General features: G+C 38.8%; 4 protein-coding genes and 2 long non-coding RNA genes across 10 annotated transcripts; 3 read left to right on the plus strand and 3 right to left on the minus strand.

Annotated features, from left to right (window-relative positions):
* Positions 1–22,694: 22,694 nt before the first annotated feature.
* On the plus strand, positions 22,695–27,448 carry LOC141606234 (stearoyl-[acyl-carrier-protein] 9-desaturase, chloroplastic-like). The gene is made up of 3 exons (XM_074425287.1): positions 22,695–22,989; positions 25,088–25,592; positions 26,616–27,448. Exons 1-3 carry the CDS (start codon positions 22,856–22,858, stop codon positions 27,174–27,176), a joined length of 1,200 nt encoding a protein of 399 aa, XP_074281388.1. The 5' UTR covers positions 22,695–22,855; the 3' UTR covers positions 27,177–27,448.
* A 1,898-nt stretch (positions 27,449–29,346) lies between these two features.
* On the minus strand, positions 29,347–35,865 carry LOC141606236 (protein IQ-DOMAIN 13). Of its 5 annotated transcripts, none has more exons than XM_074425290.1 (7): positions 35,359–35,865; positions 34,635–34,733; positions 33,829–33,930; positions 32,819–33,334; positions 31,929–32,159; positions 31,412–31,537; positions 29,347–30,264 (listed from the first exon to the last, which is right to left on the minus strand). In XM_074425290.1, the coding sequence occupies exons 3-7, from the start codon at positions 33,901–33,903 to the stop codon at positions 29,530–29,532; spliced, it is 1,683 nt and encodes a 560-aa protein (XP_074281391.1). In that variant the 5' UTR covers positions 33,904–33,930; positions 34,635–34,733; positions 35,359–35,865; the 3' UTR covers positions 29,347–29,529. The 5 variants fall into 5 exon arrangements, with proteins under 5 accessions (XP_074281391.1, XP_074281389.1, XP_074281392.1 ...); XM_074425288.1 differs by having other exon boundaries at positions 34,635–34,747; positions 35,359–35,850; XM_074425291.1 differs by lacking the exon at positions 35,359–35,865 and adding an exon at positions 35,122–35,212.
* A 10,449-nt stretch (positions 35,866–46,314) lies between these two features.
* Positions 46,315–48,427, minus strand: LOC141606237 (uncharacterized). The gene is made up of 2 exons (XR_012526610.1): positions 48,237–48,427; positions 46,315–46,988 (listed from the first exon to the last, which is right to left on the minus strand). It is a non-coding gene; the product is annotated as an uncharacterized LOC141606237 (long non-coding RNA).
* A 4,446-nt stretch (positions 48,428–52,873) lies between these two features.
* Positions 52,874–67,520, plus strand: LOC141609306 (uncharacterized). The gene is made up of 3 exons (XM_074428407.1): positions 52,874–53,207; positions 53,455–53,826; positions 67,297–67,520. Exons 1-3 carry the CDS (start codon positions 53,031–53,033, stop codon positions 67,435–67,437), a joined length of 690 nt encoding a protein of 229 aa, XP_074284508.1. The 5' UTR covers positions 52,874–53,030; the 3' UTR covers positions 67,438–67,520.
* On the minus strand, positions 56,092–61,088 carry LOC141609303 (uncharacterized). The gene is made up of 3 exons (XR_012527347.1): positions 61,014–61,088; positions 56,329–56,509; positions 56,092–56,201 (listed from the first exon to the last, which is right to left on the minus strand). It is a non-coding gene; the product is annotated as an uncharacterized LOC141609303 (long non-coding RNA).
* A 45,812-nt stretch (positions 67,521–113,332) lies between the features above and the next one.
* Positions 113,333–113,899, plus strand: LOC141608441 (uncharacterized). The gene is made up of 3 exons (XM_074427797.1): positions 113,333–113,535; positions 113,615–113,741; positions 113,852–113,899. Exons 1-3 carry the CDS (start codon positions 113,363–113,365, stop codon positions 113,897–113,899), a joined length of 348 nt encoding a protein of 115 aa, XP_074283898.1. The 5' UTR covers positions 113,333–113,362.
* Positions 113,900–125,217: the final 11,318 nt, after the last annotated feature.

Here is a 125,217-nt window from a genome sequence, read left to right on the forward strand (position 1 = left end):
AAGTAAGGCTGGTTGGAGAGATTAGCGGGTGGTCGGGTATTTTTAGTGGGTCTTTTAATGAGGTTATGATGCTTTGTTTAGTCTGAAATTTGGTACGTAGGTAGCGGGGAGTGCAAGGTAGGTTTTAGTTGTGTTGTTTGTGGTGGTTGTTGGTTGCAAGTAGTGATTCGAGGGGAGTTAATTTGGAGGGAAAAAAACATTCAAAAGAATGTCAAAGTAGGATTTTTTTTGTGGGTCAATTCACTCCCCTCAAACCGCCACTTAGAACAAACAACCACAAAAAACAACACAACTACGACCTACCTTACATTCCCTTCTATCTATATACCAAATTTCAGACCAAATAAAACAACCTAACCCTATTTAAAGACCCACGAAAAATCCTATGACCACTCGCTTTAGAGCTAGCCTCTCCAACAAGCCTTACTTTACACATTAATAGGCCCCACATAAGGTCACCTTTGACCATCGTATTGATAATCCCTAGAAAGCTTGTATTACCACCTTTCCAACGAGTCCAAGACCACCTCAAACCGACATTGTTTGCTATTTTAAACATCGACTGAATTTACCCCATTGCAAAATGTTAAGTCCTTCGGCCAAAAAATCGTGTTTGACAACAAAAAATTTATTAAAGGTTGTGTTTTACAAACTTATTTTTTAAAGGTGGTGTTTGGAAAAAACTTTTTTTTAAAGGTTGTGTTTGACAAAAAAACCCGGAATATTATTACTTATTTCACCATGTAAAAAGAGGGTGACAAGCGAAGTACCGGATAACCACCGAACTGCAGCCAAGCCCACATCTTTGAGAAAAAAGAAGCACGTATTGATGTAGTATATTTTAATTTGTTGATGTTAAAAGTCAAATAACTGAACTTATATGTATAGTTTTTAAGCATTAATTTAAATGAATGAGCTTAACATTTTTATAGTAAAACTTATAATCTTTAAAACAAAACTCAAAAACTTTATTATAAAACTCAGTAATTATAGAACAAACTATACTACATCAGAAGTATAATCTATGAACGGACATCTTTGGCATGAAAAGTTGATAACTTCATGATTGCGAGAAAGACAAACAAGCTATGCAAATAACAAGAATCTCCCAAAAACCCCAAGTAGTTTGTGATTCTTTTAAGCAATTGCAAATACACAAAATCTCATTAAAGACGGCACGTATCCGTCACTTTGGAGTGACGGATATCATTTTTTTCTCACAAATGACCCAAATAGAGGAGAGAGGGAAGCACATGGGGGTGCCCCCACCTTGTCCCCCCTATCCGTTTTGTGAGTGACATTACCCGTCACTTGCTCCGACCCGTTTTCAGCAAGACTAACTGAAATACACAAAATAATAATATCCCACCGTCCAGTGAATATTTTACATTTGCTTTATTTCAGAAGGGGAAAATAAAACAAATGTAAATTATTGACTTGGACGTAGGGAGTAATAATCTTCCGAACAAGAGAGACTTGGATCAAATTATCGACCCAACCCATTAATTAATTTCCAGTCGTAGTAATATGAAAAAAAACAAGGGGTACTTTTGTCATAAAAATGCAAATATAGGGCTCTGTTAGCAATTTTTAAATTTTTGCAATATTTTGGGTGTAATTTAAAAAGGGAGTTAGTTTTAAAAAGTGTATTTTAAAAGGGAGTTATTGATAATTTATTCTTAAACTAATGTGAAAATTGCTGTTGTTGAAAATTTTGGTTTGAATATAAAATGTCATACTTTTATTTTTAACAATATTATCAAGCTACACAATTATTATTTTGTTTTAGTCTGTATAACTTTTAAATAAATAAATAAATGTGTAAATTCTAAGTGTCACGTTTGCATAAAAGTCAAGTTTAACATTTATAGAAGGAAAAATATATAACATTTTCAATCAATATTTCGTCATATGAAAATCAATTAAAGAAAAATTAGTATGAAAAAATTTAATCGATTTATGTAACATGTTCTCTTACAAAAAATTCCACTAAATCATTGGATTATGAATACTTTTGATTTTTTTTTTAATTCATCAAATATTTAATATACACATTTAATTTTAAGAAAATAATGATGTCCTTTGATTTTCTTTAAATTATATGTTACGAAATATATAATGTCATTTTTGTAAGGAATTTTAGTAAATATTAATGTAGAAGGGCTATTCAAAATATACTTATCGCACTAAACATGTCTTTTAATGTTATTGTATAGGTCTGATATTCGAGCCTTATATCAACTTGTTCAACTCAAGGTACTAATACAAGGTACACTACATAAGAACATACTCACTCTACAAGTCTACGGTGTTGTTTGGCCAAACTTAAAAGGTACTTTTGTAATTGAAAAGTAGTAGCTTGGCCAAACATGGTAAATTAGAGAGTTTTAAAAGTGCTTTTGAGAAGTCAAAAACTGATTATTCACCCCAAAAGGAGATGTAGATATTTACTACTCCTACTTCTACTTTTTACATAATGAACCAAATAAGCGAACAAATGTTGTATTAAAATACTTAGGCCAAACATATAAATTTTGTGAGAACCCGATTTTACAAAAGTATGGTCAAACAACTAAGGTGTTGTTTGGCAAAGCTTAAAAAGTGCTTTTGTAATTGAAAAAGTAGTAGCTTTGTCAAACATGGTAAATTAGAGAGTTTTAAAAGTGCTTTTGAGAAGTCAAAAACTGATTATTCACTCCAAAAAGGAGAAGTAGATATTTACTACTTCTACTTCTACTTTTTACATAAAGAACCAAATAAGCAAACAAAATTTGTATTAAAATAGTTAGGCCAAACATATAAATTTTGTGAGAATCCGCTTTTATAAAAGTATGGCCAAACAACTAAAACTTTTCCGAAAAGTAACTTGTGAATAAACTCCTTTTAAAAAGGAAAAGTCATTTTCCATAAGCAAGGCCAAACAGCACCTAAAACTTTTCCGAAAAGTAACTTGTGAATAAACTCCTTTAGAAAAGGAAAAGTCATGTTCCATAAGTAAGGCCAAACAGCACCTACATACACAATACATACGGATCAATTACATACAAAAATACAAATACAATATACAAATATACAAAAACACAATGTATTAAAACATCTACATAGTATAAAAATCAAGTTTTTTTTTGGCTTCCTATTGACTCCTGATTTTTAGGGAGTGAAAAATCTCTCATTTTAATTGTGACCCCACGTTCTATTTAACAATTAATTAACATCTCTCCTACCCTCCTTAATTAATTAGTCTCTCTCCTACCTTCCTTAATTAGATTAGATTACATACGTTTCACACTTTCATTATATCTATGAAACGTCAAAACTAACTATAAACCCGGAAACTAAAAAAAAAAAGAAAAACGATTGGCCTTCATTTAGTTTTATGACTAGATAAAAACATGAAAATTTTGTTGACTTTGGATTAATAAAGATAGAACAAAATAATTATATAATAAAAAAGAAAAAAACCATGAAAAAAAATAAGTATATTGTTTGAAAAATACCTCGGAAATATATTTATTTTGCCATTTAAATAATGAAATCGGTATAATAATTATAACAAAAATTGTAGATTGAAACATCTTCGTAAAAATCAAATGAAATGAATACTTTAAAAATTGAAAAATTAAATATGATAGATCTGAAAATTATCCTTGCAAAAAAAAATTGAGATAAAAGCTTTAAAAATTCGAAGAAATATGCAAATAAAATAATTGCAAGGAAATATTTAAAGAAGAAAACCAAATATAAAGCTTTGGAATATTCTTGCATAGTATTGTTATGATTAATTGCTTCAAGTAACTCCAATATTAACATGAAATCCATCAAATATTCATATAGTAGCCATCAAAACTTGAGAAAAATCGTAGATGATGTAATACCCAGGATATTTAAGGACTCTGTTGACCGACCCTTTGACCAAGAAAGACCTTAGGACGGAATAGGTGAGTGATTAGGCGAGACTAGGCACCTTACAGGAGTGGTTACTCGGCCTAGCAGAGACTACTCGGCCGAGTATTGTCTATACTCGACCGAGTAGGGCATACTCGGCCGAATATGTCAGTACTCGACCGAGTATGGCTGTTGTTGACGCGTTAATATAAAAACGCAAGTTCGCGAGATTCATTTCATTTCTCATTTCTCGACAGCTTACCTTTCCCTAACCCTAGCCTATCTCTCTCTCATATCACCTCTACCTCCATACACTCTCATGTATGTAGCCTGCACCTCAATCATGGGAAGGACGGGTCTTGCATAGGAAGGATGCATGCATGGTCGATATTCGTGTCATCGTCGGTCCGCGTTTTTAGGTAAGCCACTGCCTTGTGGTCTCTTTCAGTGGATGGTTTGGAATAGTTGTATAATAGGATGTGGTCGCCACTGTAGGATGCATGTCAGAGTCTTACTTGGCTATATGTGGATGCATTTCGTGGTTGACAATGAGGTAGGGTTTTCCTACTCAGTTTCTATTAATTGATTAAGATGTGTTTGTATTATAATTGATGTTACCTGCTGATCACCGGAGTGATGGGGTTGTGGTGGTGGTTGTGGTGTTGTGGTGTTGTGACGATTATGGATGTTGTGATGATTGTGGTGGAGCCACTTGCGGGAGTGGCTTCACACCCTAGTTCGCCCTCCGTGGGACCCGTCACGGGAAGGGATGTGCACATTAAGGGACAGGGATGTCGCTCGTTGATGAGCGGGGTTTAGGTGGGGATTGGCTGCGGTCCCTCACTGGCGGTGAGGATTACCTGTTGCGATGGGTAATCTGGCAGGACTACACACCTCGGTGTGTTGTCAGTTACTGTGTGTGATCCCCATGATCGGAGATGGTGGATGATTAGCTGACTGTTTATCTTGTTGGTCTTATTTGATTATACAGTACTGACCCCGTGCTATGTTTTCAAAACTGTGGTGATCCATTCGGGGATGGTGAGCAGTTGGGTTAGCAGGTGCAGTTGGTCTGTTGTTGCTGGGCATGGAGGGAGTCGAGTTATCACGCTTCGGGTCTAGTTATGCAGAGACATGAGTATTAGAGTAGTCTTTATTTTCCTTGTAATCGGTTGTGTATATGGTTGTAAAGAATACTTAAATATATATTATAAATGTTCTTTTATTGTCTATTTGATCTACTACCTCGGGTAACCGAGATGGTAACACCTTCATATACTGGAATGGTCCTTGATAAGGCATCCCGGTGTACGGGGGTGTTACAGATGAGGCGGACAATTTTAGCTTATAACGAATTAAGATGAAATATTACAATAAATCCTACGAGGATGAAGATGGAGATGCATAATTTTGGGCATGAACGTAGATGAAGATATGAGAGAGGGAGATAATTAGAGGATAAATAAGATGACGGAGCAGCGGAAATAGAGCAGTGTGTGAGGAATAGAAATTTGTGTAGAACGATTAGGTTTAAGGAGTGTGGAATAATAGTGGATTGTTTATGTTTATGCGTGGGTGATATAATGTCCCTAATAAAGACCATGGTGTTTTAGAGTGGTTCAGGGCCAATGTCTTTTTTTTTCCATTGGACTTGATAAATTTGGTTGTTTTTTTTTGTGGTTTTGTATTAATATGTTCGAGAATATTGTGTTATTTTCAAATTAGTTAAATTTATCATTTATAATTTTACAACTTTTTAAAACGTATTTATTAGTTAAGTCATTGAATATTCAATCCCTACCCTTATATTCGAACGAGTTATAAAATTTGAAAGTTTAGGTTGTATTATACTCCCTCCTATTCTCACTAACCTTTCCTATTTCATTTTTCGTCAATTCAGTTAACCTTTCCCTATTTCTATTTTTGGGAAAGTTTTGTGTGATCCAAATTTAATTGTATGTGGAGTAGTGTATTTGTGTGATCCAAATTTAATTATATGTAGGGTAGTGTTTCTGCCAAAAGGAAAGGGAAAAGGTTATTGAGAATACGAGGGAGTACATCATAGGAGTATCATTCAATCATTACTAAAGGACATTACATAATTATGATCGTATTATTTAGCATGCTTTCAATATCCTAATTTTTGAAAAAACCATGCATTTTTGCACGAAAATGACTAACGAGGGATGGAGGAAAGTTGCATATGGAGTCGTAAATGAAGGTTTAGGGTTCGTCACTTTGGATTCTCAAGCAATTTGACAGGCCAATGAGTATTTGGGCTTACTTTAGTCACGCATATGTTTACCTTCTATTTAGACCGTAAAAAGTATTTGTATATGTTTATAGGATTGATAAGCGACTCCCAATAGTGTTGGAGAGTCAAAGAAAAAAAAAGTAATGTTGTTAAAATAAGACAAACACTTATAATTTTAACACAATTATACTTAAAACTAATACTTGAAGAAACATATAAGTATGAGAAATTAAAAAAATTGATTTGCGACAATAACAAGTATACATCGAATACGACATCACGTAGTTTCAAAGAAATTTTCGAGTATTTGTAACATTATTTGCATCGGATGGTAGTGATTAGTAACTTAAATTATATGTACGTTAAATGTCCAATTATTCACTATTTATATTGTCATGACATTTAACATTTAATCATGCTCATTCATATGTCATTTATCTAATAATACCGTATGTTATTATGAATTACGAACCTTGCATTTTTTTGCACGAGTTTAAAGCTAGTTAGTAATTACTCCTCCAATTCAACAGATTATTTAAGTTAGAAAAAAGCAGAGAAATGAAGTAGGAGATTCTTGAGAGAGAAACTCTCTGATAAGTGCATATTTTATATATTTTTACTCCTTATATTAGCTCAATTTTGCATGTCATTTAGCACTTATCAAAGTGTTTTGAGCTAATATTTGTTATTCTAGTTGCATTTGCTACTTTGCACATGTTTTGTAGGATACTTAAGCTTTTTGGAGCTAAAATACTACAAGATGAGCTACTAGAGTGCAATGGCTAAACAAAACCAAGTATTGGACTAGCATGGAGTATTTACATGGGTTTTCCATGGAGAAATTGATGGACTAATGTGTGTAATGCAAATATTTTCAACAATCAAAGTCAAGCCCAAATTCAAGTCCAAGTCAAGGTGAAAAGCATAAGATTCCAAACTACCAAGAATTAAGGTCTTAACCGGGTGATTAATCGCTCAATTAATCACCAACATAGGATTCTCCAAGCAATTAAGAGGAGAGTTAAGGCAAACAGGCTGGAAACACACGTCCCCGATCGGGGTTGGCTGTCTCTCGGTTCTTTACGTTTCACTTCCAAGTCCTATATAAAGGGGACTTGTGTGCATCCAAGGATCTTCTTATTCTTACGTCTTTCATTTACTTTACAATAGCCTTAAGCATAATCTCTCTCATTAGTTTTCATTCTTGTTTTCAATATTGTCAAGCTCGTAGTTGTTAAACACTTGGTTCAAATTTAATTCAAGCATTTGGTTCTCTTTGCAATTCAAGTTCTAGTTCTTATTTCGGTAATTCTTATTCTTGTTTATTTAGTTTACATTTCTATTTACATGCTCATACCTACATCGCTAGCATTTCATTTCTACCACTTAGTTTAATCTCACATTACATATTATATCATTTAGTCTATATTATATCTACAATTATATTTAGCCTTTTATTCAACATAGTTTATAGATTACACTTTAATATGAGTAGCTAAATTCCTTAGTCTAAGGGCTAAGGAAACCATGCAAAATCAAATATATAAAATGTTAAAATAGGTTGATAATAATTTTGTCCAATTGTTTCTATCACATGTTTGCATCGTCACGTTTAATCTATGTTTAAAAGGCCTTATTCATCGATTAAGTTTGTTCATTTGTTCTAAAGTCGAGAGGCACGGAATTGAATTAGACTAAGCATGTGTAGTAGGACGACCTAGTCATGGACGAGAGTTTCTCTAGGACCCGGTCTATGGTTGACACTAATGCCGTAAGGTGGGTGTCTCTAAGCCTAAACAATTCACAATGTTATTGATACCGAATTCAACATGATCATATTTAGCTTTGTATGCGTGACCCGACTCCCCTAGACTCCCTTATATTATATAGTTTACATTAACTAAACAAACAAACCCAAAACGAAATCGATCTTGATAGAAATCTTCCCATAGCATTTCACAACGCAATTCCCGTCTCCTTGTGTTCGACCCCTTTTGCTACATTAATTTGTGTCTAAGGTAATTATGTTGCACAGTACACGACAAGCCTATCAAATTTTGGTGCCGTTGCCGGGGAGATGGTTTTGTTTGTTATTTAGTTGTTGAATTTTATCTTGTTTTGTCCCGAGGAATACTTGTTCCTTGGGATCGTGCTTTCTCACAAGTTTTCTTGTAGTTTTAGTGCCTTTTCAGGTGGTAAAACTATCTCAAGGGATTCTCATATCTGTCCAGTGAGTGTTTTTCCCTTCCTACAACAACCAAACCAACTCTTTCATGACTATTTATCACAATTTGACAAATATGTTAGTCATATTGCTTCTCTTGGATTCATTTACAATGAATATGAATTGGGTCAGGTTGTGCTTGACGAAATGGATTCCGAGTACCTTGATTTGGCTCTTTAGATGAGTTGGGAGAGTAATTACTACAAGAGTGCGGGGGAGCTTTGGGTTTTCCTAAGGTTCATGGCCGACCAATGTCGGGAATTTGCTCACCAAGAAAATTTAAGGTGTGTCACAGAAGAGTTCACAATGCTTACTCAAGCTTATATGGAGCAACAAGAGTCTAAACCTCGTTCCTTAAAAAGGGTCGGAGACATGCTCACAGAAATCCAAGAAGAAAATGAGCGATGTATCGAAGCTTCTACTATGCCACCTTCCCATGTGAGTCTTTTGCCCCTAATAACTTAGAATTATTGGAAGATGATGATGATGGTCATAATTTTTCTTTTGAAATTCCCCTTAACATCACTCCAATTGACCACTTAGAGACTCATGACATTGACCTTGTAGTAGATGACACCCATGACATGGATATTGTTGGGCCGGATTTTAATGATACGGATGAGGTTACACCCGAATCTTTGGAAACCCTTGAGAATCATTTCACGGAGAATATAGTTGACCCAATTGTGGTTGATGTGGGACTTCGTGATGAGCCCATCAAGAATAAGTGGGAAAAACCAATCATTTCCAAAGAGACCCACCCCCTTGATTTTTCATGTCACTAATTTAAGACCGTTTATGATGATATGTTATACACTAACAATTTGTTTCATGGTCTTAAGCATGATGTTCCATCTCTTACTGACGAGTGGAGTGATACGGTGGTTCTCTTTGAAATCTCGGATGTGCATTTTGATAAGATTTATCCTACTTTATCTTTGATCTTTCAAGCTAATAACTTATCAATTGCGTATATATGCTTTTATATTTCCCATGGACAGGTATATGATTTACTTCTAAGGGCATTGACGTGCTTTTTAGAGGACGATGGAGGATCCATTAGGAAAAACAAGTTTGTTTTTATTTTATTCAATTTTTACGCAATTTCATGTTTTATTAGAATTAGGAATAAATTTTAGACTAATTAGCTATTTTAAGTTGTGATTTGTAGGTGTGAAAAGGAGAAAAGGCCTTTTGAAGGATAGCATACTACCTGATGTTGTAACCCTGTTCAGGGTCGTAACATTTCCCCAAAAAAAAAAAGTCAACGGTCAACCCCGATCGGGGTTGACTGTCCCCGATTGGGGTCGTGACTTTCTACTTTATTACGTGTTTTAATAAAAGACGGGATATGCTATCAATCTCCATATGCTTCAAAAACAAAGGACGGTACTCCTTCTATTTATTTTTCTTCATTTCTCAATCAAGTCACATCCGAAAACCTCTATTAGCATTAAGGATCTAGTACCCACCGGAATTTTGGCTCATTTTTCTTGATGAGATGCTCAGTGGAGGAATCCCCCAATGTTTATGCTAGCTTGGGGGAGGCTCGCTAGTCTAGTAAGTTTTCTTTGTTTTGAATTTTAGTTTATTTCTCGTAACCCATTAAATATGACCTATTGTCCTTCTTGCTTATGTGTTTTGCGCCATTTTTATGGTTTAGTTGGGTATTTAATTGTTGGCACATTGAGGACAATGTTATGTTTAGCTTGGGGGAGATTGCATTTGCATATTAGTTAGTTTGCATTTAGTTTGTGTAGATTTAGTGAGAATTTTTGAAAAATTTGTGTGAATTTTTGCTTTTAATTCTTTGCTTGTCCTACTTATGCCCTCTTGCATATCCTAATGATATTGCTTAAACTAATGATTTATTCTTATTCTTATTTGATTTATTCTTACTTATGGGGATGTCTTGACATAGTAGGTGGGAGATGGAGAATGAACTGAATAGGCTTGATCTTGACTTTTGGCAAGCTACAAAATGGTAAGGTAGAGCCTCTTTAGACCGATGCATCCATGTCCGGTCTCTCTTAGGTGAGTGTAGGTGTCTCCTTATGATGTGTATTTCATCAAAACGCACAAGTATAGTTTAAATTTCATCTCTTTATAAGCATGCATTCATTTGTTAAAGCATTTTGAAGTCATTCACATGATAAATTTAGCCTTTTTGACGCCTTTACAAAATTTATCCCTAGCTACATCATTGAAATTGCTTACTCTTGTTGAGCTAGTAGCTTAGTTGGATAATGTTTGGATGCTCATTGGGATATGTTTTATTGTTAGAAGTCATGTGAGCTTGGTCTTAGTGCTTATGAAAAGAAATGGAAGGACTGTGAAAAAATGTGAATAAGAAATCACCTTACAATTGGAAAGGAAAATGGAAATGAAAGAACAATACTTGTAATATAAATAACTTGTAAATGTAAATTGTTTTATAACTTGAAATGTAAATAGGAAATGTAAATAACATAAAGTAAATCTAAACTAAACTAAACTAAGAGTTAACCTAAACTAACTACTAAATTTAAAGAGAATTTCTATGTAAAAGTGTGTAGAAAAGATGGTCCCAAATGCTTGTGTTGAGGTTCCTTTATATAGGACTTGAGTGTGTAACGTAAACAATTGAGAATCCCACGTCCCCGATCGGGGTTACCATTGCCCGGGTATTTTCTCTTCAATTCTTGGTTTAATGCTCAAGGAATCCAATGTTCATGTTTTAATGGTCCTTTAATCACCCGGTTGAATGCAATATTTGGCATCTTAGAAAGGATCTCTATGTGACTTTAACATCCTAGACATTTGTTGACTTGTGAATTATGGGCTTGACTTTGCATTTGTATTTGTTGCACATCTACATTTTGGTCCATTATTTTGGCATTGTTAGTCCATGCAACTCCTTCATGCTAGTCCATCTTCTTCCTTAGCTTAGATACTTAGCTCATGCTTCTGCCTTCTAGTACTTCCAAAGGTTGTAAAATTAAGCTCCTAAAAGCTTATGTTCCTACAAAACATGACAAAACATACAAATGAGTCTAGAAAGCAAATATTAGCTCATTAACATTAAAGTTAGTGCATAATACATATAAAATGGAGCTAAATATTATTGGGGTAAAAATGTATAAAATATGCACTTATCACTCTCTCAATTTCCTAGAAAAAAAGACCTAGATTTTTTTGGTCTTTTCACAACCCTTCATCTCTCTTCTTTATTCCCTTTCTTCATAATCATAGTATTCCTTATTTTCATCTACATGGTTATGAAGATTGATAGTCTTTTTTAGTCCCTTTAATTGAAAATTTTCAGTTTTCTTTCTTGATTTTCTTCTTATTAATGACTAGACTTTGATTTACACTCCAATTTAGTCTAGGAGAGTTTATCATAGTCATATGTCTTGGTAAAGAAAGATTAAATCAAGGATTTAAAAGCAATATTGTTGATGATAGAAATGTGGTTGGAAATTTTAATTTTTTTGGATTTCTACTAAGATCTGAAAATCTGTTCTTCCAAATCTGAAGTTTGTTGATTTATATTGTTGGGGGGTTTGGTCGTGGTATGTATCATCTGCTTGCTAGTTCATTCCCAGTTCTTTGCGACTTTGATTGGTGAGTTTGTGGTCCGTGAGGTTGCGGAGCTAGTGTCTGTTGCTTTGGTCTATTCTCATGTCTTTTGCATTGTGGTGCGGCACATCCCGTGTTATTGCAAGCTTGTATCACCAGTTTTTTAGGGGAGTAATCGTTACTAGTTCTTTGGTTTATTTATTATATATTTCTTTTATTCTTTGTTGGGGCTTTGGAGTGACTCTCTTATTGATTAAGAGCTTCCTCTTTATTGTCCTTTTATTATGTTTGATTCCTGGTGTTTGGAAAATCATTGATTTTTTTGCACCTTTCTCACCCGAAAAGGTGTTATAGGTTGATTTCGATCAATCTAGTTTCTTTACCTTATAAAAAAAAATTATTTGAGTTTTATTAAAATTTTCTTCACCAAAACAAAGGAAAATGCACGCGGTACTCCTTAGATTTGACATTTTGTCCGGAATACCCAAGTTGTTTTTTATCCGGAAGACTCTAAGAGGCCATAATTCGTGTCTACGAGCTAAGAAAGTGACGATTTTTTTAAAAATTGATCATCTTTCCAAGAATTACGACTTGAAAAAAAATTGTCGAGCTTGAAACTCGTGACCAAGAGATATCGTCACTCAAAGTTTGTTCGGTCAAAAAAATTTTGACATACAAAAAGTCCTATTCACGGGATCCAAATAAGACATTTTTTTTTCAAATTGTAGTTTTCAGAAAGATAATCGATTTGAAAAAAAAAATTATCACTTTTTGAACTCGTAAACGATACAAAATAAAGTTGTTGGTGCACGTTTCTTACTACAAAAACGAGATCTCAATTATCTAGTGTTATTTTATTATGCAATGAGTTGTTATTTACTTCCTTAATTTATGTTATCTTATTTAGCTAATAATATCTTTAGAAATAGTTTGTGTGACCTGAAATACAACCTTTTTCGAGTCCTATAAAGACTGAATAGCTGTCAATGTATTAGTGAGATTGTTGAATATTGATATTAAAACTGAAGCTTGTTGTTGCGTGCAATTTGTGCCTCCGGTTTGACGTGTTCGTTCCAAACTCGGTTCTTGTTTGACGCGTTCAAGCATTAACTAGATCGACTAGCAATAGGTCCTGCAACAGCGATCACCATTGGTTGGATTATAGGTCTAATCCAAGCAAATATCCAGTTCTTATATTGTTTCTGGTTCGTTATCTCTTGTGTTTGTTCCCTCGTTTAATCCTATTGTTCATTGTTGTTAATTTGCTATTATTGTTGTTAATAAGTAACAGTCTCCAAGACTGTTGTTTTTCGATCAAATCTGTTTCATATTCATTAGTAACAGTCTGTCTGACTGTTGCATTCTGAGGTTTCCGCTGCAAGTTCTTGTCGTTATTATGTTTTGCTTCCACTGCCACGAAGGTTGTCTTAACTTTTGTATCAGTAAACACGAGTTATGGCCTCTTAAACATTTTTGGATAAAAAAATTGAGTATTTTGGGCAAAATGTGAAACTTTAGGAGTACGCCTGCATTATCCGGAAAAAATAAAAGTGTAAAGAATCGAGGCAGTGATCATTACAAATCCCTTTACTATAAAAGCAAAAACATTTAAAGATTTTCTATTGGTCCCTGATTTTCAGGGAGTGAATCTTTTTTTGGTTTTGGGTGAGACCCCATATTCATCTGATGTATTTAATTCCTCTCTCACTGCTTCGCGTTTCATTGATTCATTTTAAGGAGTTAATTTGCTTCCCATTCCAGATTCCAATAAAATTCATATTCCAAAATATTCATATTCATGTGTTAAAAAATTTATGATATAAAGTTTATTTACGTACAATCTTAACCTAAAAATAAAATACGAAAAAACCGGAAATCTATAAAGAAATTCATATGTTAAACGACTTCAATTAATAGATTTCAAATTACCAATTACAAATTAATAATTACAATCTCTTTTCTATTTAAAACTAATAAAATTGAGAACTAAAAAACTGAATTAATAAATTATAATTACAAAAATTCGCCCTCTTGAATACCTGAACAAATAAATTGTAAACAAATAAATTCAAATCATTATACCCTAAATTTAACACAGGACCAAGATTTTAATATCATGATGAAAAAAAAAAAGACTATTACTTCAAATTTGAAATCTATAAATGAACAGATTGATAGACGGCATTTGGTTATAAAATGAAGAGTATCTCCCTTTACAAAATTTAACAAAGTGAAAACATTAAAAGGTACGGAGTAAAATTTTTGAAAAAATACTCGAGGAAATGAAATTGAAACGGAGAAGTCACAAAACACACTATAATTATCATTGAACCCAAAATATCTTATAAATCGATATCGATAACATGCGTGCAACGTGTACTTAACGAATTGATGAGTTGATCAAACTGAAGAAAATATTTAACATTATCACATCGAACACTTAATCAAATATGAAACTAAACTATAAAACTCAGTTGAATAGATTCTAGAGCATTTCATTGAAATAATACTAAAAAAGAATTTATCATAAATATTTTTTGAAAAATATCTTAACCTGTAAAATGAGTAGATAAAAAAAATTGTTAATAAAAATAAAGTACTAAAATCAATAAATTTTGTATATATTAAAATTAAACTTGGAAAAAAATTACATAAAAATTAAACATGGAAAAAAAACATATTCCTATACAATACAAAAATAAGAGAAAAAAATTTGATTCAAACATTTAACTTTGTCATTAGCCTCTTTCTCTTGAATATCTAACCATTAATTATCCATTCAAGGAGGCATGCAAGCAATAATCCAAATAATATTAATGAAGTTGTACAAATATAGGAAGGCGGTGGTATTTAATGAGTGTGGTGGTGTAGGCGGTGGTGGTAATGTCGTGGTGGCACTGGTGGGGGTGTATTTTTTGTCGAAATGAGGTTGTTAGTTAAGTAAGGATATATAGGTGGTTGATGATATGTAGGTGAATCGGCTGGGAGGGAGGCGGCGGAGTTGTTTGAGTTTAAAGGGAGATAGGTGATTTTAGAGAGATAGTTGAAAGTAGAAGAGTGAAATAGGGGAGTGACTCAGTGAGTATCAAGTAGGGTTTATGAATTAAATAATGAGCATATGATTCTTTAATTGGGTAATGCATATGCATAAATAAGGGTTAGAAAAATCATATACGAAGATGCATCATATTGCATAGACCCGTTCAATTCTGACCTGATACAAAAATCCGACCCGACCCGACCCATTTTCAGGGTCAAGACCCGAAAATTTCGACCCGGCAACCTGTTTGACTCGAATCCAAAATGACCTGTTATTTTAGGGTCGAAACCCGACCCGAACAGATCGACCCATTAGGACAAAGGAAAATCAAGAATTTTATTAAAATATTAATATTTATTATTATATTTGAAAAAATAGTTTAAAAAATTATATTTTTATTAGTTAAATTTACAAACACAATTAAAAAGTCAATTTTGTATAACTTTTACAGTATAATATTAAATAATAAAATAATTATTGAAAAAACTTTATTTTAATAACTATGTCAATATAATTAATATAAAAATTGAATATGATTAAAATATTAATTTTAAATATTTTTTACATTTTAAAAAAAAAATCGTTTAAAAAAGGCGTTAAAAAAGTATTCTTGACCCGTATTCTGACCCTAACCCGATCAGTACCCCGTATGACCCGACCCGTGTCTAACCCAACCCATATTTGACCCGACCCGTATTCTGATCTGACCCGTATGACCCGATCCGAGACCCGACCCGCCCAACCCGTTGACAGGTCTAGACTATTGCGTTATTCATGAATTATTGGCCCTAATGCACATGAATAAACGATGTGGTGGTAGTAAAATATAGTGGCATAATATTAAAATGGGTCAAAAATATTTTTATCACATAAATGGATAATTTAGTTTATCTTTAATATTAATATTATTATTTTTTTTGCATGAATGCATGGATTATTATTATTATTATTATTATTATTATTATTATTATTATTATTAAATGAAAAATTTGGAATGACCCATTACACACACTAATAAACATATTATAATAGAATTTATATTTAAATGGCCCCCATATATATGTAATCTTGATAAATGGGTATTTTTTTTCATTGTAAGTGAGTTTAATAAGCCAATGACTTCCACCATCACTCCACCAGTGTTCACCACAAGTTCATAAATGGTAATGTATCATAAATAAAATATTGAGCATAGTGACTACCCGACCGTTTTAAATTTTAAACTATTTGTCTCCTGTATTCAATAGTAACGTCTGTTATTACGACAATACAACCCGTGCATAAATACACGGGTTTAAAACTAGTTTAGTTGTTGAAAGAAAGAGGAAGAAACCTCAAAACTCTCCCATTCCTCTCTTCCCTTTTAACTTCCCGTGGTTGCGGACTACATAACCAAGCCAAACCCTCCCAAAAATACTAACATCTAAAGAAACAAGAAGAAGAAGAAGAACAACAATGGTTGTAAATCTCAATCAAATGACACCACCATTTCAATGTCCAACATTTCCGTCTTCTTTCTCTCTTCCTAAATTACCCTCTTTCAGATCTCCCAAGTTTGTCATGACTTCTACTCTCACCACTTCTCCCAAGTACCTTTCTTTTACTTTCATTTTCTGGGTTTTTCTTATTTTTTCAATTTATTAATCTGTTTATTATTGCATTTGATCCTCCAATCCAATACCAAAACGCCCAATTCAAAAACTCCTTCACTCCCCGCTCCATAGCGAATCGAAAATCGCCATTGATATTCATAATCTCATGATTACCTATTTACCATTCATAGTGATCAATTTCTCACCCGAATTTTCCGCTTATTGCTTGAGTTTCTCCAAAAAGTATAGAAATGCAAGCAATCCTTCCGTCTCGCCGGCGTCATCGACGCCGCCGACAATTGGTCCGGATGTTCGGATTTTTCTCAGTTAAACTTAAGCATGAATTAATATGAGAAGGGTAGTTATAGCTTGGCCAAAGTCTACATTATATACGTATCTCCTTGTTTCACATCCACGACAAACAGATCAAATTTCCTAGAGACAAGATAAAGTTCTACAATGATTGCGAAATGTTTAATTAATTTTGATAGAAGGGGAACTTAAGGGATCTGAACCCCTCATTTGAGTGATAATAATAGAGATAATTGAGAAATTAAATTGGTAATAACTGATTAGCAAATTATGTAATTGCTCTATACTCGAATAATCGTTCATCATTGAAGAACTTGCCTATTTTTGAAAGAAGTTAAGGATTCAACAATAGAGAGAAAAAGATAGAATTAGGTTGGATGTTTTTTTAGCTAGGGGCAGAGAAATGGAAAGTTTGATACAAAAAGTATTACAATGAGTAAAAAATGTACTGCGAAAATAAATTACGAAAATATATTGGTATATTTTATGGTTTTTCTAATGCAAAGGGCGACATTTGCCATGACGGCTTTAACATAAAGTCGCCATGGAACAATGGAGGTGCTGACTTTTCGCGTCAGATTGCATGTGGATCTTATTTCGACAATTACGCTTATACTGACCTAAAATGTTATTATTATTTTTCATTTTTTTTTACTTTCTACACATTATTTTAATATAACACTTACATTTTTCTTTTTCATTACATTTTGAGTTAATATGTTCAAAGAAGGAGAAACCCCAAAACTCTCCCATTCCTTCTTTTCCTTTTAACTTTCTGTGGTTACAGATACAAAAATATAATCGAAGTGCCAAAGTATTAAAAAAAAACCATTAAAAACTCAACAAATAGCGAACAATGGCCTTAAATCTCAATCAAATATCAAAACAGTTTTCATGTCGTCAATTTTCTTTCACTTGGGTCATTTTCGAGACGGGTTGTTCCCGGATAGTCAATCATGTTGTTTTAGAATAGTTTTTATTTAAAATTAATTTTTCATTTTCCAAGTTATTTTAGGCCGAGTCATTTCTCAAATCAATGTTTTTTTTTGTCGAGTGATTCAAGTGTTACATTTTGGGGTTGGGTTGCGTTTATGTCAAATCAGTCGAGTCAATTTGCTTTGTCAGATCCACTCTTGAATCTTGAATATATGATTCAACATTCAAGCCTTCATATCACATCTTATTCAACTCAAGGTATTAATATAAAGTAGACTACATAAGAACCACAAATTCTTGTTTATTAATAAAATATCGTTCTCAAACTTAAAACAAGTCAACTATGATAGATGAGACAAAAATAGGCTACTTAGTGACTAATAAAATAGGGTGATGCTCAATCATGTACATACTTTACTCAATCGTGTACACAATTGACCATTTTAACCCTTACATTTCAACATATTTACAATTTACTCAATTCTTTCAATTTCCTCCCTCCCAACAACCACCACCCACAACCACCGCCCTCCTCCCTCTACTGCTCCACCGACCACTCCTCCCTCTGCACACCGTCGGCAATACCGGCCGACCAGACCTGCCGGAAATCCGCCACCCACCCAGCCCCACCGAAAACAGACCCCTGCCCCCCGATCCGCCCCACTAAGCATGCTGCCCCTCCCTTGCCACCCTGCACCGCCGACAACCACCCATCTCCCTCGCCTTCCTGCATGGCCGACCACCAGAAGCCTGACCTTTGCCGCCTCCACCACCCTAGTCACCTTTTTCTCACAAACCTAATTTGCATATATAAATTTTTATTAACCCTAAATTAATTTCAACTCCTTAATGTGTTATATAATTAAGGCAATGAATAGCTAAGTTAGAATCATTACTTGAATTAATTGAATAATATGAGAAATAAGTTTCATAAGTGAGTAATTTGGTTTTAATTTGATTAATTTGGAGAGAAAGAGAGGGTGCGAAATTTCACAAATACTATCCTACAACCAGTTGTATAGTAACATTGTACAACCGCCTCAAAGTTGTTGAGTTCTTACACAAAGTTGTTGAGCTATTTTACAAGTTATTGAGCTATTTTATAAAGTTATTGAGCTTAATAATTATTCTGTTAAGCTCAATAACTTTGTATCATAACTCGATAATTTTGTTAGTAGAGCTCGATAACTGTATAACAAAGCTCAACTACATTAAATAAGTTGTATATACAACCAGTTGTATAATACATTAACTGGATAAATTTTTCCATTGTTTTTTAGGAGAATGGCATGGTATGGAAAACTAATGAAAAAAGTATGTGAAAGAAGTAAAACTCGTACTTGAAAGAACAACTAAGATAAAATATTGTTATTTGTTCTATATAGCATATATGCAAGTGGAAGCATATTTGACCGCGTTCATCTTAAGACGGATATTACCATCCTAACAAAGACTTCATACATAAAAAGATGAAAACGGATAATACCGTCTTAAGAAAAACTTATATAAAGTTCTTATTATGCCAAATCATCTTTCGACAATGACTAAATTTAGAGCTGATCAAAAGCGGGCTTGGGCCGGACACGAGTCGGGCCTAACTACTAAAAAAGTGTCCGGCGGGCCTTATTTTATAGCCCGAGCCCGTTAAGCGGTCCAGTTTCCACTCTCCGTACCCGCCCACTTCAAGAGAGCAGGCCGGCCCGCGGGCCTGATGAATATCAAATACGGAAATTAGTGTTTCTATTAAAACACGAGTTTGTTATCACTACATCCCAATAAAACTTAACAATTTTCTTTAAAATCTTACCCTTAAGAAAGTATACTAATTTTCAAAAGATAAGTTTACTAAATTTTGGAAAAAACACAAGTTTGGCAATGTTCTACTACAAGCATCAAATGTTCATTTTTGCCTTAGTCTTTGTACGGCATTGTTAGCGGTTACATACACTCCCGTGTAAATACTTAAAAGGTACTATCTTTATATGACAATCTATTTAGCATGTCCATTCTCGGAAAATCTTTATACGACAAGTGTAAATACCGACAATCTCCCACTTATACGTAAGACATAAGTATTCATTCGCGCTACCTAATTGGTTTAGAGTGTACAAATTGTGAATGAAATGAGCATAGACTATCGGAGGATTGAGGGTTTGAGGACTTTTATGGGGCTACTTTTAATAGCGGGTCTAGCGGGCCGCCCATGGGCAATTTTGTTTAGTCCAAGGCTCCAAGCCCGTCCATTTATTCTAGCGGGCCTAGTTTTCTTATCCGTTACCCGTTTAATTTTTTATTTTTCTTGTCCAAGCCCGCTATTTTAGCGGGCCGAACGTGTTGGGCCAAATGGGCCGACTCACAGTTGATCAACTCTAACTATATTTAAAAACTTTATGTCACAATGGAAGAACTTTTACTTAATTTGTAGCTGGGATCCATTACTAATTTTCTTATATTCATAAAACTATTTTAGTTTTTTAAAATTATCAAAAAAACTTGGTTTTTCAATAAGAACTTGGTTCTTATTTTGAGAAACATAATGTAACCAACAATGGGAAGAATTTTACTTTTAAAACTTTTGACAAACGGGAGACTAAGGAGTAAGAACCATCATTATTGTTGCTTTAAGAACCACAAATTAGTCTACGTATATTATACATGCACATCGCACAACGATCAAATTGCATACATTATACTAATCCATTCAACTCCACTCTACCTATTTGTGTTTTGCACAAATATTAAGAAGGGTGGGGTTGGGTGGAATATATTGTAAATAAATAATGGGGTATGATGTAAATAAGTGGGGTATGAGTGGAAAATGATGGAGTTTGATGTAAAAGTAGTGGGGTATGAGTGACAAATATTGTAAATAAGTAATGGGGTATGAGGACAAAATGGTCATTTGTTATTTTTTTTAGGAAATAGGTAGAGTGAAGTTGAATGGATGAAAAGGGAAATATGGTAGAGTGGAGTTGAATGAAGGAAGTATAATGTACTCCCTCTGTCCAGGCTATTTATTTAACTTTGATTTTGGCACAAACACCAATAAAAATATAGAAGACGATTTGTAGCGTTGTTATATCACAAGTGGATAAGGATGCTTACAGGTGATCAAATTAACCTTAAAAAATCATTCCCAAAGTAGAAAGTTAAACTAGGGATGTCATTGGAGCGGGGCGGTGGTGGATATAGGCCCCCCCGCACCCGTACCCACCAAGAAAAACTCGTACCCATCCCCGCCCCACCACCGTGGCGGGTACAAATTTCCAAAATCATCCCCGCCCCAATGGGTAAAAATATAAAATCGTACTCGCCCCGCTTACCTATTAACCCGCTACACAATAATTTTAGGGTGCTGATTATCGCAGTACACATTTTACTCATCGTAGTACACGGTTGACAATTATACCCCTCTCATTTCTCCCCCTATTTTCCCTCTCTAACCGCTCTCTAATATATTCTCTCTACAAATCTTCATTCTTCTCTAATTTCATCTCGTACTGCATTCATAAGCACATTAAACATTGAAAAAAAAATCGAACAAATTATAGTAATTACTATGAACAGTGGTTTGGTACAATATTACATTGAATTAAAACAAGGAAAAGTAAAGATTTATGTACGCAATACACTTTACTATGTGCTTGGTAGCCTGCTACTTTTATACAACTCCATTACCAACACCACCAGCAGCCACTTGCACCGGATAGCCGTCTACACTCACCGGTCGCCGTAGTCGTTGTCCATCTGCGCCTGACCATGTCGCCGACGACATCTGACTACACCCATATGGCCATATCTCCATTATCCCACACCAATTAACAATTATTAATTTGACCATGAACCATAATTACAAAAAGATACAAAATTTTAATAAAGAGTCAATTCGATTATTAGTAATGGATTAGCGATTTAAATACTTGTTTTATATTCGAAAAATCATTGATAATTGAATAATTCAAAGGAAGTTGAGGATGTGACTCATGTAGCAATAGAGAGAAGGTAGAGGAATTAGGTTTGATGATTTTTTAGTCAAGGGTAAGAAATGGAAAGTTTGGTGGAAAATGTACTGAAATGAGTAAAATATGTACTGCGAAAATAAATTACGTAATTTTATTCGATAAATTTTTTCGTAAAAGTTGGTTTAATCACTATTAATTTCCATTTTTTTGAATTTATCTTTATAACTTTCACCAAATAAATTAGTAAAAAACTTTATAAAATCACAAATTCTTGTTTCAGACCGACACTTTTGGTCTTATTTGTCAGACGGATAAAATGTTGCCATTTTTTAAGAAAATGTAACCAATTAATTAACAAAATGTTATGACTAGAGGTGTCATTTTTTACCCTGAGAATGATGTGAACAATAATGGTAACATGTTATAAAAAAATAACAACATTTTATTGTAAAATGATGACATGTTACCCGTCTTATTTCAGACCAAAAGCAATGGTCTTAAGAAAAACGGACTGTTATAAAATAGTTATTATTATCATTATATCTTAATTATAACTAAACAAGATTTATAAAATTATCATAATCCTACTAATTTTTTTAATGATTGGCGGGTATTAGGTGGGTAAGATACGAAATCCATCCCCACCCCATGACCCATGGCGGGAACAATTTTCGTACCCACACCCGCCCCACCACCTGCTAAAGCTCTACTCATCCTCGCCCTAACTGGGGCGGGTGCGGGGCGATACTCACTTATACCCGCCCCGTTGACATTCCTAAGTTAAACAAATTAATGAGATACCATAAAATAAAAGAGGTAAATAAATAAACGGGATTAAAGAATATAAATTTATTACTCCCTAAAAAAAAAAAAAAAAAAAAAATTAAAAACATTTATCATTTTCAATTCATTAATTTAGTTGAAACTTGAAAAAAAAGAAAAAAACCTCAAGACTCTCCCATAAGTCCCATTCCACATTTCCCTTTAAACTTCCCGTGGTTGTGGACACAAACAACATAACCAAAGTACCAAACCAAACCCTCCCAAAAATACTCAACATCTAAACAATCAAGAACAAGAAGAACATCAACAATGGCTGTAAATCTCAATCAAATAACAACACCATTTCAATGTCCTTCATTTCCTTCTTCTTTTTCTCTTCCCAAATTACCCTCTTTCAGATCTCCCAAGTTTTCCATGGCTTCTACTCTCACCACTTCTCCTAAGTACCCTTCTTCTACTTCCATTTTCTGAGTATTTTTGTTCGTTTTTTTTTTTTTTTGAAAGTTATTAATCTGTTTATTATCGCATTTGATCATCCAATTAATTTGATTATCATGGTATTTTTGTATTTGATGAATTATTACGATTCTTGGTAAAAAGTTTCAATCTTGCACTCCTGATCATATTGTTTTGCATTTATAATGTCATTTTATGAAATAGGTATCTCTGAAAATCCATCTTTTTGATTGTCTGCACCTGTAAGTCTGCAACTCAGTGGATTCTGATACTGGGATTTCAGTATTATTAAATTATTATTATTTAGTATTTAATATTGTATTTTTATTGTAAATATCTTTATTGTAAATATTAGTGGTTGGGGTGGGAGGTCTATTATCATGAAGTGTAAAAGATTGTCATTTTCTGGTAGGTGGAGCTGAATTTTACAAAAGTACGTCAATTTGTTTATCTCTGATTTAAATACTTTGACAAATTGTCAGAATAAAAAGGTAAACAAATGAATGAGACGGAGGGAGGGAGTAACAATTAAAAGATTGGAAATCTTAATTGTTGCGTTTGGAAGATTGTCAATTTCTTGGCATAGATTGTATGCAGCTAAAAGTTGTTGAGACTTAGTTGCTGATACATTTCTGCCATATAGGTATTGGTGGTTGAGCATTTACATTTATTCTCCTGAAATTAAGGATGTTGTACTTGTTGATTGCTTGGCAGTTATGCTATTGTGCATTTTATTTGTATGTTCTTTGACCCTTTGTTTAGAGAAGTTTAGGATGCTTAAGCTCATATATGACTGATGTTGAAGGTGATGTTGATTGTTTGTTATCTTAGGTTTCGGATTTTGTTCAATGATTACTGCGACGACTCCGCTTACTGTCTTAATATGCATCACTTGTGAGGCCAATCCAAATTTACATGTGTTCCTCGTTGAATCATAGTGTTAATGAGTTGATCTCACATGTAAGATCGTCTGTTACAAGTATTTGTGACAACGGAATGTTTAGGGGTTAGAATATGAATTGGACTGTAGAAGAGAAGTGTTTTGAATTTTGATCACTAAATTGACTAACTCTTTGTTGGGTACACTGTCTTAATATGCATCAGTTGGTTAAGAGTCCCTTTCTCATTCTGGTAGTATGGGCTAGAACTCTTAATTGAATATTAAGAAGAGAAGTGGTTGATGAGTAAAAAATTACACAAGTCGTTCTTAGTACTGTGTATTAAATTACTCTGGAGAAACTAGGGTAGTTCATGTTTATTAAGAGTCCCTTTTTCATTCTGGTAGTAGGGGAGTGGGAGTTTTTCGTCTCATCCCATTAAAACAAGGGAGAGTCCAACCTAACCTACCCTCGTCACCGTAGGGTACCCGCCTACCTATTCATGAAAGATTAAAACATTGGAGTGCTTTGTATTGAATTTTGGGACTGCAAGTCTGCTATGAGTATGTTAATAGAGTAATAGTTTAATCTGTTTTTAATTAGGTAGTATCGCAGATGGACTCTGGCTAATGTTTTTTTCCCGCTTCAATTTGTACTTTTCTTGTGGATTTGAGGTCTCGCTAGTTACTTCACTTGGAATGTTTTTGTTTTGTGTAGAAGAAGGGCAAAATACGAGTCTCTCTGCCCCTTTTAAATTCATGGGGGGAAAACAGATTAAATTAAATAAAGCAACAAAAGACGGAACTTTTGAGAAATATTTTCATGTGGGAATAGTTGGGGAGATAATAAATTATGAAATATTAGTTACTAATAACTCTGAGACGAGCAAAAAAGTTTATTAGAAAGAGGGAATTAGAGAAAGAAAGTAGGGGAACCCGAAATGAAAATGTTCGAGCTTTATAGCTCAGATATGAAGAATGGTATGCCAGTGATTTATGAGGATAAATCTCAGTATATCTTATGTTAGTAAAAAGCAATTTAACACATGGAGCCTGCTTAAATCTAGTATACAACCATCTTGTATCCATGTTAATCGTGAAAGTGTACTTTTATGACTGCTTATGTAAGGCTAGTTGTTATTGTGCGAATTACATGATAGATTATATGTTTTTATTATTTCTAAGGTTTTACGTTTTTCACATTCTAGGGAAGCAGAAAAGCTGAAAAAGCCCTTTACGCCTCCACGTGAAGTGCATGTTCAAGTAACACATTCCATGCCACCTGAAAAGATTGAAATATTCAAATCAATGGAAAATTGGGCTGAAGAGAACCTCTTGATCCATTTAAAGCCCGTCGAAAAATGTTGGCAGCCTCAAGATTTTCTTCCTGATCCCGCATCCGAGGGTTTTCATGAGCAGCTCAAGGAGCTTAGACAGAGGGCAAAGGAGATTCCGGATGACCACTATGTTGCATTGGTTGGGGATATGATCACAGAGGAGGCTCTTCCAACTTATCAGACTATGCTTAATACATTGGATGGAGTCAGGGATGAAACCGGGGCAAGTCCTACTTCATGGGCTATTTGGACAAGAGCATGGACTGCTGAGGAGAATAGGCACGGTGATCTTCTCAATAAGTACCTCTATCTTACTGGTCGTGTTGACATGAGAGCCATTGAGAAAACAATTCAGTATCTGATTGGGTCTGGGATGGTAAGTTCTGCTTCTTTGCTCTTCTTTTTCCCCCCAAAAAGCAACTGTTTTCTGTTCATCAATAAATGGAGTTCCGCATCTGAGCTTTAAGAATTGAAATTTTCTCTTCTTTCTTAGCTATGTTTTCCATGAAGTTTATCCTTCCTTGGAAGGGTATGTTTAAGCTAATTCAGGTGTCACTGATTTCTATTCGAGATAATATGTATGGGAGGGTGAGCGAAAAGGTGGAGGTTTGTGAGGTAGTCTGAGCTGTATTCTTTCTGCTGCACTTCAAGAATTTTTTTCATTTTTGTGGGACATATGGGCATAAGAAAGAATATCTACCCCCTCTTTCATATCGAGGAACGTATATACTATACTCCATTTTTTTATCTCTTCACAAAAGGTCAAATGGGGCCAATTCATTGTAATAAGGGAGTGTTATATTGTGATTGTAGCACCATTTTGGACAAACTTACGCCCTCGTTAGTTTGATCCCACTGTCACTATTGTCAGTGATGTTGATACTCCTCTCTGATTCATACTGTATAACTTTAGCAATGGCCAAATGTTTTAGAAAATTTTAGTAAATGAGGTCTAAGAAACTACAAGCGGGCCAATTGCTTAAAGTTTAATTACTTAAGATGGGTAAAAGTTTAAGTGAGCCAGTTTACTCTTTGAAATGAGACAATTAAGGATGAAGTATGAGTCGAGTTTTTTTTTTTCCGATTCTGAGGAAGTATGATGCAAGATGGTTCCATGAACCTAACGGATCAAAGCCTTTGTGTAGCTAATTTGCATTCTATATGTACACTGGGGGGTGAAAGTTGTGGTAAGGATGATAGTGATGGTGGTTAAGAATAGATAATGGGGATGTTTGCACCTGTCAACTCATGTAAACCCGCGTAATTTCCTAGCCTTGATGTTTTCATGTCTTAACTAGCTTGCCATCCCGTTGTCTGGTTCATGAAGATGATTTCCCTTGTGTTTATTCTAAATTATGATATTTTGTTGATGTTTACCTCGCCAATTGATGTGTTTTAGGATCCTAGGACCGAAAACCATCCTTATCTTGGTTTCATTTACACATCATTCCAAGAAAGGGCTACCTTTATTTCCCATGGGAATACAGCGAGGCTTGCCAAGGAACACGGGGATCTCAAGTTGGCACAAATATGTGGTATAATTGCGTCAGATGAAAAGCGACATGAAACTGCGTATACCAAAATAGTGGAGAAGCTTTTTGAAATCGACCCTAATGGTACTCTTCTGGGTTTCGCTGACATGATGAAGAAGAAGATCGCTATGCCGGCTCACCTCATGTATGATGGCCGTGATGACAACCTATTTGATCATTTTTCTGCTGTTGCTCAGAGGCTCGGAGTGTACACTGCTAGGGACTATGCCGACATCTTAGAGTTTTTGGTGGGCCGTTGGCAGGTCGAGAAGCTGACTGGGCTTTCTTCCGAGGGGCAAAAGGCCCAAGATTATGTGTGTAGTCTACCACCGAGAATTAGAAGGTTGGAAGAGAGAGCTCGAGAGAGAGCAAAGCAGGCTCCCACTATTCCTTTCAGTTGGATATTTGACCGACAAGTCATGCTTTGAGTTCATCTGCTCTGCGAGATTGACCATTTTAATGGAAGAAACATTTAAAGGTATATTTTATTTTTTCGAGCATGATATGATAGTTGTAGTAGTCATGTAGATACGTTTGCCCCGTCTTTTGCTTGAAACTTCATGGATGGATGAGGTTAGTAAGTTTGGATTTACGAGTCAATTATTGTTCTGGGTGTACTATTACTTGAAACATGATCCTACAATGGCAATTTTGGAAGTGATCATCAAATTCTTTTACCTTTGATATAAGTCCTGCTCTTGAACTCCTGATTTTGTTGAGATGTACTTGTAAGTCGAGCCGGAAAAATATGGTCATAAACGGCCCAAAATCCAACACGGTATAACCGAAAAATGTGGTCAACCTAAACCGGCCTAGCTTAGTCTGTTTGCTAACTGGACCAAAACAGCAACACAACCCGATTTACCCTACTTGGACCTTTTCGATAAGCTGACAGTAACTGTAACCATTGGTAATGACTTTGAGACAAATTTGCTGGTCTGTTAATTCTAACTTTATCAAAAGTTATTTTGAGGGCCCAAACTTTTTTTTTTGTTTTTTTTGTTTTTTTGTCTAATGAAGCGCGCACTTAATCGCATTACAATTGTGGGAAAGGGAAATTAAACCTGAGACCTATTGTCCAAGATACCTCCGTCTTAACAACTAGACCAAAACATCGGTTTTTGTTATTCAACTCCCATGACTTTTCTACAAATTATTTTGCAATTAGCGTATAGGAATTCTTGTCAGTTAGACATAAAATTTTCACGATATCTTAATCTGACCCGAATGACCCAAGTTTAATGTTGCTAGACTTAAACTCGTCCTAAACACGACCTAAATGTGAATCTAAAAAATAGGCTGGAAACAATCCTCATGGTTTTGATATGCCGTACAAATAATAAGAATCGAAGTCTAGGTTGACTGGTGAGCCCAATGACATAAAACGATCTTGTAATGGTGTCTAAATGCTTAGAAAGATATGACCGAAATGGCACAGCCAAAATGACCCGCAACCAAAATAACTCAATAACAGGCATAATAATATCGTATTTAAAAATAACACGACCTAAATGCACAATTGTGACCTCTATTATTAATACCAAGTGTGCACAATAGTGAATGCGAGAGTGACGCCAAAATTTGGCACTACCACAGGAACCGAAAAAGGTAATTAGGACCATTTGTCCTTACCATAGGTCTTCCTTTAAGACAGATATATGACATATATCCGTCTTAGGGATAAAACGGGTCAAGTAGCATCTCACTTCTATAGATGTGACAAATCTTTTGTTAATCTCAATGCATTCATTATGCTTTGTCTTATTTGTAATACTTGATCCGTCTTAAATAAGAATTTGTCGTGTTAAGCCCGTTCGTTCGTTGGGAGACTCCAGTTTGGTGGTCGGCCAATTAGTTCACAAGTTTCACTATTTTCCATTTTTCCTGAAACAAGTTTGTGGTAGGACTGAATGGTCTCACCTTGTATGAGGTTTTGGGAATTGAGATTGCTTAATCGAAGTAGGCATTATAGGGGTTAAAGTGGAGTTAGGAGGCTAATTAGGTCTCATGTCGCCTCATTAGGAAACTATCCAAGTTTTCATCATAAGATTTGTCGTAATGAAGGCGAGGTTAGGTGGGCTCCGAGACGACAAATTCCGTGTAGTTTCAAGTACTTCTAGATCGAGTACAAGCTATGTTGCCAGAACTCTTAAATATTACCTCGTGTACCCGTGTCATACAGTCGAAACTTGTACATAGTTATAGTTAGGACACTCGGATATTGCATCTGAACACTTGGACATCAGGACATGGTCGACACTTGCTAATCGAATCGAAGCAACATAGGTTACACTTTTAGACCCTCATCACCCCAATATTGTACCGTCCTAGAAGCTCTTTCGACACCATTTTTTTTGGACTGTTACTATTGTCGAACATGCACCTTACGCCATCTATTAATGGCTGTTGTTCATCAAGACTTGCATCAATCGGTCTATTCACAATGTCACAACACAAACAGTTTAATGAGCTATGTCGCGTTATTCATCACATTCTAAAGCCAAAACACGCGGCTTTTTGGCTCCGTGGAAAATAGAAATCCGTCAATCAATCAATAATGTTGAAGGAATAAAGCCTCTCACAATCAAAGTACCTACAAGCCATCAAATCCTACATCATCTTTATTATTAGTATACATCAGAACCTGTAACTTCAGTATATAGGACCACACACCAAACACACAAAAGAGTTACAATCCTGTTAAAAATAATTTTTGACCTATGAAAGGACAAAGTGGAAGGCAGTAAAAGAGTGAAAAGGTCAAATAGTAAAAAAAAAAATTCACACGAAACGGTTAAATGGCTTTCTTCCTACAGAGACGGGCATAGAAGTACTCGAATCAATGCTCAAGTTTCCTACTGATTCTGCTGTCTGGTTCTTTCCTAAGCTCCTCTGAGAACTAGTTTCTTTGGTAGAAAACAAAGATCCTTTGTTCCACTTGAAAGATCCCGGACTTGGACTTCGACCCAATGGAAATGAAGCCCGCCTTTTAGACGCATCGCTGGTGATAGAACTTGGGCTGTCGGGGAACTGCTCCTTGCCGAGCTTCAGCTTAGCCTGTGCTGAGGCTGTAGGGGACATGTAACGTGGACCCGAGAAAGGAGGACAGCTCGTAAGGCTATCATCGTCTCTGAATGGTCCACCGTTAAAGGGTGAGTTGCCAGCACTGCCTCTAGAAAATCTCGGTGGTAGTCTACCGGGAGGTGTTCCTGCCCGCCTTGCCATAGCGGGGATGGATGATCGGGTTGATTTTGGGGTAGACGTATCCATGTTTTCAAACCTGAGACTGGGTCGACCTGTACTGCTTGACTGACGAAATGGGCTAGCCTTGAAGTCCATAGTTGGTCTTGTTGGGGTTAAGAGGAAGCTTTTCATGGATGGACTTTTAGAAACATTTGTTGAAAGTGTCGGTGGTGGTGGTTGGCGTTTCTCTAACCAGTTCCACCAGTAGGGATATCCTCCGGTTCTGAAGTCTGCTAAAGCTCCATGACCAATTCTTGGAGTGGATTTCCATGACTAATAAAGAGCAGGATAGAAAAAAAGTGAAAAATTAATACTGATCAAAAGTAATTCTCATTTTGTCAAACATGCATTATTGTGATTTAATGGTGTCATACTGTCATACATCCAACTCTGAAGACTTTTAGGTCTTCCACTCTTCCAAATCCAAACATGGTATACTGGTCAGGAGCGAGGCGCTAACTAGTAGGGGTAGCCATCCACCCATCCCCACAAGTCTTCTCAAGTCTAAACCGCTTTTAATTATTAAACTATTAAAAAGTCATTTCTAGACATTTTCCCCCTTCAATTGTAGAAATTGCAATTTCACCCCTCAACCCTCACTTTTTGGGTCTGCTACTGATACTGGTATGTAAGGATTAAACATGAAGAGATGAATATGAACTTTCTTTGATACCGGTATGCTCAAACTATACTTAAGGATTAAACATTAGTTGCTTATCTGAAACCTACTTTGATGAGCTAATCCACCTAACCATACTTTACATAGAAGATTAGATCTATCATTTTCCGACATTTTAGACTACATTATGTGTAGTTTAGCTTAAATAAGACTCCATCTGTTTCAATGAATAAGCCTAATTTGACTATTTTTCTCTTTTTTTTTTCACCTTGCAAAAGAAGTCAAATGCGTGTATCATTGAAACAAAGGAAATATTAAAGACGACCTTGGAAATGAACAACTATACTGAAATACTCCTACAGTACAGAAGGAACACAGATGAAAGCAAATCCTGGAAGGCATCTTGAGAAATCGACGGGTACAACAAATGAAGTGGTTGCAAAAAGAAAAGGGTGGCAGTCTAGTAAAACACTGTACAGCGGAGTAAAAGAGGGTAGGGTATCAGGCGGTCTTTTAGGTCGAGTTGATTTTTTACAGGTTTAGGAAGAGCAATCCTCAGACCCAAACATATTTTGCCTATGTGCAACTTATGAGCCCCCTATTAAATCTGTAAATGTGATAGCATCGACATTTCTTTCCTTTATTACTAAACGTTTTCCCTTTTAATAAGCTTAGGTCAATAAGCAGTGAATAAGATAATGAACTACGTCTTTGAAATAAGTCAATACTCTAAACTTGAACCCATGAATAACTTCGACAAAGCAAGGAGCTAATTGTCTACAAGCTGAAGTGAATAAATACCTGATGAGAATATGCATAGGCCATCGCTCTTTCTCTCTTAAGAATAGCGTCGAATTTCTTCTGCATTCTTGCTTCTATTTCCTCTTTGGTCAGAGTGCTATCATCCCAATCTGACTGGTTTTCAGACTGTAATCCCAACATCCGTTAATACACAAAACACCAAGTCATATATGTTGAAATCATCCTACATAAAAATCTAAAAAACGGGGTCATAATGTCATGTGAATTATACACTACTAACAACTGATAATGAAACAGACATACAGCCGTAGTTCCAGTCTAATTTTGGGCCATAATTCATAACCATATATGACACGATTGATATGCGAACATTTCTCTATTACTTCAGCTAAACTCTAGATTTTACTTTCCTCTAAATTATAGATTTTCTGGAGGGTTGTTATTAGATACGGAGTAAAAGACAGGAAGGGTGGAGACGTAAATTTTAGAACCTAAACCTCAAATGAAAGTCTACTAGGAAATTAGGAAATAACACGCACAGGAAGAATAAACTTACCATCCACTTGCCAAAGGCAGTTTCTAGGTCTTTTTCATTCTTAGGCAGACCTTGGCGCTGTGGTGCCTGATTTTCTAACATTTGAACCCTTCTTGCCTGGATTTGTGTTTGTACACGGACCAGCATCTGCATGCATCTCAATGCGTTTGCTGTTTGCCGCTTCACGCTCTGGCCTTTTACCACACCTTGCAGCCGCACCAAACCTCTCAAAGATCTGTAGCTCCTCCTTGCCTGAATGACGCAAGCTCAGTGTCAGAAGGACCAAGAGGCATAATATTGCACTCAAATTTGAATGTTTCAGACCAGTATTTCAGGATCAAAGACTGTAGACATGTATGTCATGAACAGCTCTCCATTCCACCACGATGTTTACGGTTTCCTTTTTAAGCCATTTCAACTGGCTGCCCCTTCCCTATTCTGACAGTAACTACTAGTTTTCCATGTCTGAAACCACAATCTTTTTATTTCACATAATATGCAGACAGTGCAGACTACTGAACACGGTTTTTCTAATTGTTAGACACATAATGGTATAAGATAGAGCAGAAAAGAATTTTGGTGGCTCAAATGAATGATTTTGTAAAATTTAAATGATATATAACAAGATTCAATCCAGTGGCAAAATATCAGCCTGAAGTTTCAGAACTTCATAAAAATTACCAAACAGGTTGTGACAACCTTTCTCGTACAGTTGTCTAAGAAGAACAATTCTGTGCATGAAAAGTTCTTGAACTTCAAAATACCAACTCATACTGAATGAACTAATTCTCTCAATAAAACGGCTGTAGGACACCCTATATCCTACATACGAGAACTATGGAAGAGCGTAAAAGCCATTTACTGAGAGTGACAAATGAAAACAAACCTACGCAGTGACAAAAAAAACTCACCATATAACCTCTATAGGCTGTCTGGATCTTAGTAGCACAAATATGTTGGTTCTTTAAAGTTGGCTCAGGTCTCCATTGTCGAACTGGTCGCGGGGAAGGAGCCCTAGCAGGAGGTGCAGCTTGTGGAGGAGGAGCTACCCTTCGTGGAGGAGGAGGCGGAGGTGGATGTATGTCAGCTGGTAGAGGTGGAGTAGACTGAGCTGCATTTCTTGGAGGGGAAACTTCCCTTGGTGGAGATGGCACCCTTGGAGGAGTATCGGCTCTTAAAGAATCATCATCACCGTCATCCCACAACAACGTAGCATTTCTCACAAAAGGAGTTACATGAGGAGGTATCTTCGATTGCTCTGGTTGAGCTGGAGGCCTATGATTTCTAATATGGTGCTCCCTTTCGGCCTCCCCTAGTATTTGCTCAATGCTGCTTGGCTCTCGAAACAGAGGAATAAATGAATGACCATCTCGTTTCGATTTCCCAAACCTTTTTTTTTTCTCTTTCGAACTTTTTTTATCCGTTCCCTAACAAATAATAGGAGCAAATGACTAGTTTTTAGGAGCTATGTGAACAGTATGATTCAATGGAAATCACTTAAATGACCACGACATACGACCATTCATTTTCTCAAATATTCATTTTCTTCTAAGAGCTGACTACTTCACTGCATTTCCATTTCAAAAGAAGCCACACTTTCTTTTGTAATATGATCAAATAGGTCAAAATGGCTCACTTAACTGTTAGTGCTTCCGGTATTGTGAAGGCCTCAACAAGGCAAAATGACTAACTTATAAAGCGCATAGTATGGATATGTATTTCAAATTCCGAGGCGTTTGCTGATTGTAGAATCAAACAGATAACTGGAAACCTCCATTTCTTTCCCAGGATGAAACAACATACTCCCTCCATCACAATAGGTTGGTTAAGCTATTCTAATCATGTGAGAGGGATTTTGGAAAGTGTAAACAACCTATCGGAATGGAGGACGTACAAGTTTAAGACAGTAAAAGATACTTACATCGGCTACTTTATCTTTGGAGCTATGCGTAAATACCCTCTTAATAGCTGAAAACCAGCTTCCTTTCTTTCCCATTCTGCTAACATTACTATTATATACACACTGCAAGGGGAGAGAGGAGACATAGGAATGTTAGCTTCCATCGACCAAGCCACTATCGCAAAAATTTGACACTATCTCATCAATAGAATCCCACAACAGAACTTTTAGACCACCAGGATCGAGTTACCAACATATGAGCCGGTCTCTTACATCAACATCTAACACCACCAGTCTCCATCTAATGATACTATCCACGCAACTCTTAAGTTATACATAATCAGATGACAGACATGAAGTTAAAAGTGATTCCATCACAGACTCAACTGTGTATTTGATTGAAAATCACAAATTCCCAGCTAACAGGCTACACTGTATAAAGATTAACACGACATTCTGACAATCACGGAAATTGAATAAGAACTGTGCATTTCAAAGACAGAAGAGGAAGAAAGACATTAGACAGTGGAGTATATATAAGGGTAGAACTAATTTATCATACAACAACAAATCAACAATATGCTACTTTGAACAATTTCTTTTCCCTTACCTATCAAAAAGTGATACAGAAATAAAACTTATCCAAAGAATCAAGATCAATTTTCACACTCAAGCATTACAACAACAACAACATTACCCCAATGCCTCAATGGCTCCCACAAATTGCGAGGTAAGTGGGGGTCGGATGTTAGCAACAGATGAGGTTGTTTCCGATTGACCCAAGATGAAATTCTCAGACTCAAGCAATGAATTAAGAAATGACATACCTATATTGATATGATGAACTGTGATATGTTCATCTGAAGAATACTAAAAGAAGCATATAATCATAAAAATTGCAAGAAACTTTCAGCTGTTAAGTTAACCTGTAAAGACACAGCTTAAACAAAGAGAAGAACATTAGAACATGTTAATTTCAATAAACAACAAATAATTTTTGAGACAAAAAAGCTGCAAATTTACCCAATCACTAATCCCAAAAAAAGCACTCAACTTTACCAAAATGGCAGAACATAAATAAACATTAAAAACATTTTAAAAAACTAATTAAAACACATAAAGATCTCATCTTTAGCTAACATTACTCATTTCCTACTTAAATTAAACACAACCCACAAATTTTTCAGCTGTATAAAGAGTAATACAGCTTAAAAATCATCAAAACACAGCAAAAAAATTAGCTTTTAATTATTTTAATCAAGCTTCATAGTGTTTTTTCAAGCTTTTAACAAAACTCCGTGTTTTGATTCTTACCTATATCATTAATCACTTCAATAAAATTCATTCAACATTTGCAGCTTTAAAATGATTTTTTCTTACATGGGTACCTAAAAAGTTCAAAAAAAACATTTTTTTCTGTTGTGTACCATCTTATTTAGTCCGGATTCGAGCCGGGTAGGACCACTAAGAGAGTAAAACTCATAAATTTTAGCAAAACCAGCTAAATATAGCACTATCTACTAACAAAAAATCATAAATTCATAAAAATACCTTAAAAATCAACACAGTACCCCAAAAGAAATGAGCAAAATGAGCTGTTTGCCAGTTTCCTCAACTTTTCTCATCAACCCACTTCTACTTTCTTGTAACAATTTCTACTTTACAACATTTTTATAATTTTTTTTTAATATAAAAAATAATAATAAAATATTAAAATGTTTGAAAATTATCCCATTTTAGTTAAGACTTTGAATTCCAAATTCTAAACTCCTTCTTCCACTCTGTTGAAGGGAAAGATTGCAACTTTATTGTTCAACTTTATTATTGTAACTTTATTAAGTGAAGAATTGAATAATATATACTTTTGATTCCATGATTGATTGTTTAAGGAGATGAGGAGAGAGATAGATAAAATGGAGGGTTGGATAGAATATCACTCAATGTTTTATTGTTTATGTTTCCACAAACTCAACTAACTTTACTTGAATATGAAGACTATTTTTTATTTTTATTTGTTATTTGAGACAACAAATTTGTTTGTTTATTAAGGTGTTAGGTAATTTCATTATTTTAGTTGATTCATTGTGTCACAAATGTTATACTGACATTTCAGTTGTTGTTAAGGCACGAGTTTGGCAAAGTGTAACGTAAGATTTAATGTAAATTGACATTCATTAGTACGAGTTTTAGGGAGAGTGATTGTGACGGGCGGGTTTGTTTCGAGTCGAATTTGAATCAGGTTGATCTTATTATTTGGTTTGATATTATTGGATTGATAACATGATATTGCTTGAATGAAGTCTTTTCAGTTTAGGTCATTAATATGAGGTTTTGATTTTGTGACGGGCGGGTTTGTTTTGAGTCGGTTTTTTTCGGGTTGATTTAATTTGATTGAGTTGCTTGTATAGTTGTATTTGGTTTTGATATTATTAAGTTGATAACTTGATATTTTGCTTGAATTAAGTCTTTTCAGTTTAGGTAGGCAGCTTGTCTGATTGAAGATGCGTACTATCCGTCACAATATGAAGATGGATAGTGCCCCTCTCACAATTTCACCAGTGGGAGGGCAAGTGGGGTGCTCCATTTAACTTGATTTGCCATTTAATAGGAGGGTTTGCTATAGTGACGGACGAGTTTGTTTTGAGCCAGCTTTTTTCGGATTAATTTAATTTGATTGCGTTGTTGTATTTGGCTTGTTATTGGCCCTGTTTGGTAAACAACGGATTAATTTCAGCATAACCAGATTACAAAAGCAGATTATAAATGACAGATTTTAACAGAAGGTTTGACTAGCATATTATAATTAGCAGAATTAATTTCAGTGTTTGGTAATTGACAGATTACGATTAATAGATTGTTAGTTTTCTTAGTAAAACGGAGAAAAATTTCCTATTTTACAATATGCTAACCAATATCTTTGAGGTAAAGAAAGATATTGTAAAACAAAGATATTGACCCCAAATATGCTGTTTCAATATGTTGTTTATCAAACACTAAAATTAGCATATTGATTGGTCAAACATGCTAAATTCCTTGAATATGCTAAAAACTGGCTAATATGCCGTTCACCAAACAGCGCCATTATCGGGTTGATATTGTTTGAGTCAAGACTTTTTAGTTTAGATCATTAATTTGAGGATTTACTATTGGTCCAATTTGTGTTAATAAGTCGGGTCATGTTTGAGACTTTGAGTCAATTATCATGAGAATATCGAATTAGGTGAAGATGTATGTACTTTGTAGTTAATTTGGTTAATATTCTCAATATATCTTCTACACATTATGCATGAAATGGATGATATAACTGATTAAGAGGTTTTCTTTTAGAATGACAAAGCCATCAGAGCTAAGGCTAAAGTAGAAAAACTCCAAAATGAAAGTTGATTTAACGCCTAATTAATATAACTAAATCTAAAATACATGGATTGAAATCACCCCAGACCGAGAATAACTCAATCAAAAGTAGACTAAATTGATTAAAATGCGTAATTTTGAAAATTACACTCCAAGATAAAAGGACATGATATGAATGTAGTATGACCAACTAAAAATACACTCGAATACCAAATAATTCAACCTAAAATACATAAGATAGCTGAATTGAATTGAATTGAATCGAATTGATTTAAGCTAACCGAATCCGTATATTACTCAAATCACCAAATCCGTGTGTCAAATGGCATGTTACCCTAATATAACTTTAATAGTGCATGCAATATTATGGCAAAATGCCATAGTGAATGAAATATCCTCTTTTGTAGCAGTTGAGTAACCTTTCTGTAATGTCTAGTCAAATTATAGGATGGTCCCTAATTGTTGGTGCAAAGGATTAAGATGGTGTGACCACTAACCATTCTACAATTACACTTCGTATGCTCAGAAACAAGTTTGTCAGCTATTCAGTTATGGAGGAAGAATACAATGCTCATGTAGTCATGTCCCATATACATATAGGAAAATAATGAGTTAGTTTCGAATTTTTTTCCAAAATGGGGTTTAATAACAAACATTTTAACAAAATGGGGCGACTTTGAAACTAATTACCAAAAATGGGTCCACGTAGGCTTGGTTTTGGCGGTGTTAGGGTCGGGATTAAGGTCGCTCACCGGGAGAGCGACTTGAGGTCAAACCGCCGTGCGGCTGAGCGACTTAGCAGGAAAAAAAAAAAAAAAAAAAAAAATTCAGAAGGAGAAGTTGATAGGAATCGAACCCGCAATCTAAAATCATACACTTCACACCCCTAACCATAATGCCCAGCATAATGTATTGACTCATTATGGTAATTAAAATACATATTTAATGCTTACTCACTATGGTAATTAAAATACATATTTAATGCTAAGAGTATTTAATAGCTGTTTGGGATTTGAATAATAATTACTAATTATAAAGTTTAAGCACTAAACTTTAACATGTTAATTTGCTTGTATTAGTGGTTAGCTTCAACAAGATAAGTGTTTGTTTTGTTGAACATCATGTGTTCGATTCCGCTTAACAGCTTTTTTTTTTTTTTTTTTTTTTTGCAAAGACCCAAATCGCCGTGGGGAGGGCGATTTGAGCTGAAATCGCTCACTCCCAAAGCGACTTGACTTGAAGTACCATACTTAGGTTTGAGTGGACTTTAAATGAGACTTTGGGTAAGGTCGTTGAGCGGGAGAGCGACTTGAATCCGAACCTAGCTTCGGTGATGACGTGGACCCATTTTGGGTAAATACTTTCAAACTCAACTCATTTCGTTAATTTGTTTGTATTTGACCCCATTTTTGAAAAAAATTCGTTAGTATCATCAAATTAGGATAGATAGTGGTACTAATTTCTCCTTTGTATATATCTTCTCTTTATTTTTCGAGCTCTTAATAAGTTATAAAGAGAGTTTAAGAGGTCGAATTTTTGATGAGTACATGCGAAAACTTTTGAATAAGTATCTTATATTAGACTCGAATTTTTATAATTAAAGAATCTCTTTTTAGTTGCTCTGGAATAATTAAAAGATTTCACAGAAGAGATATATGATCCTACTTTTACTCCCTAACATACCATTGGGTGGTGGTCTTGTTTATGGGATCAAATCAATATGTGATACTAAACCCTCACATATGTTTCAAGGGTAGAGAGGTTTGTGAAAGTGGGTTTAAGCCTCAGTAGGTTTATGTAATCTTATCGTATATATATGCTGATACACAAGTGCGAATTAATGAAGATTCGTAAGGTTTACATTATGATTTACGACTCACTCTTGAATTTTTTTAGCTACGCACGGTTGGTAGGGTCCAATTATTATATATTCGTGATTCATAAAAGTCTCGGCATTTGCATGTATTTGAAAATGCATGCTTACAAAGCCAAAACTCTCTTTGATCAACCGAACATGTCTTAACCTCGATTCAGATAAAGTTACAGAGGTATCCTCTACAATAATAAGTCTCATGTCCGAAGTCCCCAATTGACCTCGTAATTTAGAATTCTTCTTGCTTATTTAGGCAGTTGACAAAAAATAAAATAAAAAAAATAACATCTCTAATTCTCTATGACCATTTAAGGAAAAATTATTGACATTTGTCTTCTGGAAAGATAATGACATGTCAACAACAACCATTATTAAAAACAAATAATAGTTGATATCCCAAAAAATCTATAGTAGTTAATTATGCCAAACATCCCATAATTGTCTATTCATCTGAGTTTGTGACTGATGAACTAATTATGTGATTATGGCTATTGTTGGAAACTTAATTTTCACACTTTTAAGCTGTAGCTCACCTATATTTCTTCCTACGACATTTTTTTTGGTAGTATATGAGGACTTCGCTTAAGCTTAAATTACATATTTACATGGTCTTTTGTTGTAGCATACGATTTTTATAATAAATTACACTGTATTGTTTAAAACATGTTATAACAGGGAAAAAAAAAAAAAAAAAAAAAAAGACAAACAAAGAACAATAACGAAAGTAATGCACTGAATTACGTGGTTTACTGTTAAGATTATAGAGGGGGAGACGATAATAAGAGAGATTTGTATTATTGATTGATGTTGTTTTACATCGATATGGTGAGGTATTTATAATACCTCCCAACTTAATGGCAAACCCTAACCCTAATGGCAAACCCTAATGGTAGCCGAGCCTAGTATAGACCCAATCTCCTAATACCCTCCCGCAATCGTAAAGGCAGTAAATAGTACGAACTTTACGATTGGAGAAATACAAAGAAAATATAAAAAGAAAAAATGAAATCTTCAATCTTCACCTTTTTCGATCTTCATCAATCATCTTCGTCTTCGAAAAGTGGTAAGATAAACGAGTATAAAGACTCGCTAGAAATTTCTTCGAACAAGAACGTTAATTTTTTCGGACTTGTCGAAAGTATGAGTTAATTTCCAGGAACCCTAATCGAACCTGACAAATTTCAATAAACGGAAAATTATCCGTCAATGTCAAGATTTGGAGAACGTTAAGCTTTTCGAACTCCAAACAAATAATTAAAGTACCACTTTAAACGAAGTAAAAGACGATTAATCAAATTTCAAAGAAAAAGAAAGAAATTATTTTTTTTGTTTTTGGATTTCTTGCAACAATTCATGGGATAAGGATAGGCAATAGCAAAACAAGAAAAGCCTATCACTGCCGTAGCACATTTTGTGACATTTTTTTTTTTTTTTTTTTTAAAAAAAAATTGTGTTTTTTTGATTGAGTATCCTACCGGTGGGTGTGTAGTTTTCCGGCCACCCACCGGTAAGAATGCGAAAACGGTTTCTAGAGTCCTCAAGAAAGAGGCTCACTATTATAAATATTCCTATTATATTATCGTCTCCCCCTCTATAATCTTAACGTGGTATCAGAGCAGTGTGACCGAAGGTCACGGGTTCAAATCCTGGCAAACTCAAAACTCCTCAAAAACTCGAAGTGGAAACCCAGCACACGGTACGGGGGAGCCGGTGCACAACTAACCACTCTTCAAGCCCAACGGGCATTTGAGTGAGGGAGCGTAATATGAATATTTATAATAGTTGAGCCTCAACCATCACCTTAAGGTTTTGGTTTAGTTGGTTCATCTATCATTTACTAACGATGTGTTAGCTACGTCCGCATGGCAGAAGTGAGAGAGTTTTATTAATGTATGAAAAGTTTTCAAATTACAGATTCAGACTGTATGATAAACATGAATGCTAGGGAGAGGCTTAGAGGATTTATATAATAGTCTCTAAGACCTAATACAGAATGAACTAATAAGGCCCAAGATAAATCCTAGCCCAATAACAGATTACGAAAACCGTTTAGCGAGATTCCCGCATTGTCGTTCAAAGTGGCCACTAACAGATTCAAGGCAAATATCCAACAAAATGGGTACAATCATCTTAAACTTTTAACGAGTTAAATAGGATATGAGCAGGGGCCGAGTTAGGATTTAAACTTAGGGGACGAAAAATCTCAAAGGGGACGAACAAGTAATGACATAACAAAAACTTGGAAAAAAATGGAAATTTGAACTAAAAATTACGGAATTTTCCTGACCAACAGGACGAGCGCCCGTGCTAACCCCCCTAAATCAGCCACTAAATAAGAGACAACAACGGAATACCTAGATAATACGGAATTGCGAAGAAAAAAAAAAACTTGTTATATCTATCTAAATAGAATGCTGTTTAAACCGTTTTAATCTTAAAATAACTATGTCCATGCATTTAGAAAGATTAAATTCAATACTTTGATAATGTTTTGTAGGAGAATTGGTCCTTCAAACATGTGCATCAACTGCTAGTTATCAGATTGTTGTTGGGCTCAAGAGTGAAGACCGAGGCTAATTATGGTTCTTTTGTCTGCCATAATATTATCATACAATATGGAGCACGTTTACCGAGAAGCTAACAGAGCCGCCGATTTATTAGCATACCGTAGAGTTTGTTTTAGTTCTATTTTTACGCATTTAGATGCTCCTTCTAGTGACTTACATCCCTCTGAAATCAAGAAATTATATCCTTCGGGAAGACATATTTGAGAAATTGGGATAGCTATTCCTTGTGTAATGGTGAAATATGATGAAATTGCTGATTGCCAACTTATGTCCCTCTGAAATCAAGAAATTAGTCAATCATATCTCCCTATTCCCTAATTAGAAAGTTAACCTTTCCCTAAAAAAAAAATAATTAGAAAGTTAGCCTATTTTCACTCGGATATAATAATACAAAAATATGTGACAATACTTGTGTCTCAGGTTAAATTTTGCTATGAGTTTACTTCAGAAATTAGTCATTTTATATCGGGTTATTTTTATGTTAGGTCATTTGACCTTAGTCGATTCAACCTTAACAAAGGATAATTTTCCATGTCAATTTTACTTGGGATTTGTAAATATTGGCTCCACAAAAATCCAAAACTATTTTAATATCAAGTGATATTTTTTTATTTTTTCGAGTCTTATGTAAACCTCGAGTCAGTCTACCTTTCCTATACGGGTCGGTTTTACCGCATCTATATGACTAGGCAAGGATATGTGGTGATGAAAAAACATATTGCATTGGATCCGTAAAAAAGAGGAGTATGTTGTGAGGCTAAAAGCACAAGAGTGGTAGGGAGCAGGATTGTCTGCTGGTTATTCATCATTGTCTATGCTTCTGTGCGCACGTGAGAGACGTGACTCCATACCTAAATTAATCTCACGAAAATAATCGTTTAACATGTTCATTCTTCCTAAAAAATGGACTTACAAAAATTAGGCCATGTTCGGCTAAAGTAGTTGAGTTGAATTGAACTAAATGAGATTGAAGTAAATTTGTAAGAAGATGGGCTGAACTAAACTAAATTGAATCGAGCTGAGATGAACTGGAATGAAATAAGGTGAAATTAAGCCAGAAAGAACAGAGTCTTAGTGGAGATCAAATTTGGTTTCGAGTCTAATCTAGTTCCGAGTTTACATTGTTTTTCGATCCCAATAACATGTGGAATAGCGTTTTACTAACAGATTAGATGGTTTGTAAATTTTGAAAAATACGTTGTTTGCTTCCGTTCTCTTAAACAGGGGCGGCTATGACCAAGTGCGAGATGAGCACGCGAACTGAGGCTACTGGGCCTCCAAATTTTTAGGCCTCGTGTTCGTATAAATTATGAAAACATTAGTCATATATACATAATAATCTCCGTGTATATTAACAGAAGTGTGATAGCACATTGGTGAAAACCTGTTTCAATTGCCCAAGCCACCCCAGTTCGAGCCTTGCCATAACCATTTTTAATTATTCGAGACACCCCCCCTCTTAAAGGGGTTTGATATCCAAAGTGTAATGGATCGTTGCGTCTATAAACAACTCTAATCAAGAGTTAACTACTCCCTCCATTCAACTCCACTTTGCAACTTTGGTTTTTACACGGATATTAAGGAGCGGATTAAAAAAGTATTAAAAGTATATGGGGAAAAAGAAAGAAGAGGTTAAAAACATTAAAAAAACATAAAGGTGAGGTTTTATGGTGGGTTAGTGTGGGGTTTGGGTGGCATTTTTTGTAAATAAAGATTTTCAATAAGGATAGAATTGTCATTTTTTTAGCCAAATAAGGAAACCTGTAAAGTGGAGTTGAATGGACGGAAATAGAATACATGTAAAGTGGAGTTGAATGGAGGGAGTATGAGATATCATGAGCGTAGTTCTCCGCGGACCCGTGTTTGAATTGGCTTCCAAGTTTTGTTAAAATTGGGCTAGCTCATAAATAAGAAGTTCTACCATGGGCCGGGTCAAGCACTGATCAATCTGGTTTAGTCCATTCTTCGGAGTTAGGGTTATGTTCAAGCTGCTGGCTTCGTGTTCAATGTTCATGTAAGTCTACGAGTTGCGGAATCACAACTTGAAGTCAAGGAAAGCGAGATATTTATTGATGAAGATATAATGTCCTCCGTAATAAGGTAAAGTAGGAAAAAAAAAATTCAACCAAAAGATTTTAGGTAGTATTTGGAAACACGAATTGATTAATTTTTCGTGATTTCAAATTTTCAATTATAAAAATCAAAATGTCTGAATTGAATTCCAATTATTTATTTGGAGATTACAATGGAGTTCAATTTCTCAATGGTGTTTAGGAAATCCATGTAATTGGAATTGGAAAATATTTGCGTTTGGACAAAAATAATAATAAATAAAAATATTGCGATGTTATTTGGGTCATAGAAAAAACGCAATCAAATGGTGATAGAATTGAAATAATTATTACATATGATGGGGATTTGAAAGTCCCAATTTTTAATTAGGTTGGAATTAATAAAGAATTTGTGCTATGTACGGTTGTTCACTTTATCCCTTACCTATAAGGTCAAGGGTTTGATCCGTACTAATGAGAATGGAACAAGCTTTTCATCCAGCCGTTTATCTCTTTAATTATAGATCCGCAAAAAAAAAAAGCCTATCTAATATAAATGTGTACAGAATCTATTAGGATGTTAACATATTATAAACTATAAAGGTTTACAAAATCTACCACAAAAAAAAAAACTTACAAAATCTAGTATGAGTTTGTTTACCTTTTCTTTAACACTAGATCCAAGAAATTAATATTTTGCATTAGACTAACATATGAATAAAAAGCCTAGGAAACCCCTTATATATACAACAAGTGAAAACTCCAATATTTAAAATAAGAATACAAAAAATAATAATAAGGAGAATAAATTAAGTAAAATTGGATGGGGAAGGTAGAAATACAAGCAATAGTGATACTAATAAGCTTACTAGTGTTATTGACAACAATTAATATTGAGGCATATAATGTTGATGGGAATGGCTTTGGCATACCTAATTGCTATTCTTTATGCTCTGCAACATGTAGAAAAGTTTCAAAAATACCGGAATTCCTTTGCAAGAAGGGTTGTGAGCGCGAATGCAATACTACAAAACGTCGTGATGACATTGGCCGAGTTCGTCGTAGAGCTCGGAAAGCAACTCGTTGGGGTCGCCGGGGTCGTTGGGGACGGGGCAGTCCACCAGCAGAAGCAGGTGTGTTATACTTTCATCACAACGTTTAAACACAAATTGTCTAAAGAAATACTTTACCTTTTTTTCATAACCTGTAATGACTATAATTATGAAGAGTCGCAAAAATTTAAAAGATATAATTTTCTCACCAAGTTATTGAAAAACAATTTTCCACACCCTCTACACAGAGAAAAAGGATTGTACATCGGATGTAATACATCATTCTTAATGGAGTTTTTGTGTATTTTTTTCGAGTACTATAGAGTTTATAAATTACATTTTAATTTTATGATGTCAAAAATTAATTTTTTTTGAGCTTATATGTAATTTTTTTGAGTTATAATATAACTTTTTGAAATTAAAGTTTAAGTAAATAAGCTCAAAAACTTTAAAATAAAACTCAAAATTTTTAGATTAAAACTCAAAAACTTTATCTTGATGCTCAAAAACTATACTATCTGATGTACTACATCAGATGTATAATCCACTTACTGCTCTACACATATTTTACGTGATCCTTTTATTGTTTATCGTTGTATAAAGTGACTATAATTTTGTGAAAGTTATACAAGTAATTAATACTCCATATAAGGAAAAAAAGACATTACGTAGAGATTTTGTGGGAAAACATTGTGTTGATAATATTGTATTTGTATATACTGAGTAATAAACTCACTTTAAATCAAAGTTATTTGTTCATTTTCTTGCAGATTAATAGACGATGCAAATACTGGAGAATAAACAGATGCAAACTCAACAAGTCTTAATATAGTTATGGTACTTGGACAAAATAAGTAATAACCGGTGTTATGGGGAAATTAAATTATAAAAAATAAATTGCTTGAATTTGCAACATTATCAAATCTCTTTGTTTTCTTCTAATCAAATTATGAGAAAAATACTATTTCTTTCGTTCAAAATCAAGCACCTTATGGAGATCGTCTCATACTAAATTAGTGGGAAATATAACATGAAAAATATAAATTAAATAACTCCCTCCCCTTATCATGTGAGAGGTCTCTTAATAACGCTATTACTAATGATTTTTGTGTTATTACTTTAGCATTAAGACTCAACTCAGACTCTTTTATTTGAATGAGATTTTGCTTGACATTGTTGCTCATACCCAACTTGATACTAGGTTAAATTCAGCCTTATAATATACTCCCTCCGTTTCGGTCATTTGTTGTCCTTTGTTTTGGCACAAAGACCAATGAAAGGGAAGGAAGCAGATTACTAAATGACAAGTGGAATAAATTGAGGGTGAATGATCAAATTACTCATCAAATTCATTTTTAAAATAGAAGGACAACAAATGACTGAGACACCCTAAAATAAAAAAGGACAACAAATAACCGGGACAAAGAGTGTATTTTTTTTTAATATTAACAGGTCATAAATATATCGATAGGTTCAAACATTAATCAAAAATTTACATTGAATTATATTTCTCTTTAACTTAATGAATTTGTTTTAACATAATCACAAAGAATTGTATTTATTTGTTTTACCATAAGACGATCATAAAGAGAAGTTAATGACGATTAATGTGTACAAAAAGATACACAAATTGCAAACCAATATCAATAGACAAAATTAAATCCATGAAAGTACAAAACCACAAAATTTCTCAAGGGACTTTCTTTTGAGTGAAGACAAATAAATTACTATTGAAGTAATTAAAATTTATTGCTCTTGATCATCTTGAGCAAGTACCATCCTACTAAGTGGGCTAGGCCCAAGTTTTTTCCTTCTAATGGAGGCCCGTTTCCTAATAATGACCATTTCATTTCTCCTCCTAACTTGCATCATTGCTTCCTCTTCAATCACAAATCTCTTCATTAAAACATTATCAGTCAAAGACTTACCTCGAAAAATTCTCCTCCCTTCCGTGCTATGCCTCGCACTATGAATCCTCATGTCATGTGCGATGGCTGGTTGCGGGAGAGAAGGAGGAGTAAACGGTTTCAATCTCGATCTAGGGTAACTATAACTTCGCCTAGGAGGAACATCGACATTAAACACTTCGGTGTAAGAGGAAATAGGTGCACATAGGCATACTCTTGTGAAAGTTGTTGCAACTTTTAGAGAGGTGCTTTTTTTAAGCTTTTGCTTGCTAGGGTTTGATTGTGGTATTTCTATAGAATTTGTATTGGTAGGTGATGATTTGAAGAGTATTTTGCATAGTGTTGACATATCCATTGCTCTTTGATACCAAGGCTTCCTGAAAGATTAAAGGAAATGCAAAATGGTGTTAGATTTAACTTGTTTTAATTACTAACATTAATACTCCCTCCCAGTCGTTATAATGTTCCCCTTTGATATGGGCACGATATTTAAGGAAAAATATTAAAATATTAGTAAAAGAGTTGGGTGGGGTTGGTGGTAGGAGAGAGGGATGAATTATTAGTAGTTAAATAAGAATTGTGGGGCCAAAACATAAAGGAAAGTAATAAAATATGAGTAAAAGAGTTGTGTGGGGTTTGGTGATAGGAGAGAGAAATGAATAAAATAAGAGTAAAAGTTTCTAAAAATAGAAAGGGGAACATTACTTGAATAATCCGTTTTGGGAAAGAGGGAACATTATAGCGACTGGGAGAGAGTATGGCTTTGTAGTACATCATCAAATCATTTTGTTTTTGTTTTAAAGAAACGCGCACTTAGTCATAATACAATAAAGGGGAGGGGGATTTAAACCTACGACCTATTATCTACAATACCTTCTTCTTAACCAATAAACTAACACATCTTCCGTATTAAGATAAATGCATGTTATATGTACTTCAACAAAATAGTTTATGATCGATCGACGACCCTCAGCTCCATATAAAGAAACGCGCACTTAGTCGCACTACAATAAAGGGGAGAAGGATTTGAATCTAAGACCTATTGTCCACAATACCTTCATCTTAACCATTAGACTAAGACATTTTCGGTATTAAGAATAATGGTATATGTACTTCAACAAAATAGTTTATATGCTTGAACCCAATTTAACATGCATTACTTGGCAAATATGATCGACCGACGACCCTTAGCTCCATATATAACCGGTCATATACTATATGAGGGTAATAATACGTCAACCTCTTGGTGGATTTAGGACCGCTAGCATGCAGGGGCGCTTGCTCTGCTAAACGATGAATAATTCGAAAGCTTTAGTTAAATTTTTGGAAAAATTTCGAATTTGCCTTCAAGTAAGCATTATTTTTGTTTGTCCACACCGAAATTTTTCCCCAAATCGTAAATTCTAGCTCCGTCATCATTCCTTTCTCTACTACATACTCCATATGACCATATCTTCTCTTTACCACCATAATTCTGTAACGACCCCTTACCGGAAACTCAACCCTCTACTAGTGACCGAGTTCCGGTCCATTTACATTAGTTAAAATAGGGGTGGCATGTTCATATTATACGCTTAAAATGATCAGAAAAAGTAATAATAAATGAAAAGAGTGTAGATACGAACCTTGTTCTTAAGCTCTTTGGATCTTGCATGAAAAAAGTATGTACCCAAATGAAAGAAACAACAATTTCATTTCATTTGTATACCTACATAATAAAGCACATAAATACACAACACTTAGATTGATAGATATCGAACTAAAGAGAGGAATTCAAAGACTATAAAAAAAAAATATGTTGGCCACTTGACAATATAATGTGACCCTTCCTTCTCCTTTTGCTTTATTTAAATCCAATCAAATTTCTTTATTTTTTAAATTTTAAATTTTTTTCACTTTTACAGCCTTCATTTTTTTCTAATATTCAGGGATTCAAATTGTCCTAAAAGCAGGAAAAAGTACAAAGTTATCTATCAATTAACATTCTTTAACTTTTTTATTTATTTTCAAAAATTAATAAATTATATTGCATTAATCATTAATTAGTACGTGGTTGAGGGCGTGGAATGTAATCACACCGTACAGTGCTAGTGTAATTATGTTTATTTACATATGTTTTTGTATATGATTATTGGCATGCATTGCTGTTTTAATGAAGGGACCATTTTGGATAATTGGATCTTTCTTAGGACAGTGGAGTTAGGGAGAGCCTATTAGGGATGTTTGCCCCTGCTGACGGAAATCAAATTTTTTAGTTAAAATTCTCTAACTTTTCCAACCTTCTCTTTTATTATTCGTTTGCCCCTGCTGAAATTTTTCGCCCCCTTTAAGTTTAAATTCTGGCTCTACCACTGCTTAGGCATGTTACCATGATTACATTATACTAAGATAGTCAAATCGTCGAATCTCTACTAATAAGTCTTTTGTAAAATAGTTTTATAGAAATTTACTAAAAAAAACTACATGCATGCAAAGACTTATTTACCCATATCATAAACCATGATATATAACGAGTATATATTATTGTAAATGTTTTTTTTAAAGTGTTTAGGTTATGTAAGGCGGAATTTATGATATTTCAATTGATAACACACCTCGAGAGGTTAACTATAATGGTAATTTAAATCGTTACTCTAAAATTTAAATGGTGTTTGATCGTAATCTGAAATAAAGAGTGAGTTTCCTAATGAAAGACGAGACACATAAAAAATAGATTAGAGATGGATCAATAAATCTCTCTTTTAAAAAGGCAAATATTCGTTTAACATGAAAATAGGTCAAATATGCTCTCACTTGTATATATGTAGGACAAATTTTTTGTTAGTTCATACTACTCCCTAGGATAGACATTCTCCTTTTGTTTCATCTATCATACAATCATACTCGATTAGTTGACCGGTTTTAGGTTTAAAACGGTATTACAATTTTAAACAAGAATTGTGTAGAATCAAGTTATAAGGAAGATGGCAACATGATTAAATTTGCGGGTGGATGTAATAAATTTCAATGAGCAAGAAAAAGGCTGTTGTGCTTTCAAAAGGCAATATCATTAAGGGTGTTGGATCAAAGAGATCCGATTGTATACTGGCATTATTTCCTTACATGTTCACTATATGCCTATATGGATCTAATTCTACGTTTCATAGTTTGTTTAAGTAACGAATTTGGAGAAGGAAATGCGGAGAAAGCACAACTAGTCATGCTTAAGACGACAATAGTAATTTCAGTGGTAAAACATTCAATACTATCATCTGCTGACAATAAAACAAACGTTTTGTTATTAGCTAGACAATTACCCTTATCATATGATACATATTTGAATCGTAATACCAATAAAACAATTATTTTCTCCTTAAACATGAATTTGTGAAAAGAAATAAGGGATGAAGTCATTTGTTTGATTAGTAGAAGTTTATGAGTTGAAGAGATTTAAAAGTGAAGAACAAGAAAGCTATTAATTTCTCTCTTACAACTCTTACAAGTTAAAGTCTCTTCATTACTCGTATAAGTTGTATTAGATAGATTTAAAGAGAAAAGTCTTTGGTAACTGAGAGTGTTTTTCTTCTCATCTCCTTGGACAAAACTTATCCAACCCAAGATGTAAACCTAAAAGTTTAAAATCTAGATGAGATCTGAAACCCGAACTAACCTGGCCCGAGTCCTGACCCTTGATTGACCTAATGCTCCCGGAGTCGATATGGCACCACCCAAAACTACCTGCCCATGATTGACGTTATCCAAAGTGATCCGAAATTACTTATTTCACGTCATATTTGATATTATATACATTAAAATAAAGGATTCATTGTTTATACCACTCTACGACAAATGAATAATTTCACAAAATACTCCTTAGTTTGCTAACTAAAATGTTAATCACTGGCTCGAAAATGGCCGAAGTGACCAAACCTAAAATGACCCGACAACAACACATCTGAAATTAACTTGAAACTCGCAATATTATTAGTGGCTCGAAAATGGCCGAAGTGACCGAACCTAAAAAGACAGGACCTTAGTATCAATTATAAGACCCGTGATAGTCTGATACATACATTGTGCCATAATTTTGTACTTGCGTTGGTCAAAAGACAAGATGAATAAGGCAAATATTCTCATCAGTTTATGCTATGCTTTCCCTACATGTTAGACCATTGAAATGATTAACCTTTACTTTGTGTGAAAGCTGTTAATAATCCAATCAAATCCTGCAGAACAATGGAGTATAGAGTTAACAGTGAAAATAAAAATAACCTTTTTAGGCTTTATTATCCCTAGCTCAGAGTTGAAGAACATTGGAGAATTGACTAATAAGGACCCATTTTATCACACGTAAAATGCTATTCCAGTCATTAAACAGTAAATTACTTTTGTTATTGGAGCTTTACACTAACGCCTTGTTCTTTCTGACTTATTTTCAGCTCACTTCAGTTCAGCCCAACTCTATTAAGTTCAGCATTTTTACTGTCGATTGGAGTTCACTACTTGAAAAATGTCCATAAGGTGACAATCTATGTTACTTCTACTCAATTGTAGACGCAGTCACTAGTACCAGGGGCGAAGCTAAGGAGTAGCAAAGGGTAGCCTTTGCTACCTCAAACCCAGAAAAATCGACAAAGAAGATGATTTTACGCTACCCTAAAAAGCAACTGACAAATAATAAAGGATAAATAAAAAACAAGACTATAGAAGATATATTAGTTTGCTTTGGTGTAGTGGTAAATGTTTTCTACCTAACACCTAAGAGAACACGGGTTCAACTCCCAATAGAAGCGTTTTTTTTATCCTAGCTTAACCTTGCTTGTCTTCTCATTCGACTTTTAATTTATTTATTTATTTGTTAATTTATTTTTCTTTCTCTTAATTTTATCTACTCTTATTCCTAATTTACTTCTTTCATCACTTGAGTATTTTTATTGCTTTTCATTTTATCAAGTTTGATGCATATACTCCATATCTTCTCAGTTCATTTCTTTTTCCATTATCATGATGATTCTTAAAGTGAAAATTTGACCAAAAAACTAGTCTGTTAAATGCATACGAAAACATATAAAATTTGATAATGATATAATACAATCATATTAATTGAAATCCCTCATATTTTAGTTATACTTGATGGTCAAACGACTTATTCACACAAAATATTTGATTGAAAACGGTAACCTTCTAAGATGTGAGAAATAATCAATAACATACGGAGTAGCATATTAGTCATAGCTGCAAAAAAAATTTATCGTATGCTCAAAATGAAAGATAGGATTACTAAGGATAATAACAAAATAAGTCGTTTGTAAAAAATCTACCTTTTTTAATTTTACGCGTCTTTTAGCTCAATTTTTTTTACAATTACTTTGCTACCCCATATTTTAAATTCTGATTTCACCCCTGACTAGTACTATATATCATCATAAATTCTCATTTGTGACAAGCACTATTCCGTCACAAGCTTGTGATCTCTCACAAAATCGGACCGGATCGGACCGGAACTGGAATCGACAAAAATCATGGACCGGAACCAGACCGGATTATTAAAAATTCAGGCCTGGGACCGGACCTGAAAAATTTCGGTCCAAGACCGGACCGGTTGGACCAGAATTTGACATTACATGCCCATTTTTTTCAAATTCCGGTTCATTGGACCAGATTAAAAATAGAAGTTTAAGAAAAAAAATGCAAATAACAATAACTTCGGGCATTTCGGTCCAGACCGGAAAATACCGGTCTCAGACCGGAAAATACCGGTCTCAGACCGGACCAGTCCGGAAACCAGAATGCTAGAAAATGGTGGACTGGAGACCAGACCGAAAATTTTAATACCGGTTTCTGTCCACTAGATTCCAGTCCAAACCGGATTATGCCCGTTAGAGTATGGTGTTGCTCCAAACCAAAATGTGTAGTAAATTTGTCCCACATTGGTGGAATAGTGGGAGCTACTACTTTATACACCCTCCATTTTCCTATTTTCACCCTATTTCTCCTTTTTGGCAAATTATCTATTTTCACCCCATTTCTATTATTTCATTATTTAGTACTGTATATGACTAAAGAGTCCTTGTCCAACTTGTGATATTACAAGTTGTGCCATTACTTTTTGGGCCTAATTTTTCTGCTTAACGCCCTAACCCAATGACACTAACCCAACCCAAAACTAATTACCCTAATGAATCCCTCCATATTACCCAACCTATTTATGAATTTCCATCGTAAAAACCCTAAGCCCCATATCTAGAAACTTCAATCCAACCTTTTCATTTGATCATTCATATACTGCCTCCCTTCTCTCACTAAAAACTCTAACTCTCCCTCTTATCTCTCTTTCGCACTGCCTCATCTTCTTCTTCTCTCTTCTTCGTTGCTTTCTCATCTCCTCTCTTCGCCCCCTCAATTCCTCTACAGATTTTTTCTCAAACTTTCCTTTACTAATGTCGAAGAAAAATCTCTTCTTACATTATTCCGTTCTTCATGGCTATGTTGTTCTAGATTCCGAGGATGGGTTTGATGGTTTAGATGTTGTTGATCCTACTGGGTTTGTCCAGATCCCATATGATGAAGTACTTCATGAATCTCACTGTCTGCAATATTCAGTAAATAAGAACAAGGTTAGGTGACATCTTTCCTTTTTTTTTTGTAGATCTATTATAACTATAATTTATTTTCGTTTATTTCATTAGAAAATTGTTGTGATTGTTCGTACAAATTGAACATTCCTGGGATTTATACATTTATTTTCACAGATCTATTAAGTACACACATTATTGTATGTATACATTGTAATTTAAACCTTTGTTTTTGTTTATTTCATCTTTTAATGTTGTCTCACTAATTTAAACCTTGTTTGATGCAAAGGAGAGAAAGAGAAAGAATGAGGAGGAAGAGGAACACGTGAAGGATGAAATGCAGAAATGGGTGGTGAAGGAGAGAAAAGAGATAGGTAAGCTGAAAGAGGAGGAGAGGGAAGAGATTGATCTTACCAATTGCTATTTGACGAATAGTGAATCTTGTCCTGATTCACCTACTCCAAACTCCCTAGATCCGGATGATTTAGGGAGTCAGGTGGAAGAGACGAAGTTTGATGATGATATCCGTCCTGTTGTTGAAGAGGGTGGTGGATGTGGTGAGCCTGACTCACCATGCACAAAGTACTTAAATGCTTATCTGAAGAGAATGGCCGATATGAGGCTTGATTCAATGCTGAGCATAAATAATTTGTTGTTATTGGTATAATCCTAAATCTAAATCTTTTACTGTTATTTTTATCATTTTACTTGAACATTATACTGCTGCTGGGATTTAACTGATGTTAGGCTTTATTGGTAGGATTTGTGTGTAGTGTATTTGCTTCTGTTGAGTAGTTCATAATTACTGAACTTGTTGTTAGGAGTTTGTAGGTAGTATTTGGTTTAATGTTGTGTTTTTGGTTCTTTCTGCTTGTTTACATCAATGTATTCTACCTTGTAGTACTGAAATTGCATGAAACTCAATGAATGGTCCCTATTGGACCGAGTGTAGCTCAATGATGAAAAAAGCCTTAATGGTTTGAGAGCAGCTAGATTTTTGATAGAGTTGAATGGTAAGTGGCCATTAAGTATAAGTAATTAAGCCACCACACTACAACAAATAAGGTAATTGGCGACCATATAAGGCGACTGAGAACAGTCGCCATTAAGAATAAAGCGACTAAGACCCGTCGCCCGCACTTCGTAGCTAGGTTTGGTCGCTTTTGGCGACAGGCCTTCGTCGCCAATTTTGGCGACTGAATTTTTTTAAAGCGGGCGACCAAAATTAAATCGCCAAAATTGGCGACTGTCATTAGTCGCCTTTTTAGCGACTGTCATTAGTCGCCTTTTTACAATCCACGTCATCTCCATATATTCAAAATTGGCGACTGATTTTGGTCGCCATTTTGGCGACTGTTTTTGGTCGCCATTTTGGCGACTGATTTCCGTCGCCAATTGCACTGTTTCCCGTCGCCAATGTCCCTAAAATTAATTCATGATCAGAGACTTAGCGACGGTTTCCCGTCGCCAAATGCCCACTATCCGTCGCCAAATTTACATTTTTTTTAGCCTAAAAATCGTTTTCGACCTAGCCAAATACGTAAAAACCTGCAAATAAACCAACACTTCCAGCAGAGAACACATGGGAAGCCAACACAACCAAACTTGATAAAGAAAATCATGTTCCATACACACAACTACGAGTTCTACGAGTTTTGGTCATCTAACATTATCCGGGAATAACATGTTCTCTAAAAAACTACATAACAGGGAAACTTGCTCCCGCTCCACTACCACCTCCAAAATTAGGATCTCTAGGATCCTTTGGTTGCGGGCGCCACCCAGTGTTGCAATTGGCGAAGAAGGAGTTCATCCGTTCCATTTCCTCCTTCATCCTCCGAATTTCAGCATCTCTCTCGGCATCCCGCCTCTCCCTCTCGGCATCCTGCCTCTCCCTGGCGGCTAATTGAGCTTGGAGCACACTCACGACACTTGGGGTATAAGGTTGTTGTTGGGAGGAAATTGACCCTCTTCTTCTTGTAGGAGGGTAGAAAATCTCCTTTGCCGACCTGGCTCCATACACATCTCCTCTTTGGAACCCCTCAACAAGATCAAACCATAGCTCATTGTCATCAATTTCTGGGTTGTTCTTCCTACGGACAAGGAATTGTTCCTAAAAAATTGATAAAACATTAATGGTTAGAGGTTACTTATCTAAAAATTGATAAAACATATACTTTAAAAAGCTAAGAAATTTTTATTTTTTGACACTTACATATAACTGTTGATCTTTTTCCTTCGCGAAGATCAACTTGCCCTAGCTTGTCTTCTTTGCGTGAGTGTCAACAAAGAGATCAACAATCGTGGGTACCTTACCCTTATTCTTCTTGGTCTTCCGGAAAAAAAACAAGGAAATTGTTACTCAAACATGATAATTAATGAGACTAATTAAATTAGAAGACTATTAAATTAAAAGCTAAGACAAATAACTTACATCTAACACCACACGATCATGAAAAGATTGAGACCCTCCATAATGAGTAGGCTCAACTTCCGCGTCCTTATCTCCTCCTTTCTGTTGATCTTGTTCCGGCCGATGCTTCCTTGAACTCGGGACTGCTTCCGTACTTGGTATATTCCTCATATGACGAACCTGTAATCAATAAAATAACAATTATTAATTAATATATTTTCAAAATATGTAATTAATTTTAACTAATTACGGGTATTAAAAGAAACTAAATACCTTTCATGAAAGATGGCGCCTTCTTCCTCTTAGACACCTTATACATGTTGTCCCTTAGCCTCTTCTTGCCAATGTCATTATACCTTTGCCAAACTAGGCGCTCAAGGTCGGTTGGCCAATAGAACACACGCTACAAAACGTAAACACATAGATGAGAAACAAATTAATAATAAGGTAAAAAGAATAAATAAATTATATTTAATAATAAATATTTTATAAATAGATACCCTAAGTTGTTGAACCACATCTCCTTATCTTCATCACTAGCGTTACTCCAACAAGTAACGCCGTGTGTCATGTTCTCTTGGGTGCTATTAGTCACACCACGAACAACTGTTTGACTTCTAAACCTGAAATCAAACATGTTAAAAACATAATTATATAGGAATAAAAAATAATGTATAATTAACATATGTCTAAAAAAAGTCATTTATTACTAAATAAAAAAATTACAAAATAGAATGAATAAAAAATTACCATAGACCATTCGGATCAAGGATCATCCTGCCGTCAGTATGTCGGGGTACACCAACCTCCTCCTCCTCCTCCTCACTCACCTCCGTAGTAGAACGGTCAACGTCCTCCTCCTGCTCTCGGGAGCTACTACCTCCCTCACTATAGCCTCCGCGCTGCCTACCTCCTCCACGAGCCATGTGTACTACAATTGATTAAAAAGTGTTAGCAAATATTACAGGATAATTATTATAAGATACAAAAAAATAAAACCTAATAAACAGGTATAAAACAAAAAATAAAACGCTAATAATTGTTTCCAAATTTTGATATGTATACTTTCAATACCTTCTCTTACTCATCATCATCATCATCCTCCTCTTCTTCTTCTTCTTCTTCTTCTTCTTCTTCTTCTTCTTCTTCTTCTTCTTCCCCCTCTTCTATCTCATCCCTCTCCTTATCATTCTCTTCTTCTTCCTCTTCTAACTCCTCCTCCGCTTCTATCTCATTTGCATAAATAATTTCATCATGATCAACTGGGACAAAACTGTTTACGATACAACCTCTTCTTGGAAAAAAAGATGTATCAACTTCTGATCGTGCCTTTGTTTTAAAAACGGCCCACCATTGCTTTTGTTGTCTATCATTACTTGTGCTCGGAAGAGATGCAAAATAAACTTGATGAGCTTGTTGTGCAAGTATAAATGGGTCATATTGAGAGTAGGTTCGAGTATGATTCACTTCCACGAGTTTGTAACGATCATGGACTCTCGTTCGGCTACGGAATTATCCCTCCATTGAATCTTGAATAAGACGGTTTTATAACTCCGATCCCGGCCATTGTAGCACAACTCAAAGATATCCTCTAATATGCCATAATATTCATTGCCATCAAGAGAAGAAATAGTAACGCCGTAGTTGCATTTAGCCTTACTTTTGCCATAGTCAAATGTTTGAAACTTAAACCCATTAATTGAATATCGATTCCACGTCACAACCTTTCGAGAAGGACCCAAAGCCAAGCTTCTTATCACATCATCTTGAATATTTAGCTTACATACATGCTTCCGAAACCAGGCTGGAAATTGATCCTCATGCTTATGCCAAACATCCTCTCTGTTCACATTAGGGTGTTCTTTAATGAAATCTGTCACAAATTGAGCTTCATATGGCTCCAAAACCTCACAATTATATAGCACATAAAGGTGGGCACGGTTATACTCCTTGTCATCCGAAATCTTGTTCCCCAGTGATGAACACCCTATTTCATCCTGCATTTGGAAACACTTGGGTATACTTGTGTCTAGTTCATCCGCTTCATCAATATTCAAGTATTTTGCTTTGGTCTCAATATGTTTTTCAAAATAAAGAGAGCAAAAATTGGCAATCTCTTCCGTTAGGTAGGCATTGCATATAGAACCTTCCACACGAGCTTTATTACCAATTTTTTTCTTCACATGATTAAGAAACCTTTCGAAAGGATACATCCACCTATATTGGACGGGTCTACCAACTTTAGCTTCATATGGCAAATGGATAGGTAGATGCTCCATCGAATTGAAAAAAGAAGGCGGAAATATCATCTCAAGTTTACACAAAATTTCTGGTATTTGGTCTTCTAAACGACTCATGTCCTCAACTGATATCGTGGAGGAACACAAATCTCTAAAAAATTGACTTATTTCTCAGAATCGCATTCCAAATCGTAGTCGGGAGTAAATTTTTAAAAGCCACGGGTAATAAGCGCTCCATGAAAACATGACAATCATGACTTTTCAACCCTTTCAACTTCCGTTCCTTCAAATCAACACAACGGCTCAAATCGGATGCATATCCATCGGGAAACTTCAAGTTTCCTATCCAATCGCACAATACCTTTCTTTGAGCTTTGTCAAGAGTAAATATGGCTTTTGGTTTAGCCCCATCCTTACGAATATGAAGTTTAGGACGATCACAAAATTTCTTCAATTCTATTCTTGAATTAATATCATCACGTGTCTTTCCTTTTACATCCATAATCGTATGAATAAGTAACTCAAAGAAGTTCTTCTCTATGTGCATCACATCCAAATTGTGTCTGATCAACATTGTTTTCCAGTAGGGAAGCTCCCAAAAAATACTTCTTTTAAACCAACCATTTTTTTTTTTTTTTCAACTCTTTAAACTCTTCTTCATCCCATCGACGGTTGTTGGCAAATCACGTACAACCTCCCATATCTCATCCCCTTGGAGTCGAACCGGAGCATTGTCACGCACCTCCTTACCTTTTAAGAAAGATTTATTGTTCTCTCTATGAATATGTCCATCCGGTAAGAAGCATCTATGACAATCAAACCAACTAATTTTTTTGGAATTAGGAAGATAAAATGCTTTACTCCTATCCATGCAATAAGGACATGCCTTTCGCCCAGCGGTTGCCCATCCTGATAGCATACCATATGCGGGAAAATCATTTATAGTCCATAACAATGAAGCTCTTAGTTGGAAATTTTGCTTCTTCGACACATCAAATGTTTCTACACCAACTTCCCACAAATACTTCAGTTCCTCCACCAACGGTTGTAAATAAACATCCAGATGGTTTTTTGGGTTATCAGGACCAGGAATAAGTAAAGAGAGGAAAATAAATTGTCTTTTCAGACAAAGCCAAGGAGGTAAGTTGTACGGCGTGGTCATTACGGGCCAACACGAGTAGTTTCTACCAAACGGCCAAAAAGGGTCAAACCCATCCGTACACAAGCCAAGTCTCACATTGCGAGGTTCCTCGGCAAAATCGGGATATAACCTATCAAAACGTTTCCACTCCTCCCCGTCACTCGGATGACACATCTTTCCTGGTGTACGAGGATTTTCTTTGTGCCATCTCATTTGGTTGGCAAGATTTTTCGTGGCATACATTCTTTGAAGTCTAGGAGCTAATGGAAAATAAATTAATGTGTTTTCTGATATTGGTTTCTTTCTCTTTCCACTCCTTTTATTACCCTTCTTCCCCTTCAAAACAATATTTCCTTCACTTGTCTCATATCTATCCCTTTGACATTTCTTACATTTGTCAAGCAAAGCATCATCTTTCCAAAAAAGCATACATCCTTTAGGACATGCATCAATCTTTTCATGTGGAAGTTGAAGACCTTTGACCACTTTCTTGGTATTATAGAAATTTCGGGTCATAACATTATTATCGGGTATAACATCCTCAACCAACGTAGCAATACTATCAACGGCTTTAAATGGCATATTATACTCACATTTTAAAGGAACTATCCTGGATGCAACTTGTAACAATGTCATTCTACTCCCCTCATATAAGGTTTTTCGGAAGTACTTAGCATGTCCAAAAAGGCTTTTGCTCTTGGGTTTGGTTGTTCTTCATCAATCATTGGTACACGGTCGTCATTAATGAAATCATTAGACTGAAAGGCATCAAGTACCATTTCTCTATATGCGTTCTCATTTTGTTGGATTTGAGGCTCTTCGGGATAATATTTTTCTCCATGGGAGATCCAATTGTAGTAGTTTGGAAAAAAACCATTTGTAACAAGATGCTCTTCTACTTCAATGTCAAATAAATATTTTAAGTTTTTACATTTAGTACAAGGACACCTTAGTTTATGTTGTTCCAAATCATATGAATCTTGACATCTAGCAAATTCAATAAATCCACGAACTCCCTTTACAAATCTAGCGATTGGACGTTTCTTCTTATCTACTCTTTCTTCGTACATCCAGCTACGTTCAGATCTCTTCATTTTAATCTATAAGCAATATATAGCAAACTAACCATTTTAAATAATAATATTTAATTTCAACAAAAAAAACAATGGTTATCTCATCCTCCATTTTATGCTAATTTCAAGATTTCAATTGGGTCCTTATCACTCCAACCTAAACCCATCAATGTACGTTTCAAGTCACTAGCAAACACACATTTGTGAATTATTAATGAGAAAAAAATTCGGCAATTCCCCTTAGTTCTCCAAATACACAATGTGGAAAAGATACATATTCCACATATGTATTCAGAGAACATTGGAGAAAATTGCAACCAAATTCTTTTCTCATTAATAAAATCACAACTATGTGTTTACTACCTAAGTGACTTGAAACGTACAAAGACAGTCCCAAAATGGGGACTATTCAAGAATTGCTCCTAATGAGTAATTCTTGAACGGGTACTAGGTCATTATATATTAAACAAGTTGTCAAAATTATAAGGCAAATTTATACAATCCCCTAATCAAATGACATTACTAATTTAACAAAATTATAAGGCAAATTTATACAATCCCCTAATCAAATGACATTACTAATTTAACAAATTTATACATCATGCTCATTCTAACTTAATTTGGTTAATTATAAGGCAAATTTATACAATCCTAACATTATACTACCTTCATAAAACTATACTACCTTCAACAATACTACTTCAATATTACTAAAACTAAGTTACTACCTTCAATAATACTAATATTATCAAGATAACCTTCAATTACATCCCCTAATCAAATCACATTACTAATTTAACAAAAACCCCAATTTCTAACCCTAATTCAAATTAATTAACAAAAATGCTAATTAAATTACAACTACATACATTAATAAGCATCACTAATGTATAAATTACAACTAGATACTAAATAAGCATCACAACTTAAACAAAATATGAAGGATTGAAGTAATTAAATCGATTTGAGTCGAAAACAAACCTTTATTAAAAACAAAGGGTCGGTAGTGATGTGGTGATGTAGTGTGCGGATGGCGGCGGCGAGTGGTGGCGTCCGATGGTCGTTGTAGTTGGTGGTGGCGTCGGGTCGTCGGGTTTCTTGACGATTTTTTTTTTTTAAGTTGATGGTAGAATGAATGAAGGGGACGGGGTGAAGAAACTGGCAAAAAAAAATATACAGAGGATTAGCGACCGTTTTTGGTCGCCAATTTGGCGACGGGAAATGGTCGCCAAATTTGGCGACTGTTTTCGGTCGCCAAATTGGATAATATTCTGTCGCCCTTAGATTTCATACGGATTTTTGGATAAAAAGGTATAGTCGCCAAATTGGCGACGGGTAGTGGTCGCCCGAGTTTTTTTTTCTGTCGCCAAATTGGCGACTGTAGCATGTCTGTCGCCTTTGTCTTGTTTTCTTGTAGTGCCACATGGTCTACAAATGAATGGGTGTGTGTGCTCATCTATGTCAAATGCAGTTTGAGAGCTCTATGATGATTGTTCCTTAATGGTTTGAGAGCCTTATTTGTTGCCTTAAATACTTATGCTATTACTCTATTTGACGAGCATGGTCTACCTTCATTGCGCGCGCGTGTGTGTGTGTGTGTGTGTGTGTGTGTGTGTGTGTGTGTGTGTGTGTGTGTGTGTGTGTGTGTGTGTGTGTGTGTGTGTGTGTGTGTGTGTGTGTGTGTGTGTGTGTGTGTGTGTGTGTGTGTGTGTGTGTGTGTGTGTGTGTGTGTGTGTGTGTGTGTGTGTGTGTGTGTAGGAGGCTTCATTACTTTTACTTGACACAACTCAATGATGAGGCCATTCTTAGGCCTGAGAGTTGATGTCTCACTGCATTGTACTGAATTTTCATCTGAAATTTGAACTGAACATTGCATAAGTTGTTGATCATATGCTGCCTTTTCATTGTGTATTTATATAACAAATGATTCCACCATATATTTTTTCTTATTGAATGGTTATTAAATATTGTTGATGTAGGAGGCCATTCTTAGGCAACCAACACACTATATTGAATTCTTATTATTTGACTTAACCATATATGGCTTCAGGAGACCTATGTTACGTGTACATAGAGCTCAGTGATAAAAATGCTTAATGTTTTGAGAGCTTAACCATTCTCATTTCAAACATTGCTCATCACAAAATACATAGTCTATTGGCACAAAAGAAATTCATACCCTAATGATGTTTATGGCTTAAACATTATATGTTTGCAATGTTTATGGCTTAATGATGTTTATGGCTTAAACATTATATGTTTCCAATGTTTAAGTTATAAATATGCATCTAAAAGGGATAAGTTAAAGCAAGAGGCACATTTATTTCATCTAAGTTTGCATCCTTGCCATTTACATGTAAATGATCACGACATTCCCTAACAATTGCTTCATCTGCACCTAAATTCCTTGGTAATGTTCCAGCCAATCTTTGTGCTTTTTTTATTCAAATGTGGAACCTTATAATCATTGTGTCCTTTGAGCTTAATAATCTCCAACATACATGCTTGTAGACTAAGCCAAACATTACATAAACATTGTGATGGTTCTTCATTCCAAGCTTCAATCACATTAGACACCAACTTATCAATTGAGCTTGCTCTCCTTTTAGTTTGCAGTGACTGTATTGAATTAAAAACCCCCAAATCTAACACAATGAGATCGGGTGAATTTGGTGGTTGTTGTGTCAAACTAATGTTGAAAGCATTTGAATTTGCTGCCATCAAAGAATCTGGGTCATTTCCTTTTATATGTGGTTTGTCATTATCTTGCCGGATGATAATAATCTTGCTCATTGATGCTGGCCATTTACTGTGAATGGCTGGGATTACCTTACTTAGAAGCATATCCTTAGTGACTTGTTTGTTGATTGAAGCCACTGATTTAGTTTTCAGAGTTCTAGAAGGTCTGTTTTTTGACCTCCTTTTAGCTGGATCTTGGAAAGTAAATGAGAATATCCCAATTTTCCCATCAAACAAAAGGTTACCATCTCCATCATAAATGGGTCTTGAAATTGCTGCCATAAACATTACTTTATTGATGAAACTTTTGCTTTGACAATGCCTATAAGGATCAACTTCTTCCGTCAAAAGAAAATATTTTCCTCCATCTTGTGAGATATAAAACCATTTCTCATCAACACGGACTATATTCCCCATGTCCTTAAACTTCAAAGAGTTTTTTTTTTTCGGTAAAAAGTAAATATATTAATAAAAACGTAACCATACATCGATCATTATAGATATCTCCCACAACATCATACAAAGCTCTTATGAGCTCAAAGAATTAGGAATGTCAACCGGCCCAAAATTACACCATATAAAATAACAAAAATCAGAGAAGATAACCCTAATTTAGACAACAAAACCAGATTAAACTCCAAATCCGTCATCATCTTCCTTCCTATCACCACTGACTTCTACTTCGCTTCTCCATCACTTCACATTCTTCATCCTTAAAACTCTCTCAACTCAGTTTAATAAACGCGTCAGTAAGAGTCGGTTTTGAGCTCCTTGAGTTTTAGTACAGATGCCCTTAATTCGAAGCTTCAGATCCATGATGATAATCTACACCAGTCTCCTCGGAGTGAGAAGAGTAAACTCATGTTTACTAAGATTTCGCTGCCTTCAGATATAGTAAATAACCGCATTATACGTGACATTGGTCATATCCTTTCCCAGATTGGAACTCGACATATTGAGTCTCCAATTGATGAAGTTGTTGCATGGTAAAGAATTCCCTACCCAATCTCCCATCAATTGAAGAACAACTCTGTTGTAAGAATAATCGAAGAAGAGATGACTTATGGTTTCAGTCTCCCTTCCGCAAATGCAACAGGTATCCGAATCACTAATACCCAATCTGAATAATTTTTCATTGATGTTCATATTATTATGATGATAAATTCAGGCTATACATCCATGCTTGAGAATGGTTAGGGAGTTCCAAACGAGATTAGGCCATTTAACCTTATCCCCTTTATTTCTGATCATTTCATAGCCCTTGGCAATCGTCTATTCATGTCCTTGAACAGTTGACAACTTGTGTAGTTGATAAGACTCATAAAAAAAGGACTTGACCTGGCAGATCTTCCTCCATGCCAAACTAGAGTTGTTGGTATGAGTGTAGTTCAACCAATCCCCTTCTTTTATATAAGTGTGGTTTACCCATTTAACCCAAAGATGGTCGAATTTGGAAGCAATCCACCATACCAATTTACCTACTACTGCTTTGTCCATAGAGTATCATCCTTTAACCCCAAACCCCCTTTATCTTTTGAATTGCAGATTTTTTTTCCCATGAGACCAGAGGAGACCGTAGGTAGTCCACTCCCCCATCCCATAGAAAATTCCTATAAATGGCTTCAATTCTGTGAACCACTCCATTAAGTATAATAAACATGCTTGCCCAATAATTATGGAAGGCTTTGAGTACGGATTTTACCAAAACCAATCTCCCAGCATAAGACAATTTTTTGGACCCCAACATCCTTATTCTCTGTACTACCTAGTCAATAAGAGGCTTACACTCCTGAGCACTCAGCCTAGTTGTTTTAATAGGAACACCAAGGTACCAAAAGGGAAGCTTTCCTTCCACCATTCCTGATATCTTGATTATTTTTCTCCTCAAGTCATTTTTGACACCATTTAAGTAAGCATTAGACTTACCCTTACTCATATTAAGCCCAGAGAATTGAGAGAAAGTAGCAAATATCCTAAGAATAGTCATTATAGAGGAAGCATCTCCCTTACAAAACAATAAAAAAGTCATCTGCAAACATAAGATGTGTCAGTTTGGGAAGTTTGCATAAAAGGTGATACCTGAAATCCATGATGTCAGTGGTATAATCCAGAAGCCTTGTGAGGTATTCCATGCAGATTGTAAAGAGAATGGGAGAAAGAGGGTCTCCCTGCCTCAATCCCCTCTGCCCCTTAAAGAAACCAAAGACATTTCCATTCAAATTAAGAAAGTAGCTGGCAGTAGTCACACATTCCATGATCCATTCTCTAAACTGATTAGGTATCCTCAAAGCAATCATCATTTGATCCAAGAATTCCTATTCTATAGTATCATAGTTGTTCTGAAGGTCCATTTTAAATAGACATCTTGGGGATACAACATGTCTCTCATATAACCTTATGATATCTTGACAAATAAGGATATTTTTCATGATACTTCTGCCTTGAATAAACCCTCCCTGATTCTGAGAGACCAGATCGGGTAGAATGCTAGCTAACCTGGTACACAGTAGCTTTGAAATACATTTATATATCATATTACAACAGGCAATAGGCCTATATTGGAGTATAGTAGTGGGCCTATCAATCTTTGGAATCAAAGTGAGCAAAGTAGTATTGATATGCTTGAGAAGTCTACCTGACTCAAAAAAAATCCATAACAGCATCAGTGACCTCTTCCCCCACAATATCCCAGTTGTCCTTAAAAAATTTACTAGAGAAACCATCAGGACCTGGTGCCCTGTCATCAGGAATATGAAAGATAATATCTTTGACCTCATCCTTAGTGACATGTGCCATAAGAATTTGATTATGAGCTTTAGTACAAAGCTTCCCTCATTGAACAATATATGAGTTTACCTTTGTTATGGTGGCCTTTGACCCCAGTAGTATTTGATAATACTGAAGAAAGACAGGTTCTATACCTTGCTCATCCTTATACTCCTTGCCTTTATGATTCAGGATCTGGTAAAGGAAGTGTCTATTCCTTCTAGCCTTAATGACCCCATGAAAGTAGGCTGAATTAACATCCCCTCCCTTTAGCCAATGAGCTTTAGCCTTTTGTTTCAAAAAATCTATCTTAGCCTTCTGAAGAGAGATTGATAATTTTTTAGCTTCATACTCCTGCTTTATTAAATCCTCATCCCCAGGGTGGCTAACCAACTGTTTCTGAATCTGGGACAGTCTTATTAGAGCTATATCATCATTATTCTCAACATTAGAAAAATGGCACCTATTAATGTTTTCCAGTTCTGGCTTAAGGAACTTCAGCTTCCTAACTACCTTGTACATCTTAGTACCTACTATCCACTGATTCCAGACTCCTAGCACACAATCTCTAAACCCAGGAGTTGATCCCCACATATTAAAATACTTAAAAGATCTATTCTTCCTCCCATCATTGTTGCCTGGGCTCACCAAGCATGGATTATGATCAAAATTGCCCTTTGGCAGAAAGTTAGCCATATACTCAGGATAAGTAGTTAGTCACTCCTGATTTACAAGAAATCTATCCAATCTACTATAAACCCTGGTCTCTGGAGGCTGTTTATTATTCCATGTATAAAAAGCCCATGTAGCTTGAATATCCATAATATTACAATCCTGTAAACAATCATAGAAAGGCGCAGATTCAGCTATAGTAACATTTCTTCCTAGCCTCTCATTAGCTTGTAGGACACAATTGAAGTCACCTCCTATGCCCAAGGACCCTGAGTCTGTCTTGCAATAGCTCTTAGATTAGCCCACAATGATTCCCTCTCTCCAACTCCATTGAAAGTATAGATGATGGTATGATAAAATTGCATCTGATTAATCTTATTTGTCACTAGCATATGGATAAATTGGGCATTATACTGTAAGAACTGAATGTCAAACAGATGGGCTTTCCACACAATCCAAACCCTTGCTCCAACATGCTGATGATTATTAGTAGATACACTCCAATCTGAAAAAATCTTATTAATAGCAATATGAAAACTACTTGACTTTATTTTTGATATCCTATCATAACTTAACTTTGAAAGTGAAAATATCAACCTGTTAAACTTGTTCTCATCAGTTAGACTTGAGTGCAATGCTGATGTATGGCTTCTAAGTTTACCTTGTTTCACCCAATTGAAAATTGTTGTTGCTGAGACACCAAATGCATGCACTGATCCCCTGTCTCCCATAGCTATAGCTAATATTCTGTCTACTGGGACTTCAAGTGTTTTCCTCCCTTTTTTACCTTTCAATTTGAAATTTAACTACAAAGATTCACCATATTCTATTTGACGTTTAGCAACCCTCCAAACTTCAAAGATTGTTTTCTTGGCTACTTGGTATTTTGCTGCAAGGATGCTCATTGAACCTCTTAGTGGCTTGCCATCCTTGCTATTCTGGAATAAATAGCATCATATTCTATGTCTGTCATCATTTGATAGATTTGGCCACGCATTTTTTATATTAATTTTGGTAAGTTTACTCTGTGTTTTATACCGCGTTTTTATTGTTGTTGATATTTTTGCTTTCAACTTGTTATTAACAGTTTTTTGAAGTGCAAAATGATGGAAGAGAAGAAGAAGAAGAATATGGAAGAGAAGAAGAAGAATATGGAATAGAAGTTGTAAATTATGTAGTGTATGTAGGACAATATAATCATATATCCTCTGTGTACTTATTTAATTAGGGAACCAAAGTTTTTGGGGGGAACATTTATGACTTTTTAAATTTCCCCCTCATTGTATTTTGGTGGGAAATGAAATGGTTGATGTGTACTTAATTAGCTTAACTACTCTATTAAGCATTTCAGTTTACAAGCTTAATTAAACCCCACTTGCATCTCCTTCAATACTTTTTCATTCTTTAATCAACTTCCTTAAAACTTGTGTAAAATGGAATGTGGTGAAAATAGAAAAATGAAGGGAGTATATGGGAGTGTATTATCTAGTGTTAGATAATAGTAGAGAGACTATAGTCTCCCCACGCGCGCGCCGCCGCTGCCGTTCGTCCGGCTCGTGACACGTGCGCAGGGGTAGGGCTATATTTTTGCTCCGGGTCCAAACTAATTCCTCGGATTCTAACTGTTGGAATTCTACTCGTTGGAACATTATTACACAACAATATCTACACTTAATTTACGATTTTATTACCATTGATTACTGGTTTTATGATCATTAATCTACTGATTTTGGCATCTCTATGTGACTGTTAAAGGAGCCTCTCCTCCCTTTAAAAGCCTCCATTCTCCAACAGTTTTACACACATAAAAATTACATAATAGTTTCTCTCTTATATCTTTTCCATTCTAATTATTTGAGAACAGTTCCCACTTCCGTCTATGGAGTGCATCATTGTGCGGAAGGAGGCATTAACCCTGGAATCGGTAACCACGGAACCCAGAAACACCTGTGTGGGGGTCTTACTGATTTAGAGCAGTGTTTTTACACGGCATCTCGATTAAAGGTATTTTCGATTAGCTAAATTCATATTTCCTACCATCTAAATTAGTAATAGAACTTTCTGATCTTTGTTATTGTTTAATTCTTTTATTTGTTTTTAAACAATGACAAACCCATCCGAAAATTATGATGATTCCAATGTCAATCGAGAAATTGTTACCACCACTCCTAACAATTCTTTCACCCATTTTACAATGCCATACAAAATTGTTCCTGGCCTTAGTAAGATTGACTTTTAGATGGAAAAAAAAATATAGAAGATGGTCTGAAAAAATTCTGTTTTATTTCCAACAATATGAGATTGACTATGTCCTTTTTCAAGAGCCACAACTTCTGAAGTGTCTAGTTCGTCTAAAACTGTCAAACTCGATAACAAATCTGCAAAAGACAATAAAACCGTTAAAGGTGTCATGTTACACTATATGGTCGATAATCTGTTTGGTATCTATTGCAAAGCTAAGACCAGTAAGGAAATTTGGGATGCTTTAGAAACTAAGTATGGGTCTGACGATTTTGGTACAAAGAAGTATGCTGTTGCTAGATGGTTAAAGTTTGAGATAGCTGATAGTAAACCAATTATGGATCAAATACATAAGTGTGAAAAATCTGGTTCCTGAAATTTTTGGTGAAGGGATGGTGTTGTGTGAGTATATGCAGGCTAATGCTCTTATTGAGAAGATGTCTTCTTCCAGTTAAGATGAGTATAAGAAACATTTGAGGTATAATAAGAAGGATATGAAATTGTAGGAGTTAATTAGTCATATCAAGCTTGAGGATGCTACAAGGAGCTAAGATCGTGTCAGGACTAATGCTACTAACACTGTTAAAGCTAATGTTGTTGAATATAGGAATACAGGTATAAACAAGAGGAGCTATGATCAATAAAACAAGCCACAAAATTATGATAAATCAATAAAGACAATGACAGGAAATTGTTAGTGGTGTGACAAGCCTGGTCATCCTGCTTTTAAGTGCAAGGCTAAGAAAGCTTATAAGGAAAGACAATAAAATCAAGGGAATCGTAATAATGCACCTGGTTGGAAATTCCAAAAGAAAGACAACAATCAACGTGGTGTATACAAGAATTATAAATCTAACAAGCCACAAGCTAATGTTGTCGAGGGTTCAAGTGAGGGTGATGATATTATTGCTGCAATGGTGTCCGAAATAAATCTGGTTGGAAGCTTGGTGGAATGGATTGTTGACACAGGAACTACGCGCCATATCTGCACTAATAAGGATATTTACAAGGAGCTCAAAGATTGTAACACCCCGTAAATTTGGACCGTTATTATATTTTAAAAGTAATATTTTAAATCAAAATTAATTTAATATTAATTTATTTGAAATAATAATAATTCGATAAAATATAATTTTATTTTATTTTGAAGTAATATAATTATTTTTGATAGTTTGGAAATGTTTAAAAGTAATTTAAACTATATTTGAACCTTTTCTTTAATAAAAGGTTATTTCGATGAAAAGTCGTAAACATGGGATTTTCTATTTCTTACGGTCGTTGGGTAAATGAGTTAGGATATAGGGCATATGGGTACTTAATTTTCTAGTAAACTCGTGTTTAAAAACTTCAGCGTTTTCGAAAATCGCGTTTGACGAATAATTTGATTTTCCGTCAAAACGAATCAAAACCGGTTTAATTTAACTCGAAACGGTTTTAATAACGATCGAAGTTTCTTAACGACGAAGAAACGTACGTATAATAAATAGCAGGCAGGCAGGCTGCTCCCTCATTTCTCACGCAGCATTCTTCTTCTTCCTTCTTTTTTCTTCTTTTCGTTATGTTCTAATTTTTATCAGGTTTTAAATTGATCCTACCACTCCGTTTGTCATCCGTTATCAATGATTTTCGTTCCATAGTGCTGCTTTCATCGTTCCTGTCAATCCGTTGTAAGTAAAATTCATTTTCGTCATGTATTTTTACAAACCCATTTATATTTTCAGCTTTATTTATTATAAGACGGTTGTATGTACTAAAATAGACGGTCTGGTAGAATATTTGTTAGTCATAAATGATTAGTTTAATCGGAAAAAGGTAATAATGATAGGTTACTCAGTATTACTTGTTAAATATGTGTATTTTGAAAATTTGGTTAGTCTTTTTATAGTTGAGACGGTGTATAATTATATATAGGGATCCTTATTGATGTTAATTAGTCAGTTGTATAGTTGAGACGGTGTATACTGATATGTGGAGATGATTGAGACGGTGTATACTGACCTCTAGGGATCATTTGGGATGCTAGCTAGTAAGTGGTATATTTAAGACGGTGTATGCTGACATGTAGAGATCGTTTTGGGATGCTATTTGGGATCTTGTTTAGTTGTGGTATTGTGCGAGAAATTAGACTGTTTTTTGAGTCCGCTTTGCAGGTACTTTGGGACATTTTTGGGACTGTTTTGACTCGGTTTAGGACTGGTTTAGGATTGATTGAACTCTGTTTTGGTACCAGTTTTGTGCAGCCTTCAGACTGTTTTGGGACAGTCGAAATGGAGGCCGTGTGGGCTGTTTTGGCCTCGGTTTTGGGAGCCGTGACAGTTGGTTTGGGCTCGATTTTGGGACGGATAAAATGGTGCTTTATGGGACTGTTTCTAGGGCGTAAAAGTTGTGACAATTTTCTTGGTATGCCTGTCAAAAGGGAGGGTCATAATGGTTTATGAACATAAGACAGTAGCTAATGAATATATTTACATGTTTTGATTTAAATTAATTTCCGTCTCATATTTTATATAACGATAATTCGTTAATATCGTCCCTTCACATAATTATTTTAGGTGACTCATATGTGGTTGAAGATGAAGAGTAATTTTGGGTTTTAGAAGCTTTCTCAAGTCTATTGCTTGCCTTTTTCTAGCTTAAGGTAACTATTCCGAGTTACTCGACGAATTAATGTCACATTAGTAGTTGATGTTGTGCCTGTTGTTTGTTAAGTGTTTAGGTGATTGATAATGTGTTACTTTCGTTTTTCACATGATAGAAATTAGAAATAGCATGAGAATTATATTGTGATAAATTTGTGATTTGGGCCAAAGTAGGCCAAGACTCTGAGCTGGGCCAGATTGACCGAACGAGTTTGGTCAAACTAGGTTTAAACCAGTCAGCCTCGATTTGACCGATGACCCGTCGCGGGACTCGGGTCGAGGGTTTGTCTTTGAGGTGAGATTGGATGTTTTATGTTATGCCTTGATATTTGTAATTATCATTTCACATGTTGGTTGTTGGATGCTTTGGACGCCTTATACTTGAGTCTTCTTGCCTTGTTGCCATTTTAGCTTGTTCTCATGAATTATGAGATTAACGGTTAGCTGGAATTTGGATTATTATTGATATTGAGGATATTGTTGGATTGTCTGCTGAATAGACATTTATATAGCTTTTCACATGATAGAATGTTAGCATTTATGTTGGTAAGTTGGACTCTTTGCCCCTCTTATGGTTAATTGGGTGTCTTACTTGTCTTGTGTGGTGTGGGCTAAAATATTCAAGCTGGGACCTAGATTGGTTTTATTTAGGTCCTAGGTGAGTATTCCGGCCTTCATCATAGATAGGTCTTTATAGTCTTTGACGAGTGTATGTTCACTGCTTAATAGCCTTTGTGTTCCTGGCTTGGTGGGTTTATATCCATGTTGGGGCATGACCTCGTTACTTATTTTGAGAGTAAGTGGTCAGCTTAAGTACTAGCCAACCCTTTGGTTGACTCCTTAGGGTACTCACTTTGTTTTAGAAAAATTGTGGGTCTTGGGTGCGGTGGTGTGTATCCGCATGTCTAGGTCTGCGCAGATTTTAGGCTAGGGTTGTGTTGTGTCTTGGCCATGTTTTATTAATATTAACCGCTGAGCCAAGATACCGGTTCGATTACCTTCCCTACCTCGTGGTATAGACTCGAGTTACAGAGTGACTATTGACCGTGCTAAGAACTTATGCCTGTCTTTGATATATTGCCCTTTCTTGTATGGTGATTCTATGAATCATAGAAGGTGAGATGCAAGCCGGCTATGGTTGATAGAGTTTGGATTCCTGGATGTTATGTGATTCACATGATAGTGTAGTATGAGTCGGTCTAGTATTCACATGCTAGGACTACGTGTTGTTATATTGTTGTTCACATGATAAGCACGATTGTCTAGCATCTATATGCTAAGGCTATGTGTTATTCATATTCATATTCTTATGTTTACATGTTATATTAATTATGACATTTCGTGGCTGGGAGAACTCGGAGTTACTCCCCACTGACTGTGGCTTTCGTATTTGTATAAAATGCGAATGACAGGTAGGTGATGCATATATGGGGTACATGGACGAGCTAGCGAGCAAAGTAACCTTGGGACCTAGACTGGTTTTATTTCATTGTGACCCTTAAACCCTTTTTATGTCACATACATTTTAGGGACATATGTCTCCCTTTCTCATATTTGGTTTGTATAACTTTGTTTCGCGACTTTAGCGATGTTTCATTCATGAGATTTATTTTGGACCTTGTATGTTTGACACCTTCCAATTTGGATATCTTTATAACAGGTTCAGGTTTTAAAAATTACAGGTTTTTACCCAATTGAACCTATTACAAACATATCCATGCAGTTTTATTCTAGAATTACGTGTTTACTTTTCCGCGATAAGTGAGGGTGTCACAAAGATGTTGATGAAAAAGAGGTCGTATATGTTGGAAACTCCGACAAGGTTCCAGTCCTCGGCATTGGCAAGGTGCACCTGAAACTCACTTCTGGCAAAGTTTTAGCTCTTGACAATGTGCTCTATGTGCCTAATATGCGTAGATTTCTGGTGCTTTACTTAATAAGGTTGGTCTTAAACTTACTTTTGAGTCTGATAAGTTAGTCATGTATAAGAATGGTCAGTTTGTTTGCAAAGGTTTTTGTAATGGTGGTCTATTTGTTCTTAATGTTAAAATGAATGCATCTACTTCTTCTGCTTACATTGTTGAGTCTATTGATATTTAGCATTCTAGACTTGGACATGTTAACACTAAATCCATTAAACACATGAAAAAAATGAAGTTGTTGCCTAATCTGATTTCTTATGACATGGATAAATGTCAAGTATGCGTAAAAGCAAAGCACTATAAGAAACCTTTTAAAGAAGTGACCGAAAGGCAAACTGAATTGTTAGAACTTATTCATACCGACTTGGCTGATTATAAGAGTTGTGAGAGTAAAGGAGGTAAAAAGTATTATATAACATTTGTGGATGATTGTTCAAGATATACTAAAGTTTATTTGTTAAGGAGTAAATATGAGGCTGAGAATATGTTTATTTTTTATAAGGCTGAGTTTGAAAACCAATAGGAAGATTAAGCGTGTAAGGTCTGATCATGGTGGAGAATATAAATCTGATTTTTCGGTGGAATATTGTTAGAAAAATGGTATTATACATGAGTTTTCAGCCTCTTATACCCCCGAACAAAATGGTGTAGCTGAAAGGAAGAATAGAACTTTAAAGGATATGATGAATGCTATGTTATTATCTTTTAAGTTATCTGATTTTATGTGGGGGGAAGCTATCCTATCTGTCTGTCATGTTTTAAACCCTGTACCTCATAACAAACTTGATGTGACACCTTATGAGATTTGGAAGGGGTATCCACCTAATTTGAGATTTCTAAAGGTTTGGGGATGTCTAGCCAAAGCTGTCTTACCTGCTTTTAAAATAGAAAAAATAAGATCTAAAACCATTGACTCGATTTTTGTGGGTTATGCTTCTAATAGTACAGCCTATAGGTTCATGACCAAAGATGCGGGTTCGGGTTTTTATTGTACTATTGTTGAATCTAGAGATGCTGCTTTCTTTGAGGATATATTTTCTTTAAAACCTTCTTTGGGGCAGGACTTGACTTTTGATGCTTCTTCCCATGAGGATAATGATGGTAGCTCCCCATCCCATGTTGACATATCTAGTGAACTACCATTAGAACCTAGAAGGAGTAAGAGACCTAAAGTTGAGAAATCTTATGGGGGAGGATGATAGATATCTAGATGATGAGTTGGTTGACATGTATATTGTGGAGGAGGATCCTAAGACCTATGATGAGGTTATGAGATCGGTTGATGCTTCTTTGTGGAAATAGGTCATTGATAGTGAGATTGAGTCTATTATCTCTAATCATACTTAGGAGATTGTTGACTTGCCTCGTGGTTGTAAGCCTATAGGGTGTTTAGAAAGAAACTCAAAGCTGGCGGGACTATTGATAAATTTAAGGCCAGGTTGGTGGCTAAGGGTTTCACTCAAAAGTCTGGTTTAGACTATTTTGACACCTATTCCCTGATCACTAATATTGCTTCCATTAGAGTGATGTTTGCTATTGCTTCCATGTATAACTTGCTTGTTCATCAGATGGATGTGAAAACTGTATTTTTAAATGGTGATCTCGATGAAGAGATTTATATGGATCAACTTGATGGTTTTAAAGTGCCTAGTCAAGAACATAAAGTTTGTGAACGTGTTAAATCTTTGTATGGACTTAAGCAAGCACTGAAACAATGGTATGACAAGTTTCATGGTGTGATTGTTTCTCTTGGTTTCAAAGCTAGTGATGCTGATACATGTATTTATATGAAATCCAATGCTTGTGGTTGACACGGTTGTCTCAACCCTATCAAAAATAAACCAACCGACTCTAACTAATATAGCAGAGGTAAGTCGGGTATCATACTCCACAGGGAGGCTATTGTATCTACTTGTTATTCTAGTCTGTCTCGGTAACAAAATGGGGTGTGTTTGAGTTGTTTTCTAAACTAATAACTGAAATAAAAGGCAAAGAGAGACATAAAAATTAAAACAAATAAGAGTGAAGAAACGATGTGATCAAAAATAGAGAAAGATGCTAGGAAGTTGGTTCACCATGATATCACACAATTCTGTTAAGGGTAGGTCAGTCGGTCTGATGTGAGAAGGGTAAAGGAAAGGTTCTTCTGGTCCGCTATCTGCCCTAAAATACTACTAACTTAGCTTCCGCCCTTATTAGAGTAGTCTATTGTTCATAACAGGTCTATTCAATCCAATCTTCCAATCTAGGTCTGAAGTTAACCAGGTTAATTGATTTAGAAGCATGCACTCAACTAAACAATTACAATTAAATTGCTATGAATCAATTCTCACATGTAAACCTCCTAATCTAGTTATAACATCGTTGCTTTACTATCATGGCTCCCCTAATCCTAGCACTAAAGGATTTAGCTACTCATGGCGATAATAAAACTAACAAAGATTAATAAAGCAATAGAAAACATTATAGAGAGATGATTAAGAAGAAATAACATAAACCAATAACAATACTAATTAAAACAGAAATTAAAGGAAAGGATTAAAATGTGCAAATGAGAAATAATTGAATAAAGAGAGTAAGAAAGATTACAAAAGTTTAAGATCCGACAAAAGAACAAAGTAACCTCGAACAAGATTAATGCTGCAAACTGAATGCTTAAGAGTAAAGTATGTGATTAAAGGATAATCTAAACCTAATGACGTCTTTCCTTTATATAGGAAAAATATTTTGTAACACCCCCTCATACCAAGGTGCCTTACCAGGACCACCCTAGCATGAAAGAACGTTACCATCTCGATTGCCCGAGGTTAGTACATATCACAAGCGTCTGTCCAAACACATTTATTAAAAGTGCTGTAAAAGTAAATGTTTACATTACTCCAAAATCCGACCAAAAGTAAATCTGAATGTTAACAACTACATGAATCATAAACTAAGACTCGTAAATGTGATAGTAAAACTTGATGTGACGACTCTCCCATGACCGCCCAAGCTCACCAAATGCAATACCTGTCAAGCCTGCTCACCATCCCCGAATGGATCACAACAGATTCCACAAAACAACAACAACGGGGTCAGTACTGTTCAATCAAGATAAGACAATATACAATGTAACCAACTGATCATCCTCCCAACCAATCTCCCAATCTCACACAATAACCGACTACAAACCGAAGTGTATCGCCCTGCCATATTACCCATTGCAACAGGTAATCCTCGCCGCCAATGGGGGACCGCAGCCAATCCCTACCTAAATCCCGCTCATCAACGAGCGATATCCCTGTCCCTTAATGTGCACATCCCCTCCCGTGACGGGTTCCACGGAGGGCGAACTAGGGTGTGAAGCTTCTCCCGCAAGTGACTCCATCACAACCAATACAATCAACACAACATCCACAATCGTCACAATACCACAACATCACAGCTGTCACAACACCACAACCGTCACAACACTACAACATCACAATCGTCACCACAACACCATTTCTCCGATGATCAGCAGATAACAACAATTACAATGCAAACACATCTTAAATCAACAACCAGAGACTGATTAGGGAAACCCTACCTTAGCAACAACAGCAATGACGAGAATCAGGTAACTAGAATGGCTCCTCTACGAAGTCCTCGCCTATACAATAATCACATACACAATTACTAATTGCAAATCCCATCTCCCCCAATTTATGATTAAAGGCAAACCCTAGAACAATTACTACAAACATGGGGATGAGGACTTACCGACGAAAATGGTGAAGATTGAATACGATTGCTATGCTTGTCCACACACACACACACACACAGGGAGAGATTTGGAGTTATTAGAGCGTCGTACGTTGATTAGGTTTTGTAAATAATGTTTTAGAAACTGATATCGGAATTATATAACGCCCTAATTACTCCTTAATCAAACCGCTGAATATTACTCGCCAGACCGGATACTCGGTCAAGTATAGAGTATACTCGGCCGAGTATCCTCTACTCGGTCGAGTATTCATCATACTCGGCCGAGTATTTCTCGGCAGTAGCCAAACATAATATACACTCAATACTACTCGGCCGAGTAGGTTCTACTCGGTCGAGTACATAGCCTAAGAAATCCGTAGTATTACAGTCTTCCGCCCCTTAAAAAGAACTTTATCCCCGAAGTTCACACTCTATCCCACAACAAGCACAACAAAACAACTTCCCGACACACATACCAACACAAAAGGACTAACACCAAAACAACTACAAGACCCAACTAACCCGACTCAACTAGGACAAAACACACATACGACCATCTCCTACCCCCCTAAAAATACAATGGTTACGTCCTCGTAACCAACCGTACCTGATAAAAAAGGTTAGGAAAACGCTCTCGCATAGCCTCCTCGGTTTCCCATGTGGCCTCTTCCACATTGTGATTAGACCAAAGTACCTTGAGTAAAACGGTTTCACCATTCCTTGTCTTGCGTACCTTGTGATCTAGAATCTCCTTAGGAACCTCAGCATAGGACAAGGACTCATCAAGCTCGATATTCTCCACCTCAAGTATATGTGATGGATCACTCACATACTTCCAAAGCTGTGAAACATGAAAGACATTGTGGACTCTATCCAAAGCCGGTGGCAAAGCTAATTTGTAGGCTACCTCGCCTATGCGGTCCAAAATCTCATAAGGACCTATAAACTTCTGACTCAGCTTGCCCTTCTTTCTAAACCTCATCACACCTCGCATATGTGACACCTTCAAAAGGACCTTGTCACCTACAGCAAACTCTATATCTCTACGGTGCAAATCGGCATAACTCTTCTAACGATCTTGGGCTGCTCTCATCTTCTGCCGAATCACCTGGACTTGCTCAACCATATCCTGTACCATCTGTGGTCCTAAAACCACCGCCTCAGAACTGTCATCCCAATAAACTGGACTTCGGCACTTCCGATCATACAAAGCCTCAAAAGGTGTCATCCCGATACTCGTATGATAACTGTTGTTGTATGAAAACTCGATCAGGTCAAGCCTGTCCTCCCAACTTCCCCCAAACTCCATGACACATGCCCTTAACATGTCTTCTAAGGTCTTGATGGTCCTCTCCGTCTGACCATCATTTGCCGGATGAAAAGTTGTGCTCATCTTCAAGGTAGTACCCATCAACTCTTGCAATTCTTGCCAAAACTTGGATATGAACCTCGCATCACGATCAGACACAATATCCTTGGGTATATCATGTAACCGAACCACATGTTTTCTATAACCCAAAGCCAGCTGCATCTTAGACCAGGTATCTTTCATAGGAACAAAGTGAGCTGACTTTGTTAACCGATCAACAATCACCCAGATCATGTTATTACCTTGTTGTGATCTAGGTAATCCCCTAACGAATTCCATAGAGATCGACTCCCACTTCCACTCAGGTACTTCCAAAGACTGAATCTTACCCTGCGGTCGCCTCTGCTCACCCTTGACCCTTTGACAGGTCAAACATCTAGCCACGAACTCGGCTACGTCCCTCTTCATGTTTGGCCACCAGAAGGTCTTCTTAAGATCTTTGTAAAGCTTATAACCACCTGGGTGAACCGAATAAGGAGTACAATGAGCCTCTGACAGGATCACTCTCCTCAACTCTGCATCCTCAGGAACACACCATCTCCCATCAAAACGAACACTCCCATATGTGTGAATAGAAAACCTGGAAACTGTGCCACTCTCCACTCTTGACTTCCATTCTTGGATCTTAGGGTCAAGCTCTTGATTACTCTTGATGTTCTCATACAGGTCTGACTCGATCGTCAAATCCCCAATGGTATCCCCTTTCCTTATCATAAAGATCCCCATCTAGGACATCTCATCCCTCAACTTCAGCAAGGACATGGCCGTATATAGCGAATGAACGCTCTTCCTACTCAAAGCATCAGCAACAACGTTAGCCTTACCCCCGTGATAGATGATCTCTATATCGTAATCTCCGATCAACTCCATCCATCGCCGCTGCCGCATATTAAGCTCCTTCTGAGTGTAGATATACTTTAGACTCTTATGATCTGAAAACACCTTAAAAGTTGCTCCATAAAGGTAGTGCCTCCAAATCTTAAGAGCAAAAACGACTGCACCCAGTTCCAAATCATGAGTAGAGTAGTTCTCTTCATATGGCTTCAACTGCCTTGAAGCATAAGCTATAACCTTCCTTGCCTGCATCAAAACACATCCCAGACCATTCTTTGAAGCATCGGTATATACTTCAAAGTTCTCACATCCCTCTAGCAAAGCTAGAATAGGAGATGTGGTCAAACGTTCCTTTAATGTCTGGAACGCCATCTCACAACTCTCATCCCAAACAAATCTGGTCTATTTTCTCATCAAAGCTGTCATAGGCCTTGCTATGGTAGAAAAGTCTTTCACGAACCTCCGGTAGTAGCCAGCAAGGCCTAAGAAATTCTGAATCTCAGCAACACTCTTCGGTGATTCCCACTTGGTCACGGCCTCGATCTTGCTAGGATCCACAGACAACCCCTTCTTAGATATCACATGACCCAGAAAAGCCACCTCCTCTAACCAGAACTCGCACTTAGATAGCTTGGCATAAAGTTGATTCTTTCTCAGAGTCTGCAAAACCATTCTCAAGTGCTCTTCATGTTCTTCCTTAGTCTTGGAGTAGACCAAGATGTCATCAATGAAAACAACCACAAACCTATCCAAGAACGGTGTAAAGATCTGATTCATCAAATCCATGAAAGTTGCTGGTGCATTGGTCAAACCAAAAGGCATAACCATGTACTCATAATGACCATAACGGGACCGAAACGCTGTCTTTGGAATATCTTCATCTGCTATCCTCAATTGGTGACACACCTGCTTCACTCAGCTGATCAAACAAGTCATCAATCCTAGGCAAAGGATACTTGTTCTTCATTGTGACACGGTTTAGCTCTCTGTAGTCGATGCACAGCCTCATACTCCCATCTTTCTTCTTTACAAACAGAACTGGAGCTCCCCAAGGTGACACACTTGGCCGGATATAACCCTTGTCTAACAACTCATGTAATTGTTTCTTCAACTCAGCTAATTCTTTAGGTGCCATATGGTATGGTGCTTTGGATATAGGACATGTTCCTGGTTTGAGCTCCACGCTGAAATCAACATCCCTCTTTGGCGGTAACCCCGGTATCTCCTCAGGAAAGACATCATCAAACTCTCCCACTACTGGTATCTCAGCAGCTGTCTATGACTCCACTCGGCTATCTCTCACGTGACAAAGAATCAAGGGGCACTTCTTCCTCAAACAGGACTTTAAAGTCATCACAGCTATGAACTTACACTTAGGTCTAACAACAAACCCTCTATAAGACACCTTTATACCCTTTGGACCCCTTAAAGACACTTTCTTTTGCCGACAATCTATCTTGGCATCATACTTACCTATCCAATCTATCACGACAATCACCTCAAACCAATCCATAGGAAACTCTAGCAGGTCTACCGGTAAATCTACCCCTCCAACTATCATAGACACTCCCCTATATAACTTGACACACGACACAGACTCCCCAGAAGGTATGAACACATCATCCTTTACATGTTCAAACTCCCCCAAGCCCATAAATAAAGCATGACTCCTAGACACAAAAGAATGTGTTGCCCCCGAGTCAAACAAAACAAAAGACGGTACATTATGAACAAGAAAGGTACCGGTAACTACATGTGCATCATTCTGAGCCTCCTGCTTATCCATCATGAAGAGCTTTCCACTGCTTTTATGCCCTCCTCCTTGGACCGAAGCATTAGAAGTACTCAGCTTGGCTGTCGAATCCTGGGTGACACTGTTGTTCGGGCGCTGATAAGATCCACTACTGTTGCGGTTATAATCGCCGTTGTTGCTATGTCCACCCCGGTTGCCCCATGATCCACCCGGCCGATTGCTAGCAAAGCTCTGACTCGACCCTTGAGAAAAGTTTCCTTGGTAAGCTCCCGAGCCTGCTCCAGTCTTGGCACTCGTGCACTCTCGCCTCTTGTGGCCTACGCCACCACAGTTGAAGCAAGTGAGGGTGGAGTTGTCACTCATACTCCAACCACCACCTCTTCCCCAACCATGAGATCCCCCGGAGAAACCAGCTCCACTGGAAAAAGCCCTGGCATGGTTGAAGTTGCCCTTCTTGTTACCCGACTGATTGTTGTTTCCACTATCAGCCTATCTTTTCTCAGCAGCAGACCTTTTTGTAACCTCTTTTGAGAGATCCACCATTCTCTCAGCTTGACCCGCTCGCAGATATACATCCTTAAGATCCGTGACGACTCCAGCTGGTAAACGGTTCATGATCTTGGCGGACAGACCCCTCTCAAATCGAAGAGCCAAACCCCTCTGCCCCAGCTGCATGTCCTCCGCATAACGAGATAACTCTAGGAAACGGTGATAGTACTCGGTGACTGTCATATCATCGGTCATGGTGAAGGAATCAAACTCTGATCTCATCTTATGACGGATATGCTCCAGCACAAACTGCTCCCTCATAGCACTCTTCAGACCTGACCAGGGAATAGCCCCTAAATCCTCAACTTGGTAGTAGGCTCTCGCATCCTTTTTGACGTTTTGCCACCACATGGCGGCCTCACCTCTCAGGTAGTACACTACCTGTTCGACGATCATATCCTGCGGACACTTGACCACCTCCATGAGACTTTCCATCTCACGGTGCCACTTCTCAAGCAACTTAGGTTCCCCAACGCCCTCATAGGTGGGTGGGTTGAAGCGGGCGATGTTGATGCTAAGCTGAGTAGCATCCACGGGCTTCTCCGGCCCCTTCCCCACATTCTTGAGAGCCTCAAGAAGAGCCTCATGTTGCTCAATCATACGAGCAATCTCATCAATGGTCATCTTAGAAGCTTGAATTTTCGCGGCAATTCTTTTAGGCGGCATTTTAAGCTGATAAAAAATAAGGAAACGTAAGCACAAAAGCCTACAGCTCAAAATGGGTGTGACCTTCCGCCAAAGAAGCACTCGGCCGAGTACACAACAATACTCGGTCGAGTAAGGACTACTCGGTCGAGTATTGCTGATACTCGGTCGAGTAGTCGACTCCAGTAGCCGACGTCAAATTCACAAAACTCATACTCGGTCGAGTATAATCAGCACTCGGCCGAGTATGCCCTACTCGGTCGAGTACACCTAAGTACTCGGTCGAGTAAACACAACCAGTAGCCATTGCTACTCACTGCCAAACAACACTCGGTCGAGTGCCTGGTTACTCGGCTAAGTACCCCCTACTCGGTCGAGTATCCGCCCTGCTCGGCCGAGTCATGCCAAAATGGGTTAAAACAGTACGCAGTATCTCCTATCATGCTTCCTACCCCAACAATCAAACACATAACGACAGAAATATGAATGCCACATAATAAAATATAACATGCCAATCACTTTCATGCTAAAACCGTTTCACAAGATTTCACATATCAATTCTTTTTACTCCGTTCCAATTCTCAACATACTTTCATCAGTTTTACATACACATTCACCTACTACCACATGTTCCAACCATTAGACCTTAACATACATGCACATACATTAAACAACTCTCAACACATCCCCCGTGACCGGCTCGAGTTAATGAGGGCCATAATGCGACTTCGGGACGTCTCCCGTGTCCTTGCGGTAGCTCCAAACAACTCTATCCGGGTTCATTTAATTTAGACTCCCTAAGTTCATTGGGTTCATTTGTTTTAGGTGCCGGAATCTTCGGCTCTCACTACAAGAAAAACGCGGGTTAGTGACGGCCCTACCGACGGAAAAAAGAGGCCGTCAGAAAACACGGGTTACTGACGGATTTGTGACGGAATTTCCGTCAGTAACTTTTCCTGACGGATACCCCGTCAGTATCTATTGGCGCGTTGACCAAGTCAAAGGCGCCAAAAAAGCTGTGACGGAAATTCCGTCAGTAATCCCTTAATCCTGACGGAATATCCGTCAGTGGGCTTCACACGTTAAATTGGAGTATAGCTGGAAATCATTTTAGCCCACTGACGGAATATCCGTCAGTTTTTCAAAATCCTGACGGAATTTCCGTCAGTGGGCCAAGATATTTGAATTTCATCGATGATGTGTCATCACAATAATTGGCCCATCGACGGAATTTCCGTCAGGATTTTCAAAAAACTGACGGATATTCCGTTAGTGGACCAATAATTGTGACGTGTACAGTCACTTAAATTATTGGTATATAAAGTGGACATCTGACGGATTTTCCGTCAGTAAAATAGGAATACTGACGGAATTTCCGTCAGGATTTCTATTTCACTGACGGAAAATCCGTCAGATGCCCTTATAAACTAAACCACGGGAACACTTTCCCCTCACTTTACCAAATTTCCCCAAATCAATTAAAAATCGTCAACCCTCCTAACCTCCTTAAAACCGACACCACCACCACCACCCTCCTCCACTTCCGGCACCACCACCACAACCACCAACACCACCACGCCGTCGCCATCACTATAAGGTAATTTACTTTATCTTTTTTTTTTTTCTATTTCCTTTATCTTTTTCCTTCTCCTTCATCCTTTTCCTTCTCCTTTTCTTATTTATCTTTTTTTTTTAATTAGTTGGCCAGCCGCCGCCCTCCGCCAGCCGCCGCCGCCCTCCTCCGCCAGCCGCCGCCACTGCCCCTTCTTTTTCATTTTTTTTTGTCAAGTTAATTAGGTATTAATCCTTTTAATTTTTTTAATTAGTTTAATTAATTTAGATTATTAGTTATTGTTTTAATTGTTGTTGAAAAAGGGTTGGTGTTGATGCATGTTGACTTAGGATAGAAGCCAATGTTGTGACGGATGTATGTTGTTAATTTAGATTATTAGTTATAATTTTTTTTTAATGTATGCATGTTGACTTAAGATAGATATTTAATTTTATTGTTAAAAATTAGATTATTGTTAAATGTTAATTAGAATAGATATGAATTAGACTAGATATGTAAAATGAAAAGTAAATCATGTTAGTTTATGTTAATTGAAAAAGTAGTCATTGTTGTATGTTTTGTTTTTAATATTGTTAAAATTATTGTTCATATTGACCTAGTACCCGTTCAAAAATTACTCACTAGGAGTAATTTTTGAATAGTCCCCGTTTTGGGACTGTCTTTGTACGTTTTAAGTCACTTAGGTAGTAAACATGTGGTTGTGATTTGTTAATGAGAAAAGAGTTTGGTGAAAATTCCTTTAATGTTCTCTAAATGCATATATGTAGAGTAATTATTTATTCTATATTGTGTATTTGGAGAACGGATGGGAATTGTTGCCGAATTTTTTTTCTCATTAATAAATCACAAGTACATGTTTGCTAGTGACTTAAAACGTACATTGATGGGTTTAGGTTGGAGTGATAAGGACCCAATTCAAAGAAATACAATATTTATATTGGTTAAAATGTTAAATTATTGTTTATTATGCTTGATTTTGATTGTTGTAGGTTATTATCTTTTTTAATGACATATATAAATGTGTAGATATATAATAACATGAAAAGATTAGAACGGCAGTGGATGTATGAAAGATTAGACGAAAAAAAGAAACACAAGAAAGCATATGCAGAGGGGGTGAAAGAGTTTATTAAATTCGCGGAAGGAAGTAGTGAGTACAAGAATTTAGGTGAAATGAGGTGTCCGTGTAAGAAATGCAAAAACCTAGGTTTTAAAAGGAAAGCAGATGTTCAAATTCATCTTTGGTCGTATGGTTTCGCCGATAATTATTATGTATGGACATATCACGGTGAGAAACTACCTAGTACAAATGCTAGTGAGAATCCTTACCGTGAGTTCGTGGAAAATGCATTGCGTGTTACTGTTGACCAAATTTTGGAGGATCGACTTAATCCTGATGACCTTAACGATGAAGAAGTGCGTTATGAAACCCCGAACCCCCAAGTTTCTTCGTTCTTTAAAATGTTAGAGCAAGCCGAACAACCGGTGTTTGAGGGAAGTGATATGAGTTTGTTGCAAGCAATTACTAGGTTGTTATCACTCAAATGTGAGAACAACATATCTCTTAGATGCGCTAATGGTTTTGTGTCGTTCGTTGGTGACATAATTCCAAAGGAAAATCAAATGGCGCGCAATTTTAATGAGATTAAAAAAGTTCTGAAGGGACTCCAACTTCCCCATGAAAAGATTGATGCATGTATCAATGGATGCATGCTTTTCTGGGAGGAAAATTCTAATCTTGAAGAATGTACAAAGTGTCGTGCATCTCGGTATAAAGGTAAAAAGAATTCAAGTGGGAGGCGAATTCCATGTAAACCAATAACTTATTTCCCGCTTGCGCCAAGGTTACAACGACTATATGCAACCAAGCACATAGCAGGTGAGATGAGTTGGCACTACAAAAACTCTCAATTAAGAGAAAGAGGGACAATGGCACATCCAAGTGATGGAGAAGCGTGGAAGCATTTCGATAGAGAGCATCCAGTTTTGCAAGTGAACCCCTAATGTTAGGCTAGGTTTGTGTACGGATGAATTTCAACCTTTTGGGCTGTTTGGGACGAAATACTCTTGTTGGCCCGTGATTGTGACTCCGTACAACTTACCTCCTTGGTTATGCATGAAGAGACAATTTATGTTCTTATCTGTACTAGTTCCCGGTCCTAAGAACCCGAAGTGAAATTTAGATGTTTTCCTCCAACCGTTGATCAAAGAGTTGAAACAACTTTGGGAAACCGGCGTGGACACCTATGATGTCTCTAAGAAACAAAATTTTCAATTAAAGGCTGCATTAATGTGGACGATCAACGATTTCCGGCATATGGCATGCTTTCTGGTTGGTCCACAAGTGGATATCGTGTCTGTCCTTATTGTCCTGAAAATGATCATAGATCTTTTTGGCTTAAAAATAGCAAAAAGGTTTGTTGGTTTGATTGTCACCGTGAGTTCTTAAGACCTGATCATCCTTTCCGCGACAATTGTAAGCATTTTCTTAAAAACAGAAAAATTGAGAATCGCATAGCCGCATCGAAACTAACGGGTGATGAAGTGTGGGAATCCGTAAAAGACTTGCCTAAAATAGTTGATGCTTCTGATAAAGAATTGAAAAGATTGAAGAATGAAGGTTGGTGGAAACAAAGCATATTCTGGGAACTTCCCTCGGAAAACGTTGCTGATTCGACACAACTTGGATGTTATGCACATTGAGAAAATTTTTTTTGAACAACTTATCAACACCATCATGGATGTACCAGGTAAAACTAAATTTGACCCTAAGGGTAAAGAAGACTTTAATGAACTTTGCTATAAACGGACCACATCATCTAGGTTTGTTTTATCAACCGCGGAGAAAAAGGCTCTATGTGACTGGGTTGCTAACTTAAAATTCCCGGATGGTTATGCTTCAGATTTGAGTCGGTGTGTTGACCATAAAAAGATGGTGTTACATTCCATGAAAAGTCATGATTGTCATGTCTTTATGGAACGACTACTCCCCGTTGTCTTGAAAGAGTTGCTCCCGACAGGTCATTGGAATGCAATAACTGAGTGTAGATACCTCGTTTCTGCACCGCCCGCAAACCACCCGGTGATGATTGGGCCGCATGTTTGATACGCGGAACGATTTGTGACAGTTCGTAAGATTATCGTCAAGTGATTGCTCAAATATTAAATGTCGACCTCTTAGTTGTCATCTACGTCCCGATACGGTCGTTTTGGCAGTAATTAGAGTACATTCGGAGTCCGGGTCAAAAACCGTCTCCATTTTCTGATAACTGTTAAATCCCGAGTCGGAATATTCTGGAATGTTCCGGATATTTCTATTCCATATTTCATAAATTTTATCTTTTGGCAAATAATATCCCGTAATATTCATAAGATAATCGAATTATTTCCATCCTACCATAACTCAAACGCGAAATCTTTCTTCAAATAGAGGAAACCTCCACTGGAATAGACGCAGCAGGTGCTGCGCCTCTTCCAAGAGACGCAGTGGCTGCTGCGCCTCTTCCCAGGCCCTTTTCTGCATGTCTTACGTATCTTTTTCATATCTTTCCGAGATTCACTACCAAAGAGTCTCCGAAACCCTATTCCTTCACGTGATTAGTATAAATAGGAGCTTTCGTTCCTCATATTTCTCACGCGAGTGTCCGCCCTTCTCTTCTCCCTTTGCATTCTAGACTTTGTTCTTACTAATTGGCGCCTACGTGCTTGAACTTTCGACCACGTAAGCTCGGATCTTTCCGGGTACCAGCCTCTCCGTTGCATGACCGACCAATTTGACCAACTACACTCAATCAACTTAATTAATCAATCGTTTTCCTCTTACGAGGGCACTCTCTTTGCATTCGCGTCGAGCATTCACTAGTCGATATCTTAGTTCATCTAGTTCCGTCAACATGTAAGTCTGAGGGTGTATAATTCCTCTTTTATTTATTGTATTTTATTTATCGTATCACCATTGTGAGATTTATGTCGAAAACACTATTAAAACCGATTTCTAAAACCGTGCTTTAAAACTCTGTTTTTGCGGATTTCCAGTAGACAGACGTCGAGAAAAGACGCAGCAACTGCTGCGCCTCTTCGAAGGAGCGCAGTTTCTGCTACGCCTCTTCGTGAGGCTGCCGCAGTTCCTGCTTCTTTTCTTCTTCCTCGTCCTCTGTAATTCGCTTCTTTTTATTTGTTATTTGTTCGTCCGTTAATTCTTTGATATAATCGTCACTGATAATTCACATGTATATTTTAATCATCATTCATTAATATGTTTTGTTTATCATAAATCCGACTTAAATCCTAATTAATTCATATTTGCGGGTTTTCGTCATTAAATTCAAACCCGGATTTTAGAGATTCAATTTGTTTATATTGAGTTTCTGGAATTCGTCATTGATATAGTTTTCATCTGCTTATTCGCATATTCGTTGTGTATCCGTCATATTTAGCCTAATTGACCTATTTAAACAGAGGACTCATTAATGTTTTCATCATAATTTCATGTAATTAATTCGTTTACATCCGTATCATTCATGTTTATCGCTTTTATGACCATCATTCACATGTAATTAATCTGTTAATCACTTTCATCCGAGTAAATATCATCAATTAGTCTTTTAAATTATCAATCGACAGTAACGGCTTGCAATTACGGCTTCACAGCCAGAACTGAGCCAGGGAACAGACGCAGCGTCTGCTGCGCCTATTCCAATGGACGCAGCTCTGCTGCGCCTGTTCCTGGCTGAGTTCTGTCCCTGAACTCCGTTTCTGCCTTGACCTAGTTTAATTAGTCTACGTTTAATTAACTATTATCCATAATATCACGCTAATTCCTGTCCGTTGATTTATTTAATTCTTTCTTTTGTTCTTTTATTCTTTTTCTCAATTTATCCGTTTTAAAGGTATTTTCGACATAAATCGCCTATCCGTTGTAATTAATGTAATTTCCATTATTGTATTTCTTTTGTTGTATTTCTTTTATTGTTTGTATGTTTCCACATGTAAATCAACATTAAATCCTACTTCGACCCAATTGTATGCTAAATTACGTGTCAACCGACTTAGTCTAATTCTCACATGCTAGGATTAAAAATTGGATGTTGCATTGCATGCATATAGCCGACGATATATCAAGTACGAATAACTTCCCTAATCATTAGTAGAGGCCGCTATCGAGGCGGGCGGGATTAGGTGTTCGATCAAAAGAGCTTCCTAATACGTACCCTCACCCCTTACTCCAGATCTCCGTGAGCACCCGTGTTCATTGGCATCCGCGAGAGTCATTCTAGACATAGAATGCTAAGGGTAACAATTGCTTAGTGTTCATGTCACTACTTTGTGTCTTGACATGACACGAGGTATTCGAACGGTTCCAATTTCCCATAAATGGTGGCGACTCCTTACAAAATGCAAACGCTTGTTTTTCGACCTTCACCAAGCGCCCCCGTGGGCGGCCCGCTGTCCACACTGAGATAAGCCAATTTTTTAGAGACCTGTGTACTTCTACGATTAGAGTTGATTCTATGGAACGTCTGGAGTCAAACATTGCGGAGATAATATGCAAGTTAGAGAAGATATTTCCCCCGTCTTTTTTCAATTCCATGGAGCATTTGCCTCTTCACCTTCCTAGGCCCAACCCAACCCATTCGACCAATCGTCCCGTCTAAACGGTCCTAATTCTTATTTGGGCCTAAGGATGGATAGCGATTGACGTCATCCATACCATGATGCTTACTCTTGTTTGTATCAAGGGCCTTCACTACTTGAGGAAATGGACTAGAAATCGGCCTTACTCTTGTTTGGCATGAGCCTCTCCACAGACTTCGGGTTTGATGGTTCGGTATGGCAACCTACCCTTTAAACCATAACCCTTTTAAATGCACTCAGCATCCCGTTATAATGCTTGTATAAATATGTAAACCTTACGTGATCACCATCTCTAAACAAATCATGACGAATTTTCAAAAAAGCAAAACCCAATTTCAAAACAAAAATTTCGAAAAAAAAAGAGGCCTTCAATTAGCGCAAAATCCGGTCAAAACCCTGTCCGTTCGTCGTGTCAAAATTCGGGCCACAAGCCCATTTCAAACCTCACTTCGAGTACACTCCTACAACTACACTACAGTTGACTAGGACACACATTTTCAAAGACCTTGTCTTTCTTCAAAATCCACTCAACACAAGTGGCACACACCCACTTCACGAGTCAAAACTTTTCCTCTTTTAGCAAGTGTGATAGAATGGTCGATCGTGTTTTGATTCGTCGCCGATCTCTTATCCAGTTTCCAAGATGCCCGGATCAAGTGAAGAAACAAATCTCCAGCAAATTCAAGATAGTAATGATCGAATCCTAGCCGCGCTAGCCCAAATGCAAGTTACCCAAAACCAAACCTATAACCGCCTTCAGCTCATCGAAGGCCGTATCTTTGATGTAGAGGGAAGGTTGCCTCCCCTTAAAGGTGAAGTACTACGTTTCTCCGATGACGAGTCTGGGGATGAGAATCCTATCATAGGGACAACTGCAGCCGAGAAGAGACTCCAATACCTAGAAGAGCAATTGATGTACCTTAAGGGGGATGACATTTATAGGGAAAACAATCGCAAGTATGAAGCCGTCAATTCCAAATTGCCAACTAACTTTAGCATGACGGATATCCCTAAGTTTAAAGGACATGAAAACCCTTTGAACCACATCCGTGCCTTCAAGGATTACATGTCTATCAAAGGCATCAAACCCGAGATGTTCTTAAGGATCTTTCCTTCATCTCTTGACACCATTCCGAAGCAATGGTTCTACACTTTAGATCACAAGAAGGTCGCTACTTGGGAAGACGCCGCAATCGAGTTCTCGAAACAATATGCGGATAATGCCGAGATCCAAGTCAACATGCGTACTCTAGAGGTTCTTACCCAAAATGACAAAGAAGGATTCACCGACTTCCTAAGTAGGTGGAGGAAGACTAGTACTCAACTAGTTGAACGCCCGGATGAGGCTACTCTTGTGGAAAAGTTTGTGGATAATCTCAAGCCCATATATGCCAACCATTTGAGATATCAAAACATCAAGACTTTCAAGGACTTAACCGTATTAGGGACACGAATTGAAGATGACATCCGCAAAGGACTCTTGTCCAAAACGGTAGGTCGAGGATATCAAGGGTCCACAAGTCGTTCATACGGCTCTACTAGCAAGACCGACGAAGTTAACCTTCTCGAGCCATCCAAGAAAACTACTCCACCAAGGAAATTCACAAACCTTGGGGATACGTACTCCAACGCTCTAAAAAGGTTAATGAAGCAAGGTAAACTCCAACCCATTGGACCTACTCCCGAACCCGAAAAGAAGTCCAAGTTTTGGGATGAAAATTCATACTGAGAATACCATAGGGGCAAAGGGCACGACACAGAAAAATGCTACAAGTTGAAACATGTGCTTCAAGATATGATTGAAGATGGTCGACTCCCAATACCACCAGGAGGTAAACCTAACAACACTCAGAATCCTCTTGGAGTTCTAGTGATTACAAGTGACGAATCTACCTTAGATTGCTCACACCTCATTTCTCCCATCAAAAATGAAATCTATGCAATCAAGAGTGAAGGGAACTACTCTACCATGAACCTATTGTTTGGAGAAGACAGATTCATTAGGGCCGCGCAGGATGAAATCATTACCATGATACTTCAGGACGATCGCTTCAACCCCACCGCATTGATCACAGAAACCGACACAAAGCAGCAGAAAGGATGGAGAAAGTCAATCAAATGGACCAACAACCAAGGAAGACTCTTCAAGCTCACCACTGGAGAAGGAGAGATGTTCAAAGGAGAACCAGAAGACGACGAATTCGAGTCGGAGTCGGAGTCAGAGTCGGAGTCTAGAGAAGTCATTAGAGAATCTACTCCTGTTGTCATCCCCACTCCCTTTGTTTCTCCTAGCTTAGCCTCGAGTAGTCACGGTAGTTCGGGAAATGCCCCAATTACTGTCCCTTTGCCGCCACTGACCATGGATCAGTTGGCTTCTTTGTTTCAACTTTACTCAAATCTTAATATGAATAAATCAGGTTCTGCTTACTCTTTGCGTTATCTTGAGTGCAATTCTGTTTATGATGATACTGAGGATGACCAAGACCCAGACTTGACCGAAATACCTCCCTACGTAGCCAAAGAAATACTACAAGAAGGGGAAGGGGGACCTGTAATAGAGGACACCGAACCCATCAATGTTGGAACCGAACTAGAACCCAAAGAACTTAGGATAGGGACTACCTTGAGCTCTACCGAACGGGACGATTTCATAGACCTCCTAAATGAATTCAAATACGTGTTTGCTTGGTCCTACAAAGACATTCCAGGGATCGACAGGGATATCGCCGAACATAGGATTCCAATTAAGCCGGGTTTCAAACCTGTGAAACAGAAGCTTCGACGAATGAGAACAGAATGGGCTCTAAAGATTAAGGAAGAAGTGGACAAGCAATTCAAAGCCGGGTTCATCAAAGTTTCCGAGTATTCTGACTGGGTAGCTAACATAGTACCCGTGCCCAAAAAGGATGGGAGAATCCGTGTTTGTGTTGATTTCAGGGACTTGAACAAAGCAAGTCCAAAAGATGACTTCCCTCTACCTCACATTGACATATTGGTAGACAATACTGCAGACCACGCATTACTATCCTTCATGGATGGATATGCGGGTTATAACCAAATCAAGATGGCTATGGAAGATATGCACAAGACCGCATTCGTCACCCAATGGGGAACATATTGCTACACGGTAATGCCATTCGGATTGATTAACGCCGGAGCTACATACCAACGCACCGCAACTACACTCCTACATGACATGATGCACAAAGAAGTTGAGGTGTATGTAGATGACATGATCGTCAAATCCAAGGAAAGAAAGGGACATATTGCAAACCTTCGCAAATTCTTCGCAAGGCTACGAAAGTACAACATGAGACTCAACCCCCAGAAATGCACATTTGGGGTAACATCTGGGAAACTCCTGGGATATGTCGTTAGCCAACGCGGTATAGAAATAGATCCTTCCAAAATCAAAGCTCTGATCGAAATGCCACAACCTCAAACAGAAAAAGAAGTCAGAGGATTCCTGGGAAAAGTACAATACATAAGTCGATTCATATCGAAACTCACGATGATTTGCGAGCCTATCTTCAAGAAACTCAAGAAAACAGACCACGCCATGTGGGATAATGATTGTCAAAGGGCATTTGACCGAATCAAGGAGATATTGGCTAAACCACCAGTGCTCATGCCGCCACAACAAGATCAACCTCTTGGTTTATATCTCACAGTAACGGAAACCGCCATGGGTGCCATGTTGGCTCAAACTGTAGGAAGCGAAGAAAGAGCTATTTACTATCTAAGTAAAAAGTTCTTGGAATATGAGTGCAAATACTCGCAACTCGAAAAGACATGCCTCGCTCTTGTGTGGGCAACAAAGAAGCTACGTCACTACATGCTTAGCTACTCCGTCAAGATATACTCCAAAATGGATCCAGTCAAATACCTCTTCGAGAAACCCGTCCTCAACGGACGTCTGGCAAGATGGACTCTGATGCTCTCAGAATTCGACCTCAAATATGTGCCACTGAAAGTCATAAAAGGTCGCGCCGTCGCCGAATTCTTCGCGGAAAATCCTATCAACGACGCACAAACCATAGACACTTGGTCATTTCTCGACGAGGATATACTTCAAACAGATGTAGACTCCTGGGACCTATACTTTGATGGAGCATCAAACTTAAGAGGATTCGGAATAGGAGTGTTGCTCATTTCTCCTGAAGGTGAGCATACACCGATTGCTGTCAAACTCGACTTCGAGGTGACAAACAACGCTGCAGAGTATGAAGCTTGTCTCATCGGACTACAAGCAGCAGTAAGCTTAGGAATCAAAAACCTCCGAGTACATGGGGACTCATCACTGATCATCAACCAAGTTACGGGATCTTGGAAAATCCGAAGTGAAAGCCTTGCACCCTATCAGGCTAGGATAGACCAAGTCGCTCAATTCTTTGATCACGTAACCTACTTACACCTACCTCGAGAGGAAAATCAATTTGCAGACGCTCTTGCGAAACTTGCGTCTTTGATAAATATGCCGGATCACATGATAGACATGCCTTTGTGTATCGAACGACGGTCAGAGCCGGCTTACGTCCATCAAATCACCGATGAAGAGGAAATCGCACAGGAACCCTGGTTCCAAGCAATCCTGAATTTCAAGCTTAATGGTACCTATCCACCAGATATGGACAAAAGGGGACAACGTTCTATACGCCTATTAGCTTCCCAATACATCCTGATGCAAGGAGAACTATACAAAAGAACACCTCTTGGTGTAGTCCTACGATGCCTTGATCATTCACAGGCACGAAAGGTGATGGAAGAAGTCCACGACGGAGAATGCGGTCCTCACATGAGTGGGCCCATGATGGCAAAGAAAATCACACGTTTAGGGTATTATTGGACCACAATGGAATCCGATTGCATCAAATACGTGAGACACTGCCACAATTGCCAAATCTTCGGGAATGTACAACATGTCCCTCCTTCGTTGCTATACACGATGACATCTCCTTGGCCATTCTCTGCATGGGGAATTGACATAATCGGGAAAATAACCCCAACCGGAACAGGAGGTCACTGTTTCATTCTAGTGGTGATTGACTATTTCACCAAATGGGAGAAGCGGCTTCCTACACTGGTCTTACGGCTAAAAATGTGGCAAAGTTCATACAAAACAACATTATCTGTCGATATGGTTGCCCACATGAGATCATTAGCGATAATGGGTCACACTTTCAAGCCGAAACTGAGCAATTGCTAGCCAAATACAAGATTAAGCATCACCACTCTTCGCCCTATAGACCACAGACTAACGGCGCGGTAGAGGCAGCAAACAAGAACGTTGTCACAATTCTCAAGAAAATGACTGACAACTATAGAGATTGGCCAAGCAAGATACCTTTTGCCCTATGGGGGTACCGTACATCTGTCAGGACGCCCACTGGGGCTACTCCTTTCTATTTGACCTACGGCATGGAAGCCGTACAACCAGTCGAGCTAGAAATACCATCCTTGCGTAGAAAGCCAAATCCCGGAGGCCGATTGGAAGAAGGATAGGTATGAAGAACTCATCCTCCTGGATGAACGTAGGCTACGCGCCCTACATAATGTCCAAACATATCAAGCCCGTATCAAACGAGCTTTCAACAAAAGGGTTAGGCCAAGAAACATCAAAGAAGGAGACTTAGTACTCAAATCGGTTAGAGCTCTTTTACCTGTCGACCCAAGGGGAAAATTCAAACCTAATTGGGCCGGACCATATTTAGTCAAATCCATACTCCCAGGGGGTGCGGTTAGAATCACAGACCTAGATGGGAATGAGTTTTCAAACCCCACAAACCTCGACCAATTGAAACGGTACTATGCCTAGAGTAGGACAAAAAACGCGCCTCGCGTAAACCCATGTGTCGCTCTTGTGGCACTAAATAAACGGCCCCTGGCCAAGCTGAAATAAGCTAAATGCCACTGTGCTCTTGCATTTTGACAGGTTTGCCATCCTCATATCATCAAATAAACTAAATTCGCACCTTCAGAGTAAGCAAAAGCTCATGCTTATTTTCTATGTTCATTACAAGCTCTTGCTTCGAACAATTATTCTTTTACATTTAATTGAACTACGCGCAAGGGTTTGATTTCGCTTTTTAAGTGAATACGTAGGCAATCCTTCACGGGATTCAACCCATTATATCTAAAAAAAAAATGTAAATAGAAGGACATCTGCATTGCATTTGAAATTCGACAAGAATAATAAGTGGAAAATCTCAACGGTTTCATAACCATTTAACCTTTTTTATTCCATTCGCTTTCTAATAATAATAGTACGTTACATAATAAAAATAGAATATGCTAGGATTCTAAAAATCCCTCCCTTTTATTACAACGACAATAATAATAATAATAATCAAATAATAAATAAGGACTCGGGCTATTCTTCCATCTTCCCTTTGCCCTTGTCATTCTTCTCATACTTCTTGTCACGACCTCGAGCTGGGCGCTCGTGCACCACTTCAGACCTAATCACCAACGGTCTTTCTCGAGGCCTGACTCTTCCATTCTTGCCAACCACCATCTCTGCGACAGGAGTAGTCTTTGATTTCTTCGAAGGGTGAATGACCTGAAACCCGGCTTCTTCTTCTCCCTCTGTCAGATGCTTCTCCTTCTCTTTCTCTCCCTCGCGCACCTTGTAGTCAACAGGCTCGCGTTTCCTCAGTCTTTCGCGTTCTTCCGGAGTTGCAGCCTTTCTCCACCTCAGATAAGAGTCCGACACCCACAAAGCATTGGCGGAGAAACTCAAGAACCACATGTTTCTTTGGGCCCATTTGATAGCCCACTCTCTTCGGCTCTCTGTAGTAAGCGCCATAGCAGTCTGCGGGACGGTATCAAGCCTAGGGATCGTCTGCTTCAACCCAACTTGCCTCATCAATCTTTCCGGAAAGATGCATACCATGAACTCCAATCCCGGAATGCGCACGGACCTAGTGGGATCCAAAGAAGACACTCCAGTGACAGACTTGAGGTGCCACCACGGTACAACCCACCTAATCAACGGGCCATCATCACTTTTCAGCTTGTTCTTCCAATAATCACAGACCCGGGTGAAGTCCACCATGTACAATCGCGTCCTCATCGCAATCATACGGGAATGATAGGAAAGTGCATGAACTGGGGGCTCGATCAATCAGAGCCGTTCTATAAGCCAAACCTACCAAGAGCAGGTATTAGACACCAAACAAAAAAAAAACGAAAAAAAAAACGAAAAAAAAAAGAAAAAAAAAGAAAAAAGAAAAAAAAAGAGAAGAAAGAAAAAAAAAATGATGTCTCTTACCTGCAAAATGACGGGACTCCCCAAGAACGGTAGATCGCGGTTGGATTTCCTATTATCCAAACCCAAGATAATCTCTCCTAAGCACAAGCAAGCTGGGCTCCTGCGCAGCTCCATTTGCTCAATAAGACCCAAAAGACGGGGATCACCTCTCAAATCTTCATCGACGTGTCCTTGGAAGACATACACGTGCAGCAAACAAAAGCCAAATGCCCTCCTCCTGGCAACATGGGAAACAGTAGGGTCGGCCCTGTTAATGAATCGGTCTACAAAGTCCAACATTCTCACGCCTTTCGGGGTAACTAAGCGATCCACCTCAAGTCTAGTCAGTCCAAGCAAGTCTCTGAATTTGCTCTTATACCCTTGTGAAGTGGAAGGAATGGCAGGTAAATGTTCGGGGTCCCACCCACCAATAGCAGCAATTTCTTCAGGAAACGGGCAAATATCACCTCCCGGGAACGCGAAAACATGATAATTCGGGTCCCAATAGTCAAGGCAAGCATCCAAGAACGGTTTTACTACCTTAATGAGTTTCAAACTCAACAAAGACCCAAGGTTATAAGCACCCATGTCGTGCTTCTCCACATTCGAAAACTCGTTGGTCCATTCCTTCAAGCGGATCTCCAAAGTATTCATGATGACAATTTTCTCTTGAAGATTTATTTTGAGAGTTTTATGTGAATAGACAAGGAAGAGACGGAATAATTGTGTAAATTAACGCCCCGTCGACGCTTTTATTTATACTAATTGTTGTTTCTAAAAATCCGCCAGAACGGACCGGCTTGCGAACAGGCGCAGCGCCTGCTGCGCCTCTTCAAAGGGACGCAGCTCATGCTGCGCCTCTTCCCCAGGCTCACTTTCTGTGATTTCCGCGTTTGGATCTTTCCTAATTCTATAACGAATAGTTTCCTATTCCTACGGGATTTTACTTTGGTAAATACGAGCAGTTTACCATGTTTCAAGTTTCCTATTTTCGCGGGCACGCATTTCGAGGCGACATCGACACCTTCGCCATTTCATGACACTCAAACTTTTTATTCTTAGGAAATGAATTTCATTTTTTATTTTTTTAGGAAGTAAATTTCATTTTCTTTTTGGGAAATAATTTTCTTTTGTTTTCATTTCAACATTTCATTTCTACACTTACAGATTTCTCTTCTTTCTTTTTTTTTAGGGGGTAACCCTCCCTACCGTCCGGTCATTTCCGACAAAATTTTTGCATCTTTGCATTTTTGTGCTCTTTTGAGTCTCATTTTGCGCTGGTTAAAAGCCATATATATATAAAATGTATGTTTTGCGTAATTTCCATGTAAATTTCGGCAGCATGACGGCGCAAACCGTTGTCTACCAAACCTGTTCAAGAACTAACCTGCAGGTACAAGCAACACAACCCAAAGAAAGAAAGGCACTCGGGCCATCGTATATACAAATTTACAAGCAAGGCCGGGGCTTGCGCCCGAATAAAATCCAAAAGTCCAAGCAAACTGGGGGCTTGCGCCCCAAACAGAGTCCAAAAATGTTTCAAAATCAAATGTCCAAAATGTACAAGTCTACAAAACTACACAAGGCTACTGCTGGGCGCCCTCCAACTCGGCAACTCTCGCCACCAGAACGGCGATCTCGGCGTCCCGAACCTCGAGCTCCCTCAACAAGCGAGCGGTCTCCTCCCGAGACTGGGACAACTCTCGCTCCAGCTCGCGGTCACCCTGTAAACAGCAACAAATTGGCTCATGTCAATCGGTTCAAGCAAAATTGGAAATCAAAAAAATCAAAATCAAAAATCAAATAAGGTTCATACCTGACGACCTCGACCACCGACGAGTGCCTCGATGGCAGTAGCTCGTAGCCGGTTGGCCACCCTCCATAGTGCCACGAACCGGGATGGCGCGACCTGCATTTCAAAAGAAATTCTCAGCAAATTAAACAAGTTCAATCAAATGTGTTCTTACACGAAAGATATATAAGCTGGAGGCTCACCCTCCGAATCGATCTTGCCGATCGTCTAGGCCAAAGATCCGTCACAGCTACGTCAAAGTCACGCAACTCGGAGATCGTCGTCCTCCCGGTCGCGTCAGTGTACTCAAGAGTCTCGGGGTACACTGGGGGCTCGATGCCCGCCGCCTCGACCTCCTGCAAGGACAAATAGCTCTCATCAATCGATGATCTTTCGTCGTAACTCTCAAAATCAAAATCAAGAAAAAGTAAAAGATACTCACCACTACCGGCCAGTACGCCAACCTCCCGTAAAGGAACGCCGAGTAGTCCTCACCAGGGAGAAGAAGGTCGTTGTAACACCCCCATACTCCAAGTGCCTTACCAGGACCACTCAGGTATAAGGATGTCACCATCTCGGTTACCCGAGGCAATGATATTCATAAGACAATAAAGAAACATATTTAAAAGTAAATAGTTTAAGTGATTACATGATCAAAACCAAAACTAATAAACTGAAATACAACATTCTCAAACGGTCTACTGCTAAAACTATCAAAGCTATAAGACACCGTCTGACACAGCGGAAGACTTCTAACTGCCACGTGATGACTCATCCCAGCTATCCCATACGCGTCATATCATACTGCTCAATAATCGCTCACCACCCCGAATGGATCACCGCAGTTTTAAAACATTTAAACAGGTCGATACTAATCACACAATTCAATATATCAACAATAAGATAAACAGACAGCTTAACCGTCACACACACACACAACCACACCAATCCCAACAATCTCAATCACCGACTGTCCACTGGACCAGCCCTGCCAGTGGGGGACCGCAGCCGTTCCCACCTAAGCCCCGCTCATCATACCGAGCGATAACCCTGTCCCATTAATGTGCACATCCCCTTCCGTGGCGGGTTCCACGAAGGGCGAAACTAGGGCGTGAAGCCACTCCCGCAAGTGACTTCACTCAGCCGAGAACGCATCTCGAGAACCAGAGACAACAATCACAATCACAACCGTCACAACACAATTACGATATTATTCAATAATCACAATCAACCACCGTCACAACACAATTACGATATTAAACAATCAATCTCAACACATCAACAATCATCCCATTATGGGACTAATACGAGTAGGAAATCCTACCGAAAGCAACACAATCATCGGACGATCTAGCAAATTGTCTCAAAACCTCTCCTTTACAAATCCTTCTCCTATCACATAATCACATAATCACAATCTAACCTTAACAAATCATAAAAACCCCCAATCCCAAAATTAGGGTTTAACGAAACTTGACGAAATACTATAAAATTGGTATGCAGATCTTACCCTCGACGCAAGGATCACAAAGGTGTAAAGAACGATGAAATCCGACCTCTCAAGCTCCGGGATTTGTCAACAATGCGATTAAGGTGATGAACGTAGTTTGCTTTCTCTTCTCACAGTGATTAGGTTTTGGAAAAGTGATTTGGAAACAATGACGGAAGGTTATATATCTTAATCGCATAATTAACAAAACCCGAAAAAACTCCCCAAAAGCTACTCGATCGAGTACCCAAGGCTACTCGATCGAGTACCCCCTTACTCGATCGAGTACCCTAGTTACTCGATCGAGTACCCAACAGGTCAGAAACTATTTTATTTCGCAAAACTCCCTTACTCGACAGAGTAAGGCCTACTCGATAGAGTACCCCAAGACTCATAAATACGGAGTATTACAGTCTTCCCTCCTTAAAAAGAACTTCGTCCCCGAAGTTCAACCCATACATGAAAACAAACATACTAACTCGATCAAGACACAACAACGTGACTAAGAACTCAAAACAAAACTCCAACCCAAACATGAACTCGTAACACCAACTCCACTATCTATTCCTACCTCCACAACATGGCTCATGATATCGTATCCACTCCATTATATCTCTCTCAACACTAACTCCATACACTACCAAAATACTCATAACATCAAACGGAATGTTACATTCTACCACCCTTAAAAGGAACTTCGTCCTCGAAGTTTACTCAGACTCATAACACCATCCTCCAACTGTCAACACTATATAAAATATTCTCGCATTCCTAACATCAAACTACTACAAGCACGTCCATGACCTTTTAACACCATCAACCACAACATATACAAATCCATATCTTATGCTACACCAACACTCTACTTCCAAATATACTACCATATGAACAACCATCAAAATCTCTTTTATCGCATCCTACTCCTCTTAAGATAAATGTTACGTCCTCGTAACTCACTAATACTAAATCCTAGATATATCTTTTCATTACCCTCTTTACCACCACATGTCAAAGATAACCGTCTATAAACCAAACACTCACCATGCATATATCCAAGGCTCTCTTACTTAAACATTTCTCATAACTCAACTCATTTGGCATACCACCTAACCTATACCATAAAACTCGTAGCAAAATCACCATACTAACTCTCCATTATTTCTGCAAAACAACATACCTCTCTATGTAAGGCACTTATCTCCCAGAAGCATAACTCACGATCCACACTCGTTACGTACACGCACACTAGATCCTCAAGTTCTTTCTTCCATTACCGCAAAACTCATACACAACTTAACATGACACTAATTCCCAATACCCTACACTCACTGTCTCAACAAAAGATTATGAACCACCTGCATCTTTCGGGTCATTACCACACATGTTCTACGACTCACTTGCCATTACCATGTCTACTGAAACCTTAACTAGAACAAGATCATAAGAATTGTAACAACCTCTCACCACCGTGTCCCATTAACAGAATGTCACTATACTATGACAACAACGAAAACATATACAACTCTATGTATATCATACTCTACCCTCATTCCCAACTTAACCAGGTAAAGAAAACATCAATAAACAAGACAACTGTCTATCTACACAAACTGAAACTCGCAGGGAACAATATCAAACAACACAACAATCTATGTATAACTGCTATGTACTTTCGAAACTCGAATCATAATCATCCTGCCTACTCCACCACAACCGGTGACGGCATCACAACACCGCCACCAACAGTCACACCGCAGTGCGAAAATACCCGCATCACAACACTAAATATCGTGCTCGGATCACCACCCGAGGCACCACAACCACATCGATAGTCATCACGACTTCATACAACTCCCATAAATACTGACTCAGAATAATTTCTCAGACAAGAAAAACTTACTCAAATCCACTTTACTAAATCATAACACCACATATTTTATGAATTAAACAGATAATAACCTCGTGAATATCATCTCCTTACCATATCACAGATTGATATGTACCATGAATACAGACAGGCATAACTAGTCATGCTAAAACAGTCAAATTATTACCTTTTTAAACATCCTTCCATTACGTTCTCGTATCCAACATGTATTACAGAAAATTCAGATAACAACTTATAATTATCACACCATACCATTTCTTGTGAGGTCACAACCTCACACAAACATTTATATATGACATAGACCCATAATCACATCCAACCAGTCAATCCTGATCACGTAAGTTACCACTCAACATAGGTTACCTGCCGCCCGAGCTTAACTCATATGCCCCTCATAACCTTTTCCCTATTCGCACAACCATCACTTCCCCGCCAAGTATAACCAGACCATTACTATTCAACTATTAGCATCCGCCTCATCTAACCACATCTTATACCCTCTCACAACCATACATATCCATCTGGTCTCTACAAAATCAACCTCTTTAGAATTGCTACCTTTCTAATATACCATCACCCTTAACCACTAGTCACAAACGATAACACTACCACTGTCCGAACATCAAACCTCTTACACTCATCTCTAAACATCACGATTTCTTTCCTATCTTTGGTTGACATCCCAAATAACAAACATCGAATCCATCAACAAAATTACCTCAACATTCTTCCCAATACTATCCTTTATTGTATCTTCATCTAACTCTCCGCCAAAACCTCGTATCGTGCAATTATTCTACCAACTTCTTACTTTCCTTAATTCCTCGAATCTCATTACTAATCATGTTGTCCCAAAACTCCTCTATAACCATTAACTAACATCCTCATGATTGGTAGCACACATCTCGACGACTCCTTACCTCTATATCACATAACTCCGGTCAACATTTTCTTAGTTTTATTCCCCTCATTCTTTTCCTTTACATCTACAAAATCAATTAACCATTCAACTCCTTATTACTTCTACCTAACTCTTTAGTGTTCCTAAGTTCGTTCTCACCGCTCCAAAACTCACATCTAATTATTTCATATCGATATCATCTCACTCTTTCTTACCACAAATATTCTCTTATTATGTCATCAATCACCCTTGCCACTAATCCATCCATAGAATCAACGTTCTTGTTCAACAATTGCATCTCCCTTCTTACATCTCTAGAAATCAAAATTCCTTTCATACCGCTAATTGCCCAAGGAAAACCCACAATAGTTTCATCTCTTAAAAAGCCAAATCTCTACCCCGCGACATGTCTCCACAAAATTCACTATATACCACTCTTCTCAACCCCTTTAAAACGAACTTTCATTATGTATATTCTTAACCCACACGGCTCTTAACTACCTCCCTCCATAATTCTTTACACATCTCAAGTTGTCACTATCCATATCCTTACTCTCAATCCTTTCATTCTCGCGTTCCTTAGACTCACATCATCCATTGCCCACATTCACTTACTTTTACGTTACTCAACACACACTCATATCACTCATCCCATTTCATCTCAGAAAACATGTTCTATGCCTCAATTAAGCCATACCATTCTCCCTTTTCTTTTTCCACTGTCTATCACAACACATAGAACTCATGTCCTCCCACCGAACTCCTACCCAACACAGGTGCTACTCACTACACCATAAGATTGGGTAACTTACGCATCAGGATCAATATACATATAAAACGGTGCATAAAGAAGTAAAATATTACCTTTGAATTAAACATAATATGCAACGAAGTCAAAAGATAAGCATATGACCCAAAATAGGGGTCACTAGATCGAGTACAGGCCACTCGATCGAGTAAGGGACTTACTCGATCGAGTAGGTGAAGATCAGAAGCACGTAAAACAAATTACCAGGGACACTCGATCGAGTAACTGACGTACTCGATCGAGTACCCCCCTACTCGATCGAGTACCAAGGCTACTCGATCGAGTACCTACGCATTTCTCAACACTGTCCAGTTTTCGTAAAACAGTCATAACTCACTCATTTCTTGGTCAATTTGGGCGTGTGACCTATCGTTAGAATCGTAAAAGGACAAGCTATCACCTCCAATTGGAATCACATTAAAATCATTTATGCATCTCAAGTTATAACAGTTTAAAGACAACTTTGCTGTAATTAGACGACATAACTATTCGATTTTCTCTTTCAAACACTTAAACGATAACAATGGTAAACAAAACAACTCAATACTCACAAAACCAGTATCCCTAACCACATGTTACTATTTTCAAAACTTAAGCAACAAATAACTCGATGCACATATATCATTCAACTTACCAATCACATATTACCCACATGTTTTAATTTTATAACTTTTCGCAACACAAAATATACTCATACCTTACGAATCATATTCCCATGTTACTAATACAACAACATTACAATTACACTTCGTCACCTAAACATATTCATAATCACAAAATTCATATTCTTATGCAATTGCTACTCCATCTTTTCCAATCGATTCATCTATTTCCAACACATTACTCATCATTCTCATACACTTTTCTAACAATTCCAACCAACATTGTAAATCAACTATCATGCAACATGCTTTCAATCAACAACATACGAAATCACATTATCACCATCTTTTCTACACATTCCCTATTCTCCACATACATACATCCACTGATTCATGCCACACATCACTCCATAGGTACACAAAGCACAAGGTAAACACATAGCGATCCCGACTCATATCCCATGTGACCGGTTCAAAATTATAGGGCGAGTTCGCGACTTTAGGACGTCTCCCAAGTCTTTGCATTAGCTCCTACAACCTTTACCCCGGATTCATTTTAATTGACTCCCTATATTCATTGGATTCATTGGTTACAGGTTTCAGGATCGTCGCTCTGATACCATTTGTAACACCCCCATACTCCAAGTGCCTTACCAGGACCACTCAGGTATAAGGATGTCACCATCTCGGTTACCCGAGGCAATGATATTCATAAGACAATAAAGAAACATATTTAAAAGTAAATAGTTTAAGTGATTACATGATCAAAACCAAAACTAATAAACTGAAATACAACATTCTCAAACGGTCTACTGCTAAAACTATCAAAGCTATAAGACACCGTCGACACAAATGGAAGACTTCTAACAGCCACGTGATGACTCATCCCGGCTATCCCATACGCGTCATATCATACCGCTCAATAATCGCTCACCACCCCCGAATGGATCACCACATTTTAAAACATTTAAACGGGTCGATCTAATCACACAATTCAATATATCAACAATAAGATAAACAGACAGCTTAACCGTCACACACATACACAACCACACCAATCCTAACAATCTCAATCACCGACTGTCCACTGGACCAGCCCTGCCAGTGGGGGACCGCAGCCGTTCCCACCTAAGCCCCGCTCATCATACCGAGCGATAACCCTGTCCCATTAATGTGCACATCCCCTTCCGTGGCGGGTTCCACGAAGGGCGAAACTAGGGCGTGAAGCCACTTCCGCAAGTGACTTCACTCAGCCGAGAACGCATCTCGAGAACCAGAGACAATAATCACAATCACAACCGTCACAACACAATTACGATATTAATCAATAATCACAATCAACCACCGTCACAACACAATTACGATATTAAACAATCAATCTCAACACATCAACAATCATCCCATTATGGGACTAATACGAGTAGGAAATCCTACCGGAAAGCAACACAATCATCGACGATCTAGCAAATTGTCTCAAAACCTCTCCTTTACAAATCCTTCTCCTATCACATAATCACATAATCACAATCTAACCTTAACAAATCATAAAAACCCCCAATCCCAAAATTAGGGTTTAACGAAACTTGACGAAATACTATAAAATTGGTATGCAGATCTTACCCTCGACGCAAGGATCACAAAGGTGTAAAGAACGATGAAATCCGACCTCTCAAGCTCCGGGATTTGTCAACAATGCGATTAAGGTGATGAACGTAGTTTGCTTTCTCTTCTCATAGTGATTAGGTTTTGGAAAAGTGATTTGGAAACAATGACGGAAGGTTATATATCTTAATCGCATAATTAACAAAACCCGAGAAAAACTCCCCGTAAACCGGCTACTCGATCGAGTACCCAAGGCTACTCGATCGAGTACCCCCTTACTCGATCGAGTACCCTAGTTACTCGATCGAGTACCCAACAGGTCAGAAACTATTTTATTTCGCAAAACTCCCTTACTCGACAGAGTAAGGCCTACTCGATAGAGTACCCCAAGACTCATAAATACGGAGTATTACAGTCGTCGCCACTAGAACCAGCCAGGTCCGCCTCCCTCTCAGCCTCAGTAGGCTCCCTGAACATCGTCCTTGGAGGATCGACGGGAACCGTCAACGCGTCCCGAGAGCACTAACGAGCCAACCGCTCGCCCAGGTACCACACAGGACCCATCGACGTCCTCAACAGCAGCCGACTCAGGCTCCTAGGTCGAAGGACCTCAGCGACGAAAGGGGGTGCTCCTGCGTACTCCGCCCAAGGTCTGGGCACCCACTGCGACAATATGAAGGCAAAGATCATTCCTATGATCAAGTAAAGGCAAGGGATAAAAAGAGTAAATGAATACAAATGGGACACTCACGCTGCTCAGCTGAAGAGCGTTCACGTCCCACCGGTAGACATTGTGAGAAGAACGCTTGCTCTTCGTCCGGCACATGACCCAATCCCTCACCACGGGATAGGCCCTCTCCAACGGCTCCGTCCTCTTGGGCGCGAGACTCGGGAAGTAATAGTACACCCACGCCTGTAAAACAGAATAATCAATGACGATCTTTCGTGATTTGGTAAAGAAAGGAATTTACTTTGGTCTAAAGGAAGGTTCATACCTCCAACAGAGTCCGTGTCCGACGGCGCGGGAGAAGTCCCCTTCTCCATCAACTCCGGACGAACCATGGCCCTCATGAAGCGGATGAGGACCGCAAAACCAGCAGATGACCCGGTCCCGCGCCCTAGGGAACTCAGGTCAGAAAGAAAGGGAAGGAGCTTCATCGATAGCCTCTCGCCCTTGTCTCCGAGGTAAATCGAAGACAGGAACAACCAAAGCCACAGACGAGCCCTCTGCTCAGCTGTACAAGGAGGAGGAGCTGTCTCCCTCCCATCGATCGTCACCAGCGTCGGGGTCTTCCCCGCAAAGTAGTCTCGAACGTAAGTACTGGGTACCAAACCCGCTGCAAGATCGCAACCCTTCGGCGACAAGTTCCGGCCGATCAATCTCCTCGCCTCGGCCGAGTCCGCCCTCATAGCAGTCTCGGGCCACACCATCTCCTCGGTCCCGCACGGCAGACCAGAAATCATGCCGTAATCCTCCAAAGTGACGCCCACCTCACCAAAAGGTAAGTGAAACGTGGAAGTCGTATCCCAGAATCGATCCAAGAAAGCGCGGACCAGGCTAAGGTTAGCCCGCAACTTCCTCTTCACGATATCCCTCCAGACCTGAACCAGAGGACCGAACGCTCCACGCTCGATCATGGCCCTCTCCTCCGCCGATAGCTGCTCGTAGTGCTCCATCGCTGTCGTGTAACCCGAGAACGACCTGATGTTCCCGGCCTCCTATTATGATTCGAAACAAAGCTATCTTTAGTTTTGAATGAAATTTGAAAGAAATTTGGACAAAAAGAATGAAAGAGAATAGGTAATGAGTAGTGAATTCTTATTTACCAAGCTCTTCACCGTCCTGTAGGACAGGTGACCCTCTGCAGCCCACACAAGGTGCCTACTCTCCCAGGTCTCGGCCCACGCAGGAGCCCCTCTCAGCTGACGGCCTCCTCGCCCGACGTTGGCCCGTCTCGGGGCCTTCTCCTCCTCGGCAGCCTCCTCCTCATGAGCCTCGTCTCCAGCAGCCATCACCGCAGCGGTGAAGGCCTGCTCTAAAGCCTCCTCAACAACAGCGGCGTCTATCTCCATGGGAGCTCTCCCAGAAGTAGAAGCCTCATCACCTGCAACATTAAAGTAAATTCAGGCCGCGTCATACGACGACAAGCCTTTGTTAAGGGATTTTCGAGCCTTCAAAGCACTGAAACTGCTCCTCTCGTGCCATCCTTGGCCACGTTCCCGCCAACCCGATTACTCATGTGATAAATTGGGTTGAGTCAAGTCCAGTTCAAAGCCTAGCTCCGGGTTCGAGTCGGAAATTCGGCAGCATTTCGCTATAACGGCGATTATGCCCTAGAAAGGTGTCTTGAAAAAGTTGTCACAAGCCAAAATTCCGAGATGGTAGGAAGTTTACCCATCATCCAAGGATCCCAAATATCAAGTTTCATCGCAAATGGGTAATCCTAAGGCTATTTTCGAAGCAATTTACGGTTTAGCTGTAAAACCGTCTCAAAATTCATTCAAAGGCTCAAAACTCGATGAAAATTCGAAACAAACCCATGGTTATGTTCCTAACATCACCTACTATCCATTTCTAACATCAATTTGGCATGGCAAATCCATTTAGGGGAAAAGCCCCAAATTTTCGATCAAAAGGGTCGAAAACCCTAAATTTCGCGGCTCAAAATTCAACAAATGTAGATGATTAATGCAAGATTGGAACACATACCTCGATTAGTCATGTTTAATGCAAGCTTTTGGATCAAACCTCGATGAAAATGGTGAAGATTTGAGAGAGAAGTTGCAAGAATTGTGTTTCGAAATAATGAACACAAACCCCTCTGATTTCGCGTTTTTACGCAGAAGAGCCAAATTGGGGAAAAGACGCAGCAGGCGCTGCGCCTCTTCCAAGAGACGCGGCTCTTGCTGCGCCTCTTCCTTGTGTTCCCTCCATTCGGATTTTCAAAAATTCGTTATAAGTTCGTTATTTGTGGGCTCATCTTTGGTGCGCCTCTTCCTTGACGCTGTTATATTCTTTTGGTCCGTTTCGATGATTTTCTTTCGTTCCGGCCCGCGTTTCATCGCCAAATGCGATATTTTTGCGTATTGTCCGAATCCATTTTATCCAAATAGCGCAAAGAGTATTTTTGCGATCTTTTGCTCACTCAAGATTCCTCTCACGACGATCAAGATGTTCCTAATCGTCAATATGTTCCCCAGCAAGAGTTCGCTTGAGACCGACGCAAGCAGATTCGACCTCAAGTTTTTCCAGAGTTCGCTTGAGACTGACGCAAGCGGATTCCCCAGCTTTCCGACGCCCCGTCCTGCTTTTCAATATTTCTTGTTTCCCAGCGGAGATCGGCCGGTGTCGTTCTCGAGAAGAAATCTCGGTATGATTTCTTCTTATGGTCAAGCGAGCTTCCTTACGTAGTCTAATGGACTTTAAACGACCCTCCCGATAGTCGAAAGGACTCTAAAATGTTCCCGACGACAGGTCCTTGGTTCGACCCCTTGAGCGCCTCGCGTCGCCATAGTCGTCAGGTTGTAATCTTCGATTGAACTGATGGCTATACTTTGACTTTCGCCTTGTCCAAGCCTCGGTCAAAGTGGGGGCTCAGAGATACCTCGTTTCGCACCTCCCGCAAAACCACCCGGTGATGATTGGGCCGCATGTTTGATACGCGGAACGATTTGTGACAATTCGTAAGATTATCGTCAAGTGATTGCTCAAATATTAAATGTCGACCTCTTAGTTGTTATCTACGTCCCGATACGGTCGTTTTGGCATAATTAGAGTACATTCGGTCCGGGTCAAAAACCGTCTCCATTTTCTCGATAATCTGTTAAATCCCGAGTCGGAATATTCTGGAATGTTCCGGATATTTCTATTCCATATTTCATAAATTTTATCTTTTGGCAAATAATATCCCGTAATATTCATAAGATAATCGAATTATTTCCATCCTACCATAACTCAAACGCGAAATCTTTCTTCAAAGGAGGAAACCTCCTGGAATAGACGCAGCAGTCTTTGCGCCTCTTCCAAGAGACGCAGTGGGCTGCGCGCCTCTTCCCAGGCCCTTTTCTGCATGTCTTACGTATCTTTTTCATATCTTTCCGAGATTCACTACCAAAGAGTCTCCGAAACCCTATTCCTTCACGTGATTAGTATAAATAGGAGCTTTCGTTCCTCATATTTCTCACGCGAGTGTCCGCCCTTCTCTTCTCCCTTTGCATTCTAGACTTTGTTCTTACTAATTGGCGCCTACGTGCTTGAACTTTCGACCACGTAAGCTCGGATCTTTCCGGGTACCAGCCTCTCCGTTGCATGACCGACCAATTTGACCAACTACACTCAATCAACTTAATTAATCAATCGTTTTCCTCTTACGAGGGCACTCTCTTTGCATTCGCGTCGAGCATTCACTAGTCGATATCTTAGTTCATCTCGTTCCGTCAACATGTAAGTCTGAGGGTGTATAATTCCTCTTTTATTTATTGTATTTTATTTATCGTATCACCATTGTGAGATTTATGTCGAAAACACCATTAAAACCGATTTCTAAAACCGTGCTTTAAAACTCTGTTTTTGCGGATTTCCAGAGATGAGACGTCGAGAAAAGACGCAAAGAATCGATGCGCCTCTTCGAAGGAGCGCGGTTTCTGCTGCGCCTCTTCGTGAGGCTGCCGCAGTTCCTGCTTCTTTTCTTCTTCCTCGTCCTCTGTAATTCGCTTATTTTTATTTGTTATTTGTTCGTCCGTTAATTCTTTGATATAATCGTCACTGATAATTCACATGTATATTTTAATCATCATTCATTAATATGTTTTGTTTATCATAAATCCGACTTAAATCCTAATTAATTCATATTTGCGGGTTTTCGTCATTAAATTCAAACCCGGATTTTAGAGATTCAATTTGTTCATATTGAGTTTCTGGAATTCATCATTGATATAGTTTTCATCTGCTTATTCACATATTCGTTGTGTATCCGTCATATTTAGCCTAATTGACCTATTTCAACAGAGGACTCATTAATGTTTTCATCATAATTTCATGTAATTAATTCGTTTACATCCGTATCATTCATGTTTATCGCTTTTATGACCATCATTCACATGTAATTAATCTGTTAATCACTTTCATCCGAGTAAATATCATCAATTAATCCTTTAAATTATCAATCGACATTAACGGCTTGCAATTACGGCTTCACAGCCAGAACTGAGCCAGGGAACAGACGCAGCGTCTGCTGCGCCTATTCCAAAGGACGCAGCTCTGCTGCGCCTGTTCCTGGATGAGTTCTGTCCCTGAACTCCGTTTCTGCCTTGACCTAGTTTAATTAGTCTACGTTTAATTAACTATTATCCATAATATCACGCTAATTCCTGTCCGTTGATTTATTTAATTCTTTCTTTTGTTCTTTTATTCTTTTTCTCAATTTATCCGTTTTAAAGGTATTTTCGACATAAATCGCCTATCCGTTGTAATTAATGTAATTTCCATTATTGTATTTCTTTTGTTGTATTTCTTTTATTGTTTGTATGTTTCCACATGTAAATCAACATTAAATCCTACTTCGACCCAATTGTATGCTAAATTACGTGTCAACCGACTTAGTCTAATTCTCACATGCTAGGATTAAAAATTGGATGTTGCATTGCATGCATATAGCCGACGATATATCAAGTACGAATAACTTCCCTAATCATTAGTAGAGGCCGCTATCGAGGCGGGCGGGATTAGGTGTTCGATCAAAAGAGCTTCCTAATACGTACCCTCACCCCTTACTCCAGATCTCCATGAGCACCCGTGTTCATTGGCATCCACGAGAGTCATTCTAGACATAGAATGCTAAGGGTAACGATTGCTTAGTGTTCATGTCACTACTTTGTGTCTTGACATGACACGAGGTATTCGAACGGTTCCAATTTCCCATAAAAATTGGTGGCGACTCCTTACAAAATGCAAACGCTTGTTTTTCGACCTTCACCAAGCGCCCACGTGGGCGGCCCGCTGTCCACACTGAGATAAGCCAATTTTTTAGAGACCTGTGTACTTCTACGATTAGAGTTGATTCTATGGAACGTCTGGAGTCAAACATTGCGGAGATAATATGCAAGTTAGAGAAGATATTTCCCCCGTCTTTTTTCAATTCCATGGAGCATTTGCCTCTTCACCTACCTTATGAAGCGAAAGTTGGAGGACCTGTTCAATATCGATGGATGTATCCATTTGAGAGATTTCTTAATCATACAAAAAAAAAAGATTGGCAACAAAGCTCGGGTGGAGGGTTCAATATGCAACGCTTTTTTGTTAGAGGAAATTTCAAATTTACTTTCTTTTTTTATTTCAAGATCACATTGACACAAAAGCAAAAGACTTAGATGTTGGTGTAAATTCCGATGACCAGTTGAAATCTAAGTTACCTGAGTTATTCAATGATGACATGGGAACTACAACCGGAAAATGTATAGAGAGGTACTTAACTGAGAAAGAGTATGAAGAAGCTCATTTTTATGTGATAAGGAACTGTGGAGATTTTTTAGATACTTATGAAAAGTAAGTTAATACTTCATCATTACTCAATTGTTTTTTAATTATCAAATTAGATCGAATTTATAGGTAATTAATACATAACTAAAACATGTTTTCCTACTTATAGGGAATTTGAGGCACATATCAAAATCAATTTTCCTGATGTCACATCCTCTGATGATGTTTGGGCATCACATGAGAAAAGTTTTCCGAAATGGTTCCGAAATCAAGTAAGTGATGATACATTTTCTTTGAAATTGAACTATACATTTAGATTTCTTATTAGATATTGAAAAAAATATAACAACTTAATTAACATTTTTTTATTCATAGGTTCATAGATTGAAGGATCGTCTAATAATAGCTTTAGCATTGGGTCCTAGTAACATGGTGAAGTCTTAGAGACGGTATTCCATCAACGGCTATAAGTATCGAGCTTATAAGGAGGGAGTTGATGTTTCGAAGTCTACGTTAAGCAATGGGGTTTCGTGAATTCAATCAAGGGTTGGACTACTATGGAACCCTAAATGAAGTAATTAAGCTTTCTTATTATGCCGAGCAAAGGGTTTATAGGGTTATATTGTTTAAATGTGATTGGATTGATAATTCCCCACAAGGACTTAGTATCCATAAGGTTTATGGACTTGTAGATGTAAACGAGAAAAAGAAACTTCGTGGACATAACCCATTTGTGGCAGCTTTTCAAGTCGATCAAGTTTGTTATGCTCCTTATCCAACCATTAAGAAAGGTAATCAAGGTATTCAGTGGTCCGCGGTTTTTAAAACCAAGGCAAGATCACAAGTTGATGGTCCTATTGAAGAAAGTGTCTTTCAAGAAGATGTGGTTGTGAATGATCACTCAATTTCACCGATTTTGTTGGAAGATATAGAGGATGAAGATGTATACGAAGTGACAGTGGAAAGAGGTCAAGGGGAATATGACAGAGACGTCGGAGAAGAAGGGGATGAAGATGAAGTTGAAGAACTTATTAGATACGAAAATGAGGAATCAGAGGAAGAAGTAGGAGTGCTTTTTTCAGAAGATGAACCTGTTTTGATTTGTAGTGATAGTGATAGTGAGGAGGACTAGTTGTAATTGTACAATTATTAAACATTCAATAAAATTTGCTCTCCGTTTTTTATTACTTGTCGTTCTAGCCTATTTGGTTTTTTGTTTTATACATGTCGTTTTAGCTTAACATCAATAGTGTGTTTCAATTTCCAAGGTTTGGTCATAAGAAACCTCTCAATTCAGCAAATAAAATGCATTAAAGAAGAGGCAAGTGGTAATTAGTTCACAGTTTTCCATAGTTAGTGTTTGTTTCAATTTTTATATATATACCCTGCAGAAATGGATGTTTTGAACTAACGATTTTTTCTTTGAACTAACAATTTGAATTGTTTTCATGCAGTGATTATGCCGAACATTTTTCGCCGTTTGATTGGGAGCAATAGTAAGGCAAATGCATCTCAACAGAATCGGGAGGACGACGAGGTTGAGGATGAGGAAGATCCTGAACCTCCATCACGAAGACAGGAGAACATGCAGGTGACTCTCTCAGCGGCCCGTGCTCGGCCAGATCATTTTTGGTAATTTTATGTTAATTTTTTAAGTTTTAAAAAACTTAACATTTACAGTTTTAATTTCAAATATTTGTGTATTTTTCAGGTGGGATGACGAACCAATCAAGAAATATGTTACTTGGTCGTTCACCCGTAACACAGGAGATGAGTACTTCACTAGGTGGGGTGAAGCGAGTAACGCACAGCGTCAGAAGATGTGGAGTTACTTTGCGGTAATTATGTTTTTCAATAATAATTTTCTTAAGTTTATAATAATTTTCTTAAGTTTATAAGAATTTTCATAAGTTTTATATAACTAATTTCACATTTGTTTTTGAAACAGAGTCATGTAAGATCCATCGATCCCGAGTATGATCCTATTCCCGAGTAGCAAAGCGGGTAACGAGGCGAATTACCACTCTTATTAATGGACTAAAATATAACAAGAAACCGCCAAAGTGGGTGTCTGCTACTTGGTTGGAGAACCTTAGGAATAGGCCAAATGATCCTACTTTTGCCAAACATTCGAAAATCAACACGGCAAATAGGAAGTCGGGTGGGAAAGATGGGAAAGCATTGGGCACCCACACTCTTGGTCGGAAGAGTTGCTCCGATGCTTTCAAGGAATTGGTAAGTATTGTTTATATTGCTTTTAAAAAGTGGTTAATATATATGATTGACAAATATATACTTGATTTTACTTGTTTCCATACTAATTTCAGGGTCAAGAGGCCACCCCCCACAAGATGTTCATGAAGACGAAGAAAAATAAGAAGGGCGAGTGGGTTAACCCTCGAGCAGCTGAGATTGAGGTAAATTCTTGTATTTAATTTAATATTTATTTTTATTACAAAGAACGATAATCTCTTTCTTATAAAGATAGGTATATATATATCATTTCGACGATTTTCTATTTTTTTCAGCGTGATTTCCAAGCGGAGATGAGTCGACCATTGCCACCGGACAGTCTCTCCGACGAGATTCGGGCCTACTACAAGGCTGTAGGAGGCTTTGACGAGAAGAACCGGATGTTTGGGACCGGAGATACAGGGGCCCAAATATGGTATGATCTTCCTCCTAACAAAGCTGGCCGACGGTCTTTGTCTTATACTCCTAGCATGATTTCACAGCTTTCCACCCAAATGAATGATGAGCGAGCCGGTCGAGTTGCTCTTGAAAGACAGGTTCGTGAACAGGCTGAAGAAATGGCGGCAATGAGAAAGGCTTGGGCTGATGACGGGTTTGGACACGTGTTCACAATTTCCTACTCCACATAGACGGGATGACTTTGGGGGTGGTGATGACGGGTTTGGAGGTACTGGTAGTTTTATGGAGCCTATAATAACTTAGAGCCTTTAAGTTAGAGCCTTTAGGTTAGAGCCTTTAGGTTAGAACTTTAGTTTAGTTAGTATTGTCGTCTAGTAGGGAGTATGAAAGACATGGTAAGACAATTCTCTTTCGTGTTTAATTTGTAAGACAATGTACAAATTTGACTATGTTTTTATGTAAAACAATTTGCGTCCCCTTCTCTTTTGTTGTCTATTGATTCCCGCATTAGCGGTCGACGTGAAAATGGATTCCCGCTTGGCGGTCGACGATTGGATGTGTTTTGCAGGTTTTGGTTATGTTCCGGGTGTAACTCCGGAGCAGGATTTGTTACCACGTAAGCTTGTAGAATGATGACTTTGCTTGACTCTTCCTTTCGGCCTCTCCTGAAACAATGAACAAACTGAGGCCTCGGCTTGGCACCGAGCGAACTCACTCCGACGCTCAAGTCAGTAAACTTAAAGGGGATTAAGTTGTGTGTTACTTGGCACAAAGTATATTGTAGAGAGATAAGGGAGTTTATACCAGATTAGTGTGTTTAGTTGATTATTTTCGGATCCTTTCCTCAATGAGGGTTGAGGAGTATTTATAGACTTTCACCTTTTGTCACGTAGTGGCCAAGTGGCCAAGTGGCAGAGCAGGTGGAAAGACTGTTCTACCCACGGCCGAGGGACCCATGGCAGGCCGGCGGGCCCTGTTGACTCCATGCCGAGGGGTCTTGGATGTGAGTACGCGGATGTGTATCCCGGGGCTAGTTGCTGGCCGAGACCCAGTGAATGACAGCCGTTGCGTCGGTTAGGGCATCCAAGGTGTTGACTTCTTTGTGGATATCTTTGACCTTGCTCAATATGTTGACTCGGTCGGGGGTGCGAATATGCCCCATCAATTTGCCCCAGCGTAGTCTATGCCGTGGTATGGACCTTCGCCGAGTGTTGAGCGTATTTTGCGCAAGTAAAAATTTCGCCCCGGCTTCTTCTTCCTCGGCTTGGTTCTCGCTTAGGCCGTATCAGTATCCCCCTCCACATGGATGTGTAAAGGGCATCAAATGTGGAAAAGAAAATGGCGCTGGCCGAGACTGAGGTTGTGAGTGCCGTGTGCTTTCGATTGCCCCCAGCCGGTGCTGCCAAGCTCGGTTGAACAGCGGGCCGTTTGGCAAGTAGATACCAAGGATCGTGTTGAAGAAGATACGTCGATTGGCATTCTGTCAAGGAGCGTGTTGAAGAAGTTTTGTAACTGTTTGTCGATTGACATTCCATGGCTGCATGCTTGACACGTGGCTCGGCGTTGATTGGTTGACGCTTCATGGGCTTTGCCTTGATTGGTCCGTTTCACGGGCTTTGCTCTATAAATAGAGCAGTTAGCCCCTGATTTTGGCCGCCAAAAATTCACTTTCTCAAAAAAAAAATTTCTTCTCTCTAGCCTTCTTTGACGAAACTTCTCTCTAGTCTTCAAAGCGTTACTCGGCGTAACACTTTTCCAAGGTAAACAAACAAATTCTTCAACTTTTATTTATTAAGTATTTGTTGTCATGTCTTCTGCTGATGCTGGACCTAGTAATCCTGCGCCGGGGGGCTCCCTGTTGCGCCCTGATGAAGAGGAGGCACTGGTTGCCACCCCGTTAACCGTTGGGGGTCCCAGGCCGCTTTCCCCTGAGATTGATCCAAAATATTTGGAGGATTTCGAGGATGATGGTGATGATGTTTATGATGACGGTGATGATGTTGATGATGATGGTGATGATGACGAAAGGACTCATTCCGATGAAGAGAGGCCGCATCTCTTGGATCACGGCGACGCCTGTAAGATCGGTCCTGATCGTGCTTGGACGAACAAGTTCGCCGATTGTTCAGTTCGAACTTTTTGAACATCATTTCTCCTTCGGCAGGGAGTATAAGATTGTTATTCCTAAAGAGGGTCAGGCCGTCTGTTGCCCTCCCCCGGGTTGTATCGGCGTATATATCAGACACCTAGAGTATGGGCTCCGGTTTCCTCTGAATGACTACGTCGTTGCCATTATTAAAGCGATGAACGTCATCGTGGCCCAACTGCATCCGTTGCCCATCAGGACGATTATTGGTTTTGTATGGTTGTGTCTTTTCAAAGGGGAGGCCCTAACGGTGAACCTCTTCCGCCGGCTCCACCATCTCAAACCAACTACCCTAGGCGGCCATGGATGGTATAGCATACAAACCGAGTCGGGCTTCGTCACTGTGACCAAGCTGACGTCTTGCAAGGACTGGAGGTTCCGGAGGATTATCCGCTGCCTCGGTCCTTCCAGCACCGCGTCAATTTGCGGTGCGAGAGAAAAGAGGAGCATGATAAATACGTCTCCCGGAGTAAGCTTAAGATGGATGCCAACAGGGTCCCTCTTAATGAGGATGAAAAACGGGCAATGAGGCTGTTTGAGGCCGAGAGGGATGGGGCGCCGAAGGGATGGATGCCCCCGACGCAGATCGTTCTTCAGGATGAGCTGCTCTGCCACGTCGGCCTCATACCGGCCCTCGAACGGGGTGAGTGGGGTCGGTGTGAGGCCCATCTTTGCTTTTTATGCTTCTGTTTTTGAACTTGTGTCATTTCTTTTGCTTAATTCCTGCTTTGTCTCTTTTGCAGACCGCTTTGGCCCGGAACTGTCTGCCGAGACCCTCAAGAGGTTAGGACTTGACAAGGACGGGAAAGTTGTTGATTTGCATCCTAAGGCCGCGACACGTGATCGCAGACCGGCCCCAAATGACCTTATGGATCAGCAGTTGAAGGTTTTGGATGCGGGGGCGGCTCAGAGGAAGATCGCCGGTAACATGCCGCGCCGAAAGCCAAGAGCAACGTCTATGGCGGCGACGGCGTCAACTTCAGTTCAAACTTCAATCCCTGCAGTCCAAAAGGAGAAGGTGGTGGTCGTTGTTGATGTCGAAGAGGAGGTCACCGTTAAAGAGGAATCTCCTCTTTTACGTAAGAGAAAAGAGACAGCGTCTACTGCTGCCGCTACTACTGCTACCGAGGCCGGCAAAGACATGGGTCCTCCAACCAAGAAGGCCAAGCTGTGCAGATCTAACTCCGTGGCTCGGTTTCTGGTTCATTAGGCGTTCCGATGACAGGGCTCTCTGGCATGTCAATGAACGTTGACATGGATGCTTTGTCCGAATTTTTTGTAAATCAACCGCCGCCGTCTACCGGTCCCTCTGAATGGCGATTAGAGAAGCGGCCTGTGCAGACGGGTGATAAGAATGCCGCCGTCGTCTCCTCCTCCCCGAAGCCTTCCCCGCCTAGATTAGGAAGATCTTTGGCGAAGTGGGTGGGCGACGTGGCCGTGCTCACATTATGGAGCAAGAAAAGGTCATGGCTGAAGCTGCCCCTGCGCTTGAACGGCTTAGGCTCGAGCTTGCCGCCTCTAAGAAGGAGGCCGAAGAGTCGGCGAAGGACTTCCAGGCTGCTAAGAAAGGCCTCCTTGCTGAGCGAAAGCTTAGGGAGGAAGCAGACAAGGCGGTCCTAGCCGAGAGGGCCAAGGTTGAGGCTGCGGAGGGCCGACGCCGCTAAGGCATGGAGGAGCGGGACAAGCTTCAGTCGCTTTCGACTTTCTTTGTTGAGAAGAGGGAAGAATGGAAGTCTCTGTATTTGGCTCGGTCGAAGGCGCACAGAATACAAGGGCTACCCTCGCCCGAAGGAGATGGACATTGAGACGCTCCAAACTGACGTCATCCCTAACATGTGCGCCCAATACCGGGACCAGGCCGAAGAAGCTACCAGGGAAGTAATCAGAGAGTTCTTTCCTGACGGCTCCTTCCCGTGGCAAATATTCGACCAGCTGCTTGATGATAAGGTGGCTGCTGCGGATGCAAAGGCTGCGGAGGAGACAGAGGCTAAGAAGGCCGCTGAGGAGGCTGCGGAGAAGGCGGCCCATGCTGAAAAGGTGAAGGCGGCCAGGGAGGAGGCTGAGAGGGCAAAGGCGGTGAAGGCGCCAAGTCGGCTCTGGGTCGCCCACGATGGTGATGCCGTTCTGCTGCTGGCGATGGCGAGCGAATCGAGCATAGGGAGACGGGCGGTCGTCACGGATTCACCGGCATCTCGGATAGCCCACTGTTCGGGGGCCAACTATTGAGCCTTTCCTCCCTGCCATCTTTTGGCACTTAATGTCTTATGTCTGTAACCTTTTGCTGTTCCTTCTCTTTTTGTAAACTCTTGGTAGGTTGTGTTTAGGCTATCCCAATGGGGACGGCCGTCGACTTATTTCTTGTATTACCTGCAAATACTTTAATAAGAGTTTGCTTATTTTGCCTCCGGCTTGGCCGAGGTCTTTATCTCATTTTCATCTGAGTTGTCTTCTTTCGTTATTAATTGAGCGTTTTTTTCCGTTTCTACCTTCGGCTTGGCCGAGGCAGTTAGAATGCGCATCTCAACTGTACTTAACGTTTTTAAACATGTTGGCGTGTCGGTCGCTTCCTCCACCGCCCGAGGCGATCAGATTTGCGTTTCCCAACCGTCGTTGTGAACATGTTAGCGTATCAGTCGTTGTGTCCCCGTCACTCTCGGTCTGGCCGAGGCAATCGGGGTTACGGCGCGACAGCGTTCGTATCTGTAGACGTGTTGATCGCTTCCTCTTTCACTCTCGGCCTGGCCGAGGCGTCCGATTTGCGTTTCTCAACCGTACTTATACGTTCCTAAGCATGTTAGATCAACTGCTGTGGGGCAAGTCGCGTTTCCCTCGTCACCCCCGGCTTTGGCCGAGGTGATCGAGTTTACGTTTTGACTGCTGTTGTAAATATCTTGGTATGACTATGGGAGGGACACTTCATTTTGATCGAAAACTTGGAACATTCTTCATTAGATATAATCAAGCGTTGGGGTGCCCACAACGGTCTCGGACACCTCCGCCGCTATACGAAGTATTTTCTAAGATTGTCGGTGTTCCAGTGGCTCATTAGAGGCACTCCTCCATGTCTGTCGGCCGTATGTACCGGCCTCATTTCTTCAACCACTTTGTAGGGTCCTTCCCAGTTGGCCGTCATTTTGCCATGGATGTTTCCTTTGTTGGTGGCGGCCGACTTTCTTAGGACCAGATCTCCTACTCTTAGGTCCCTTTTGTGGACCCTTCGGTTGTAGGCTCTTCTCATTCTGTTTTGGTAAACGGCTAAGTTGAGCCGTGCCGTGTCTAGACTTTCTTCGACCAGGTCTAGGGAGGCTTTCAAGCCTTCCTCATTTTTGACTGGGTTAAAGGTTTGCGTTCTGAATGTGCTTCAATTGGTAGGATGGCTTCAGACCCATAGACAAGATGGAATGGACTGTATCCCGTTGTTTCTTTCTCCGTGGTTCTAAGGGACCACAGGACGCCGGGTAGTTCATCAGCCCACCTTCCCTTTAGATCTTCAACCTTCTTTTTTAGCCCGTTTAGGATTGTTTTATTAGCTGCCTCCGCCTGCTTGTTGCTCTGACGGTGGCAGACGGAGGAGTATGCAAACTTGATACCGAGCTCTTCTAGCCAGTTCATCACCATGTCACTCCAAAACTCTCGGCCGTGGTCAAATACCATGACTTGGGGTAACCCAAAACGAGTTATGATGTTCTCCCAGATTACCTTTCTTACGGCCGCCGTGGTCTTGGCAGGTACCGCGACAGCTTCGACCCATTTGGTGAAGTAATCAACGGCGACAATTAGGTACTTCCTTCCTCCGGAGGCCGTCGGAAATGGCCCTAATAAATCCATCCCCCACTGTGCAAATGGTAGGGGCTAAGTCTTGGTTATAAGTCTCGGGAGGGTGCGTGTATCACGGAGCATGCATCCGACGTTCTTGCACTTCTTGGTCTTAGCTCTGGAATCCTCAAGCATGGTAGGCGAGAAGTAGCCGGCTCGGAGAGCTTTGTGGGCTAGCGTTCTTGCCCCCATGTGATGTCCACGGATGCCTTCGTGAATTTACGTCACAAGATGAGCCCCGCGTCGGGCTACTGGCCGACACATTTCAAAAGTGGTCTTATTACGGACCTTCTGTATAGTTCTCCTTCGAACACCAAGTACCTTGCGGCGATCCTCTTTATCTTCTGAGAGAGACTGCAGTCCTCCGGTAACTCTTTTGTTAGTTTGTATTTCATTATCAGAGTCATCCACGTCGTCTCGGCTTCTATGTCGCCCACCATGCCGACGGTCTCAGTGATGCTTTTAGCATTCCTGATATCTACCAGCACGGTTCGGCTGACATTCTTGATGCTTGAACTGGCAAGTTTTGAGAGAGCGTCGGCTCGGTTGTTTTCAGACCTGGGGATGCATTGGATTTGGAAAGATTTCAATTTTGCGGTGTCAGCTTTTACCCTTTCCAGGTATCTTACCATCCCGTCGTCTCGAGCCTCATACTCTCCTCTGATTTGGTTAGTCACCAATAGTGAGCCTGTCTTCAACACAATGTGTTCCGCCCCGGCAGCTCTAGCTAGCTCGACTCCGGTTATCACCGCCTCGTATTCGGATTCGTTGTTTGAGGCCAAGAAGGTAAACTTCAAGGCGTACTCAAACTCGTCCCCGTTTGGGCTGATGATAAGGATGCCGACTCCTGAGCTGTTTGCCGTGGACGACCCGTCGGTGTATACTTCCCACACTCCGGGATTTGGTTCTTCTTGGTATGTGCACTCGGCCAGGAAGTCCGCAAGTGCCTGCCCCTTTATCGAGGGCCTCGGCTTTGTATTGAATCTTGCCGGCCGGATAGCTCTACTGCCCATTTGATGAGCCTGCCGGATTGTTCAAATTTTTCCAATGTTTTCTCCAATGGTTGGTCGGTTAAGACCGTCATAGGATGCGCGTCGAAGTAAGGTTTCAGTTTCCTTGTGGCAACGACGACAGCAAAGGCTGCTTTTTCAATCAGTGGGTAATTTCTTTCGGCGAGTAGCGTGTATGGTGACAAAGTAGATTGGGTGCTTTCTTTGCTTGTCTTCTTCTCGATGATTACGACGACCGTGGCCGAGGTAACTAATCTATGTATAGATATAGCGTCTCCCCGATCGGCACAGACGGGGTCGGGAGAGTTTGAAGATGAGCTTTCGATTGCACTGAAAGTCAGCGTGCTCTTTCCTCCCCCAGTGAAGTCTTTATTCCCCTTCAACACTTTGAAGAATGGGGTGTTTTTGTTGGCTGACCGAGAGATGAAACGGGCGAGAGCCGCCATCCTCCCGGTCAATATCATAACCTCTTTTCGATTCCTCGGCGCCGGTAGGTCCAGTATTGCTTGGAATTTCTCTGGATTGGCATCAATTCCCCGCCGACAAAGTACGCCGAGGAACTTACTCCGGACACCGAAGTTGCACTTCATTGGGTTAAGTTTCATCTTGTATTTCCTTAGTGAACAAAATGTTTCGCTCAAGTCGGCCAAGTGCTCGCTGTCAGACTTGCTTTTTACAATAGCATCGTCGACGTAAGCCTCGATGTTTCACCCTTTTTTATCTTGAAACACTTTGTCCACCAGCCTAGTGTAAGTTGCACCAGCGTTTTTCAAACCGAACGGCATCATTTTATACATGTATGTGCCGTGTATGGTGATGAATGCGCACTTAGGCATGTCTTCTTCGGCCATGAATACCTGATGGTATCCTGAGAAGGCGTCGAGCAGGCTCAGCATAATGTAGTCTGCCGTTGCGTCTATTAAACTATCTATTCGAGGCAAGGGATAGCAATCTTTAGGGCATGCTTTATTAAAATTTGTAAAATCAACACACATCCTCCACCCCCTGATGACTTCTTCACCATTACAACATTTGCTAGCCACTCAGGGTAAGTACAAGGCATGATAAAGCCCGCCTCTAACAGTTTATCTACCTCGGCCTTGATGGCTTCATCCTTTTCGGCCGAGGAGTTCCTCAACTTCTGCTTGACAAGGCGAGCGTTGGAGAGTACGTTCAGCTTGTGAACGATCACCTCTCGGCTCACGCCTGGCATCTCGGCGGCTGAGTACGCGAAGACGTCTTTGTTCTTTCTCAGCAGGTCTAGGAGGTCGGCTCTGAACTTTGGCTCCGGACCGACACCGACGCGATTCGGTGCGCCCGGGTCAATTTCTACTTGTTCGGTCTCGGCTCCCTCGACCATGCTGACGTTGTTGGTGCTCATCGGATCACCCTCCTGTCGTAAGGATGGGCTTTTCCCCTTCTCTGATTTCTTTGCCACTTTGAGGGATTGCATGTAACACCCTCTGGCGGATATTTGGACATTGACAACTTCGTCTCTCTCGTCCTTTGAGACGAGCTTTTGTGCCTCCCCCCGGTCCGAGACATACATCAATGTCAGGGCCCGGATGGACATTACAAATCGGCCTCGCTCAAAGTAACCCGACCTATCAGAACATTGTAGGCGGACGAACCATCAATGACCACGAACTCAGATAAAACATTCTTGGCCGCATCGTCTTGGCCGAACATCACCGGCAACCTGATTGACCCCAGGGGTACCGGGCCGGCCCCCGAGAAGCTGTATAGTGGGTTGGTGCAGGGGCTCAGGTCCTCAATCTTCAGACCGAGATTGAGGAAGCATTCCCTGAACATGATGTTCGTGTAGGCGCCTGTATCAATTAGGCACCTCTTAACCAAGTGGTTGGATATGTCCATGTGGACCACCAGCGGGTCGCTGTGCGGGGCTACGACTCCTTCGTAGTCTTTCCTTCCGATGGTTATATCGGGGATGGTGGAAGCGGGGATCGCTGTGGTGGGCACAAAGTTGATGGCTTGGTAAAGCTCATTTAGGTGCCGTTTGTGCCCATTAGCTGACCCTCCGTTCTCGTCTCCTCCGGTAACCACCTGGATCACTCCCATTCTCTGAAATACTGATTTCCTGTTCGCCCGACGGAGCTCGTTTCCGGGGTCCCGGCTACATACTTGCCGAGAGCCCCTTTCGGATCGCTCCTAGATGGCGTTCTTGATCTGACGTTGTCGGTCTTATGGCCGGGCTGGCCGTGGTAATCGCAAAATTGGCTTGCGTCGCCCTCCGCCCTCGTCTTGGGGGGTCTTGCTCCTTTCTGCCCTTCATTCTTGCTCAGGGCAAAGACCTCGGCCGGTGATTTGACCAGGGGGGTGAGACCGTGATACCGCTTTTGGGTGTATGGTCCCGAACTCCCCCCGGCGCCCGCCGAGTTCTGTTTCCCGTTAGATTTTTCAGGCCGTGACCGATTACCGTCACGGCGACCTTCATCAGTATTCTCTCGGCGGCTCCTCCTCTCTGGGTGCCCAGATTCGCTGTGGCCTACCCAGGTCTTGTGTTAATCCTCCACCTTCACGGCTCGGTCGGCCATCCTCTTGGCGGAGTCCAGGTTGAGGTCCTCGCATTTGATCAGCTCATTTTTGAGCTCGCCTTTCGGGAGGCCTTTCATCAGTGCGAAGGCCGCCAGTTCGGTGTTCAGCTCCCGGATCTGCTGAGCTTTTGCGTCGAACCTTTTCACATAGCTTCGTAGAGACTCATCCTCCCCCTGTCGGATAGTGAGGAGATCCGATGTCTCCACGGCCCTTCTCTTGTTGCAGGCGTACTGGGCTATGAAGTTATCCCTTAGGTCGGCGTAGCAGTATACCGAACCATTGGGCAGCCCCTTGTACCAACTCTGGGCCATCCCATGCAGGGTTGTTGGGAAGACTCGGCACCATACCTCATCAGGCTGCTCCCATACCGACATGTAAGACTCGAAAGCCTCGGCGTGGTCGGTTGGGTCGCTATCCCCTTTGTATGATAGGGACGGCAGCTTCAGTTTGATTGGCACGGAGACTCCGAGGACGTAGGCACTGAGGGACTGTCTGACCACGTGTCGAATGACGCGTGGCGATCGGCTCCTCGCAACCCTAGTCCGGCTTCTTTCCTCGTAGCGGGAAGGGCTTCTTGTTGCCCGACTTTGGATAGTCGGACTTCTTTCTCCATTTCTTCGGGGCGGGCCTCGTTGTTGCCGCGGCGACACTGTCCTCCCGCGAGTGGGGGAAGGACTTTGGTCTGCCACTGGCAGCACGTGCTCCGCCGGCGTCCTAGTATACACGGCTCCTTGTATTGCCCCGGACAAGTTGTTCGGGGTCACTTTATGGGCCCTGGTCACCCTGCGGGTGTGCTGCCGTCACCGTCGTTGCGGCGGGGGTGATCGGCATATTACCCATCAGGTCCAGGAATAGCTTCAGTTTGGCTGCGTCGACCACATGTCCCATGACAGTGACGTGGCCGGCAGGGAGCGGTGTTTCTGGTAGTATTAGCATCCCGTACGCCGGTTGAATTACTCGGTCGGTGGGAGACTGCCCAATCTCAGAATTGTGGACTGTGTCATCCTGATAGAATGCAGTTTCGTCGCTCACAATTACTTCTTGTTGCTTTGACATCTTCTTAGCTTGCTAGGTGTGTTTTGTTTTGTGTTTTTTTTTTGTAAGGGATTTTGACTAGCTTTTAGTATGCTCCCC

Source organism: Silene latifolia, chromosome 10 (genome assembly GCF_048544455.1).
Source record: "Silene latifolia isolate original U9 population chromosome 10, ASM4854445v1, whole genome shotgun sequence".
NCBI classification, from domain to species: Eukaryota; Viridiplantae; Streptophyta; class Magnoliopsida; order Caryophyllales; family Caryophyllaceae; genus Silene; species Silene latifolia.

Coding starts and splice junctions, on each gene's coding strand:
- LOC141606234 (XM_074425287.1), top strand. CDS start 22,856: ATGGCTGTAAATCTCAATCAAATAACAACACCATTTCAATGTCCTTCA. Junction 22,990..25,087: donor ACTCTCACCACTTCTCCTAA/GTACCCTTCTTC, acceptor TTCACATTCTAG/GGAAGCAGAAAAGCTGAAAA. Junction 25,593..26,615: donor ATCTGATTGGGTCTGGGATG/GTAAGTTCTGCT, acceptor GATGTGTTTTAG/GATCCTAGGACCGAAAACCA.
- LOC141606236 (XM_074425290.1), bottom strand. CDS start 33,903: ATGGGAAAGAAAGGAAGCTGGTTTTCAGCTATTAAGAGGGTATTTACG. Junction 32,160..32,818: donor CAGCCTATAGAGGTTATATG/GTGAGTTTTTTT, acceptor TGCGTCATTCAG/GCAAGGAGGAGCTACAGATC. Junction 31,538..31,928: donor CTGCCTTTGGCAAGTGGATG/GTAAGTTTATTC, acceptor TTGGGATTACAG/TCTGAAAACCAGTCAGATTG.
- LOC141609306 (XM_074428407.1), top strand. CDS start 53,031: ATGTCGAAGAAAAATCTCTTCTTACATTATTCCGTTCTTCATGGCTAT. Junction 53,208..53,454: donor ATTCAGTAAATAAGAACAAG/GTTAGGTGACAT, acceptor TTTGATGCAAAG/GAGAGAAAGAGAAAGAATGA. Junction 53,827..67,296: donor TAAATAATTTGTTGTTATTG/GTATAATCCTAA, acceptor TGTTATTAACAG/TTTTTTGAAGTGCAAAATGA.
- LOC141608441 (XM_074427797.1), top strand. CDS start 113,363: ATGCCGAACATTTTTCGCCGTTTGATTGGGAGCAATAGTAAGGCAAAT. Junction 113,536..113,614: donor GCTCGGCCAGATCATTTTTG/GTAATTTTATGT, acceptor TGTATTTTTCAG/GTGGGATGACGAACCAATCA. Junction 113,742..113,851: donor AGATGTGGAGTTACTTTGCG/GTAATTATGTTT, acceptor TTTTTGAAACAG/AGTCATGTAAGATCCATCGA.